Below are 144,179 nucleotides of genomic sequence, written 5' to 3'. Positions count from 1 at the left end.
CTAGCTCCCTGCCTGTGACCTGGGAAAGTAATCAAGGATGGCCCCAAACCATCTAGTCAGAAGAAGATAATGACTTTAAAGCAACTCTTCCTACTGTAAATTGAGTAATCTGTCTATGCAATGTTAATAAACAGCTTGTGTCCATAAAGCCAATCAGGACGGGGGTGGGCCCATTGATAATTTTCTGAAGGAGAAAGCCACCAACTCAGCTCCATTAAAGAACTAGCAGACAGTGTGGAAACATGGAAACTTTGTGGAAAATAAGCATTGAATTCAGGTTTTTTTTAATTTTTTACACATGTGGCATTCTATTGGGAAAAAGAAACTAACACCACAAAATTAAAAGGGAAGACAGGACTTTAAGCTTCCATCATTTATGGTGACTTTAGGAGCCATACTGTAGTTGGATATGAAAGCCATCCCTAGACACTCAGCAGGCCAGCCATGACAAAGGGAGGAGAGTGTTGGATCTCAACTTTCATAGCTTGTTGGGACCTAACCTTGTTCAGATGTTCACATTCCCCAAGAGCTTCAGCAGAACGTGTTCTAGGGCAGTGCCCCATCTCCCTCAGGATGAATCCATTAGCAGTTCCCAGCCAATAGAGACATGGTTAAGGAGACTGAGATGAGATCGTCCTGGGCTTTCGGTATGCTCTAGGTCTAACACCACATGTTGTTATATGGAAGGCACATTGAAGGCAGATATACAAAGGGGGGACTGGACAAGAGAAAGCAAGTGGAAGTTATGCAGGGACAAGAGGATGCCTGGAGTCACACACTAGAAAAGGAAAGCAGTCTGTTCTGCCCCAGTTCTTGGAGGAAAACGAGTCCCTGTCGTTACTTTGGCTTTCTAATCAGGCTTAGTATTAGCCAGAGAAGACATGTCTGTTCTTAGAAGCTGTTCAGCTTACAGTGCTGTGTTAGGGCAGCCCTAGGAAATGAACACCAAAAAAATAAAACACAGTCATCACTTCTAAGATTAATTAAAATCCTGAAATGGCAAGTGCTGTCACTTTTTAACCTCTCACATGGATTTGTAAGTACAACATTTTGACAGTTTTTGTTGGTACTTTAGCTTATCAATAACTTGAATGTGCTTTGTTTTGTAATGTGTCAGATATTTGGAAGAAACATTTTCCAAAGAAAAATAAAAATGTAGAATAACATGTTTTTTTGAGCTTCTGGGTTTAATAACATGCTCCAGTTTCTGTTTGTTTTAGGTAAGCAATGTTTCATTTCTTATAAGTAGTACAGACATGTGGTTAAGTATATTAACTTCAGACAACGTGGAATGCCAGCGAGGTACCTCCACTAGAATGTGTACGATGTGGAGTAATTTAATCTCTCTCACAGGACATATTCACTCATCTCTAAGATATGAGAAATAATATTCCATATTATATGGAAATTCTGAAGGCTCAATAACAGAACGCATGCAGTTATGATCCTTATATTGATTGATATCAGGATGCTGTTTATCAGATAGGGAGAAAAACTGTTGCAATGGCAATGCATGAAAAATACTTAGCATTCTGCCAGACACACAGCACTATAACAATCAATATTGTTAAACTTGTACTAGTATAGCTTTTAATATGATGTTTTCCACATGAGTAAATTTCCAGTTGGACTTAAATGGGAAAAGGAGTTATAAGTTCTTTACTAGGTTTGCTGAAAAACCTGTATAGACCATATATGCTTATGCACTTTTTTCCTAATCAAGTAACTAATTAAAAAAATATTTCTTTGACAGAACCTAAATTGTCAATAGAGTAAATAAGGACTAAATTTAATGATTTAAAAAAAGCATTTCAGGGCCCAATGTGGTAGCCTAGTGGATAAAACCTTTACCATGTAAGTGCTGGGATCCCATGGTTGTTGTTAGGGCTGCTCCACTGTCCATCCAGCTCCCTGCTTGTGGCCTGGGAAAGCAGTCGAGGATGGCCCAGGGCCTTGAAATTCCACACCCATGCAGGAGACCAGGATGAATTTTCTAGTTCCTGGCTTCCGATCAGCTCAGCTCCACTCATTACGGTCATTTGGGGAGTGAATCAGCAGACAGAAAATCTTTCTCCCTGAATCTCCTTTTCTCTGTAAATCTCACTTTCCAATAAAAATCAATAAATCTTAAAAAAAAAATTAAACATTGCTTCTGATGCTCTGATTTAAAAGGACTTAATTTTTTGTTGAACATCAAATTTTACAGAAAGAAGGAATGAGAGAAAACTGAACTTTTGTCTGCTTGTTTACTTCGCTGCAATGGCTGCAGCTTCTTCTGGGTCTCCCACGTGGATGCTGGGGCAAAGGACTTGAGTCATCCTGTGCTGCTTTCCCAGCCCCTAAACAGAGAGCAAGATAGGAAACTGGGAACCAACACACAAATTGGGACTCACATGGATGTTAGTGCTACAAGTTAGAGGATTAGCCTGCTACAGCACCACATTGACCTTTTGTCATGCTCCTTTTACAAAATAAGTTTTTTAAACACTGCCAAAATTTCAAATATTTATCAAAGTAGTTGAGAGTACAGCTGTCTTTTACTGATTTATTATTAACTTTACTTCTATGTACCATACTTTACATTTGGCAGTACATTGAGGGAAAATGTCTTGTTTCCTTAAAATATTTTGTTTTTTCCTATTTGAAGGCTAGAATAATATTTTTTTTAAATTGAAGCTTTACTTTTTCCTTGGTATTTTTACAATAAGACATCTGGAAGAAAAGTCATATGGTTTTGAAGATCTTCCCAAATAACTAGTATTTCTGACAATTTTTCCTCCACATTTTCTGGAATATAAACCATTATTTGATGGCCATTTATGGTGTGCTTTTCCACGGATTCAGATTTAGCATGCCACGTTCATTAGCAGTAAGGACTTGATCATCAGAGGAATCGTTCTGAACATCACGAAAGAGCAATATAATGCTTCTCTTTTCAAAGACTGGCCAATGCTTCCACACCGGAGCTTTAGTTGTCTTACGTGATTCAATGAAGTGCCTCACTCAGCTCAGAACGCACTCAGACATACTTAACCTCACAGAAACACACACTTGCATGTTCCGGTTCTCCAGCTGTAAAAGACACTAATTTCTATGATCAACTTATTTATTCTATTGATCGAATTGGTTATTGTTTGTTCCTTGTTTCCCTTAGATTTCTCAAACATGTAATAGACTTCTATCGCTCTGTATTTACACAAGAATGCCTCCTGTGTTGTTCTCCCAGGGAAGGGGCTCCATGTCTTTCTCTTTGTTGAATGCTTGTATCTTCTCTTCAATATTTTACTTCATAACCTCACAACAATTGTCTCTGATTGAAAAAGCAATTTCAGGGAGAAAGGACTGTATTGCTGCTTTGTAGATTTCAAGAGCATACATACCGCATGTGTCTCTGATTATCAGCTTTAAGCCACCTAGGAAAGCATCAGTAGACAGGGTCGGGCACTAGCACCTTTAGACTGGTGTCAAGTGCAGTCTCCATTATCTGTGGGGCACAGACAAACCCAGGGAAGAGCTGAAAGCCCAGGCAGCTGGCCAGATCTTCTTACTCACCTCAGACAACTGCTTCGTTACTTAGAGGAAATGAATTCACTAAGTTTATTTCACATGTCTGAATGTTAAGAGATCTCTAGGTTAAAGATTGTTATAGCTTATGTTAACCATGTCCTTTCTTACAAATAGGTAGATTCTAGGTTTGTTTACTTCGAACCGTGCTAAACTGGGGTCACTCTGCCAAGAGTAACCAATGCTTAATGCCACTCCCTTCTGCGTTCACTAGATCTACACGGAAACTGGAGGAGATATTCACGGTTTACTTTCTAAAATCACGCTGTTCTGTAAACTGAAGAGTTGAACCACGAGGCAGATGATGTAATACCTTTCTCTGATTACAGTAAAGTGCTTTGCAATGCATGAGTTAAGGGATATCCTAGATAGAGTTTTTAAATAATTGCTTAACTCAATATATATTCTGTACATCCAAATTGCATTAGAGGATCACATTAAATGTAGCTATTTTCTTCAAACCAGAATTTGTCTCAGGGAAAACCCATAAATGATACCATATCTACCAAAGTTTGCAATTTGCCACGTCACGCCATTAGTGGTATCAGGTAAGGACCAAATAATACTTCCTGTGAAGGATGTAGGTCAAACACCCCAGGTCCTGGTTCAGTATTCACAGCAGAATTTGAATGATACCGTGGATAATGTAAGCAAGCATTAGTTTTATTACTCTCAAACGGATCATTGCTCCCCCCATAGTAGACTTTATTTCTTCTAAGATGCACCACAGGTTCTCTAGCAGAAAACAAACAAACAAACAAAAAACTTGCCCATATACATTTTTTTTTCCTTAAAGCAAAACAGAAATCAACCGGGTCAGCAGTATCCCAATGCCATGAAAATGTTCATTCTTGTAAGGTTGTACAACAGTATTGATCAAATGCAAAAAGGCATTTTTCCCTTGGGACACAGAAGCAACTCTGTGCGCTCCCCTGTTACAACCAACACCTGCCATTTTTTTGTTCTATTTTAATATTGCTTACCTAGTTGAGAAGGACTCCAATTAGGGTGGGGATAGGGAGGATCCAGGCACGGAGGAAGGTGAGTGGGACAAATGTTTCAGATTTTTTTTCTTCCTATATCTGTAGGGGAGGAGTTTGAGGGGGTCACTCCCTGCTGACAAACTACATTGGCTTTCTGGGATGGAGGATGATTTTTGGTGATGCTCTGGAGACCGTGATATTGGGAACAGTGATTGGGCAGGTGTGATGTGAGTAGCTTTGATAGTCCTGAAACATTGTCAACTTCATCGCACTGGGGTTTATAAAATCTTTCCAAGATCTACTGGCTGAACAAGTCCATGTCAACTCATCCCCAGGCACAGGAACATTTTTCAAGTTTCCAGAAGAGTGGTCAGCTTGTTGTGTTCTCCTTCCTCTGTGGAGGCACTTACCATCCTCTGCCAGCCCAGATGAGCTGACTGTCATGTCCCTCGTGTCATCTGGGTATGAGGTACCCTGCTGTGGCTTCACATCATCATCCGAGGAGGCCTAGCCCCAGTACAGGCACTCTGTGGCCATGCCACTTGTATTGATTTTCTCCATGGTCAGGATTTGAAACAAGACATCTAGTTGGGGTACTCAATTATCACAGCTATGTTTGTTGTTTCTTCAATTCAACTGATTCCTACAAAAATAACCAAATTTCATAAAATTCCTGTTAGAAATAGATTTTGTTTCAATTATTTCGAAGACTTTCTAATTTTTTAAAAGATTTATTTATTCTTATTGCACAGTCACATAACAGAGAGTAGGAGAGACAGAGAGGAAGATCTTCCAACCAATGATTCACTCCCAAGGTGACTGTAAAGGCCAGAGAGGAGCTGATCCAAACTCAGGAGCCCAGAGTCTCTTCCAGGTCTCCCATGTGGGTGCACAGTCCCAAGGCTTTGGGCTGTCCTTGGCTGTGGTCCCAGGCCACAAACAGGGAGCTGGATGGAAAGTGGGCTGCCCAAATAGGATCTGGGCATATTCAAGGCAAGAACTTTAGCCGCTATGCTGCTGTGCCAGAGCCAACACTTTCTAATTTTAAGAATTAGAATTTAGGGCCCGGCACAGTAGCTTAAAGTCCTCACTTTGCAAGATCTAGGAGCCCATAAGGATGCCAGATATAATCCCAACAGCGCAGCCTCCCATAGAGCTCCCAGATTGTGGCCTGGGAAGGCAGTAAAGGATGAGGCAAAGCCTTAGGACCCTGCACCCATATGGAAGACCCAGAAGATGCTCTGGGCTCCTGATTTGAGATGTGCTCAAATCCAGCCATTGTGAACACCTGGGGAGTCTATCAGATAGAGGTTCTTCTCTGTCTCTCCTCCTTTTTGTATATCTGACTTTGCAATAAAGATAGATAAATTTTTAAAAAAATAACACAATCTGTAGGGCCAGCACCATGGCACAGTAGGCTGATGCCACCTCTGGCACCATTATCCCTAAGTACTCCACTTCATGTCCTGGCCATTTTTCTTTGAATGCAACTTCCTACTGATGATCTGGGCAAGCAGTGGAGGATGGCAAAAAGCCTAGAGCCACTTAACCCATATAGGACACTTAGAAGAAGCTCTTGGGTCCTGATCTCTGTGTCTAATGTTGTCTTTCCTTTTTTTCTCTGTAATTCAGCATTTCAAATACAAATAATTTAAAAATAAAATAACACAATGTGTGCTATGGAACAAAACATTATATAGTACAGTTTCTGATACATCAGTCAAAAATTTTTAAAAAATAGAAAATATCAAATTAACTGCTTCCATTAAGCAAATGTGAAATAAAAATCAGGAATACATGAAAAGATTAATTAAATTAAAAACCTTTCTAAACTTCATATTCATTGCTGCAATAAAATAAGCTATACTTCTATGGAGAAATATATGTATTTGTTTTAAAATTGTATAAAGATTTTCTTTTTTTTATACTTGTAAAAGATGTCACATTCAGTGTGAAATTAACTTTATATATTTATGAGATACAGCTAACTTGAGATACAAATCTATATAAGCAATGAAAAATATGACCAAGCACTTACGATATGAGTTTGTTGAGGAAAATTAAAGTAACAAATTAAATCTACTGTCATATTCTATCAACTAGGAGAACACAGATATAAATATCACTAACCAATTAGGTAAATGTGATCATGTTGTCCATTATTCATTGTACTCATGGCAAGCACAATATTGGAAAATAATGGATTTTTTTCATTAACATAAGTCTTAACCATGTATTGTAACACGGCAAAACTTTACCACTTTAGAGTCACCATGTGAGCAAATGAAATTGCTTAACAGTTTACTAAAAAGCTAGCAAAGTTATCAGACAAAAGAACATAATACCAGGTAAGACATGAGAATTTCACAAATTTCATGCACGTTAGAGCTTTTATGATAAGCAGGGATGTGGTCCAAGGCAGCTCAGCTATGGCCACTAAAGCCACTTCCTTTCCTCTTCCAAAAGATAATAAGATAAATGATTTGAGCATCTCCAAAAATGTTCCCATGAATTTGCTCTTGAAAGATCAGCTTTTGTTTTAGCTAAAAAAAAAAAAAAAAAAAAAAAAGCCTACCTCTTGGTAGCCATTATTTTGATTTTTCTTTACATTCAGGATCAAAATAACAAAGCTACACCCCATTCCCTAACAATTCTTCAAGCAGAGGAGTCTGGGGTGTTGCTTTGGCTAGGCTGCAGCTCCTGCTAGGGCACATGGGAGAGCCAAGTGTGTGGTGGACAGGGTTGAGCTGAGCTGCAACACCCAATGTTTGACATAGGAGACAGGGCTGGATACAGAACTAACCAAGCACTTGCTGCTATCATTGTGCATAAGCTGATGTGGGTGTCAGACTGAACTGGATCCCACACTGCAAGCACACACAGGAATTATGTCTGGAATCACTTCAGATGAGGGTTATTGGGGATTCCCCCAACTGAACCACTGGACTCAGAACTCCAACCACAGGAAGAATTGCGGGGTCACTTGTCTGACGGTTGAGTGCATGTGTTAGAGCTGAGCCTCCTTAGTGACTTAGATGGAGCAGAGAGGGCATACCCAGAGGCACATGGATGACATGGCAGTCCACTGGAATCTGCAGAGGACATCTGGCACTGTAACAGGGGAAGGAGGGCAGAACAGATTGATCAACTACCCCAGCCAAGCATTGGCATCGAATAGCTGGTTAAATGGAAACTCTAAGGTGGACTATGTTAGCCGATGGACCTTGGAATGATTTCCTCATCTATGGGATGATGAGACCAAAAGCATTTCAGAACTATCGAAACCGCCTAAGCAGAGCCTTCCGAGCATACTCCACACCTGGGACATTGGGATGATACAGGCTAGCCACTGTCCATCTGTGCGAACTGAAGCCATTGGGAAGCACGATGTGGCTGCTCTTACCTCCCTCTTCCCCCAGATAAAAGAAGAAGGAAAAAAAATGTGGAAACAAGGGTCTCACCCACTTTACCTGAATCCTAACCAAGTGTTTAAATACCATCAAAAATAAAATTACAAAAGAGAGAGAGAGAGAGAGTTGCTTTAGAATTTTCATAGCACTTATTTGCAACACTGGCACCTTTGTTCTATTTTGAATTTAGCAAGCAAGACAAAAGGGCTCAATGTTAATTTTTTGGTCAGAATTGTGATCCAGGTGAATTACAGATGGTACTGTCTATTGTTCCTGAGATTAACTGTAAGCCCTCTTCATCTATGGCACCTGCTTTTATGGGTTATTTACCACTGTGGGGTTAACTTAAACCATTGTCATGTCCCTTATTTGAGCTGCTTATTTATTTGGACTATTATAATCAGACAACATATAACAACAATTCCAACATTCTTCTATCCAACTCTCTCCGTAACCTTTATGCATTTTCTCGCTCCAGTTTTAGCATAATTTATGTTACCCTGATAGAGATTTTTTTTTTCAAACTGCTATTTTTAACCTTCTTGGGAACAAATAAAATCTTTATTAAGATACATTATCAAAAAGTTAATTTATTTTGGTGCACAAAACTTTGAATTCCATGCATTTTTCATAATTTGTGTATTTAGGAAATTCTTGAAGACTTCTTACACATACGGTCTATATTAGGTATATGACATATACTTGTGCACGCATATAACACAAAAGCCTCATGCCCGTTATTGGCTGACTAAAGGCCTCGTCTTAAATTGTTTGGTAAATAATGATGAGTATTTCTCCAAATATTGCCATCATTTCTAAACACATCATTCGATTTTATTTGCACTGCCTATACAAGCTATGTGCCCTGCATTCTTTTTTAGGATGGGAATCTGTTTCTTCAACTAAAAATTGATGCAACCCATATTGTTTTATATCATTTTTCATGAGCAGATTTTTTTTTCCAGGGCATTTGCAGAATGCTGTAGCAAAAAGAGCAGATAGAGTAAGGATTACTAAAAGAATAATTCATTTCTGGAATCCTATTAAATTGAAGCTCATAAATAAAACAGGGAGCAAAGAATTCAATCAGCAGGCCAGAACAAGATCATAGAGTACAACCCCAGCAAAACAATTGAAATAACTTCTTTCTCATACTTCTGATTTACTTTTAATTAACTCTTGACTGACATTTTGGGGATAGCAGGCTTCCATGCCAAGCCATCATCCTGTTTTGCTGTTTCTAGAATTTCAGTACAGTATTCAAAAATTCACTTGATTTTGTACTGACGGAAAACCAGGCTTCCTTATTCTTGGAATCTTTGGTAGTCTTCAGTTTTGAAGTTCTAAGTCTGTGTTGTTTCGACTGGATTTCAAAAGAATTGGTAATTGGTCTCCAGTGTTTTACAGGGTCCAAGAAAGGAGGAAAAAAAAGCAGAAACCATCTGCTGATGAAAAAAAAAAAGACGGATTATTATAGCGGTATAGTATAGTACCTTACGATATCAGGAACTGATAGTATTAGAGTAGAATGGAGAAGAATCTTCCAGTGGGTGTAAATATCTTCATCTATTCACAATTAATTTTAAAGAAAAGGATTTTTGATGCAATATTACAATGATTTAAATATATACGCCCAAGCACATGTTACAATTTTAACCACAAGTGGAAATATATGCAAAAATCATGCCCAACTAGAAGTTGCTGACATCCTAAGGGTTTGTCTTTACTGTAAAATGCCTCAAAACGCATGTTTAACTCTCCCTTTCGCCTGCTCTCTCTGCCTTTGTGCCTAGAAGATACTTCAAGAGGGCAATGCATTTCTCTTCCTCGTACATGTTGCAGAACGTGGCATTCTGTTATAAAAACATAAATGAGACAAAGACAAGAAAATAATATACAGATTATGCTATAGCAATAACAAATCTGAAAAAAGGAAGTGACTTTGGAATTGAGTAAATGAAGAGACTGTAAGATTCGAATGAACAACACAGAAAAGCCTAAATTTTCATAAAAAGGGAATTAAAGAACTAATCAGGATTCATAAAAAAGGAAGCACAGGGCAAGACTGAAATTTCTTAGGAACTGCTTGAGTTGTAATGAACACAGAGTGCATAGAAACAAGGACGGAAGGGAATCATTGAAATGAGGTTGTTACACAGAAAGGAGCAAAGGATGCTAGAACCTGGAGAAAAGACCAATCTTTTGTACAATGGAAAGAAGCTGGATGAATTGTGTTCGCATCCAAGGAGTTTATTAACTAAAGAAAGAGTAAAGAGAATATTTGATGGACTACTAAGCAACAAAGTATTCATGGTTCAGGGGCTGTCATTATGCTGCAGCAGAATTGCCAACTGTGATGCTGGCATCACATAAGGGTGCTGTTTTGTGTCCTGGGTGCTCCAGTTCCAGTCCGGGTCATTTCCAATGGGAAAGACAATAGAGGATGCCCCAAGTATTTGACTCCCACCATCCATGTGGGGCATCTGGATGGAGCTTCAGGCTCCTGGTTTCAACTTGATCCATCCCTAAGGAGAGCGCCAATAAACAAAAGATTTCTGTCTCTCCATTGCACGCTGTAATTCTGAATTTAAAAGTAAGTAAATAAAGTTTCTTCAAAGTGTTCAGGGTGTCCCATGATTTCTGTTAGCTGTATATTGTGAAATTTAAATTAGAAGAACTTATTTAAAGTAAGCTTCTAAAATGAAAAGGAAGACAAACATAGCCTAGACATGTAAAGTATTTGGACAGAGAAATTTCCCCAACAAAGCAATGGGTGTTATCCAGTGACTGTTGGCAGAAATAAATAAATAAAAAGACCATCATAGACAGAATGACAGAGGGGTGAGTACTTTGATGCAACTGATCAAGTTCGTCCTTGAGATGCCTGCAGGTCGCTAAAGAGAATCCACTTTGAATGCCAGCACATCGGCTTCAGCTGCAGCTCTCTGCAAAAGCACCTGCAGGTAGTGTGTGATGAGCCAAGGACTTGGATTCCTGGAACTCTCCTGAGGTTCTGGGTTCCCTGCCGCAGCCTGGCCCAGCCGCGGCTGTTGCAGCTTTTGAGAAATGAACTAGAAGAGGTCATAGTGATTTCTGCCCCTCTGTCACTCGTTCAAGAAGAAGAAAATCAGCAAATACTAAAAAATAAATACAGTTGTTTTGCTGTGCTTAAAAGAAAGAAATTTAGGTTAAGAGAAACAAAAATGGAAAGGAGAAATTTGTGAAGGAAAAGGTAAATCAAACACTGGAGTTTTCAAATCTACTGTAATTTATGCATTGATATATATATATATATAGTTTTATATATGCATTGATATATATGTATATGGCTTTTACAAAAAGATTTGTTTCAGCTTTTAACACACATGCAACCAGAGATTCCAAATTCTGCTCTTTTAATGAAATTTGCATTTTGAATATTTAATCCATTCATCAATTTGCTTCCTCAAAGCCATGAAGCTGTAATGCTAGTGCAAGTTCAGAACGTGTTTTGGTTCAGTATTATAGATTTTTAGCATGTTAACATGCTTCATATATTATATAAAAGTATAAACACAGGTTCAATATACATGTGTACATTTCACAATTTTAAACATTTTGTCCTTGCCCCATATGTAAGCATTATATATATAAACGTGCATAGTAGTTTTTAAAGATTTATTTGCTTTTAATATTGTTTTAAGATGTAATTATTCATTCAAAAAACCAAAGAAAGTCAGAAAAACAACACTGAATTAAATATTAGATGCGCTGTCAAGTAACAGTATCTTAGAAGTCTTTTTAGAACTGTAAATTTGATTCTTATTTGAAGTAGACAGTGTTTCTGAGTGGAAATATAATTATTACCCAGAATTTTGTTCATTTTGAATTTTGATGGGACAAATTAAGCAGGAAACCTGTGGAAATTTCATTCAAATCATCCAGTAAAATATATCTATCTGAATTGCTTTAACGATTTTTGTGTTCGTTTGATAAGGTTATTCATTCATGTTTATTTGAGGCTATTTGATAGAAAATTTCTTTTTATCTATGCACAATAGTTTCTGGGATTTTTTTACCTCCACTCTGCAAATCACAATGATGGGCACACATAGTTTCTTAATCATGGTTTCAATTTAGATAGTAAGGACAAAATGTTGTAAGACAGGAAAGCTCTTGTAAAAGATGCTTTCTACACAGTGTCAGTTATTCATTTTTTCTCTCAGTCTTAGCGGCTGCATCTGTGTAAACACCAATGCAAATTCACTCACCATTAAAACCTTGTATTTCATGAGGAAACATGTTTCAGATTTTCTCATTTCATATTTCTTCAAGGGAATCATCTTTGACATAAAACTCTGATGGTTTCCATTCACTGTCATCTAACACCTACTGCTTCTGGTGTGTGTGAAGTATTGGGACACAAAACTGAGGCAATTCATGTGGTTTCAATATCCAGTACTGACATGATGCGAGCATGCTATGTATGTTAAATGAAAAAATGAGTACTGGAGCTTCTGCTTACTGCACAAGGAATTACAGCAATCAAGCCCACGCCAGCATGTAATCTAATCTGACAGGTGGATTGAGCATGGGAATCATTCCGATGGCTGATGCTCCAATAATTTTAATAAAACAATCACAAAAATTTCTTCAGGAATTCTACTCAGAACAAATGAAAACTTCAAAACGGAATCATATAATGATACTGAAAGCACCAAGACTGAGAAATACAACTGGCCCAACTTATTTTAAATTTTAGAATCATGATTTCTAGTAGAGTTCTAGTTGCAATTTATTTCCCAAATTGTATTGCAGTATTCATTCTGCAGAATTTTTTTTTTGAGAAACTGAAAGAATTAGGGGGAAAATAATAGCTACCAATTTATTCTATTCATTCTCCTTTATTCTTATTTTTTTTTCACGTAGCAGTGTAGCACTTCCAATGAGTTTATATCAACATATGACTCAGCTAACATCTGTTTACAACAATTAGGTCTTAATATAAATAACTCAGAGCTTTCTTTTTAGATGACTAAGATGTCATTTTCCTGATCATCTGTTAGTTTTTACAAAATCTTCCATTTCATATGCAAAATTTATTTAAAAAAAGAAACGAAATGAAAAAGTTAGTTGTGCACCAGCATTGTAACTTTTTTCTTCCCAGTGAAGTTAGATACGGATATGAAAAAAAGATCAACAAAAATAGCAGGAATGTAATTTAACAGATTTTGGAATCTCTTCTCAATTTTATCTCATGCAATAAACTTAACTACATTGCTATGGACACATTGAATGGTATTGTCTGAAAATTCTGGATTATTAAAAATGATTTTTAAGGGAAATATAATCACTAAATTAGTATTTTTATAGAAATATATGCATACCAAGTTCTGTGTGTGCCCAGTACCCAATTTGTATTTGACTGCACGCTCATCCTGAGACTGTTTTTTTTGTTTGTTTGTTTTTGCTCGCCAAATTTGAGTTAGGGTCCTAAACATTTCCTAGGTCTCAAGCATCTACTTGGCCAGGAAGAGGCACTCAGCATCCTCTGCTGACCTAGAGGAGCTGGCCATCATGTCTCTTGTGTGTATCTGGGCATGACAGCCACTGCACAGGCATATCCATGGGTCTTACAGTTTAGCTCAACCTAACACGCCTCCAGACTCAGCCCACACACCCATGCACATGCTGATGGATACTGCTGTTTTGACTAGCCTGGCCCTCCTTGAACCCTGGCCCCCATATGCATCAGTGGGAACTGTAATCTATAAGGGAGTTTCCAAACTTTTCCTATCAGGTTCTCTTCTAGCCCTAAGTCTCATGCCTACCAAATGGTAGTACAGTCCAATCTGACATGATTGACACACCCTCCCAGAACTTGCCACTGAGTACTATGGCCTAGTCCAAACTCACCAGCCCACAGATCAGCCCATCTCCAGTTTCAACTCTAATACTCACATCCATGAGTGGAAGCAGGGGCCCAATAAGGCAGTCCTTAAAGTTTCCCTAGCAGGCATGCTCCCAGTGCTGTGTCGTGTGCATGGCATTGGGTGTTGCAGTGCAGCCTGAGATGGGCCATCCCCAGCCTCCGTATTCCCCAGCAGATACTACAGTCTGGCTCAGCCCAGCCCAACCTGGCCCATTCCCAGATTATATGTGAACTGGCAGGTAGTACAGTACAACTCTGCCCATCCTATACCCTGTTCTAACTCCTGCTCAGGCTTGTATGTTTTGTGGACTGGCCAGCATGGCCGACCTGGGTCTCAGAGCACAAGACAGTGATTTGTGCTGCAGCCCAGCCTGACGCACACTGCATTCAGTCACCAACCACAGACTGTAGCCTAGCAGGAGAGTTCCCTAATAGACCTGCTCCCAGCCCCAGATTTTGCATGTGCGGACAGATATTGTGGCCCAGTATGTCACAACCAGCCCCCAGTCCCGGCATTCACCAGGAGCCACTGTGTCCAGCCCTATTTGGCTGCAATCACTGCTGTCCTTGGCCTTCCTAAGGCCCAGGCTTTCAGACAATGATTCAGGTATTTGGGTTCTTGCCCATCATATGGGAGACTCAGAGCTCTTGGCTCCTCATTTCAGTATGGCACGATCTAGGATGTTACAGGCACTGTAACAGCACACCAAATGATCTCTTTTCTCTGTTCTTTCAAAAAAACTAATGTAAGATTTAAAAATTGGGAGGGGGCGGTGGTGACTCAACAGGCTAATCATCCATGAAAAAAATTTACATCACATATGGGTTTTGGCTCATTTGCTGGCTGCCTCACTTCCAGTCCAGTTATCGCCCTGCTTACGGCCTAGGAAGGCAGTGGTGGAAGGCTCAAACCCTCAATGCTTCGTGAGCTCCCCTAGTACCACGTTCCATTTGATACAGCATCAAAAGCTGTATTTGCACTTTTCTGATTATTCTTTCTGCGTTTGTGAAGAAGAGATGAGTATTTTTCTATCAATGACAGAGAAGAACTGATAGTCTTACTTTCAGTTCACCTCACAAAAATTCAACTGGACAAGAAGAAACGTGCTTATTTAAATGACACATTTTCCACATTCATGTGCAAGGCGCCATGGCTGTTCCTTAAGTTTATGGAGTAGCTAGTTTATTATTCAGTAATACTTTTTTTATTATTTAGTGCTGGTTGCTATTAATAAGGTATCTAACTTCTCAAAATTATTTAAAAAGTTGAAATTCGAGTGGAACTGAAATACCCCTGGCAGATAACATGGAGGTGATGACAGACTCCTCATTCAGGCTGTGACATCCTTTCAGACTCTCAATCACTTTGACCTCTTTTTTTCAGTATTTCAAATTGAAAAACTCCATAATTTTTTTTCATCTAACCAGGAAATTTATCAGTGAAACACACTGCTATCTTCAACTGTCAAGTAATTTATGATCTAATATTAGACTAGAGACTTTTAAAAATAAATGGGTATCTTTTCCTAGCAAATACATGGGGTGTCTCTTCATTTGACAAATTTAAAATTGATATTTATCAACACGAGGGATATGCGACGAGATACTAAAGTTTAAATTCACTCTTTTCTATGAGCCCATAGTATAATGAGCTGTCATGCGTGTCAGCAGCAAGCACTGCCTGAATTTCCTTCGGCTTTGAACTTAGGAAAAGATCTTTTTAGTATTTTCGTTTTCCATTTTCACCTACTAAATTTTTTTGAGGCTTTAGAAGTAAGTTTTAACAATATGCATTATAGAGGAAAATACCCTTCAGAATATTTCGGTAGTTTTTAAATCAAATGCACTCCTTCTATCATTTCCTCAATATTTTTTTCTCCCTTTTATGATGTATATGCTGTTCTCACTCACCTTTTAAGAGTAGTATTCATATTGCCATGAATGCAAAGATTGGAAAACCTCATCCCCCAAAATACTAACTTTTCATGTAAATTTTGATGAATAACTATGTGTGGATTACTGGTCATTTTACATGTCATCTCTACAGATTCTGCAACCATGAATCCAAAAAAACTGTGGACTGAAAATACTTAAAATTATACATGAGTGAAACACATAACTAGTACAACTGAGTCTCTTCATGGAATTACAACATTATTTTAGTCACACATATCAAATCTTATTATAAATAATGATGTAACCATCATCTGTGTAGCCAATGGAAGAAAATTCACCAAGAGTATGATATAGCACGGTATTACCTCTCCCTTAACTGCGCTTTCCTCCCAGCAGCCAATGAAGATGTGCAGTATCTGGAATGTTGAATTCATTACGCATCTAAACTTCTTTAAATAATTACTAACTAGTAACAAGATGCATATGTATGTTAATTCCCCTATAGAACCATTTCACTGTGCATATCTTAAATGAAGAACATTGAATTCCTTTGCAAGTGACATCTGTGGCACCATGCATGAACACTGTTTTTCCAGTGGACATTTGAGTTGTTACCATCATCTCTCTGCTACAACGTGTGCTGATGACAGCACTTCTGTTTTTCTTGAGCACAGGTGGACAGTTTTTATAAGTTTAAAAGAGAGAATGCAACTGCTCTTTTGTAAAAGAGAGAGAGAGAGAGAGAGGTGTTTTTCAAGTACTAAAGTATTTCCAACATTTCCTCCAGAAACCGAAATAGTTGGCAATGAAATGTATAACTTCCTCATTCTCTAATTAATTGTGATCCTTTTAAGATGGCATTTCAGAGCTCCCATGAGATTCTATCACATGGTTACAGTGTAGTTTGCCTAGCTTGGGTTGGTACACTGTTGCTTTCACAAACATGAATCCATCCAGTAACATATTGCTCAGAGTACATTATCACATCACTGCTGAGTTCGTCATGATTCACTATCTCTCAACAAAGGGTAAACTTTCCCCTTGGCACATTTGACAGTGTCTGGAATTTTTGTGTTTGTGCTGTATCTTCCTATAGTTTATGTTTGCTTCTCTTTATTTAATTGTCACAATATATACAAAACATGATTTATTGCCATAAACATTTTTAAGAGTACAAGTCGGTGTGTTAAAAAAGATCTTCGTATTGTTCCATCAGTCTCACCCTCATCTATCTTCAGAATTTCTCATCTTCCTAAATGTAACTGAGCTTTTTGCATGCGGAGAACCACTGCTCCTGCCGTTTCTGATGACAAGCACCACTACATTTTCTGTATATGAATGTGGCTATTCTACACATTTCTCACAATTCGATTGTTAAACAACTCTTATTTTGGAGTGATTTGCTAAACTTAGCATAATACTCTTGCATGTTTCTGCATTTTTCTTTCTAGGAATGCGTAATAGTATCACCTTGTGTATGTGTACTCAATCTGCTTATCCATCATTCGATCAATGACAATTTTGAGTCTGCTTCTACTTTTAGCTAATGTGAATAATGCTGTCACAAAACACGAGTATTCAAGTGTCTGCTCACATCCCTGTGTTCAGTGGTTTGTGTATACATGCAGGAAGGTGGCCACTACAACAATTCTAATTTGTTATGAATGCTCACATCGTTGTCTACAGGGTCATCATTGTCTGACAAATGATTTACCAACAAAGCACTTGCAATACAATGTTCTTAGTGTAGACTTAACCCACGCACCTCATTGGCTGTCCCTCCACAGATTGTCAATTGTCACAACCTCAATGGTTCTGCTGGAATGTGTAAGGATCTGTGCATCCTATCCAGAATGCTGTAACAGAACACAGGACCTTACAATTAATGACACAGATCACGTCAGTGTTGCTAGGGCTAAGAAGGTCTGTCTTTTCTTTATTTTTTTTTAATAATAAACTATTTCATCTAAGACATTACACAATTTGCAAGATATGCAAAGTGGTTAAGTGGAATTTTTAAGGTGTTAAGTTACACATGTCTATACCCATTAAATCACAATAGCGTTAGTGAGAGCCAGGACGTTTTGCTTGGTGTATCTATTTGGGTTCAAATAATCAAACTTACCTATTCAGCATCGAAATCAAGCTAGATTTAGTGAGAGGTCATAACCTGTTGATTATCTGTTTTTAATGAATTCAACTAAATCACCATAAAAAGGGGGAAAAGAGATCATAAAACTAAAACTCCCTGAAAAATACGGCAAAATAAATAAGCACAGGTACATTCTCACTGCTAAATCCTGACAGCCCTCATCACTCTCAGTGCTTTACACTTACGCTCTGATGATGTCAAAGAACAGAAGCACAGAGGAATCACTTGGTACAAACGCTCTGCCCAAACCCAAATGACACGTCTAGCTTGCTTTCATGCGTAACAACACTAAATTAGGGAAAGACACAGATTTTGAAATTTGCATTTGACAGGAAAGTGAAGACTTCTGGGTAAGGTTTCTAAAATTGTAGCCATTAAATCCCAATGCAAAAAATGAAGAAATGTTGGCAGAAAAGAAGTAATAAACATTTGATGAATTAATTAACATGCATGCTCATGGCAAAAATGTTCCAGCTGTTCCTACAGCATGGGGTTCCCTGGTCTTCCCATGTTCCCCCTCTTCGCTTGCTAGAGAAGCATTGGGATTGCAAATCTTTAATAAGCTTTGATTGATGGCAGAACTGTCAGTTGGGAACTCCTTTCTTTCAAAATGTTAGAATGCATTTTCCCAACTCATTTACATTAGAATCATAAATTTTGACCATGACACAAATACCAGGAGTTGCAATTGAGTAAATTCTATATGAAATATTTCAAACTGAAAAGTTCCTCCCTTCCCAAGAGGAATCCTGAGACCAGAAATGACCACATGAAAATAGGTGTAATTTGCCTGTGGTTTTACTTTAAAGTCAACAACTGGCTTTGCCAGAAAAACATCAGTTATGCATAATGATCTTATGGGGAAACCCTGCTATTACAATTGTTCTCAAATTTACTATCTATGACCCTTCCCTGGAAACATTCATTATAATGAATGTCTCTGCGTGATTTTTTGAGTACAAATTGTTTCCTTATTATATATATTAAAATAAACACATATGGCTTATTACAGTCTTTACAAGATAATTTGGGGGAGATTTGATAGTTACTTTGATAAAATTTATTCAGTGAATTGTTAAGTTTTGAATTTTTTCCCCTAGGAATAAAAGAAATATATTTAACTTTTTAAAAGATTTTATATTTATTGGAAAGGCAGATATACAGAGAGGAGGAGAGACAGAGAGGAAGATCTTCCATCGGATGGATGGTTCACTCCCCAAGCGGCCACAATGGCTGGAGCTGAGCCAATTCAAAGCCAGGAGGCAGGAGCTCTTCAGGGTCACCCAGGCTTTGGGCCGTCCTCAACTGCTTTCCCAGGCCACAAGCAGGGAGCTGCATGGGAAGTGAGGCCGCTGGGATTAGAACTGGCAAACATATGCGATCCCGGCACATGCAAGGCGAGGACTTTAACCACTACACTATCGTGCTGGGCCCAGAAATATACTTAAGTTAGACTTTCGTTTATATTACTGCCAATATAGGCTTTCCTCTTTTTAGCTAGAACATAATTTTAAAGGATGCCACAATGTCTTCATTGTGTTTTTTAAAATTTTCAGTCTGCATTTATTAAAAAATCATGTTGTCTGTTTCTTATGAAATACATGAAATCTAGTTTCTTCGTGTTAATAACAATTTACAAATAAAGATGTTCCTTTTCTATTAATACAAATTTTAAAATAAATTTGACAAAAATAAAAATAAGTAAATATCATACATATTTGTTTCTCAATTTTTATGAGTTTTACTAACATCTTCCATGTATTTCCCAGCACTGCTTCTTGCATTCCACTACTGTTTTCTTGTGGTAATATTTTCTTTTATATTGAATTATAACATTACGTTTCACACATGGATCAATAAAAAAAATGTTGAAAATCACTAAAGAGACTAGACAGACTCCAAATAATTGAATTGCAATGCTGCTAACAGCAACTTTCCACATAATGATGGAAACCAAAGTACAATGAAATAATCTATTTCAACTTCTAAAGAATTCCACACCCAAGATGATCAATCATAGTGATAATATAAAAAATGCATTTAAGTATTTCTAATATGTCTTTCCTCCAGAAACTCAACACAAGAATAATTAAATGAAATACTAAATCTAGAAGTAAGGTACACACAGGTATAATGAAAAAGAATATAATCATTAATACTTTTTAAATTTTTACTGCCAGAAATGTAGTATGATTGAAAGAACAAATACCTTAATTCTCTAAAATGTCAAGGCATTTTATCTAAGTTCTTTTCTTTTTTGTATGTATGTATGAATGCATTGAAATTTGGAGAGAATTTCTCAAATGCAGGTACACTCCCCTAAAATACTCAGAATAGCTCGCAACAGAGGATAAGAGCTATACCAAGGCCCTTCACGTGTGTGTCACAAACTAAACCCCGTAGCCATTACCTGCTGCGGCCAGCGTGTGTGTTAGTAGAGAGCCGACTTAGAAACAGAGATGAGCTGAGACTCCAAACATTCTAATAATGCAAATAGACTTACCATGCCTCATCGAATGCCCCCTCATCACTTTTTGTATAGTATTTATTTTTTAAAAGGCATTTATTTTATTTAAAATAAATAGCTACACAGTGAAAGTGAGAGAGACAGAGAGAGACCAAACTCTTCCATCTATCGATTCAGACCTCCAGCGGAAGCAATGTCTTGGCCAGCCCTGGAAGGCAGGAGACTGTGGAAAGCCTCATCTCTCACAGGGGTGGGAGAGGGCCGGGGACTTGTGCCAGCTTCTGAGACTTAGCTGGAAGCTGAAACGGAAGTAGACCAACCGGGGCAGGAAATGTGCTCCTAATGGAGCCCTTGTCACAGGAAGTGGTTTAACCAGCTATGAAGTAACACGATCTTTGTTTCTTGCATTTGAATTGAAGAAACTTCTGAATAGTTTGTTTCCCAAATTATTTTTTCTTTTATTTTCCTATCCTCTGTGTCTTTATTAAAACAAAATGAAACAAAACAAAAAACTTAGGTTTTACTATTCATTTTCTTTCACCTTCATCCAGCTTTACTGTGGCAGTTTAACCTAAAATGTCTTTAGTCTTATTTTTGTTCCCTGAAATTGTCTTGTTAGTATGTCTTATACAAAACCGGAAGTTCCCTGATATTAGCAATCCAGTAGAGAGTAACAACAAGGAAAACGAAATTGCTTTTTAACTGAACACAAATACACAGATATTTAATATAGATGACAAGTAAATGTGTGTCCGATTCTTCAAAGGAAATAAGATTTTTGACATCATAGTGTAAATGTTCACATGAGAATTCTCGCGGCTTTTATATATAGTGCAAATATTGTTTTAGGACCTCAGTCAATCACATTGCTGAATTTTTTAAGATTCTCTTGGGATATAAAACTAGTAATACTAGGGTTTCAGGACAGATTGCCCTATGATGACCAGGTCAGAAACTAGGAAATAAACATTGAGCAAATAAACACAAAATAAGTCAAAATGAAATCTAACATAGGAATTCTTTCCTTACAAAATAGGAAAGAATATAAATTATTTATGAAAAAAAAAGCAAAAGGCAAAGGCATTTTAAATGACCATAAGTTGATTAAAAACTAAAAAATATTACTTGACATCCTGGATCAACTGATTGAAAAGAAGGTCTCAAAATCTTCCTAGTCAATTATTCAGTTACCATTTGCTTAGCTGTTCTGCTCCACGTGTGCTTGAGTTGGGCACAGATTTAGTTCATGCATCTGTGAGGGTGTTTCTGATGTGTGAGAGCCCATGTGTGATGTCAAGACAGATGGGTGAACGTACCCAAACCCAACTCATTCACCACGTGTTCTTAGGGTACTGTCGTATTACCATATTACAGTGTCTGCGTATATTAACATTTATCACTGAATATATGTAGAGGTGGTGCTAAAACACCCTCCAATTTCTAAGAAAAAAGAAAACAGGCTGCTTGCAAGCACAAAAGGAAGTAATTTATAGTTCTTACACAGCTACTACATGACTGCTATTCAAGGTACAGCCCACTTCCTGTCTGTGTTATATCAGCTCAACCATAGTAAATGATGCCAGGACAGGAAACACATGAGAAAGCTCACAAAAATATATGCTCGGTAATCAATGCTGCTTACTGTCTGGGAACTCAACTGCAGTAACTAAAAAATGCCTCCAAACCTTCATAGCACATCTCTCAGGAACCACACCAGAAACAATGTCTATTATGACAACTATACAAATGAACACAAATTTAAGAATAAGTTATCTTTAATATTTAATTTGTATGTATATAAATTTATAAATATAAATAAATTGATATTTAATTTGTGCAAAAGTTGCTTTGTTACAAAGGAAATATATGACATTTGACTTATTTCACTGAGCGTAATGGACTCTAGTTGGAACAATTTGTAAGGAAATAGAATTTGGTTCTATGGCTGAGTAGTATTCCGTGGAGTAGATACAGCACTGTTTCTTTATCCATCCATCTGTGTTGTTTCCCTTTGCTGTCGTAGATTGTGCTGCAGTAAGTAACTGACTAAAGATCCCTTTGTCACATGCACATTTCATTTCGTTTGAATATAACCCATACATTTTAGCATTTTTTTTAAACTGTAGCATACTGTTAACAACAGTGTCAAGTTGTTCAATAGATCTCTGAAATCTATTCCAATTATCTAAGTGATGCATTGAGTGCCTAACTAATATCTCTCCAATTCCCACATCTCCAATTATTCCAGTCCCTGGTAGTTGCAATTCTATTCATTTTTTTGAGGTCAAATTGTTAAATTCCACTTATGAGTGAAGTCATGTGACATTTGTCTTGTTGTGCGTAATTACACATAATGAGTTCCAGACACTTTTCACAATAAGTTTATTTAGACAGTTACCTCTTTTGATAAGCTGAATTTTGAACAGCAATGTTGTCCTGACTCAGACCAACCAATTATCTGGTCAAGAACTCTGAAAATTGATGACAGACAGAACATGACTCGGCACTGCCTGGAGCACACAGGAATCAAACATGAGGCCACAAAGGCAAGGTTTCTTGGGAGATTCCTCAACTAAACCTCTGGACTTAAACACCTACCACAGGGAAAATCACAATCTATGTGGTCTGACCTCAGAGTGCATGTGTCAGGACTGGGCCTCCTCTGTGGTTGATGCCTGTGCAGTGGATCTCATGCCCAGCTGCACGGGAGACTAGCACAGGATGTCAAGTGCCTTGTCAGAGGGTGGAATGTAGAACAGGCTGGACAATTCTCCTGGCCAACATTCACAGCGAGTGACTGAGTCTGTGGATGCACTAAATGGACTTCGTCAGCCAATAGGTCTTGGCATGATTTCCTCAGCCCTGTTAAAAACAAAGCCAATGATGTCTCAGAATTATCAAATTATCAAGTAATACTCCCCAACACACTTGTCCATATCAGGATCTCGAAAGCCTCATATATTGACCATCTTTTGAGTGAATCAAAATTAACAAAAGAAGCTTTTGGTTGAAGACTAGGGAAAAGCACACAAGATGGTCCCACTACTTACCTTCCAGCCACCCATGTGAAAGACCCAGATAGGGCTCCTGGTTTCTGCATAACCAAGACTTGGCTATCGCAACAAACTGGGGAGTGAACAGTGAACAGACAATCTCTCTCTCTCTCTCTCTCTCTCTCTCTCTCTCTCTCTCTAGATCCTCCTGCCTCTGTGTAACTCTTTCAAAATAAACTTCAGAAAATGCTCATGGATCTTAGGTCTGTGTAATTGTTCATTTTTCATTTATATCCTCAAATATTACAGTGACTTCTAAGTAAAGGTCTTTCCAAAATTTTGCTTTATTCTAAATATGTAACAGGTCTTGACAGATACTGCGTGTGAGTTTATGCTCTCATGTGAGACATACAATGAGAGACAAAGACAAAGACAAAGAGACACAGTGAGTGACAAAATCAGAGAGAGAAAAAAATGGAACATTTGTGATGTCCATCTGAAAATCTAGATCATTCCCATCCTCATTTTTCACATTGATAAATGTATCTGACATTCATTTATTTAACCTCAAATGTTCTGTTTTAACTATGATTCATTTTATTCATGTTAAAATAAAATTTTCTGACCTGTTTTCAGAGTGGACTCGGTTAACATAGGGACATCAAACTGTATCTTGTCTGAATTGAGCAATGCTTGTGAACAGACCAAAACTCAAAGTTGCACTGAACAATGCATTTTCCTTGCAGGCTTTTTTTGTTAGAACAAAATCCAGTCATTGTGAAGGACAGCAGTTTCACAGTCTCTATTGCTCTCCCATAACTTTTCAACCTTACCCACGGTAAGTCAATTAATTTATTTTAAAATGTCGAAAGTAAAACGGAATGTGGCACTTAGCCTATGATATTTTATGAAGTCATCGTAACATTTTGCTCTTTAAGTTTTCACATTTAGATGATATAAGAACTGAATGGACTCTGCATATGGTAGATTTTTGAATTAGTCTATTAAATTATTAATGCTTATAAAGGGATACCAAAAGTTGAGTTGATTTTGTCATTTTGAAATAGAGTTCCTCATAAATCGAACACACAATATTTTAAATTTTCTTATGTGGCACAGTAGTTCAAAAGGCACATGTGATGCCAACTTCCCAGTTTGGCCCAGCTTAAGTCTCCATTGTATCACTTTCGTGCAGCTTACTGCTACTGTGCTGTGGAAAGCAGCAGATGACCCAACTGCCCAGCTCCCTAAAACCCATGTTGGAGAGCAGAAGAAGCCCCAGGTTGCTGCATGGCTCTGCTGTCGCCATCATCACTCCTTGGGAAGTCAAACACCAGGTGGATGTGCTCTCTTTGTCTTGCCTCCATAACTCTATCTTTTAACTAAGTGAAACTTTAAAAAATTCAAAACAAATGAATGAAAGTAAAGAGAGAAATGCAGTGTCAAAACAGATAAATACGTCATCATTTTCTGCTTGGTGCTCACTATCTGAGTAATGATTATTAGAAAGGTTATAATTTCATTCTATGCTAGCTACAGAATGTTGTTATAAAAATGCTGGCGAAGAATGGACTTAATTGTGTGAACAGCAATTACTAAACATATCCTCAAAGTATGTCGTCATAAAGACACTTGAACTGTTTTGAATCATCACAAATCCAGATTATTATTCGAATTACAAAGTTATTTTGAAAGAAAGCAGAGAGCTAAAAATTTTCCATGATTAGAAAACACTTTGCCAAGTCAGGTGAAGCTGTAGTCTGATTCCTTTTATTTCCACATATGCAGGGTATTAATCACTGATAAGATTTTTCTGACTTTTAGCCAATTGTGAACTTCCTTTCCCTTATACAAAAAAAAAATAATAATAATAAATTCAAAACATAATGGGTAAATTTAAAAGAAAACTAAAGTTGCACATAATGGCTAAATTGCAAACTATAATTTTAATTGATATTTAGGAATATTTGGCTAATGCTTCCACATTAAGAATGTACATTTCCTTAAGTTTTTAGGCTTTGTAAAAACAAACAAACAAAGAAAAAAAAAACCAAAAAACTTTTCCCAATAATGAGAGACTTCTAGGGTGTTATCAATAACTGCCTTAAACTTCTACAGCATCATGAATAACATATCCATGATTCTCCAAGTTGCACTTCATATATTCATCCAGTGTCATATAAACTCAAGAGATAATTAGTGTGCTTCTAAACTGCTTTTAATAAATAATCTGAGATGCTCAGAAGCAACGTTATGCTCAAGAAGGAAGTCAAGGTTAGGCAAACAGTTTTTTTTTTTAATACAACAATAGTACATATTTATTTTAAACTTGTCTCCACAATCATTGCAAAATTATGAAATATGGTATTTCCCATCAATTTTTTTATGTCAATCTTTTTCACTCTCCTGGGGGGGGGGAAACAGAAGAAGATTGAATTAGGGTCAAAAGTCACACATGGAATAAGACCTACAGTTTTTTAATTGAGTTCTTCAGGTACTGTCTCATTTATTGAGATCATGTACCATGAAAGATATTCACTGTGTTCTTCAAGTACTAATGATAACCCCAGTGTTTTAATATTCATAGAAAGAATACATGTTACTTTATAGAGAGCAAGAACAAAGGCACCTTCACAGTGAAAGCACTTGCATATTGTTTTAAGCCACATTATTCCAGAGATAAGACCATAAATCATACACTGGAAGGTTAACGAAATCTACCAATCCATATTCGTTTAGACCACTTGACTTACCAATACTAACAGTGAACTTGAAAGTCGGAGAATTTACTATCTAGCGTACCCATTAATGTAAAAGCGTAGCGTATTAAAGCGATTGAATACTGATTGTGAAAAGAGTACTATTAAACAGAGCAGTGATCTGTTTGTTTAAAAATAAATTTAAAAATAATTGAGATGTTTTGCTATTTTGTATGTGTGAAAATGTGTTAAATACCCATATACTGCATTAATAGTCATGTTTTACAAAGATGTTGGCAATAATAAATAATAATCGCTAGTAATAACATTTAATATTATGGCAATATCAAGAAAGACACAATAGTGTTTAAAATTATAATGGTTAACATATACTTTACTTTGCAAAATTTTATGCTTCATAATCTGAGTATGAAATAGCCATGTATAATTTAGTACATATCAAAAGAGCTTCTGGGACTTAAAAATACTACAGCAGATAGTACTTTAAAACTAACGATACCAATATTTAATGAACATTTATAATTTTAACTTGTATGGTTTATAATGTGCATCTGTATATGAATTTGTAACTTTTTTCTTAAAAAGCCAAAAAAGGCAAACATTTCTTTCAAAATTGATTCTCATAGTAAGCACTAAATAAAAATAAATTAATATTTTTTAAGATTTATTTTATTTTTATTGCAAAGTCAGATATGCAGAGAGAAGGAGAGATAGAGAAGAAATCTTCCTTCTGTTGATTCACTCCCCAAATGGCCACGGAGCCCAGAGCTGAGTGAATAGGCCGCTGAGTTAGAACTGGCACCCAAATGGGATCCCAGCACATTGGAGGCAAGAACTTAAGCTGCTAGACTACCGCGCCAGGCCCAGAAATTAATATTGCTGTATCATTGCATTTAAGATATAGGTTTTAGTTTCATATTAAAATATAAATATGTTGAATCATTTATACTTTTGCTTATAAGTTAAAAAATATTTTTGAACATCCAATATAAATCATGGCCATATGTCTGAATGGATATTTGCATAAAACATTTCATAGATTTTTAAAATTATTTTCTTGAGGAATTTATTCCATAAATTATTATGTCTTGCACTGCTTGGATTTGGCTTCTCCTTGTTTTAACATATACTTAACTTATCTTGAAGAACACAGAAAACATGTACTGCCTGAAGAGGGAAATTATAGGCATTTTATCTAAAGGCGCAAACTGATGGTGTAGGTATCTAGCTGGTTGCATTATCATATCATGTTTAATTGCCTACAAACTAATTACTAAAAATTTCATCTTCTATTTTCTTCCTGTAAATTGTGTTCTTGATGAGAATTCAAATTTTGACAGTTAATCACAATCACTCTGTTATCTAAATAGAGTAATATTTGAAAAACACATTGAAATCATTCATTAATCATTGACTAAAGTTTTAAAATAATGGAATAAGTGCAGAGGAAATTAATGTAAAAATTAAAAGTGGAATTACAATGAAAATAGATCATATATAAACTGAATTCCTTTTCAAAAATTATTACTAGCACAACTAGATAGTTTCAGGTGTTTACCAAACAAATCTGTATAATGTCTCTATTCTAACACGAAAAAATAATTTAAAACAGTTATCATTTTAAATTTACTAGCTGATCTTGGTTCTTGGTGCTGATCAAAATACAAATTTCAATGAAAATAGTCTATTGTAATAAGACATATAATTACAAATAATAACATTTTCAGTAAAAGTATACTTTTATTTCTCTTAAGGAATATAAAATTTGGAGCTTGAAAAATCACTCAACTGCTATTAAAGACAAATTTGAAAGTTTTGTTTCAATCCTTTGTATTTTTTCTGTACCCTCAAATGCTAATCAAAGAGATTGAAATAAATGCACTACTAATTTAGATATCATATTTTAAAGAATAAAATAAGACAGATTCACAAATTTGTAAAAATAAATGAAAATGCTCTTTGCAAACAAAGAGTAAATACAAGTAATAGTATGCATGCATACTGCTACACAAACATTTTATTTTATTCATGCAATAGTTTGTATATGCTGCTTAAAGTAAAATTTCATCTGTTTCACAAAATTTTTAAACAAATGTGGCCTCTCTACTTCTGTAGTGATGATAATCAATGACTGAGTGGGGGAACTGGAGTTTAATTTCAAAATACGTAGACTGCAAACGCAGATAACTTTATTAGAACTAAAAAGCAGTCTCTTAATGCATCATTTACGTTTTTGACATTTCAATCTAAGAATCCTTTGTTAATTGGGTTTGCATGTTCAAATTCAATTTATTACTACACAAGAGCTACTTTCCTAGACACATAACATGATTTACTTAAACATTAGACATAACACCTGATAATATTTCATTTTATGCTTAAATATTTGCTACAGGATATTAAATTTCCCTTTATTACCTTGTAGGAAAAAACAGTACAAATATACTTAATATTGAGTTGGTAAGCAAAATATACTTAATAGTATACCTTATCCAATAAATTTATCTTCATATTTTGAATTTTATTCAATCTCTCCATTAAGTCATTTGCAATCAATTGATTCACTTAAGTTGTATTTAGCTTTCACTTTGCAAAAGATTGATATTTTTTAGCGACAACAAAATCTAAAAATAGAAAAATTAGTAATGTGTGATGCTAGGAAATGGTACTTCTTGTGGGGGATGGTGAAATAGAGGATTAATGCTTTTGTTGTGAATTCATTCCTCCTATATCACTAAAACTGTTAATTGCTTATTCCAAACAATACAAAATCTGAAATATCTGTATTTCGTGAGTGTGGCCAATGGGGATAGGTTATGAATAAAATGGATTGTGTTGTGTTAGGTGGACATTAGGGCTAAGAAAATGTAAATGATTTTATATTGCTATTCTCTCAAAATAGTATAAAGGAAATAGATGAAATTTGTTACTTGCATATGCATTGTACAAGTTAAAAAGCCCTTTGAGAAAGTGAAACTGAGCAAATATTTGAGTGGAGAGCTGAGCCCCAGGAAAGCCTAGTGGCAGAATAGTCCATCAGAAAGCCGAAGAAATAGGATCAAAGGAAAGTAACAAGACCATGAGCACTTGCAAACAATGACACCAGAGGGAGGGCATGGAAGTAAAGCATAAGGACCAGGGCAAAACCAGAGCCATTTTAACCATGGTATATGTGATTCTAACACAATTCAGTATCTGTTGCCATGAGTAAGCAGAATGTTCTAATAGATACATTTAAAAGTAAAATGTAATTGCCAATTAAAAAAAAAAAGACAAAAATTCTAGAGCAGTAGAAGTTGTACATGAAGGATTAGTTACTTACTGATTGCTGACATTAGCACCATATGCATCCAGTCAACCAGTCTGCCACTGGCTCACTTCTCCCATTTATCTTTCAGCATGACTTTTCAAGGTCTTGTCATCTTTTTGCTAAACACTGACTAGGACCCGATCGTATAAAAAAGTGCTTTGTGATGCAGAGTTTACTGGTTTTAATAGAGCTGAATAGTTTACAGATATCCTCCTTCTTGCATGCACTGTTGCGAAGGTGCTAAAATTAAGGCAAGTAGCAGAGCAAAGTCTGTACAGACACACATATTGTACAGAAGTATTAAAACACAGACAATGTGTTTTTAACAATTCAATACATTCTTAACTCTATTATTTTAACGTGTTTTGTTTATTTGAATGACACAATGACAGAGAATGAGAGAAATCCTCAATCTGTTGATTCACTGCTGAAAAGGCTGCACTCATATCCAGTGGCATGGTGTTTAACTTCATATTGTATTGTAAATTTATATTTTTATTCCTATTGTTGATTTTGTATTGTGGCTTTTCATTTAAGGGGATGTGCAGGAACTGTGAAATAGACACTAACATATCCAGATGTGAGGATAAAATGCAGTATGCATCTCTACTTCCAGACTAATGATGGACTCCCAATGAAGCTGTTTACTATATGACAATAGGATGCTGGACTCTCTGCCATTGTCCATGCCCATAGTAATGGGCATATGACTGTGTATGAATAACTACACTTTTTAATGTCATAGGGGAACTTGGTGGGTGGATGGAGAGAATTGGGAAGCGGATAAGGGAAATCCCAGGGGCCTGTGGAACTGTATCATAAAATGATAATAATAATATTAATAAATAAAAATAAATTTAAAAATGGACTTGGTAATAATAAACGGGGCATTCATGCATAAGAATGCTGAGCTAACTGGAGAATGGACATACAATAGCTAATTTTATAGTGTTTACTTCTCTATATCAAACCCTACCTAAAAACCTGGACTTGCACTTTTTTGCATATGTCTACTAGGATATTTTCTCATGGGATAAGCATGTTAGCCTGTGTGGACCAGTTCAGAAGATAGGACCTTGGTGACCAGAGGCATGATTAACTGACTGGGGATCTGGAGAGAAATGGACATTAATTGAGGTGATTGGATCACTAAGAAAATTTGGATATACCTGCTTTCTGTGTCTGATGTCAGTTATTTGATACCAGGACATATGCCCATGACCTATCAGCCTTAATTTGTGATTCATTCCTTTGTGTGATTGTATGCTTGCACTTGGGCTGAGCAATGCCACTGGCATCCGAGGGTCTCTGTCTTACAAAAGATGTGGAATTTCTCAGCTGCTGTGATCTGGTGAGCCAGATTCCAATCAAATCTACCTTGGTATACCTAAGTATGTATTCTATCAATAGTGTATCTCTTGAAAAGCCTGAGTGTCATGTTTTCTGTGCATGAACATTTCTGGATGTGAGGGTGGAAGCTAGCGCTGGAGAAGTGGCTCCTGATTAGCACATCAATGTACTTTCAACTCATAGAAGGTAAGGGATAGGCTATCTATCCTTCGATTTCTATATTAGTTGCTGAGATATTTCTAGAAGACTGAATTTCTCTGGCATTTACATACTACATTTGCATTTATTTTATATTCTCTTGCTTCCTCTATTAAGTAAAATTGCTTTCCATTTTATTTATGTGAGACATAACTATGCCATTGGATAAATATCACCAGAAATATATTTCTTGTGTTGTTATTTCCTTAGGAATTTACGCACTTAAGACTGATTAAAACAGAAGAAGCACTATTACGTAAACAGGCAAGTTTCATCCTTTCAAGACAGATGATTTAGGGAATACTTTCCATAATAAGTCAAGGAGACTATAGAACTATCACTTCAATATAAATGAAAACGGAAAATCAATTCTTTACACAGAAAATGGCTAATGTGGAAATTGGATTCTGTGACAACTCATTGAACAAACAATCATGAGCAACCACAATAAAATGTAATTTCTCCTACTTAAATTCTTAAAAGTTAGCAGTTAAAGTGGGATGCTCATATATTTCTTTCCATATACTTTATCTTTCAAGCACATGATTTCACGTGTCAAGTATCTGTAGAGGGATAATTCACGAGCCAGCATTTAGGGTTGAAGAAATCAATGGAATGACACACTGCTGTTTTTTTGTTTCTAAGTCATAACTGCACAATGCTATTTTTTGTTCCGTTTTTGTGAGCCCATGAAGCGGCAGGGGAGCGTGATATAACCAAGGCAGCAGGGAGCTTCTCGCTAAAACTGCAATGGATTTACACTTGTCCATTATGCAAATGATCCCCGCCATTTTCCCATTGAAAGTAGTGACAGAGTGCATTTCCACATGTGCTTCTGGAGATGTCTTTTAAAAGTCTTTATAGAATGATACAATTGCACCAAATGTTTCATTAATATGATGACAAGTAATTGGCTTGTTTCTTTCAGAAACAAACATAATACATTTTTAAAAAAATTTTCTTTATATACCTTGTTTTTGATTTAACTTAAAAAGGAACATTGATTGGGCCTGGCACGATAACGTAGTGGTTAAAGCCCTCGCCTTGAACGTGCCTGGATCCCATATGGGCGCCAGTCCTAATCCCAGAAGCCTGGCTTCCCATCCAGCTCCCTGCTTGTGGCCTAGGAAAGCAGTTGAGGATGGCCCAAAGCCTTGGGACCCTGCACCTGTGTGGGAGACCCAGAAGAGCTCCTGGCTCCTGCCTTCGGATGGGCTCAGCTCTAGCCATTGTGGCTGCTTGGGGAGTGAACCATCAGATGGAAGATGTTCCTCTGTGTCTCCTCTCTATATATCCACCTTTCCAATAAAAAATAAATAGACTCTTAAAAAAAAAAGGAGCATTGATTAATATATTTACTGTAAAACTTCAACTGGCCACAGTTCTAATTTCAATGAATAATATTATAAAACATTTTTAGAAAAAAAAAATAGTAGCACTGAGTTTTATCTATAAAAGAACTGTGATTTCAATAAATAAAAAGAGAATAAGTTAAAAATTTAATCATTTCCATATTTTGAGAAATGTTCTTAACCAGCAAGTTCCAAAAATTTATCAAATTGAGCTTGCACGCTGCAATTTTTGAATTATATCTGTCTAGTTTTGTTCTCCTGTGTTATAAATATGGTTGAATGGATATTGCTGTAAGTATGAAAAATATTTTCAACCCCTGAAAAAGCTAAAGTGCAATTTAAAATCGATGCCTTTCTGTACATTTCATTTAATCATCAACCTTTCTTTTGACTGAATAGATGCCATCTATTTTTTTTTATTCCTGAAATTTAGTTCACTTTACAGCAGCTGTGCAAATAGTCACTCGTTCAGTCAGTGCAATTAATAACAGATGGCAGGCAAGTAGTAAAAGTGTTCAAATCATTTATTTTCTTTACGGTAGGCTCTTGGGGCAGTTTACTATGGCACAGGTTTTTCACTAGTAAGCAAATTTCTGTTGAACAGTATGGGACTTTTTATGGGAAAGCCTTGTCCAAATAACATTCTTAGCTCAGTGCTGTCTTCCTCTCATTGAATGCTGCTTCTTTCAAATTGTTCATCCACTTCCAAGGCTGTAGCCACCGTGTTTATGCTGGCAATTCTTATGCAAACAGCCAGAGCCCTTTGTGCATTCTAATTACTTCTTTAGAGCTACCCTCAAAATATTTGCAATTTACTATCCTACTAATCACACATGTTTAACTGTGATGAAGGGAAAGCCATTTTCCTGTTGCTTTCTTATTTCTAGGATGCCTGCTTCTCAGACATAAAAGTCGTGTAAGGTTCAGTCTTACAAGGCTAACTTAGCATCAGTAACTTTGATTGATTCCAGTTGAGTTATTCAGTCTGCTTTAATGCATTTGATAAAATACTTGCATGTTTTAGCACATTTGTCATTAAGTCCTTAGTTTGGCTTTCAAGACTTTTATTTTTAGAAGTATCTTATTCAGAGTTATGCTTGGTGTTCTATTCACTGATTCACTCCCCAAATAGCTTTAATGTCTAGAGTTGAACTGATTGGAAGTCAACAAGATACACGCAAGGGATCAAGAACTTGGAACAACTTCCATTGCCTACCCCACCAAGTACATTATCAGGCAGCTGGATCAGAAATAGAACAGTTAAGACTTAAGCCGGTGCCCATAGGCGATGCTTGTACTGTAGGGTGCGGCTTAAGTTGCTCTGTCAGAGCGCTGATCCAGACATAGTTTTGCTTGATTTTTAACTGTGCAAACCTATACAACCTCTACTGAGTCATTTTATCTGTATCTATTTTGTGCTTCCTTGTATGCAAGCACACAGTACACACGCTCCCGACATTGGCAGCTGTGTTTTCTCTCTTATGCCTATTACATATCCTTTTCTCCCGCATTTTGTTTAAAAAGAAAATACCTCAAAATATTCTTTGTGTTTTCAAGTTTCCTGCACTCCATTATCCCAACACTGCAATACTTTCTATGTACAAACTTCACGAATAGAAGTGAAAACTTGGAATTCCAGCAAATATTTTAGAAATGTGTTTTAAAGGGCTTGTGCTTCTTTTGATTGTGGTTTTGTTGCTTTTGAGTATGTTGAAATGTCTTGAAAATTGGCCAGCTTATTGAAACATCTGACAAAATAATGGAGCTTATAGCTTCAGACGAGCAAAACAAATAATCTGCCTAAGCAAAAGACAAATACAATGTGGGAAAAATTATTTGCAAGCTTTTCATCTATCCAGGGATAATATCCAAAATGTATAAGGAAATAAAAAGAAATAGGAAACTTGCAAACAACCTTATAAACAACACAATCACAAATAAGCAGAGTACCTGAGTAGCAATGACGGACGTGGTAACAGTCTCAACTATTCAGCAGAGATATGCAACTCAAAACCACAAGGAAGTATTGCATCAGCCAACCCTAAAGCAAGAAATAACAAGTGCTGGCAAAGATACATAGACATGGAAACATTATATTCTATTAGTAGTATTATAAATTAGACATTATAGAATACAGTATGGAGGTTTTTCAAAAAATTAAAAAATAAAACTGTCATATAATTTATCTATTTCACTTCCTGGATGTCTAAGGGGAATGAAACCAGCATTTCAACATTCTCAGTCCGTTGGAGACTGGGCCTCTTCCACATGGCCATGTCATCGCTGTGTCTACAGGTGCCAGGTGGCTGTTCTGAGCCTCTGCCACACGTTGCTTGATTATTTTGTTTTTGTTTTTATTATATTCTCCGTCATTTTTAATCCATTTAGTATGACAAGCAAACTCGCAGATCTTCATCTGCCAGTCTGTGTTTTTGCTTTCCAAATAAACAATCATCGCTAAAATGCATTGCTATAAACTAAAATATAATAATTTCTCAACTTGTTATCTGGAAAATATTTCATGAAGTGATAATGGTCATGAATATATTCCAGTATCCATATCCCATGTGGGATTGCAAACATCATGTGTTGACTTATTACTTTCTGGATAAAGTTCTCTGAAGTCAAAAGTTTTTGCTTTTTGAAGTTTATCTAATATTTCTCCTGTTACTTTTTATATTCCTCTGCATTAAGAAATTATTGGCTGACTGGAGATTGTGAACATTTATTTGTATACTCCTTCTAAACTTATCATCTTTCATGTTAGGTTAATTCTGTAATTAATTTTCAGTATCATATAGTATAAGGAGAAAATACTCCACATAACATGTGTTAAGATCTATTTATTTTAATGCCCATTATAGAAAAAATGAAAATGATATTTCTTTGGCAAGCTGGGCCAAGAGGTAGTAACACAAATATAAAAGTTTATCTGTGGACCAACTTACTGCTTTTTTTTTTTTAAAGGTTTATTTTTATTATTTTTTCATTGGAAAGGCGGATATACAGAGAGGAGAGACAGAGAGGAAGATCTTCCATCCGATGATTCACTCCCCAAGTGAGCGCAACGGGCCGATACTATGCTGATCCGAAGCCAGGAGCCTCTTCCGGGTCTCCCACGCGGGTGCAGGTTCCCAAAGCTTTGGGCAGTCCTCGACTGCTTTCCCAGGCCACAGGCAGGGAGCTGGAAGGGAAGCGGGGCTGCCGGGATTAGAACCGGCGCCCATATGGGATCCCGGGCATGCAAGGCGAGGACCTTTAACCACTTGCGCCACCGCTCCGGGCCCCAACTTATTGCTTTTTACATGCATCTTGCTTTTGTAATAAAAATTGAAAATTTAATTGGGTATTTCATCAGAAACCATAATTATACCATCGATCTCCTCTCTAAAAAATTTATGTTTTAAACTTTTGTACACATTTTTATGCATTTATTTAGGATTCTTTTCTATGAAAGAGTATCTGAAAAAAATGAGTAACCATCATCTGGAATTTTGACAACAACTGAATTTGATATGTCATAATAACCATGAGCTATCTTTAATTGAATATTTTGCACAATTTTGAAATTTTCTGTTCATGGAGTTGTACAAATGTTTTAAAACAATTTTGTTTTTTTCAGTCTAATACAAATGTGTATGTTGTTAAGGCAGATGATTTAATCTCTCTGTTGGATCATTGCCCAAATGGTAACACCCGCCAGAGCCGAGTCAGTATGAGCTCAAGAGGCAGACGCTTCCTCTGGGCCTCCCACATGGCTGCAGAGGTCCAGAGGCTGAGGTCATCCTACACTGCTCTCCTAGGCCATTAGCAGAGAGCTGTACCAGAAGTGGAGATGCTGAGTCATGAGTCAGTGGCCATATAGGATGCTGAGAGCACAGGCTGAGAATTAGCTTGTTGAGCTACTACAGCAGCTCCATAGTCATCCACTGTGAAATTTAATATTAGCTGAGTTTTTCACAGATATCTTTTCAAAGACTCCATTTTCTCTTCTGTCCTCAGGCTCTTATGTTACTTATCATGAACTAATATTGAAGTCTAGCAAATGGTTTTTGAGCATATCAGTTGTGTCACATAATCTATGACTATATTTTATTTCTTTGATGTTTTTATAAATTAAATGAGTAATATATTCTTTGCATAAATTATTTGAAACAGATTTTGTATTTTGTCAGCATTATTGAGGTTCCTGTGTCTTTGTTTAGTAAGAATATTGATTGAACATATTGTCTTTACAATGAAACGACAGTTGCCTCTTTCCTTATTTCTATGACCAGGAACTAATTTGTACACAATGTTATGAACTCACTGTCTTTAGAACAAATACAGAAATTATACAAATGCATATTCCTATGAGGAAAATGACTAATTGTCATCTAGAATGTTTTGTCTAAATGGAGAAAAACATAATTTCTATGAGAAGATGAGAAACAAAACTACTAACTTATGTTTCAGTGCTGATAGAAATGCTATTTCTCCTTAGTCCTGCTATTAGAAACCCAATGTATCTAAGCTGTACAGTGATGGTGGTGTCTGTTTTATATGTGGTTGGCACATAAGCATGTTAAATATGCAAAATTTTCCATTAGGGTATTATTTCCTCACCTCTCAACTACAGTCTATAAATAAGTGATGCTGATTCTGAGTGCATTGTAATATAAATGAATACAGGTAGAATATCAAGTTCTTACCACAGTGGTCATTAATGCTCAAGAATGTTTTATGTTAAAGGGAATAAAAAAGTTGACTATCATTGAATGGAAAAGAGAAACATGATTATACCCAGAAAATAAAGGCAGTAAATGGTTCATTTGCTCTCTTTCCATTTGCAGAATTGTAATAAAAATGCCAGCTAGATTGATATTTGGCCAAACACTACATTGCAATAAAGTTAAGATTACTAGGGGAGATGCATTAATATAGCACATTCCTCTTTGAGTCGGCTTTTCTACTTCAATTTCAAGAGTTCTTGGGAATTTTAATTTCAGTTATAGATACTCATTTAGGTCTGAATCGAAGAGAGCTCTGTTTTCTATGAAACAAATGTGAACACTTCCGAGTTATTTCATTTTACCATGCTTTCTTAGATTTTAATCTTAATATTAAAAAATCACAGCATTTGAAAGAAGTTACAGTCCTGTATATCATACAAAGTACCAAATGCCTTCCAGTTTACATGTTATTAAGCTGCTGTAGCAGCTGCATAGGATTTAGCACAGCATATGGTGTTGATTCTTTTTCCTTTTTAATGAAAATCTAAAGTATAAATCCCTTGCAACAAACTGGTGATGAGATGTTTAGCAAAGCTAAAACACATATTACTTGATATTTTAAAATGCCACACTCCTTCTTGTGAGCCAAAGGGTGACAGAATTACGAAGGGACATTAAGACAGGAAGAGATATAAAATGGAAAGCGTGAGAAAAAATGTGAAACTACAACAAAATAGCTCAGATCCCTTAAATTGAGTCTCATTAAATGATAAATCTGTTTTGTGAGTTAGATAATTAAGCAGTAATTTTTAGAATTTTCTAAAAATTTCAAAGCAATAAAAATATAATTGGGTATTTTTATGTTTCATTTATGCAATGTGGAGAGATAGTACAGCAACTGAAAAGACAGTAGACTACTTCAGCATTTGTAAGGATATCTGTAGGTATGATTCCAAAAAAATGTCATGTGAATTACATGAATTTCTAAACGCAGAAGTTACATTATCAACTAAGTCATCATTTTCATAAGACTCTTGCAAAAATGTTCCAGGAAGAAGCATGCATTTAGAGAAGCAGTTAAATCACCAGTTGGAATGCTCACACTTGTGAGAAGACTTCCTGGTTCAAATCCCAACTACTATGTTTCCAATTCAGATTCTTGTTAAAAGTAGATGTTGGCTGACATATCTGAGTCCCCACCGCCCACACCAGAGAAGTGACCTGAGGTCCATGTTCCCAGCTTTGTCCAGGCAAGCATAAGCTAATTCCAGACATGTGGGGAGTCAACCGATAGAGAGAAGATAGTTTTAGCTTTGAACAATGCAAATGGATATTCTTCTTAATGATTCAGAATAATTGAAAGATGAAACTTACCTTTCTTAATGATCATCTCTTATTGCTATGTCCCTGTGGCCCTTGGCCCTTGATTCATTTTTTAAAAATATGAGTAATAAAGTCTATGTCTTTCTACAAAATGTGCACAATTTTCAAGATACTGAATGTAGGAGAGATGGATGCATCTGTGGCCTTTAGCTGTCACTAATGCATCTGTATGTAGAAATACCTTTGGATATTCATATGAAAACTGAAAAATTTCACCAATTACCTCATGTAAATATTGGATATGCTCAGTATTTTTCACTAATATTAACCCAGGGCAAATAAAAGTACACAAATATGAAGCTAACATTAGGACAACTTTTCTTAAGTAGAAACCAGAATCACTGGAGTTCTAAGAGATGTCAGAGACATAATTTAAGGGTAAAACATTTGTGAATAACTAAAGATGAATTATCACACTACCAATTCTGGGATTGTCACAGTGAAGATTAAACTTCTAAGTTTTATAAGGACAGCCATGCAATACTCTAGATGGCATTGATAACTAACCTTGATAATCAATATCAGAAAATTTGATGGAGATATTGATTCCTAGAGGTGTCATCTAAGGTATTATTTTTCAATAGTCTTACCAATGTGAATCCTGGAAGCAGAAGATGATTCAAGTATTTGCATCTCTGCCATCCATCTGGGGGAGTTTAACAACCATGCAGGCTCTTGTCTTCCTCCTAGCCCAGCCCTGGCTGCTAGCACGGACTTGAGCAAAGAACCAACAGCTTGAAAACCTATGTATCACATTCCCCTTGGCTCTCAGCCCAGGTCCTTCTGCTCTACCCGTTTTCTCTCTATCCCTTTCAAATAAATAAACTATTTTGTTTGTTGTTGTTTTGGGGTTTGTGAACCAAATTATCTATGGATTATTAGGCACACCGTCTCGACTCTTAATATCAGAGCTGGGGAAAGTTCTTGTCCCTGATATACTGTGAGACTTATCTACTTTAGGCTCAAAGTTTGTGAGACAAAATATTCGTTATTTTATAAAAAAAATCTTGTATGTAGTTGATCAGCCAGTTCTGTTCTTGACTGAATATTGTGAAAGCCATTTGATGTATGTGTGTATATATATTATATGTATTTATTTAAATATATTGTAGCTTGTATTTAAGGATGCACCTGCGCTCTCAAACTTTATGTAAATAAGGATCACTTGGATAAGTCACTACAAGAGAAATTCATGGTCTGTTACGTAGGATGTGATCAAATTTGTCTCTAGGGAGCACCATGGAAATCACATTGGAAATCAGTAATCGTGCTGATTCTGATAAAAGAGCTGTAAGGACTACAGGTTCAGAAATGACATGTTAGAGAAATGATAAATACAATTTATAGTAACTTCCCAGTACAGCTTCATCCTGGAATGACCAATAAATCTAGGGAAACACTATGGAAATCACCTTTGTGTGTTGTGCTTCCTGTTAGTTGCAAAATCACCTGAATGTTGCTATAAATGATGTGCTTGGATGTTAAAGCATACTGTATCTGAGATTTCTTTTAAGGGTTGAGAGATTCATTCTAATTCAAAAGTAGTTCAACTATGGAGTTTCTTAGTTGTGTCATGAAAAAAATGTAATTTCTTTTTTAAGTAAAGAATTTTCTCAGGTTAAAAAATAATTAAGTTGAAATTACAGTTACAGCTTTAACCAGTGTAGCACAAATTCCACGAAGAAAGAGCTTACGTTTTGTTAAATTATGATTTTGAATTCTGTTTCTCGGCCATTTGGCTAAGATCAAGTGCAGAAAGTAAAATGTAGGTTTCACAAGTCTGGGTGAGGTAGGAGTTTACACTCAAGTGAGACTTTTGAGTTTCTGTTCCTTTCCTCAATAAAATATTATAGACTTGTTTTGATATTTGGATTACTATGTTTTACACTAATGATAACAGTAAAATTTTCTATTGAATGTATTACAATATTTTTGAGTCTCATTGCATTTGTAAGATTTTATTTTAGAAGCATGATTACTACCTATCTCAATTTTCATGGCACTAAGAAAAAAGTGAATGTATTTCAAATGGTCAAATTTACATTCTGAATCATTCTAAATGTTTAATCTGCAACATCAGATTTATAATTAAAACAATGAAAAAACAATCACATTAACCATACTTTGATATATCTTTGTATACTACAATTATCGTTTTGGATAACTTCATAGGACAGAAGTACAGGTGGCTTAGTTCTGTCTATAACAACTTGAAAAAGCAATGTCTCGAGTCTTTGCATATCTGATTCCATATATAAGTGACTGCCAACATGTATGTGGGTGTGTGCCCATACCCAATTTTGCATGCACGTACTTCCACATACACTATTTTTATTAAAATGGTAGATGCTTTTAAATGATCATCCCATTTTTTTTACTGAAAGCTAAAGTAACAACTAGAAAGACAGGCAAGTTAGCAGTCTTGCTTGGCTTTTTTATTTGATGTGCATTAATAATGAATTCTTAATTTATATTTCCCAAATCAGCACATCCAATCAATGATATACCTTACAAAGCAGTATTTATTCTATGATTTTTCACATACCACTCTCACAATGAAATATTTTATTTTTTACTTTAAAAATGAGTAATGTAATTTAATTTAAAGTGGGAGTCACGTGTAGACAGATATAGAGGCAGGAACAGAGCAAAGTGGATCAAATTCTGGTTTACCACCAGGTGCAGTGGTTTGCATCGTATGTGGAGCAAGCCAGTTGGTAGTGTTACAAACTGCATACTCTACCATGACACGTGCCCTGTTTTATTTCTGCTTCCCCTCAAAAGTAACAGAAATTTTTCATTGTGAATGTTCTTTTTATTTTCTTAAGTTTAAATAATGTAAAATATTTCTCATTACTATTTTAGTATGTAAGAATTAGTATACTTAGCTATTAATAAATAAATCGACAGTAAAGCATAATTTGTGAGACTTTAATGACACAATGTATTATGCACTTATGAAATAGAATATTGAAACATGATTATTTTAATTACAAAGTGTACTGTTATCAATGTTATCAAGAAGTTATAGAATTGTGCTCCACTTAATATATCAAATAATATAATTGATAGGTGTGATTGGAGTTCCTAGAAACTTCTTGACTTGTGGGATTAGTAAAACAAAGGTTCCTATGCTGTTTAAAAATTCATTTCAACTGAAGACAGTGCTCAAGAAATTGGATTGGCAGACTCAAATACATGGACACACTCTGTGGCTGTCCTGTTATCCGAAGCTGAAAGGTAATTATAAGTCACAGAGGCAGCGGTGGCTTGAAGAGGTCAAGTCAGAAGCACAAGGAGAAAAATTATGCTCTAATTAAAAAAAAATCCTAGAAGGTGTGTTTAAACCCAATTGAGTTATTTAATGAGCAGATTTATTGAAAAGATGGTACCCTGTCACACCACTTCAGCATGTTGAATAGCTCAAGGGGAAAATGCGGCAAAGAAGCTTTAATTAATTTCCTTCAACTAATGCTCACTTAACACTGAACAAGCCTTCGTCTCATGTGTCATATGAATTCCAAGGATGGAGAAAGAGCCATTTAACATGAGTCATATCCCAAGAAGATTCTGGAGACCGTTTACAGCTGCTTCATGGAGGTGAAGGCTTTTAAAACTCAATATCATTCAAAATGCTTATTAAAATCCAGCATTTTCATTAAGAATTCAGTACTTTGATATGTCTTTGTATACTACAATTATCGTTTTGGATAACTTCATAGGACAGAAGAACAGGTGGCTTAGTTCTGTCTATAACAACTTGAAAAAGCAATGTCTCAAGTCTTTGCGTATCAGATTCCATATATAAGTGACTGCCAACCTTAAATCTCTTCTATTTGGTCTAATTTTTCTCTCTCAGGGTTACACAAAAAGACAGGAGATTAATGAGGTGACATATTAAAAGTTTTATGAATAATAAATATCATTCCTACTTTTCTGTAGAAGAAATGGAGTCATATGTAGGTTAAGTAACCATTAAAACCGCTATCTGTTAAAAGCATCCATTTATGCTGTATTTAACGGCATTCCAAGCACTTATGCTGTTCAACTATTCTTAACTTGTCACTCTGAGTGCCAAAGGTGAGATGAGGTTAGGTATTGTGTATAAAAATATGCAAATTTTAAGTCACTTAGATTATCTTTCCACATATCAAGCAACGAACAAAGAAGGGGGCTGTGCTTACTCTTGGTCAAGTAGCCCCATTTACTGAAGTTTACGCGAACGTAGGGACGGCGCTAAACATCTTCTTCCTCAAGCCTTCACAAGCACAGCCAAGAGAACCGAACAAAGAGCTTCAAGTTCACGGGCGACGGTGGTTGTAAAACGGTTCCCCACCGGAGCTGCAGACACATGTGAAAGGTATGCCACCGAGTCATTTGACATCCGCGATGCGACACTTCTTTTCATGAACACGAAAGGGTTCATATAAAAGCAGCTGTTCACAGTCTCATCAATTTTTAATGTTCGCTACTGAATACTACTTACAATTTCTCATTTAAAAAGAACCCCATCTCATCAAAATTTATGCATGTTAAAACCACATCAGATTAACAAATATTCTGCTTTATATTGACACCATATAAATAGTCAGATCCTCCTCTCTATCCTACTAACAATTTTGGGAGAATTATCTTACTTTTAATTTCTACCATTTTTAATATTTTCTTTGCATTTTTCCTTCTCCACATCAGCTAGTTTGGTCATTTGTGTATATATTTTTTTAACCTACAATATAGAGATTCTGCATTCTGTATACTTTTATGCAATAACTTAATTTTCACATATTTTTTCAATGAAAGAAACAAAGGAAAGAAGGAAGAAAACAGGAGAGAAAGAAAAAACATGAGAGAAAGAAAAAGGGAAATTTCTGCCTACATATTTCGTATCTGCGTGACTGAACCATATATATCTTTGTGAATCAGGAAGCCAAATCTGGAAGACACACACAGCAGAACACTGGGAATGAATATCAAGCCGCCCCACTTTTGTCCACTGTTTGGCTTGAACTGCAGCTGCCATGTCCCAATTCAGATGAATGAGGTTTCATTGGAATATTTTGACTAATGAGAGGCAAAGGAGAGAAGCACAGTGAAATGCCTCCTTTTTTTCCCCTCTTGGATGGATTTGCTACCCTGGTGCAAAATAATGACTCAGCAATCTTGTTTGTTTTTGTTTGTTTGTTTTGATACAGTGCATATGGTAGCATGACACCACAATTTAATATTCATTCTTGCTTTTCTGTTTCCTTAAATTTGTCTGGTACTATTTCAGCAATTACCCCAGCCCGACACTTGTCGCCTGCACTATTTCAGCAATTAAGTTTTAGTACATGGGGCCCCGGCACAAAAGCATAGTGGTTAAAGTCCTCGCCTTGAACACACCAGGATCCCATATGGGTACTGGTTCTAATCCCAGCAGCCTTGCTTCACGTCCAGCTCCCTGCTTGTTGCCTGGAAAAACAGTCCAGGATGGCCCAAAGCCTTGGAACCCTACATCCACGTGGGAGACCTGGAAGAAGCTCCAGGCTCCTGGCTTCTGATTGGCTCAGCTGCAGCCCTTGCAGCCACTTGGAGAGTGAATCATCAGATGGAAGATCTTCCTATCTGTCTTTCCTCCTCTCCGTATATCTGCCTTCCAATAAAAATAAATAAAGCTCAAAAAAAAAAGTTTTAGTGGATGATGTTTAACTCAAGGTTCCTTTTGTCACAATATAAAACTTATAATATGATATATTTGAGAGAAGCAGATAAAACTGAAAATGCGGAAAGAAAAAGTAAGCATTTTGTGATTGTATTATTATATGAGGCACAGTTGATGCTTTCAATTACTAGCACTTAGTGCTAACTCTCACGATATTATTGAAATTACAGATAGTGGCCAACAAAGCAGAAATGAATTGCCACTACAGGAAACTTAAAATTCTGTTTTCCACTGAAAGCTTCTTTTTTTTTTCCAGTGTGAACAGATGCAACAATTTAATTTTCCCCTTTTATACCTATAAACTATTGCAAATAACCTGTCAGTTGTGACCTTTAGAAAGACATTGGCCTTTTATTCTCATAATAATGAAAGTGAAATAGCATGGGGCTGCACATAAACTAAAAAGTTCCCCACAAAAATGAATAGAACAAAATGGAAAACATGGGGGCATTAAGTACTTGGAGGTTCATCAGAGCTGTAAGCAAGGAGTCATAGATTATGTGTCATATCCTGAAAGTAAATGTGTGTGTTAAGAACCTTGCTGTTCTACACTGTGTAACTGAATTCTGACAGCGTGTTCTCCAGCAGCAAATTCAATTTATCCCAATATCAGAATGAAATACAGGAAGAAATAAGATAATAATGGACAGTGCGTGAAACAATGTAAAGCTGCTTTTCAAAGTCTCTCTCGTACTACATTGAAGTCAGGTCATAGTGCTAACGAAGAAGACATTAAAGAGGCCAGCGTTTGCTATGGACTGTTTCTGTCACCATTTCAAGAGAAAATAACTTCTAATCATCTCTTTCTTCAGAAAAAAAAAAGTGTAGAGGAAAGAACGGATTTCATGCATTGCACAGGTACTTTCCTTAGAAGATAACTGCATCTCATTCCCTCTATTCCTTGCTTATTCAACCTCCTTCAAAATTCCCATTCTTTTTTCCTTAATATTTGCAAAAACATACTTCATTTCACTCTGTAGTCACAGACTTATTGCAGCACCAGTCATAATATCCAACAAATAAAAAGCAGAATCATCATAATTGTACAGGAGTATAAGATCTAAAAACAACAATCAAATTGCAAGATTCCTCCTTCATAAAAAGATTTATTTGATGTTATTGGAAAGACATTTTCAGAGAGGAGAAACAGAAAGATCTTCTATCTGCTGGCTCACTCCCCAAATGGCATCAATGGCTGGACCTGAGCCGATCTGAAGCTAAGAGCCAGGAATCCTGTCCTGATCTCCCACATCAGTGCAGGGTCCCAACACCTCTGCTGCTTTCCCAGGTTACAGGCAGGAAACTGGATGGGAAGTGGAGCATCTGGGACACGAGACAATGTCCACGTGGCGTCTCGGTACTTTAAGTCAGACTCCCTTTCACGTCTATGATATTTCTTTTGTATGTGACAGTAATCATCTCAAATCATAGAAAACATTGTATTTTGTGTTTTATGGACTGGCTTATTCTGCTAATCACTTCCATTTGCATCCAGTGTGTTACAAAAGACAGCATTTTATTGTTATTTAATCTAGGTAGCAAAGTGTATACATACTGCATATTCTTTATCTAAACATTCATGGATGAACATTTATTATAACTCATTCCACAATAGCTAAGATACAGAATCCACCCAGAAAATTCACATTTTTAAACATGTTGTGTTATTGTGACTGCTTTAATGAGTCATTTACTTTCTTTGCATTTGAAAAACAAAAACATAGAGAGAAAAATAGGCAGACATATCTTGCATTCTACTGGTTCTGTCCTCAAGATTTCAGAGCTTGATCTGGTTTGAGCTACAAATCAGTTGGTGTGTTGCTTGATCCACCGCAGCTCTATTCTTAACTTCTGAAGAGCTTCCCTACTATTTTTTTTTTAAGAGTTTGCACTACTTTACTGTAGAGAGTGCACAGCATGGCAACTTCTCAGCATCTTTGCCAAAACTTTCTTTGCCCTTCTTGCTAAGAGTCATCCTAAGAAACGTGAAAAGATGACTCAGAGTGGCTCTGGTTTGAATCACTGTTAACACTCTTTCTTCATGTACACATTGCCCATTTGTATGTCTTTTTTGAAGTCATGTCTATTCCAATCCTGAGAGCACATCTTAACTGAGTGTCTCTCAATTGACTAAAACATTGACTTTATCTTATGTTTAAAGTATTGAAGTACAAGCTATCACATTATCTATTTGTCTTAAAAGAATTTACTTATTTACCTGAAAGCAAGAGCTGTGGAGAGAGAGGGCAATGCCGAGGGAATGAGAGATCTTGCATCTGTCGGTTATTAATATTCTACATAACCACATTTTTCTTTGCACATCCTGTGTGGAAGGGGACATGGGAATGTATTATTACCTGATATTCCCTGCTATCCTAATTAGGAGATTTTTAGAATTCTTCCATCTCATAGGATTATACATAATCAGGCACTGACAGGTGGAACTAAAAGTGGAAAGAGTTTTGAAAGGTGGAAATTTCCTCTTGAGAACTAACATTTCAGAACAAATTGGGCAGCTGACAAATATTTAGTCTCTAGACCTTTGGAGATAACTAAAAGGAGTGAGCTCAGAAGAAAATAATTACCAGTTGTGACTACAAACCCAGACTTGATTATGATTCGCCAATAAGCACTTGGGTAATTTTTGTTGTTGTTTTTGTTCTTAGAAAAATCAGTGTTGGCCAAATTTTCGGAATTTAACTGCCAAGCTGACTCAGGGGCTTTTTCTTGGGGTATTGTATTTTCTAAAGACAACTGACTGTAGATGATCAGAAGTGTTTCAATTCAAGAAAAAAAAGAACAAGTAAGACACGGTTTGAACTGGATAGAGATTCTCTTCAGTGTGAGCATGCGCAACGTATAATTTCAGGTTGCGTACTCTTATAAAAACATTTTGATTATTTCACTAAATTTGGACTACAGGCTTTCCACTCTTTATGAATAAATGTTTTCCCTTGAAATTAAAAGTATTAATACATCTTAAAAATCAACCATCCCTTTTCTGACATACGTGGCCCATTCATTTCAGAAAAGGATTCTGTCCTTTTCCATTCATATTAATATCTTCAGTTTAACATGCTAGAATAAGAGATTTTAGAATGTTTAAGAGTATCTAGGAGGTTTAGTAAGCTCCACATAATTACAAATTTTTTTCCTCCTGAAATTTTCCAAGACAGTAAAATTCAAAGAATTGCCTTTTTTTTTTTTCTGGTGGACATCATACTTAAAGCTTGAAGAAGCGTTATGTACTTCTTGTCTCTCCTTCTGTTTTTCCCTCTGTGTAACTCTGCCTCTCAAGTAAGTGAAATAAATCTTAAAAACAAAAAGGACTTACTTTTTTTGGTGGTTTTTTTTGTGTTTTACTTCTTTTTATTATTATTATCATTTTGTAATACTGTATTTTTGTGTATTTTCTGAGGAATAACCCCAATCATAGTAAATGCATCATAACACAGGTTTATTTATCTTACTGCAAGCCTACTTGTTGATCTGTCCTCTCAAATTCCATCTGAGAGGCTTTCTCTTTTAGTGGAAAGTCTGCTTAAATCCCCAGATCTGGATTGTTTTATCTTATGTTGCTTCAGTGATCATTTCTATATAAGGATAAAAACTCCGCCATAATCAGATAACTTAGCAACGCTGATAAATTCTGTGATTTTAATTTTGAGAAAAATAAGGTTTCCTCATCTATGATATTTAAGCTCTTTAGTCTGTAAGATTTCATGCCCTAGTATTCCACCATCATATCACAAAAATCATGTTTTATATTAATGCAACTAAGAAGCTACAAATTGCTGGTTTTGTTCACTGGTACTATATAATAAATTTACAAATTTACTTGTTTTCAATGTTAATAAGCAATAAGACTCAACTTTAAAAAGTATTTATTTCTAAGTTAGAGATACGGAGAGAAAGGGAAAAGAGCTAGCATCTTTCTCTGTCTGGTTCAGATGACCTCAATGAGAGAGCTGAGGAGGACCGATGTCAACAGCAGTGATGTTCACACGTTCACACCTTCAGGGCTGTTCTCAGGTGTGTCAAGAGCAGTGATGTTATTCACACTTCCATCTATGACGGTTCTCACAGCATTGGTTATGAGCTGGATCAGGAGTGGAGCAGCTGTGACTCAAAACAGAGTCCTGACACGATGTTGCCATCATTACAATGTCAACCCGCAAAATCAGTGTTTAAACCTTCTTAATATAGATAATGTCTGGGACCAGCACGATAGCGTATCAGCTAAAGTCCTCTCCTTGAACATGCCAGGATCCCCTACGGGTGCTGGTTCTAATGCCAGCAGCCCTGTTCCCCATCCAGTTCCCTGCTTGTGGCCTGGGATGGCAGTTGAGTATGGCCCAAAGGCTTGGAACACTGCACCTGTGTGGGAGACCTGAAAGAAGTTCCTGGCTCCTGGCTTTGCACTGACTCAGCTCCAGCCTTTGCGGCTGCTTGGGGAGTAAAGCGTCAGACAGAAGATCTTCCTATCTGTCTCTCCTCCTCTCCGTATATCTGACCTTGCAATAAAAATAAATAAATCTTTAAAAAACAGATAATGAATAACAAATCGATATGTACATGGGAAGTGTTCTGTACGCAGAAAAACACATTTTAGGTCACTTTACCCTTCCCTATTTCTTTTTTTATAAAATACAATCATTTTTGTTTTTATAGAAAAATTCCTGAATTACCGAGAGGCAGAGAGAAACACAATTCCCTTTTGCTGTTTCCTTCTCCAAATGCCTGCGTGGAAGCTTAGGCCGGGAAGGCATGCAGGTCTGCTGTGGCAGTGCCAGAGTGGCAGAGCCTCCGCCCATTCCTGTCTCAGACCCACAGGAACAGTCAACTGGAATCAGGATCATGAGCTGGGACGGAACACACGTACAACAAGACAAACTGAAGCATTTCACCTCTATACAAACCCTAGCCCCTGTGTGCAGCAAACCACCTCTAAGCTGCACTTTAAATAGTTGATTAGCCCTGTTTAAGCTACGTTCTTATTTGTTGATCTACAACAGAGTTTAATGTTGGTTCTTTCTGTTGGCAGAAACCTACACTGTGACATTCGTCTCTCTGCTAAATACAAGTTAGGACCTCATTTTTAGAGCAATTTCCCCCAAATAATATATTTCAATCTGAAGGAAAGAATTAAACTGATTGATGTTTTAATTTAAGGATTTGGAACTTATTTGTATCCATTTTTGGTTTTTTGCAGTGCAGAGATTGCCTCCATTTTTACACAAGCAGTAAAGTAAGAAGTCTCCAGGGGACAACAGATACTTTAAAATACCATCCGACAGTGCAGGAGTTTGGGACAGGGGTTGTGTTGCCACTCTGGATGCAAACATGCCATATGGGAATGTTTGGTTTGGGCTCCCTGGCTTCTGATCCAGCCTCCTCTTGATTCATCCTTAGGCACCAGATTCCTCATTCATCCTCAGGCACTTAGTTCCCTGTAACTGAGCTAGGCGGTCTGGGTGACATGTTCCGAGCTTCAGGTTGGCACATTCCAGGTGTTCGAGCATCGAGGAGGGAATCAGTGGATAGATCATTCCATCTGTGTCTCTGCCCACCCCATTCAAATGAAATAAAACATTTAAAAATAATGAAATAATAAGATGACTTTTAAAATTATTGCCTCATATACAATTATAAGAATGCTGTTTCCAATAAGTGCTTTAGTTATTTGGGAAATGTTCTAGTGTGGGTTGTCAATATAAAAACAGATAACAAACATAATGAGCTTTATTTAGCAAATATTTGCTAGCATAAGGCATTGCTAGTATTCTAGTCTTGGAAGAATGACCATTGATTATAGAAAGAATGGCCTGGGTATGTTTCATGTTTAACCTCCCTCCATGTTAAAATTGCAGCTTAGGAATGCGAACATTTTTAAAATGTTTACAACGGTTCACTATGACCTCAGAAATCCAGGAGCAGTGCTTTTCAAACAAGCATGATAGGATTGTAATGAAGAGTCATTTCAAAAGCAGGACCTGCTTGTACTGAGAGCAGGCTGTAACCCAGGAAGGTGTCACTATCTCACACAGGCTCCATTGTGAGAGAGACCAGAGTTAGTAGCAAAACTACATGCATGACTCGTCTGTATGTAAATTTGGGGCATATGTTCAGGTAAAGATACATTTAAACTGCCTCTAATTCATTCCAACTATTTATCCTTAACCTGGGGACTGAGAGAATGGACTGTGGGTCACGTTGACAAGAAGCTTTGGCTACAAACTCAGGCTGTTTCAAATTCTAAAATGCACAAAGGTACCACAACCTCCCTTCTTTCTTTCCTAAAACAAACCAATCCTAAAATATTAAAAGGAAATTAGGCATTTTACCTAAAAGTACAAGTTAATATAAGTGAAGAAAAATAAAAGAGAAAGAGAGAAAAAAGAAAAGTTTGGTTCCCCTTTAAAAAGAAGACTATCAGTTTCCGGATAGTGAAAATTCTCTAAGAGAAGGAAAAAAGAACAAATCCTAGTCATTTTAGGAGAAGAGTACTTGGTATTTTCCTTTTTACCAAAACCAAGTTATTATTTTTTTTTCTTTTTATTTCTTTTACCTGACTAACTACAGTCATTCAGAAGAATGGCCATGCCCTGTGACCAGGCTGGCTTCAGCTGCAGCCTATCAAAGACCAAATCATTTCTTAATACAGAGAAGCCAGGGAGAAATAAAGTGAAATATGTGCCCTTTAACATTTCAGAAGAGGGAAACTGACTCATTCTGCCCTATTCCAGTCAGATGGAATGGAGGTGTATATATATGTTCCAGTTATGGGCTCTCTGAGGGACATTTTGTTGAAAAAAAAAAAATTCTATCAGTAGAATATTTTCTCCCAGCTTCTTTGGAATGGCAACCACTTCCAGATACTGAGATTTTTGTCTGCTTGTTTGTGGATCAGGTGCTAATTTATGAACATTAATAAACAGCATGAAAGCTTAGGTTGATATCTGAAAACAATAGTAACATCCATTTTCTTTTTTTTAATATATCACTTTGAACTGCTGGCCGTGGAATACTATTCCATAGTTAATAAACCTCATCATGGTCTCTATCCTTGTTTCAGGGAAACTTGTCTAACTTAAAACCTGTGAGATAATATTTTATCTAATTTTTCCAATATCCATCTCTAATGGCACTAGATTGTCTTTGTTTTAAAAACTAACTCTGAGAAATAAAAGGTATTAGTTTCTATTTGCTGCTATTATGGTAAATAACTTTCTTCCTATTCTTTTGATTTGTTCTGACAGCTTCATAATAATGATGCATTTTAATATTCTTGAAGCTTCATTAGAATCAGAGTTTTTGCCACTGCTATTATTTATATAGCTATGTATAAAGCGTTTGCATTATTTTTCTTCACAATATACAACATATGAAGGACGTTGGCTATGGCTTATGTAAATATATTGTCTCCGCTAAAGAAAACATCGATTTAATTCTTTCCTATCTTTTCATGAATGCTTTGAAAGTAAATATTAGACATGTGTGTCATATTGCTGCTTTATATGAGTTAATGTTTTTGCATGATTTTTCATGCGGTAATTGAAGTGTACAGGCTGACAAAGGCTCCTCAAGGATACCCAGACCCTGATTCTAATCTCTAGAAACTGTAACTGTTTGTCTTGCAATGAAACCTGTTTAGGGAGTCTCTGTTGCTATTTAATGGGATGTATTGAAATGCAGACACATCTCCACTCTTGAAGACATCATTCATGGCCAGTGTAGGAGGGACATCCAGCACGGGTTTATAGGTGCAAGAAGATGGGGCCCAACATGGTCGCTCAATGCCCAAATGCTCACCTTGCTAATTCCAGGATCCCATACGATTGCCAGTTCTTGTTCTGGCTGCTCTACTTCCCATCCAGTTCCCTACTTATGCCCTGGGAAAGCAGCAGAGGATGATCTATGCCTGGAATCTGGAAGAGGTTCCTGGTTGCTGGCTATGGAACAACTCAGTTCTAGCCATTGCAACACTTTGGGGAGTGAGCCAACAGCTAGAAGATCTTTTTCCTTGTCTCTCTTTCTCTCTGTAAATCAGATGTGTGTTTCCAATAAAAATAAATAAAAATTTTAATTAAAAAAATTAAGGGCCTGGTGGGGTAGCCTAGTGGCCAAAGTCCTCGTCTTGAATGTGCCGGGATCCCATGTGAGCACCAGTTCTGGTCACAGCAGCCCTACTTCCCATCCAGCTCCCTGCTTGTGGCCTGGGTAGGCAGTTGAATATGGCCTAAAGATTTGGGAACCTGTACCCACATGGGAGACCTGAAAGAGGTCCTGGCTCCTGGCTTCGAATTGGCACAACTTTGTACATTGCAGCTCTTTGGGGAGTGAATCATCGAGCAGAATATCTTCCTTTCTGTCTCTTCTCCTTTCTGTATATCTGACTTTGCAATAAAAAGAAAATAAACCTTTTTTCAAAAATCAAGAAGGTAATAAGACTTGGAGTGAGCGAAGCCCCTTCCCACAATCATTCTTCCAGCAATATGCTGTTGGCTTTCAACATTTAGCCTTCAGAACGGAGTATGTGAGATAAAGGAATCAGGTTAGGTTATTTAAAGCACAGGATCTATACTGTTTGTTAATGTGGCCCATAAGAAGTTATGGAAATGACTAGTTACTTAAAATGTTTACCACACAGGGTTTCACTAACAGAATCATCAAGGCAGATACACACACACACACACAATGTATCTAAAGGAAAATCCTGGATACTTTCAATTTGACAATGTTTATTTGAGGAAGAAAAGATTTGAGTATCCAGCGGCATCTCCAAATGATGTGGGTGCAGAGTGCATATCCTACAGCATATAGGAGCTGAACTGAGCTGTCGTGGTGGAAATACAAAGCAACCTTCTTACCAGTAGTCTTCATGTGGCAAGTTAAGCTCATTGTTAAATTTGCAGCCTTGTACTAACCTAGTAAGTACCTTTGTAGCTAAGTTACCATGCCTCATATCAGTAACAGTAATCAATTCTCTCAGCAAATCCCAAACATAAGGCTGCCGGGTTACTAAGTTGAGTTGAGGTGAATTTGATCACCCAAGTACAGATTAGGTTTAGACCACACTTATTGATTTATAAACAGACTTTATTACATATATTTATAACATATATATATTGCTATTACAATGTTTTCGTGCTTCCTTGTGTTGAAATGATATTCTTTTCAAATTTATATTTGTTTTCTGTTTTTTCCTCTGATTCTTTAAGGCAATTCCTCTGTTCAGCCATAACTGAGGATCCTGTTCTCAGGACTCAGTGCAGGTGTCCCATGCAGGGGACAGGGACTCAAGGACTTTGACCATCACCTGCTGTCTCCCAGGCCTTGAATAAGCAAACAGCTTGAAATGGGAAATCAATAAAAGTCCATGAGAAATCAAGGAAACAATCCATATTTAGAACTTCCCCTGTAACATTGAAAAATGGGCCTGACTGTCCATCTCTGTCTTCTAAATCTATAAAGTGAAGATTACTCATATATAAATTATCTTTCCATGTTGGTACATTTCCATACATAATTGTGTCTAAAAAGGAGGAATGTAGTCTGCTGATCTGTTAGCATCCCGCTGTGTTTAATAATAATGTATTACATATTTCAAAGCAGCTAAAAGGCTGTGTTTTAAATGTCCTACTACAAAGAGCTGGTTAAGTATAAGATTTGATGGACTTGCTGATATTCTGTCACTTGAGATGTTACACCCCTTTTGAAGTGCCTGGTCTGGGTCCCTGTTACTTCCTACTTCCGGCTGGTGAATCTGAAAGTCAGCAAATGCAGGCTCCAGTGCCTGGGTTCCTGAGTGCAACATGCATGAAGTTTCTGCTTCTAGCCTTTGGCCTGGACATTCCCAGGTTCCTGAGGGTAATTAGGGCGTAAAGCAACAGATGGAGCTATTTCTCTCTCTGTGTCTCCCTTTATCAGTGTCACTTGTTCAGATAAGTAAATAAACAAGTAAAAGTATTTGAAAGAAAAGAGGCTCTTTGTTCCCTTCAGTGACTTTGTGGCATTAATATGGCAAAAGTACACCCATAGTTGGGGACAAAATCGGGTGCTACTACAAACATACGAAGTGGCACAAGTGTCGACAATTAATGTACAAACACTCCCTTGCCTGCAATGACACGCAGCTCTGTGTCCATCCTGAAAACTCAAAACCCTTCTGGTTTTTGCCTGACGCCAGTCAGTTTTTAACATCATTATATGATTCTAACACACTGAATTACATTTGAACTTATATAGATATCAGAAGAAATTGAATCTGTGTTTGAAGAAATGGTGCATCCTTAAATGTAATTATTTTAACTTTATTATGATCAGTTCTTACATAATCTCATACCAGCTTTCTGGAATCCAGCTCTCTATTAGCTGAAATGAAGGGTATGATTAATACATTCATGCTAAAAATACTTTTAAAAATTAAGCAAGAAATAATATAGCAATAAACTAAATGTGGATATGAATAGTAAATAAAGCAAGCTTTTTGTTCCCAATAAATTAAAACTGGGTATTTCCTAGAACTTAAATTGAATGTAGATTAGAAATCCTATCAAGAATATAGCTTTAATTCATTAGCTAATGCCATTATTATAATTTATAATTTCAACATCCATGAAAAAAATCAGTTTTAAATATGTACGTTTCCAGGACTACACTTCCCAAACTACTAATACGATACACAAAAACTAAATTCTTAGCGAGAATCCCTATGTGATTCTGACATGACACTGTTCAAAAACAATCTGCTTCACTTCGCTCTTCAATTAAAATAAAGAAAAACAAAACTAAAAATGGGCTGGACGATACTGTAGCAGCATTAACTGTACCAATGATAGTATCAAAAGCACGAGACAGTCACAGCCCTCACTCGTCAGGTCTCGGCTTGGACCTGTCCACTGTTTTTTGCTAATCATCAATGCAAACGTAAGGGAATGTCTGCTAATTAAATTCACATTTCTAACAAGAATTTGGTGTAGGGAAGAGCTATCTGTGTAATGTCAGACGGTTACTTAAAGACGGTGCCTTCCACCAATACTTGCCTTTCTAACTCACCATCCTCTCTGGCTGAAAGCTCTACTGAAGTCAATATTTTGCATATATAATTTACAATTATCAATATCATTTGAATCAACTTCTTCATATTAGTTTATCATATGAGTAATAACAGCATTATTAGGCAAAGCAAGGCATTTATATTTATGTCCATTTATTTAACTTTCTGTTTAAAACTTTCTGTAATCTCCACTGTTTCATCAGTTGAAGTTCTGAACATCTCCAAATAATTTTAAGTGTTTTTTACTATTATTATAACAGATTATTTTCTTCCATTGTATTTCCTGTTGGAATATTAGTTTTTATCAATAAGATTGTTGCTTTTGGCATGCTTTGGGATCTCTAGATAATTTCAGAACTTTCTTCCTGTAGTTAACTTTTTCTGCACTAAGATTTTCCTATGTTAGATCGAAAAGATACAATATAGTGGATCTATAAATTGTGATTATCAGCTAGCTTAATAGTCATTCCTCACATTAATCATGTATGTTGTATAAATAAATAATAATAAAAGCTGTTGGATACTATATAAAATATCAGAATGGAAAACAGGAGATTGCTGGTTCTCATTAAGGTTGCAATATAATGAAAATCCCATGCGCTTGTCAAATCCTATTGTAAAATTGAAAATCTGAACTCCGATCATTTCCATTAACAAAAGGTAAAAAAAATGTCATGAGAGCATATTACAAGTGGCATGAGATTTTTGGCTATAGGCAGGAGCTGCATTTAATTAAAGGGAAAAATTATTAGAGATGTACCTTTTGCACAGATAATCCTGTTTTAAATGTGTTAAAATTGGTTTACTCTGGAGTTGCAGTCATGCTGTTATTCAGCTGGAGCTGTGGTCATATCTCTACACATTAGATTAGGAAGAGAAATGAATGCACTTACAAGCCAATTTCAAGTCATTGGCAGGCTTCAATCCTTTGATGTGTGGGCTATTTATGAAGCTGCTGCATGATACAGTGACTGGATTTCTCAAGTATGAGCAAATCCTTGAGAGAATGAGAAAGTATGAGATAACAATATTTTTACAGTGTCAAGTTAAAGAAACCCATGTATTCCAAAACATTCTCTTTGTTAGCAAGCTCTGTAAGTCCAGTCTCTAACTTGCTCTACTTCCATGCATGTGCAGTAACTACAATTTTACCCAATTTACTGTCTCCTTTTCTGTTTCCAAAGCGAGAGCACTTTGATTAGACCACAGAAATCCTCAAGTAGACACAATCAAACAGTGCCTTGTCAAATGCCCATGCCACGTGCATGCTATGGCTCTTCTGGGTTTCCCCTACAGACGATGCACAGGATCCTTTGCTGTTACCATTTGGACAACAGGATTTAGTAATTTCTGTGTAAAATCATTGCTGTTTCCCTTGTCTCACAGAAGGTTCCCCAATGAATCAGTTTGAATTATTGAGAGTTATTGCATGGGATCCTGTAGTTTTCCTCATATAAGTGGTAAGCAGTTCTCTAATATTCATTCTCCCCTCCCCCCTCACATCACCTCAGTTACTTGGCTACCACTTGGCATGTGGAATGATGCATTCCAGCCAAACTCTTGGAAGTGAATTGTAGCCCTAACTGAAGGCAATAGAAGTATCATAATTGTGCCATGGTACATTTACTAGTCTATCATCTGTAATGAAAGGAGGGGCAAAGGGCAGCTATAACATTGATACATAACATGACTAAAGCACTTGAACAGCATCATAAAAATAAATTATAAGAAACTCAAGATTGTTTTTCTTAAATCTGTGTGTGTATCATTGTACCAGGCACAGTTATTTTAAACCAAGTTTTGATTTTCAAATGTGCCCTTGAGAAAATTACAATAGTTGGGGCGCAGCATGCTAATCCTCCACCTGTAAATACTGATATCCCTAATGGACATCAGTTCACGTCCCGGCTGCTCCACTTCTCATTCAGCCCCCTACTTGTGGCCTGGAAAAGCACCAGAGAATTGCTCAAATCCCTTGGGCTCAGGCAACCATGTGGCAGACCGGATAGGATTCCTGGCTCTGGGCTTCAGATTAGCTCAGCTCTGGCTGTGATGGCCATTTGGGGAGTGACCTGCAGATGAAAGATTCTCGCTATGTCTGTCCTTCTCTCCATACATCTCCCTTTAAAGTAAAAACAGATAATTCTTTGAAAGAAAAAGAGAATTAGAAGTTTATATTCATGCATCTTTTACTTGGCATTTCCACATTTAGTATTAGCTAACATTCTTACCACTCTGTCATCCTAAGAACACACAGCAAGTTTTTTCATTAACTGATACTTGAGATTGGTTTACATCATTTGCTCTTAAAATCTTTCAGCATGTAGCTCCTTTAAAAAAACAAAACAATTCAGTTAGTACAATTTCATTCCTGAAGAATGCATACTAGTACAAGAAATATGACTCAAAAGCAAAACAGTTCTTCGACATGTTATTTAGTTGATATAGCAATTTCTACCACAGATACCACTGACAGTCTTACAGAGCAGTTTGGTTTATTTTGTTCTAATCCAAGATCTCATGTTGGATAACAAAATGGATTTATTGACCATCTCTATTTTGTTACATTATTTTATTAAAAGAATGCTACACTTTTCTTTGAGTAGCAGCAGTTTGAAGTTCTGGTACGTATGACTGTTTTCTCTGTAGTCCTCAAATTCTAGGCAGTGGGTTGACTGTGAACTCATCATCTATCCCTCTGGAATCTGTCAGTGTGTTTACTCTAAGGTTGCATGCCATTTCTAGTACCCTTTCCTGGAAGACACAGGGCTCCTCAGAGAACAGGTACTCTCAAGAATGCTGTTCTAGTTCCTGTTCTCACAATGGGTAATTCTCTTTGTCTTCCTCACTATATTTAGATGAGATCTATGTGATTGTTAAAATAATAGAAATCAATGCATTGTTGAGGACTATCAGGCCATGTGAATATTCATGTTGTGCTGTGTACCTTATAAGAAAACATCAAGAATATCACCTTACCACTACTAAGTGATCCATCTTGTAATTGAGTGGTAACTGTAATATATTGAAATCTCAAATTTTATACAAGTATATTAACTAAAATTAAACTGTTGCCAAGTTGAGAAATAATTATTTTGTATCTCTTTTTATTACCCATTCTTTATACTAGCCCATTTTGCCAAGATAGCACTTATATAAAATGCATCATTAATTTTCTTGTCTATACCAAGTCTTTTAATTAAATTTCATTTATCTATGTTAACATGCAATAACTTAGATCACTGAAAGTCTAAAATAGTAAACCCTTTGATGTTGATGTTGCTAGATGTCCTTTACTACAGGATTAGTCCTGGGTGAACAAGAATCACAAAATGTCACACGTTAGATTTTTAGACACAGTATGGATTAAATATGCCAGCTCAAAGTATCAAACAGCTGAGAGACAAAACATAACATAAGGTCATTCAATAGCTATGTGCAAGTTATGATTTTGAAAAGTGGAAGAAAATCTTACTTCACATCATTCTCTACTTCTAATTCCTTTACCTAATTTTTAAAAATTTATTTGAAATGTACAGTTAAAAGGAAAGAAAGTGAGAGAGAGAGACCTGCCATTCTCTGGTTCATTCCCTATATGTCTTTAGTGACAAGGGCTCTGCTAGGAAAAGCTAGGTGCCACATATTTCTTCCTGGTCTCCTGTGGAGGTTTAGGGACCAAGCCTTTGGGCATCCTCTGTTGCTTTCCCAAACACATTATCCAGAAGCTGAGTGAGAAGCAGAGCAGTCACACTCAAACTCGCATTCATCTAGGATTCCCCATTGCAGGTAACAGTTTAGTCCAATCTGCCGCAGCACTCATCCCTTCAAACTGCTTCATTGAGCTTTTTGTAAAATCTCTTGATTATTCAGGCTTTAATCCAAATAGAATGAAAGTGTCACGGTGTAATTCAGTGAAATGGGTTTGATTTACCTTACTTGATCATGTAAGCCAAAAAATATGAAAATATGAACTATGTCACCTCTGCGTAATGACAGTAACTGATTTGACCTGATCAAGCTCCACTGTTTCCAGGGACTGCAATGCACGTTGTAGACATAGCCTCATTGAACAGAAGAAAATCTGCCATGAGAAAATAAATTCAATAAACGGGAACTTAAAGTTGAAAATGAAGAGTATAGGCACTCACAGAGAATAAGGCAAATGGCATGTGCAATGGAAAAAATCAGTAATGACATGGATTAAAATTGATGCAAATAGTAATGGAATCTGACAAAAATACAAAGTAAAAGTGAGGTGACTTCAGATAATTAGGGAGATGACTACAGAGAGTGAGGATGGAAAATACCATCCAATTTAAAATGAGCTGGTATTTCTAGAGATCATAATAGTGAGAAGAAAAAGAATCTACAATACCATTCTATTTTTTTGGAAAGAAATTCATAAAAAAAGGAATAACTGAATCAGAAGCCTACAAGAGTGCACTGACGAATGATAGAGATAATTCACGCTGAGATATATCCATTTTAAGTTGCACAACTTCAAGAATGAAAAAGGAATTTAAGCAGTCAGGCAGAAAGAAGCAATTCACTTTCATAGGGGGAATTCAAGCTGAGCCCGGATCTCTCGTGGGTGTCAATCAGCACTGGAAAATAAAAGAGCTATCAGCAAAGTACTCAGGAAAATAGAACCCGGCCTTATGTTATGTCACACCAGAGGTGTTGTTCAACTACATAAATCCAATATATGCATGGTCAAGTTTGAAAAGTTAAGAAGCATAGCATCGTTTGGTCTTTTTTAAAGGCAAAATCCAGCTCCTCAACCCTCATACCCACCCCCAAAATGGTTCAAGAACCGAAGAGCAAGAAGTGCATAACTTAATCTTGACATTGTAGTTGCTGTGAAAAATTTCCAAAGTGAACTGTGAAGCAAAAATTTTGAAACTTGCCTTAAAAAAAGGAAAAACAGACTTGAAGAAAAGTTTTAATGAAAGATAAAGATCAACAGAAATTCAAACTATCTTTACATTATTCAATATGTAAATTATTAAATATTAAAAATGAAGCAAAACAACCAACAGAGCAAACCAAACCAATCCAAAGAACTAAAAAACAAATGTGTCAAAATGACTCATGACTGGAAAGTGGGTGGCAATGTAGATTTATTGAACAACCAAACATGTTCATTGCCAAGGAAGACTGGGAGATATTTGGACTATGCTATGCTTGAACTGTGATTCACAGAATAAATTGAAAATATTAAAAATATTCTGTCAGTTTTATCCTTATATAGATTAGAATCATTTTGAAATCAGATAGGCATAAAGTAATGTAGATCTTTATACAGATTTAATTTGAACACTTACAGTAGAAGGGCTTATAATTTAAAATATACATGAAATAACTCAGATTTTATAGTATAAACATTCATGGAAATTATCAAAATCAGGAGATGATAAATGGAAATGTGAGAGGAAATTTAGGTGAGCTAAATTTTTTGATGTTTGTTCCAAGAAGAGTTTAAATGGATTCAGTTTCAGTTAAATCTATAGATTTCTGTACTAAAGAATAGTCAAAATGGTTAAGGATTTTTAAAAATCTGTTTTCTAGTAAGTTCAAAAGAATACTTAAGAAAGAACTCTTTTGATGCATTAAGTTGATCTAAACCTTGCCATGCCTTTCAGTATTATTTCAGCTCTAGTCAGTACTTTAAAACCAAGTAACTTTGTGTTAATAATGTGGGATTTATCTTTCATCACATCCCAACGAACTTGCAAGCAACTTGCAACCGATAAGAGAATACATTGTTAGAGAGATGATCTCACTGGACAAGGACACATTATTTTGTCCAATGGTGTGAACTATGACTGCATGGCAAAGGTGTCAAAGAGCGGGATGACTTGTGTCCCAGAACTAGGAGGAGTCAGAAGAAAGCTTTCACTACGTATTTTTTTTTCAGAGATTTCACTTCGCATTTCCTTTATTGTCCTCTCCTTAGATATGCCTATGTAAGGTAACCGGGTTGTGATTACAGTGCTTGACTCTCCTGATATTCCCGGTGCTAGAAAGGGCAGGGCAAAGAGGGGGTTGCAGATGGTGGTGGTGAAGATTCATAACAGATAGGGCAGAAATGGAAATATCCTGGAAAAACTGCAGCGAGTTGGACCGGGCACTCTAATCGAATCATAACAATGCCTTTATGTCATCCAAGAAATGATAGGGAGGTAACAAGAAGCATGTGATAGGGCCTGGGTTAAAATTCTCTTATAATGCAAAACAGATCTTCTTAGGGGTGGCTGGAAAAGAAACGAAATAATAAGTATTTGAGGCGCTTCATAAAAGGATGGGGAAAAATCCACCATCTGGGGACTAAGATCTTTCCTCTGGAACACTTTTAGGCGTAGTCTTTCATGTTACTAAAGAAACCTGACATCGTTGGCCGAAAAATTGGCATCGCTTCTTCTAAAAAGGAGAGGTGCAAGTAATATTTCATTCTAGATGTCCCCTAAAGGTAGTATACCCTTGAATGGACTCAAGAGAAGTACTGAAAAAAACAACAGTTCATATCTCTTCAGGTCTCTAGAAAGTCGGCGTGGCCTACGAGGCAGTTTTCTAGTGCCTTCCGTAATTCTTTGCACCTAAACCTGGGTGTACATTTTCACTAGACAATTGAGTTTTATGGTGTTGCCTTAACCTCCTACTTCAGTGAATCTTATACTGATTTATGATGGGCTCCTCTGGTCATGTGATCCCTTGAGTCATGGTCAATAGAGGAGCTGCTATTCAGACTAAAATGTTTTGTTTTCATATCATTCCAATATTCTTCTTCAACAGTAAGAATTTTAGATACTGAAGCACTAATTGAGATTTGAGATACTTTTCCATGGTATTGTCATCCTTCTTGATTCTTCAGCACTGCAGTATCTGAACAGTGTGTGACTTTTAAAAATGCAGCGATTAAAGAATTCTTGATAAGATGCTGAGCCGTCTCTTGAGCTTGTTCTTTTTGCATCATTTATCAAACATGCCACAGTTTTATCTTTCTTTGTTGAATATTATGATTAGTGGAAAATTAAAGCTATGAATAGAGTGGAGCAAAATTATGACTCTGTAAGCACCATTACAGAGAAGGAAAGGCGGGGCCCGGCGCAGTGGCGCAAGTGGTTAAGGTCCTCACCTTGCACGCCCGGGATCCCATATGGGCGCCGGTTCTATCCCAGCAGCCCTGCTTCCCTTCCAGCTCTCTGCCTGTGGCCTGGGAAAGCAGTCGACGACGCCCAAGCTTGGGACCGCACCGCGGGAGACCGGAGGCTCCTGGCTTCGGACCAGCATAGCATCGGCCATTGCGCTCACTTGGGGAGTGAATCATCGGACGGAAGATCTTCCTCTCTGTCTCTCCTCTCTGTATCTCCGCCTTTCCAATAAAAATAAATAATAAAAATAAATCTTAAAAAAAAAGAGAGAAGGAAAGGTGAAGGAGCGTTAGGGAAAGGGAGGAAGAAAGCAAGGGAACTCAGATTGTCTCCTTGTATTGTATCTATGCTTTCATTATATTAATTCAAAATGTAAAAAATACTAAACATGTCAGTGTTTTATCCCCCATGATTAAGGACAACAAGCTATAGAATTTTCTAAATTTTAAGTAACAAACCCTACGGTGTCATTTTCCTGCTTGGATGTGTCCAAGATTTAATGTACTACTGAACCTGTACAAATGTTGCCAAAGTGGCATATTCTGAGTACAGATTTCCCTGTGTTTTTAGGATGTCTTTTTCTTGTCTTGGATTACGTGGCACTTGCTCGTCCCAATCAAGGAGCATGATACATCCACAAAAACTCTAGAGCAATGTTCCATAGAATTGTAAAAGAATAGATAGATCTAATACCCCAAATTCCAAACATAACAGAGTGAGGCTGTGATTTACTTAAATTTGAGAAGGATCAGGGTGGGGGAGTCTGAATGTGTTTCATTATAAATTTTACAGCATAATAAAGTACAGTACGTAATCTAGACAACTACTGTTCAATGCTTCTACCACGTGCACTTACTTCATCCCAATTTTTTATTGAAGACCTGTAGAAATAAACACAGGGTATGTGCTTAGACCCATTTAATTTCCTTTTGTGACGGACTCCGGCCAGAATCAAAACTGCTTTGGATCTTTATCAAGTCTATTCAGAAGAGTCCTGTATGAAAAGTCAATTGTTGGAGTCAGTGAGAGCTCAGGGCTGCTTTTGCCCATATGGAATCCATGTATTCAACGATCTCCCACACTGGATCTTGAGGTCACACTCTTTTTAACATCACATCCCTCATTTGCATATAGCTTTTTTGTCAAGACTGTGTGCACAATCTGCTTACTTAAGTCAACTTGAAAGTGCCCCGATCAACTATGTAAAGACCGTAAAAAATAAAGGAACAACAACAACAACAACAACACTTTAAAAAATGGTAATCTGGCCTGCATTTCAGCAGTTTACTAAGTGTCTATAAGAGATGATTCTTTTTGGGCCCGGCGGCGTGGCCTAGCAGCTTAAGTCCTCGCCTTGAACGTGCCAGGATCCCATATGGGGGCCGGTTCTAATCCCGGCAGCTCCACTTCCCATCCAGCTCACTGCTTGTGGCCTGGGAAAGCAGTTGAGGATGGCCCAAAGCTTTGGGACCCTGCACCCACGTGGGAGACCTGGAAAAGGCTCCTGGTTTCGGACCGGCATAGCATCGGCCGTTGGGCTCACTTGGAGAGTGAATCATCGGACAGAAGCTCTTCCTCTCTGTCTCTCCTCCTCTCTGCATATCTGACTTTCCAATAAATAAATAAATCTTAAAAAAAAGAGAGATGATTCTCTTTTAAAGTTATCATGGAAGATTTTTGGCTTTAACAGCATGGGTTTAGTTAATATTTTCTGTCCTGAACCCATAACTTTCTTCCCTAGTATACAGTGTTGTTAATCTCACTCATCTGACTTAATTTGTTCTAAAATTATCATTGCCCACATACTCTGCAAGCGATTCAGCTACTGCAGCTCAGACTCGTGTCATGACCCATTTCCCTTCCAAATGGACAGTGGCCGATGCTGTGGAACTCTGCAACCTTACTAGATCCTTAAAGTCCAGAATTATGAGATGTTGATCATTCATTAGGGGGCATGATTTCAGAGAGAAATATGGTATTTTTGCTTTTCCTTTCATGAATATTCACAAGAAATAAATGACTCCTCAGCTGATCTTACCAGCAACATAGAACAGATCTCAATTTCTCATCTTCCTTTTTCACTCCCTCAACACATCACAGAAGAGAATATTAGTCGTAATATTCTTGTATGCCAGCAAGTATCATAATGCCATTTGATTTTAGGCAAGGGGAGTTTTCCTCTCCTGGTTAAAATTAAATTTATTCTCATTTTTATGTTTGTTAGATTTACCCAATAGAGATTAAACTCACATTTCTTTATGTATCCAATATTAACTACTGATTTATTGATCACACAAATAAACAGCTATTGTCCATACAAATTTATTATTTGTTGGCACTTGTAATGCCTGCTTCTATATAGGCTCTCACTTGACTTATGGCATCTTTATTTCCAATGCAGTCCCCCGCTGATGCCCTGGGAAAGCAATAGAACATGCCACCCAAGAGAGGAAGGAGAACGCACAGAGGGTTGACATTTTTTTAATTATGTGTAAGCAAATTTGAGTTGGATTTTACTGCCATCTGTCAGAATTTGAGCATTAGAAAAAATGATGTGATGGTTTATCATGCACTGAATTGATTAAGTAGTCTATGACTAATATCACTTTTAGGATGTGTGTGTCTAAAATAATAAAAGGCAATATTACAATGCAAAGGCTAGCCAGATAATATTTTAGTCAAATTATTATTCCCTAATATTTATAGGAAAAGGTGAAGAATGATGTGTGTGACTCATACACTTTATCTCTTCAGTGACCAAATATCACATTAGTTTAAAACTAAATCAAAAACTTATATGGGAGGATATTTTGAAAAAGAATAATCTTAAATTATCCAAAATATTAATATGGAATTAAGGAGAGGATGAGAAGTTGCACTCGATTTGAATGGTACTAAAGAGATGTAGCTATGTCAGCCAAATCAACAGGTGATTATCAATTGCATTATTTTGCTACTATATTTATTAGTGGGACAATTGGAAAAACTTGCTTGGGGTCTGAGAAATAAATTATAATTCTGTATTCATATTAATTTCTAATTTGTTTTATTTTTTATTGGAAAGGCAGATTCACAGAGACAAGGAAAGATAGAAAGATAGATCTTACGTCTCCTGGTCTACTGCCCAACTGCCCACAACAATGAGAGTTGATTCTTTCCCAGACCACAAGAAAGAGCTGGAAGGGGAGTGGAGTAGCCAGGACACAATCCGGTGCCCATATGGAATCCTGGTGATTTCAAAGCAAGGATTTGAACACTGAGTCATTGTGTCAGACCCTAAATTCTAGTTTTGATACACATATCAAGGTTATTCTAAGAAACTCTGAAAGAGGCTGGCACAGCAATGTAGTAAACACACCCTCCACTACTGCACTGGCCTCCTGTGTGGCCACAGTTCATGTCCTGGCTGCTCCACTTCCTGCCCGCTTCCCTGAAAATTGCTTGGTAAGCTGCAGAAGACAGCTCAAATTCCATGGATCCCTGAACCTAACATGAGCGATCCAAAAGAAACCCCTGGATCCTGGCTTGGTGTCAACTGGATTCTGCCCTTTACTGTCATTTCAGGAGCGAACAAACAGGTGAATGACCTTCAATTTCAGAATACTGTACTAATTAGATAACTTGAAATAGTAACCCAATAGGAAGGATTGTTTATTTTTCTATTTTTCCTCAGTTCCTAAGAGTTAATTACTTGTCCACAAAACTGAGTACCTTCTGCATAATCTTTTCAAATTCAACCAAAGTTACCAGTAGTTTAGAAGGCAATGGATACGAAGCACAAGATGTACTATTGCAATGCATTTAATTGCAAAAGCAAAACAAACATCTCAGAAATAAAAGCAAACTAGGTGGTTGCATCTTTTGTTGTTGTTGTAACTGGACAGTTGCTAAAACTAAAGCTAAGTGGGTGAGGGAGACAAAGGTGGATACAGAGAGAACAATCAGAAATCCTCTAGTTGAGGGATAGGCTAAGGCGACATGGGGCAGTTAGATCCTCATTTGGGATAGTCACATGACATATCAAGTTCCTGGTTTGAGTCCAGACCATTCTGTCCTGATCCAGCTTCCTGCTAAAGCATACTGTAGGTGGTCCTGTACCTGGCACCTTTTGGGAGACCCAGATTGAGATGTGCACTCCCAAGTTTTGCCTAGTCCAGCCCTGATTGTTATGGGTATTTTGGGAGATAAATTATGAAGATCTCTATTTTTTACCCTCTTTCTCTGTTTCTTTGCTTTTATAATGATTCATAGCAGCACAATCAATAATCAAAAAATAATGGAAGCAACCAAAATATCCATCATCTGAAGACTGTATAAGGAAACTATGATTCATTTATGAAATACTACTCAGCTGTTAAAAATAAAATGTGTATCTTTGTAGCCAAATAGGCCCAACTGGAAACCATCAAGCTAAGGGAAATGAGCCAATTCCCAAAGATACCATATATTTGCATTAATATATAAGATAATACAATGTGAAATTTAAAAGAAAGAAACAGGTTGCACACTGTTCTGGATACTACCTGGACGTAATTAATTATCCCTTCTGTACTTCCTCTTAGTAGCTCTGGGCTACAAAAGTCTCATTCAACAGAATCTGACAGCTGAAGTCCTTTTGGTCTCTGTCAGCTGGAGATTTTTGACAGAATTTTTCCTATGAGTAACAACACTGCCTTTCCAGGCTATCACCCAGTTTCCTACACACATAGATGCAATGATGAGGATAAGGAAGGCAAGTTAAAGGGGAGAATCGAGGTTTCTCAATCTTATTTCATTCAGCTATTCCTAAAAAGTGATTCCATGCTTAAGAGCTACACTGAACACCTCTAAATAGTGAGAGTGTGGTCAGCCGGGTTTTACTCAGCAGCTGGATGTATTTCCAACACTGCCCTAAGGAGAAGCTGTGTTTGTGCTTGGCACTGTCAGCAAGTCTGTGGCCAGAATAGTCACATGAATTACAGCCTGAAGCCAGTGACAGTTCCTTGATCTATGAGAAAAAAAAACTGTCTTCTCCCTTCTACACCGTTAGCCATCGCATCACTCTTGTAACCAATTGTCAGCTATAAATTTTTCCATGCTTAAATATTTAATGGTTTCTCTTCATCTGAAGCAACACTGCCTTAATCAAGCAAGAAGCTTTGCAATGATTCACATGGACCAAATTTGTGCTGAACACCAAGGGAGATTTTCTGAATAACTGACGGAGGAAGAGCTCAGAACAGTATCTTTGAATCTCAGCCTGAGGTAAGCTCCACTCACCCGCCGTTAGCAAAATCTCTGACAAGCAGCAGCAACATTTCAGATGGATCATAATCCTTCGGGAAAAGATGTGAAACACATGCATAAAATTAGTTTAATTGATAATAGGGGTTATCTGAGGAAAAATAATAAGGAACACCAAAGAAAATGAACAGTATGCTTTCTCCATTTCTCACAGAACCTAAAGGCAATTTTTATAAATAACCACTGGCATGTAAGAGGTGCAAAGCACACAGTCTTGGAGGACATCATATGGCTGATGTGAAATAATTATCAAAGACCATATTAAAAAAATGAAAAAAAGTATTGCAGCATTAGATTATGGTCAGTCTTGTGATAAGAATAAATATCTGTCACTGATGAAAGGAAAATGATGTTCCAAGTGCCTGTGAGATTGAGTACAAGAAAGACACATACGCAAGAGGCAAGCAAAAGAAACAGTGTTAACAAAATATCACCAAGGAAGGAATGCTGGATTAAAAAAAAAAAAAAACAAAAACAAAAACGCTGCACCATATTTATCAGTACTCCGTACTTTTAAAATGTAGAGATTCAAAAGTATAATTTTTGGATTTTGTTTTTCTGAAATAAAGAAATGGAGTGTGCAGAAAGAGCTTACAAAATTCTAAGAAACAATGCTATCTAACACTCAGACTTAACTTTTGAAACCAAAGCATATTCTGGCAAAGATGTTAAAATTCAAATACAAAGGCAGACTCTCAGGCTGAAGCGCGGGAGAAATCAGGCTTCCTACGAGTGTGAAAAATGAAGTGAAATTTAACTTTCTCACAGTAAGACTCAATGCAAGAAGACAGTTTGATCCATATGCAAAACACACTGAGAAGAAGAACCTGTGATGCAGGAATTTTATAATCAGCAAAGTTTCTCTTTGATTATAATGAAAACTTTTGAGCACAAAGGTACAGAATGCATTAAGTTACACCATTTGTGAATAATAAGGTATAAATCTCCTGAGAGAGAATGGTAGCCGGTAACAGATTCAGAAAAGCAGAGAATGGAATAGAAATAAATGGATGATATAATGAGAACCAATTAATGATGTGTGGAGCAGTAGGAATCGACATTCATTCCTACCCATATATTTATTTATATATTCCGTACATATTTATTTAATGGCAGTGATAGAAAATACATTCCAGATGACTAGCAAACATTTGAAATAAATGAGATAAGTTTGGGTGGCTAAAAGTCCTCGCCTTGCATGCCCCGGGATCCCATATGGGCTCTGGTCCTAGTCCCAGCAGCCCAGCTTCCCATCCAGCTCTCTGTAGCCCAAGAAAGTAGTTGAGTGCCAGAGACCAGCTCCAGCTGACTCGAGAGCTTGCAAAGGATGTGTGGGTTGGCGAGACGATAAGAAGAGATAACACGTGGACCACTATGGCATGATGCTCATAATGGACAACTCAGAAAAGCTGTCTTCTTTTTTATACACAAATCATCTCAAGTTTTTGCACAATATCCAATTGTTTCATTTTTACTCCATTATAAAAGAATGATTACAAAATCAATCCTAAAAAAATTATTATTATTTTACTTCAGAGAAAATATTATTAGCAAGCTACTGTTCAATCAAACCTGCAGTGACCTGAGTGAAGCTAGGAACTCCACAGTTGGCAGCACATACAGTTACATAGTGACAAGTAGTTTATTTATATTAAAAATCAATTTTCACTAAACACAAACTAATATTGCTTAAAATATCAAGAGTACAGAGTTTAAAGAAAAGATCATAAATGAAAGGAATTAATAAAAGCATGTAACATAGATTCCTTATTAAATCTTATAATTGATCATACATTAATTACCGTCAACTTCACCTAGTGCTGATTCACTGTTTTTTGTTCTTCTATTAAAGGGCAATGAGAGGAATCAGGGCAACTCAGCCAATCTACAAACAGAGGGCCTTTAGGAGAAACTATCTTTTATCGTTATAAACTGTTATCTTTCGCTAAATACGAGTGCCAATATAAGGTTGAGATTTTAAGTCATTTGGGGGGAGGCGGTTCACATATGTATCCCTTTAGAAAATGCCTCATATACTTTCTGCTTTCTGTGGTGAGAAACCAAAATGCATCATTTCATGTGTGGTGACAGTTCGAGGCGCATGGTAAATAAACTCTTTGTACCTGCATGATTGCCATCTGTTCCAAGATATTATCAAGCCATTTCTTAAGGAAAACATTACTTATATTATAGCAAGCTCCGACACAAATTTGAGCACATAACAGGATGTTTGGAGGCATTGTGGGCTCAATTGTACTATTGTATGCTTTTAGCTATGTGCCATTGCTTATGTCGCTAAAGATGTCTTTATTATACATGATTGATCAGTTTGAGGTGTTATACCAGTTATAGGAATCACTTCTCTTTAGCAGAAAGACAACAACATCCTCAGGAGAATTCTATGAAACATCAAAGTGTTCATGCAATGGGATGAGGCAGCAATGAGGTGACCAGAGAATTCTGCCAGGTCTTGCCAAGCAGCCAGAAACTCCTGGCTAACTGAGGAGCAGTGCTCATGCCAGAACCATGCCATCTGACCCAACTGCATGGCTCTCCACAGTTGAGGATGACAAAAAGCCTTAGGATTATACATCTGTACGGGGGATTCTAAAGAAGTTCCTAGTTCCTGGTTTCAGGGTGGCTCAGCTCTGGACATTGCAGCCCCTGGGAAAGTGGACCAGCAGTTGGAAGATCTTTCTATCTCTCCTTTTCTCTGTATATCTGCCTTTCAACTAGAAATAAATACATTTTTTAAAAAAGAATAGATAATAGAAAGTGATACAATGCTTTTCGAGGCTGAGCATGAAAAAAATCAATCCACAGTATTATAGTAACAAAATGAATATGCTGTAATAAAGAAGGTAGAAATGCATTATCAATGAAAAGATGCTCAGAAGAAAAGAAATTAAAAAGGTTGGTGCCTGAGGTACTGTTGCATCTTGTTGCCTAGCATTTTGTTGAGAATTTTTGCATCTATGTTTATCAAGAATCTAGGTTTTTAGGTTTCATTTTGTGTTGTGTTACTATCTGGGTTTGGCATCAATGTGCTATTGGCTTCACAGAAAGTCTTTGAAAGCATTGCCTTACTTTTGATTGTTTTGAATTGCTTGTAGAGTGTTGGGGAAGTTGTTCATGAAACATTTGCTTGAGTTTGGTAGAAAACATCTGATCTGGGACTTTTCTCGATTGGGAGGGATTTGATTACTGACTCAATTTCCATCCTTGTTATAGGTTAATTTAGATTATTGGTAGATTGTATGTGTCCAAAAATCCATCAATATCTTCTGAGTCGTCTGGTTTGTTGGTCTATAGTAGCTTATAATGTTTCTTAATTACCCTATCTATGTCCAAGGTGCCCATTGTTGTATTTCTATTATTTTCTCTGTTTCTATTGATTTGTATCTACTTTCTCCACCACCACCACCCCATTTTATTATTATTATTATTATTTGTTAATTTTCCTAAAGAACCATCTCTGTCATTCATTGTGCATTTACAGTACATCAGGAAGATCATTCATCCATGTCAGGTGTGATTTACTGATGGCATGCAATGATGGTTTAACATATACAAAACAAGAAATGTAACACAGCACATCACTAAACTGAAAAACAAAAACCACAGGATCATCTCAGTAAATGCAGAGAAGGCATTTGATGAAATTCAATGCAACTTCAAAAACACTAAACAAAATAAGCATAGAAGAAACATTTTACAATATAGTCAAAGCAATTTATGATAAACCCAATGCCAGAATCATACTAAATGCTAATCCACTGTGCAATCCACTTGGTGAACACTCAGTCTAATTGGAGGCCAATTATTTTATTTACTTGAATTTATCATGATGTATGCTTGGTAACAGATGCAGCTGTTAGGGAATTTCCTAAAAGGAAACAAAGAGATTGGGGTAGTGATATTAGCAAACAGTTTGATAAGGCAAGGAAAAATAACTCATTTTACACATAAAAAATGTTATGAAAATGTTTACGTGTTTTCCACTGTTTTTCATTGTTTCATTTAGTCTTCTATTGTTTTAAAGGTATGCTCTCTTCATTTGCCTTTGGTTTTCATAGGTACCATTTCTTATTTTCCCAGGATTTTTTTCAATATTACACGCATAGATTCATTAATGATTTTAAATGTAAAATCCTATATACTTATAATTGCTAGTAATTGCTGGCAGCTTATTATTGAATAAATCAGAGAAATTTGGAATAGAAGTATTTCTGAAATTGGAAAAACACATAAGTATCCTTATGATTGTTTTTATGTGTAAAAAGGAGTTATTTTTCCTTGCTTTATCAAACCCAGGAGATGCTTCTGGGTCTCCCATGCAGCTGTAGGGGCTCTAGGTTTTGGGCCATCCTTCACTGGTTTCCCAGACAGGAAGCAGGGAGCTGAAGGGTAAGTGGATCAGCTGGGACATTTACTAGCTCCTATGTGATCCCAGCACCTGCAAGGCAAGGATTTAGCTAATGTTCTATCGTGCCAGACCCTTCCAAGCAATATTTTTAATAAAATGTCAGCATTGGAGCCTGTATGCTTGTGACATAAAATATCTGTTCAATGTTCATATTTAAGTCTTCCAGCTCTTCTGGTTGCAAACTTTCTCTCATTTTGTTGCAGCTGGAGTGTGATTGTCATGTCCAACCCAATGTCAGAGGGCCAGAGCTTTATTTTTGATATACATTCCCATAATTTTTAAATTTGTTTCCATAGCTTTTACACATATTTACTTTTGAAATAAGTCACAGCAAGTTAACATGTATTATGCCTTTTATGACCAAATAACGATGAGCTAAAAGATGTGGTTTTACCTCTGTACCTTGAAGGGTTCTCTATAATTTATTATTATTATAAACACTATACTGAAAAGTAAGTATTGAGTCTTTTACTTTCTCAGAAGAATTTTCATTACCAGGCAATGGACACCTTATTTATGTTAATTTTCATTACATTAAGTGTAAAATAAAATGATCAAGATAACAGAAATCCTTAGAATTTCTTCACTTTAGAAATGAGAATTATGAGACTGTAATTTTTTTTCTGTCTGGGGTACAGTAAAATTTTAGAGATTAATTAACTTTGATCATAAACCATCTATAAAAGCAATGTAGTATCCTGTGTGAGAGGCAAACCTGCCATTACTTAAGTCAGCACCATTGCCTTCCAGGGTCTGTATTCCTAGAAAATTGGAACTAGGGAGTAAGAAAAGAAACCCACTCAAGTCCTCCAGTGTGAGAAAAAGCACCCAAAAACTGCTCAGTGCTGGCTTCTAGTATGCATTTTTCTCATTGAAATATATGGGAAAATAATATTTTATAGCATACTGGTCTATTTTTATTCATGAAATCTTTATTCTTTGTAAGTCAAATAACTAATCCTTTGTTAAGAATGTATATAATTCTTAATTTAATCTTGTTGAATTATCCACCTATTTTTTAATAGAAGGAATTTTGAAGAGATTTTTAGAAGACAAGAACAATAACAACAACAACACTAATAATAATAAACAGAAGGGCAGGAATTCAAGTTAGGGAAGAAACGGTTCATTGTTTTGCTCTAACTGTTAAGCTAGATGGCTTGCATTCATATGTACCATGTGCCAGGATCCCAGCTTCCCACTCTGAGGCCTGCTGGGAGGAGCTGGTGACAGGTGAGCTTGCTCAGGCCTTTCCATCCAGGAGGCTGACTGAGCTAGAGGTCCAGAGCCTGGATTCAGTCTGCTCTAACTGTCCTGCTGGTGCTATGCAGGCATGTGGGTGCTGCATTGCTATGGCAGTGGTCTCCTCCATCTTGATGCTCCTCACCTTTCCCCTACCTGGTCCCTTCCCACAGTACCCCTCCACTCCCCTTCCTCCTCCTCTACTCTCTCCTCTTCCTCCTGCTCTGCACTCTCTTTTCCTTCTCCATTTCTCTATCAAGTGAAAAAAAATAAAGAAAAAGGGTAAATTTGAACATAAATTATTTACAGGAAAAAGAAAGAAACAGCTGGAAAAGAAGGGGAATAGAGAGCTAGGAAGCTGGAAGAAATGTAAGCTGAAAATGGGAGGAAGAAAGGAAGTGCACAAGAAATTAAAAGCAGGGCTTGGCATGATGGTTCAGTGGCTACATTCTTGCCTTGCACACACAGGGATCCCACATGGGCACTGGTTTGTGTCCAAGCCACTCCACTGACATTCAGTATAAGCTAACATTCATATCCAAAGACTCAGTTTCAGGTATGTTCAGAGACCAAATGTTATGTTTTGCTTTGAATTGGCCAACTGCCCAGTTAATACACTCATTTGACAGGGAGTTTAAAGAATGAAATAACTACTTCCTGCAGGTCCGATTCATGGGCATTCCACTTTTGCTTGGAAGCCACATAAAGAAATGTTCACGTCATGTACTGGTTTTTTAAGTTGCTAATAAAACAACGTTGTGTGCAGAGACATCTTTAGCAGTCAGCACCACACCTTGCCCAAATCTATCTCATGATCTCATGGGGACTCCTCACATGATGGTCTTCATGGCCTTTCATACAGAAATTTTCATCTCAGTTCCTGACAATACTGACAAGCTCACTCTCTGCACACTGGCCATGCTGGCATCCCACTTGGTCATGTGTTCCAAAACCAATTGCTGCATTTCTGATTCAGTTTCCAGCTAATGTACCCAAGAAGGCAATGAAAGATGACTGAAGGACTTGGGCTCCTGCACACATGCGGGAGACTTAGAGGAAACTTCTGGCTGCTGGCTTCAACCTAGAGCAACAGAGTCACCGTTCAAGATGGACAACATCTTTATCCCTTGCTTCACTCTTCAAATCCCTTGTAAAAGCAGTGGCTGTGCTAGGTCAAAGCCTGGAACTCATTTCTGGTTTCTAAAGAAAAGCGCAGATATTAAGGCATCACCTGCTACCTGCCAGCTGAGCATCAACAGGAAGCTGCAGATGGAAACTGAACTGGGATTCAGACTCAAGTACTTTAATTTGGGAAAGACAGCACATGGTCTGTTGTAACAAATGTCCACCCTTGCAGTAAGTGTAGCAAGGTCATTTTGCTTATCCCATGATTCTGACTTTCAGTTCTGAGCACGCCTAACTTACTGTGGCCAACTGTTTATAACCCAAATGTAAACTGTTGCTCTTCTGTTCTCAAAAATCGGGGCCTTTATCTAAAGGAAGATCCTGTTTCCTAAATTGCTTCAATGTTCCAGAAAAGGTATAATTAAAACACTGACCACAAACATCATTATTCACATGATAATACATTGTGTCAGAAAAAAAAAAAAACGGGAAAATAAAAGTCAAACTTTCTTTAGAATTACACCTCTCAATAAAGAGCATTATAAAATGTCTTCATATGAGAAGACAGTAGGTCTATTTCAGGTTTCCCCACAAGCCTTGGAGAAAAGTGTCTTAGACTGTTACCACATGCGGCGTTCACCTGATCTATTAGCAGTCCAGGGACGATTCTTTCCAGAATGCCTATGTTTCCATCTGAAATTTCCTTCCAAGGATGAGGGTTTTCAGTGGGCTGTCTGTCACACCTAAGGAAAAAATGGAAAGCACACTGCTCCTGCAGCCTCATTGGATGAAGGACCCCAATCGCCTCCTGAACAGAAACTGAGGAATGTGGGGAAATATTCACATTTCTGTAAACAATTTTTATTCTCTTGACCATAACATCAAAATAATTCATAAGGGAATAAACATCTATCCCACATTGTTTTAGTACAACATCACCTTCAAAATGAAAACTATCTCAAGTGGTCATTGAGCTTCCTTTAATTTTAGCACATTTGGCAACTGCCACGAATTCTTCATTCAAAGGAACTAAAAAAATGTATTCAATTATCAATGTCACAAGGGCAATTCTCACAAGTGTTTGCATTAAAATGCTTAATGCTGTGCAAATGTGACATTTAAGAAGTATTTATTTAAGGGAAAGGAAAATAAGTCTGTTGACCTTTACTCACACTGTCCATGAAATATAATTTTCTATTGATTATTGAATTAATTGTCCATGTGTAAAACAAAGGATGAAACTGCAGGGCCATCTGGAGGTGAATGTCAATTATGCCAGAAAGCAAGAATTCATTAGTAAATGTCCTGATTCTTGACATGATATAGCTTAGCTGATAATTTTATTTCTCTCTTTGAAAATAGAGGATTTATCTATATTTGTGCCTTTCTTTCCAGTGTAACAGAAATTCAATGAATCAAGCTTTCCAAAGTTTTAGTGTCTATATGTTCAACTAAAATGGCTAAAATACTTATGCTTATACATATATAATGAAAGCAAGGATGAAAATAAAAGAATTTTGCAGTAGTTCTGCCAGTTCCTTTTTAAAAATCATGTCGCTAGAAAATACCTCAGAGTTTCTGCATATTTTTGAGTCTATTAGGTAATTGTTCTTGCCGTGTAGGAATTTAAAGTAAGTTTTCAATTGCAAAAGAGTAATACCAATTATATATATATATATTAGATGTTTACAGAAGTGAATAAAATCACTATTTTTAGCCAAGAACATGATCACTATATATATGTGTGAAATTTTAGTTGGGAGAAAAGTATGTTTTTGGTAACTGACAGAAGTTATTTCCTGAAAACCAGAAAAGGAATGACTGAATGACTTCAAAGGTTCTAATATAACTGAGAAGTATAGAACCTGCTTTTTTGTTTGTTTGTTTTTGGTTTGTTTTTCCCATGAAACAGTTTTGCAGGTATACGGGATCTCCCCCCCCCCCCCACCGCTCCACCTCCCATGTCTCTTTCCTCTTCCCCCACTGCTATTTCCCCCCATATTATTATAATAATGTAGTCCTTCAGCAATGGTCACACGCCCAGCGCTCTGCTATTTAAGTGTGTTGCAGCATCGTATGAACAGGTTGTGGTAGAATATCTAATAGCCTCTTGTCAGGGTATTTTAGACAGTTTCATTGGGAAAGGACTCTTTAATTTAGGAGTGGAGTTGCATAACTTTAATGTACCTCCACTTGGTGGTAGGCTCGTCTGCATTCCACGGCTCATCTATGAGAACACATGTGTACACATGGAACCTGTTCTACTGATCCGTAGTTGCGCTGATGACTTTGAAATTTCTGCTACAGAAGCAGGAGCTGGTTTATGAGTCCTGGCTTGGAGATCTCTCGGCCCTTCTCTGAGTGTCTGGCTCTGCTCCTCTGCCTCTGCTTCAGGTCCAGCGTCCTGCTGAGTTGCAACCCAGGGGCAGCAGTTTCTACCTCTTAACACCCACAGGATAGACTTACATGAGCTTTAGCTCAGCTCGCCTCTGGTCATTTCACGCATTGGGGGAGTGAACCAGTTGATGGAAGATTTCTGTTTCTCTGTCCTTGTTTAAAATGGTCTTGTTTGCTTGCTTGTTTGTTTGTTTTTCTTTCCTTTTATGCAAATGGAAATGATTCTGAGACTTGGTACTGAATTTCATTGTGGCAAAGCTCTATGGTTGCCTGCTAGCATCTGTCACCTCCAGGCCACGGGGGACTTGACGAAGTTCCTAAGCTCCCTGGGCCTGCTTCACTGCTTCACCTTCCCAATCTGATCTGGTCTGAAGGGCAAGCAATGCGGAGGCAGAACTCTCCTTGATGCCTCCCTTAGTACTGTTTTCTTGATGTTTTGTTTTTGCCAATTTTCATTAGTGTCTTAAGAAATGACCTGAGCCAAAAGCTGGAAAAAAAAAAAAAGAAAAAAAGAAAAAGAAAGGAAAAGAAAAAAAAAAGTTTTGTTGCCAATACAGAAAATGGTTGATTAATTTGATTAATTTTCTCTGGATACTTTGAAGTTAAGCATCAAAGAGTCAGTGTTTACCTCTCAAAGTCCTTGGATGTGATGCTAGAATAACACAAATCTGATTCAACTTTCTTTCAAAAGACAATTGCATAGCATTAGAACTCTGGGCTTAAACAAAGACGTAGCTCAGTTCATTTTGTGCTTTGCTTGAAAGACATGTATTTAGTATTAATATTATTTACCCCCTGGCTTATATCAGTAAAAAAGAAACTTTCCTTTTACTCTGTTTTTAATCATAGATTTATAATTCAGATACATTTGCATATAAAAGAAACTTTTATCCAAAGAATAGAAAATTTGAAACTTTTTAATATGAGAAAATTTGCACTTTCAGAAAAAAAATCCCTAATTATTGCAATACAGTACATTACTATCAAATAGCCTAATCATACAGGTCTGAAAGAATCGGGGATGTCAGCCCTATAATGATACATATTTATCTGAGGTAATTAAAAAAATAAGAATAATAAATTTAGGTTTTAACACGCTTAATTTAAAATATATTTTCTGGGAAATATTAGCATTTGATTCTTTACATTACCAAAAGCAAGTGTAACATGGTGTTGTTCTGTCTTCACAATTCATCGCCGTTCTCTTTCTGACTTGCTGAGTCCTTCTTTCACAAATACACAAAAGCACACACACACACACACACAGATTGCAACACATTTCTGCACCACCCTAAATTGTTTTTAAATAAGAAGACCTATCTGTCAATCTAACATGTCTCTTAGGTAGTCAAAGAAAAGGAGGTAGGACAACGAGTCCTAAAAAAACCGATTTCACTTGTAATTCAAACTCTCAAACTTTCAGAAAAATATAAGAGCATACTCAATTTTGAATCATAAAATAGAACGGGTAATAGTCCTGCTTCACATGTGAAAGCTTTTCTTCAGAATACTAAAATAAGGAACTAATTAGTCAGATTCACCCCATGGGAAATCCCAAGGCGTTTTTGGTAAATTGGCTAAGGAGGATCTTAAATATATAAGTTTTGTGAACCTGAGTCAAAACATCTTTAGAATTCTGTATTGGTGTTCTGCAGTACATCATTTGTCAACTCCTTTCTAAACAGCATTTCAAAATAACTTGGAAGTCATAGTGACATCTATAGTTACCTGTGCTCTTTCATCTTTCAAGTTTCATTTTTTCTTCAATTGTCATTGAATTCCCAAAGTCATAAATTTTACTGAAGTTTTTTAAAAAAAATAATTAAAAACGAATCTATTAGTCTGTCCCCTATTCCAAATTGCAAGATGATTTTTCTTCTTCACTTGATTTCCAGAATAGAAACATAATGTCTAAATTCATTCCTTATATGAATTTTTGTCTCTTCCTCTCCGTATATATGATGACTCACATTGTGTGTTAACATCACATTTTCAAAACAGACATTATTTTCTGCATGTATTTTTCTCTGTATAGCTTTAGAATTAGTGCTCATGAACATTTATAACTCCACATTCTCATCCAAAAAGAAAAAAAAAATGTCCATATAAAAACCTGCCAGTCAAGTAGCTGGCAGTTTTATAAGTCACTTCTTTCTTCTTCTGACAGACTATTTATCCTACTATATAAAAACCTCGAAGGGAGGCTTGTGGTAAATGATTGTGTATTTCACAGGTCATGTAATTTGCAATTTGTCATTCTTCATTTTGTAAGAAATGGTACATGGTGTCAACAACACATGAGCAATATATTAACATTTTTTGCCACCTTTCAGTGTGAGTAGATTTTTCTTTTTTTATCTTTGATGACAATCAAGGCAAAATGTTGTGGGCAATTATTGCTTGTATAAAAAAGGACATGTATTAAGCTACTATTGTGTGATATTCTTAACTGATGTACCTTACTTATTTTGTAGGGGTGTTCTCTATGCTTTGAAACAAAATATGATTTCCATCATTCATTCATCCCCATAAATACACAAAATGATGTAACATGCTTGTATCACCTGTTTAATGAAATTTTAAACACCACTTAGGTAGCAACAATGACTATGAAAGAGGTATGTCATTATGAATGTCACTGAATTGCAAGAAAAATCAACAACCTAGTATTGTTAAATATGAATTCTGTTCTGTTTGTGCAGATAATGCTTCCTGGCAAGTCACCTTGCAAAACTACACTACTATTATCTATGTGATATTGACATAGGAATAGTCCAATGCCAATTTTGTATTGCTCACTTAACCTCTATTATATAACTGCAAATGTATTTCATCTTTAGCAGCTTCTCTTTGTACATACACTTTGTACGTAAAGTAGAACCAAAGACTGCATCTATTACCCTTCAAAAATTCATCATCTATGAATTTACAAAGGCCTTATCTCACAACTGTGCTTCTTCTCCACACTGGTTCTGGTTAAGAAACTCATGCCACAGACTCAGACATGTGGTGACGGGTCCATTCCCCTGGAACGACTCTCACTGTGGTCCCCAACACGGTGAAGCTGCTTCTTGATGAAATGGCAGGATGGCCTTTTATAGACTCAATTACAGTGAGGCTAAATGGCAGCTCCTTGCACAGACAGGATAATGATCTCCAGACAATTGGACATACTTGCACTCACAGTCCAAAATACAGACTGTCATAGCCATGACACAGGAGTGTAGGAATTAGTGCCTTGACATCCCCGTTGTATGCTCACTGAAACCTGTAATGACACATTTGCAAAATAAACAAACAAATAAATAAAACACATCCAACTCATGTACAAAGTTGTTTTGCTGAACTGGAAGTCTTAGTTGCTGAAGAACTAATGATTCAAACCCTTCACAAGTGAAAGCTTGGCCAATAAATGAAGCAACATTATCATGTGTTACTAAAGTCAAAGAGATAATAAAGTTGGAGCTAATGAAGTTAGAAATGTCAAGAACAGGCAAAGGGCAAGTGACCTAAAAGAGAGAAGTGGATGTCTTGCATTTGGTTCCGCATAGACCAGCCCTTCATGTGAGAGCACACTATGACCTTGCAGTTATGATTTGTTTCGCTTTGATTTGTTTCTTTTTTTTTTTCCAAATCATGCTTTAAGGAGATAATCGGGGACCGAGTTGAGAAGTGTGGATCTGTAATGGTCAATTCTTACACTCAAAACTTCATTGGGCTATGGAATCACCAATATTTTGTGGTTATGTTTCAAGGGTTTTCCTAAAAGAGATTTTCCTAAAAGAGATGGCCAAGTGAGGCAAAGCAGGTTGGTGTCTTCATTCTGAGTGGGCATTGTCTAACAATGAGAATCGAATACAGTAAAAAGCTCATGGAAGAACTGGCATTCTGTGTACCTGTATGAGGTAAGAATTTTCCGTCAGGATCCTAGTTGCAAGATATTGGGCATAGGGAATGGAAATTATACCTGCATTTTCCAGGTTTTATGTGCTAGATTGTGGAGTTTCTTACCTCCGTAACTACAGAAGTCAAGTCTTCATAATACACCTGTTCATATCGAAATATTTGAAATTATATATGCATATATACATATATATTCACACATGTGTATATGTATAAATGCATCTACATACATAAATAAATATATACAAAAATAAATATATGCCTGTCATTTCTGTCTCTCTGGGAAACTGGTACAGCAGTGTTAGTATATAGTATACATATTGAATAAAGTTCATTTCTAATTGTTTACTTTTTTCCATTTTTCTTTAGAAATATATTGAAATTTAAGAATTGAATAATTTTTATTTATTTTTTGTAACTAATACGAAAACAACATTTGTGGTTTCTCAAGTTCATTTAAAATAAAATTTTAAGTGTATAGCTGTTTTGTTTAACAAATATTTCATTCCTAAAATGTCATTGTTATTTGTATTTCCTCTTTGAGAAATTTGGTTTGGCTACTGGTTCTGATTGTGAAATTAAATTGGTTAATTTCCTAAGTGAACAGAAACTAGGTAATGTATGCTATTGATATTTTTATTATTTTTACAGTATATTTATTGCCAGGAGAATAACAATTGTGAAAGCTTTATGGGAACTGGGGAGTTTTTTGCATATCTATTTGGTCTACTTCATCAATTTCCACATAAACACATTAAATCCATCTTGTTAATTGTGTTCTTAAAAATCTATATCGTTTATAATTTTTCTGAGGACTTCACATAATTTTTAGACATGAATTAAAGATCTCCAATTACATTTTAAAATCCAATTAATCATATTCTTAGGAGACTCAAATTGCTTGGTAATCACACAATTATTCTTGGTGGATAGTAAGTTTTCATTCCAAAATATTTCTGTTTATATTTAGGCCACTTTCTGCTCGACTTTGCCTTGGGTAATACTTGCACTTGGTAAGTACTTACAGTACTTTTTCTTGTTTGTTTTCTTTCATCACATCAGGAAGGGTTTCTTCTCTGTTGTGCTAGTGAGTACATACTCAGCAGAGCAAGGTTGTATTAGAAAGGAGGAAGGTGAGGTCATGGACTTCAGAGTTCTAGAGAAGAGCTATGCTCTTCCAGATGTTCTTGAAGTGAATGCCTCACGTTTCGTGGTCAGAAAACCTCCCCATCATTTTGTCTGGACTCAGACCCGCTGACTTTGCTCATTCGTGTCACACTCCGAGTTAACACTACGGCTATATGCATTCAGAACTAGGTATAGGATTTGTGCAGCATGGCAAAAATGAAAAGTCAGGATCCTCTGAGAATTGTTCAGAATTTCCAGAAGCTAAGAATAGAGCATCAAGCCAAATACAGGTCCTCGGGGGTGGGGGTGGGAGAGCACTGCGTGGCTACAATAGGTATGTGTCCATTGAGTCTGGGTCACATTCGGCTAGTATGAGATACTGTTCTAAAAATGCTTAAATGTTTCCCATTTTGAAAAAAAAAAGATTTTTATTTAGTTAGTCTTTTTCTGTTTGTTTGTATTTTGAAAGACACCGAAGTAGTGAGAGACAGGGTTAGAACAGACAGAGCAAGAGACAGAAGGACAAATGTTTCAAGTGCTGTTTAGTCCCCAGTTACCTGCATAGGCCAGGCCAAAGTCGGGGACCAGAAATGAGGAATTCTGTCTGTGTAGACCACATACGTGCCAAGGAACAAAGTATTTGGCAGGAAACACGATTGGAAGAGACAGGATAGGACTTGATCCGAACACTCTGATATGGAATTCAGCTCTCCCATGTGCTGGCTTACCTTCATATGTGCTAACTTCCACCCTCCCTTCTTGATTTGGTCTGTAATATTCCCTTGTTTGCATTCCTACTATCATCATAACAGACATTTTCTTGGTTACATAATTAGGGAGGTTTTTGTTGCTGCTGCTTTGTAAGCATGAGACACAGAGTGAGAGTCATTTGATTTTTACTCTGAAACCTTCATTTTATGTGCATTATGAAACAATGATGAAGATGATGATGATTAAAATGATAACTATGGGCTTAAATGTACATTATCTGATAATTATTTTAACTCATATTATCTATACATAAGCATTAGTGAACTCTACCATTGTGGTTTGTAAATGAATCATTTTCAGTTACTCATTCTGTGATTTTATTGAAACTGTTTTATTTTAAATACCCGTTGATAAATGATCCTTTTGCAGTATAACAAATAGAAACGATTTATCGTCACTTCTTCTCAAATTCAATATGTTACTTAATGTTAAAATGTAAATGCATCATAATTCAAAGTTAATTTACAGACACTTTATGTTAAACCATTTCTACTTACCCAACTCTTTTTGTATTTATAAGCTCTTTAACCTTGCTTGTATTCAAGATATCAAAGTAGCCCTAAAAAGCTTATTGCAAATGATGGCTTTTCTTACTTAGATTAATCTGCTGCTATGTTACAAAGGGTGTTTTATTAAAAATTCATTTTCTTCTATCAGCACTTATATTAGTAATTTAGGTTTGGTCATAAAGTAATCAATTAAAGTAAAGCATGCTGTGTGAACACTAAATCTAACACATTAATTTCATCTCTTTTGGCTACTCCTGCTGTCTCACAAATCATTTCTATGGTTACAAGGCATTTGTCAAGTTTCTAATAGAAAAACATCCAATGATGGCAAGGCCTTTACTAAATATAAATAAGATTTATGCATGATAAAAATATTTGGATCTAATTTTTATTAATTAAATGACATTTTTCTTGTATCACAGAATACATGCGAAAAATAATGTAAATTCATTGCAATTTTGTTTGAGTTACTGCAGAAAAATAATTGTGAAAGTTAATCATAGAAGTACATGATTATATAAGAACTAAATGATTACATAAGAAAATAATGAAATTTAATCAACTTTCTGGCAAGCCGAGTAAATGGCAAGCTGAATCTTAGGGATTTGCATATAAGTGAAATTATATCTAAATATCACATTTTTTCATTACAGCTGAGCTTTTTTCCATATTTTGATAGACAGCTGCTAACATTTCAGTAGAAAAAAACACATTTTCTAACAATGTTAAACAGTCTTTGTGGCAAATCATTAAAATTGTAATCTGAATAAGAATTTTAACAAAATGTTTATGCCACAAGGAATTTAATTTCTCAGAAAAAGGCATCTTTATACTTGACAACTACCAAATATTTCCCCATGCAATGTCATGCACGCTCAGTGTGGCTTTATACGAAGTGGTTACCAGCCACATCTTAGTTGGTGGAAATCGGCTAGGACTTAAAGATCAACAGTTCGTTTTAGGTTAGTGCTGTGTTTTGAACAGTATTATTCAAACTAGAATTTGACATCAGTCATGGAGACAATAGGAGGCCCAAGAACTACTAAATGTTCACATTCAAGTGAGTTTTCGGGGAATTCAATACTGTATGGATATTGTCCTGTGTAGATCTGAAGGCAGTTCCGTCATCTGATATCAGAGAGAGAAGACCCTGTCAGCTATAAGCATGGGTCTTCCTAGAGTTTGTGTTCTGCATTTCTTCCTTACCTGTTCCTGCTGATAATCCATGACTATCTGTGTAGCAGCCAGTGGTAAGTACAGTGGGAGCTTCCCACAAGTCCTCTGACTTGTAATCAGTGTGAAAAGAGAGAGTAGTCTTATGTCATTGCCAACTGCATTTTCTTTAATCTCGCTATTGATCTAAACTCTCAAAAATATTATGTATTGAATTAACTCCACATTATAAAAAGTGCTTTTTGGTGATCCTTCATAAAGCAAGTAATTTCAACAGATTGATGGATGTCTATGAAAAATTAAATAATTAACTGTTTAAATAATACATACATGTTCTAGTAAATATAACACATGTTTGTAATGATTTCAATAACTTAGCAATAATTTAGAGCTAATTAGTCAAATATTTAGTTAAATATCTGCTTCTATAGTACTGGAAAATAAAGCAATGGTTTTTAAAGTCCTGTTGTCTCACTGGAAATTTAATGATGAATCTGTGCAAGATAAATAAAATGTTAAAGAAGCAGAGTTTTGACTTTCTTTACATCTACTTCTGGAAACTTTTATGAACTTTAACTGAACTTTCATGACCAACTTGTGAACCTTATCCAGAATTACTATTAATATCTCACATTTGACTGCAGACACAAATCTTTTAACTACACTGCACTCTCATGCTGTTTTAAGCTGGTTAAAATCAACTCATTGAACAGGTCACAAAAACATTTGTTCTCTTCCATAATTATTTCAGGCATATAGCAAACAACTCTAATTGACTTTCATTAGCATTCTCAGTTCTCTCCTCATCCTTTACCTCCATATAAATATCTCTAATAATTGAGTGCATATTCCTGGAGATACATGTATGCTCTCTTCTGTGAATCTACTGCTATTTAAACTGGAATAATTATTCTTTGTTTTGAGTGCTGTGCGCTGGAGATTCATATGACTCATAAAGAAAGTAATCTTTGTTCTCAGACTGATTTGTCTGGGCTAAGAAGCAAGCAGGGAATTACAGAGGCCTGTAAGAAGTTCGATGATGGGTTAGGCAGTGAGAATATGTCAGGCTAATCAATTAAAGCCAAGCACAATGGGAAAGTCCCTGGTTACTTGGCAATGTAAGTGTTGTCTTAGATCCATTGGCAACCTGCAACACCAAGTAATAAAAAACAGCTCTTGTTTATTAGTTAAACGTCGAGGAATATTTGTCTTTGCTCTTTCCACACAGTTTCGTCACTCCCCATTTTTCTTTTAAGAATACGTGCGTTTTTTATACTTAAGACATTTGACTAATGTTTTCACAAACATAAGTTGTTGAAATAATCACAACAATCAAGTTAACAGATCCATTATCTCTCCGTTATTTTCTACTCCTCTCAGCAACAATTGTGTAATACAATAGTTTTTGCTGAAGTTATTGTGCGGTATGTTAGGTGTCCAGAGCACATCTATCTTATATCATCTTATAGTATTAAGATTTTATGCTTATTCAGCAATACCTCGTTATTTCCTCCTATTCACTACAATTGCATCCATTTCTAAGCTTCTATTACTTTCTCAAACACCTGCTAAGTTTGAGAAATTGTTTTTTAGAATTATATTTGTTGCAAAAGCACATCAGATTTACAAGGCAAAGGACAGATAGAAAAGTCTTCCATCTGTTGGTTCACCATGCAAGTGGCCATAATGGCTGAAGCTGCGCTGCTCTGAAGACAGGAACCTGGAGAATCCTTTGTCTCTCACCTGGGTGCAAGGTCCCAAAACTTTGGGCCATTTTCCACTGTTTTTCTGGGAAACAGACAGGAAGCTGCATCAGAAGCAAAGGATCTGGGGCATGAACCAAGGTCTACATGGTATACTGGGACTTGCAAGGTAAAGATATAATCTTTGAGGTATTGCACTGGGCCCTGGGACTTTTCTCATTTGTTGCTGATACCATCTTGACAAGGGTAAAGACGTAGTTTTATTTTCTTGAGTATATAAGTTCTTAAAAATACTTTAAGCATGTGTTTATTAATTAATAGATTATATACACAATTTAAACATATAATCCTCCAGAAATATTTAATAAGAGCTGAAAACCATAATTTCTAAAATCCATTTTATATTGATTTTTTAAAATATATTTCTAAAATATAATTTCTTCATCCTTTGGGTTTAATTGCTAAAATATTTTATCTCTTTTATTTCGGAGCATTGCTTATCCCACTTCTGTATTTTTTCTATCCTTGCTCTTAACAATAATTTCTTACAATTGATTATTACTGCAAACATATTCTATTTCAATATTATTACATATTTATTTATCTATTTTTTGCTTTCTACAAATTAGTGTGAAGTTTGGTTTTATACTGCCTAATATAATATAAAATATAATTTTAATAAATGTGCTGTTTAACAAATTCTTCATGTTTACATTCAATTATTTTTCACCTAATTTTGGAAAGATTTATTTATATTTATTAGAACATCAGATTTGCAGAGAGAAGGAGAGACAGAAAAAATTTTCCATCTGCTGATTCACTCCCCAAGCAGTTCCAATGGCCAGAGCTAAGCTGATCCAAAGCCAGAAGCCAGGAGCTTTTTCTGGGTCTCCCACATTTGTGCAGAGTCCCAAGGTGTAGGGCCATCCTTGACTATTTTCCCAATCCAGGGCAGGGAGGTGGAGGGGAAGTAGAGCAGCTGGGACACAAACCAGTGCTCCTGTGGATGCCAGAGTGTGCAAGGTAAGGACTTCAGCCACAACCTACTGGGCTGAGTCCAACAACTCAGTAGTTCTTCAAATCTTCAAGCCCTTGTGAACAAGCCAATGTTTATTCCACAGTTGTTTTATCATCAATGTCTGCTAGGCTTTGACAGACTTTACTTGAATTATACAGTGCTGACTTCAAAATTCCCCATCTAGAATTTGCAGAATATACTTGCTTTTATTTAAAGACTTATTTATTTTTATTATAAAGGCAGCTATGCAGAGAGAAGGAGACACAAAGTAATTGATCTTTCATCTAGTTGTTCATGCCCCAAGTGATGTGGCTGCAACGACTTGAGCTGAGCTGATCCAAAGCCAGGAGCCAGGAACTTCTTTCAAGTCTCCAATGGTTGCTGCAGGGTTCCAAGGCTTTGGGCCATTCTCTACTCTTTTCCCAGGCCTCAAGGACAGAGCTTCAAGGGCATAGAACTGCTGGAATATGACCTGGCTCCTATATGGCATCCTGGTGTGTGCAAGGCAATAATTTAGCCACTAGACTATCGCACTGGGCCCTGTAGAATATAATTGTTTTCAAACAACTTACTCAGGCCTTATTAGAGTAAATAAATTTGCCTGATTTTAACTTTTGGGAACCTAGAAAAAGAAAACCATTATTTACTATTAAAGATTACTACAAATTGATCTGCTTAAAAGAAAAATCAGAAATATTGTATCAATACAAATATCAGATTTAATATGCTTAAAGTCAGGAAAAGCAAGTGCAGATACTAAATGTCTGTTGCACTGTTGTTGGAACATCCAAGCAGAAATAAACCACTGCATGCAGATACCATGTGGTGCAGTTATTATATTGTTGTTGTTTTAAGATTCATTTTATTTTCATTGTAAAATCAATTATACAGAGAAAAGAAAAGACAGAGAAAAAGATCTTCCATTCACCATTTCTCTTTCCAATGGATGCAATAATCCCCAATCCTTGGACAATCCTCTGTTGCTTTCCTAGAACACAAGCAGGGAGCTGGGTTGGAAGTAGAGCATCCGGGATGCAGACCAGCATCCATATGAGATCTCAGTGTTTGCAAGGTGAGGATTTGGTCCAGGCCCAGTTATCATACTGTTTTAATCAACAAATCATATCTGACTTTGCTGTGATCTTTATTTTGCATTCTGTTTTTTTTTTAAAAAATCAACTGTTTTTCATAATAAAAACAAAAATATGTATTTATACATTTGACATGTATAGCATGTATATGTATGTTTTCACATCTGAATATCCAAACATGGGTGTGTGTTCCTTTTAGTTGACAGCATTTTAAATATAGGGATTAAATATAGGGGTTGAAGTAAAAAAAGTATTTCATTTGATTACTCATTAGCATATTCCAAATTCACATATTTCTATTAATTCAATAAGAAAGTTTCTTTTACACTATTGCCATAAATATTTGCACTTCAGAGTTACCTGAGGATTTCCACAAAATTGCTTCCAGAGTTTGTATATCAATGCAATAAAATCTATAATCCATTTGAGCAGATTTTACCTCATTGTAAAATGAGGTCTCTAATCAGATGAGCATAATACATTCTCAACATTGATTTAACTTCTATTAAATTTATTTATTAGTATCTAGCTATCTTAAAGATTTACCATGTTTCTTTTTAATTTAGAATTTTCCTTAGCATTCTGAAGTGTTTGGATGCTAAATGGAATTATAAAACTTAATTTTAATGTTCTAAGTATGCTTCATCTTCAGAAATTAACAGATATTTTCCATACTGGGTCAATCTTGTTTTAAAACTGCAGAACTCTCACTCCATAAGACTTCTGCTAAGTTTCAAAACCAAAAAGAATTGCTCAAACTGACACGGCTTCCACGATCATATTACCCTGTCTGCAGAGGGATTCTCGCCGCACACTGCAGTGTCTGCCTGACAAGGCTCAAGTGCCAGAAAGGAATAGAAAGGAATTTATTCTTACTGGTCACAATACCCATCAGTATAGGCCCTTGATTTCCCTTTTCTAAGGCATTTTTTTAAAGATTTATTTTTTTATTATTTTTTCATTGGAAAGGCAGATATACAGAGAGGAAGATCTTCCATCCGATGATTCACTCCCCAAGTGAGCGCAACGGGCCGATACTATGCTGATCCGAAGCCAGGAGCCTCTTCCGGGTCTCCCACGTGGGTGCAGGTTCCCAAAGCCTTGGGCCGTCCTCGACTGCTTTCCCGGGCCACAGGCAGGGAGCTGGAAGGGAAGCGGGGCTGCCGGGATTAGAACCGGCGCCCATATGGGATCCTGGGCGTGCAAGGCGAGGACCTTTAACCACTTGCGCCACCGCGCCGGGCCCTCTAAGGCATTTTTAAAAAGAGGCTTGGTGCTACAAATATTAACCTTTTACAAATCAGTTGTTTGTTGCTTGTTTTGATTCAAGGAGAGACAGAGATCGTCCATTCTCTGGATCACTTCCTCAGATGGCTGTGATTGCAAGGATGAGTTAGACCCAAGCACAAAGCAAATGGGCTTCTTCTGGCTTTCCCACGTGGGTACAGGGGATCCTTCACTAGTACCACCTGTTACTGGTTCCCAGGTAAGTTCCAGGGAGTGGGATCGGACATGGATCAGCAGGGAACTTAAGGTGCCCAAATGGATGCTGGGGAGACAGTAGGAATGCTGTCTTTGGAGGTTGGAAAAAAGTGCAGTGCATTGTGGATGCAGGAATGATTTGCCATCCTGTGTCTATTTGATGTGAAAGATAGAAAGCGCTATTAACTCACTTGTTGGGTTAGGTCAAACAATAGAATTATTTCCCAGTCTCAGCTTCTCTAGCAAGTACAAGAGAAGGGTTCTCACAGGGACAAAGATCAATAACTGGATATTGACAGGAAGCTATCAAGGTGAATTCTGGTATAAATGGAGAACTCTGCATAAAGGATTTTAGTTAAGACAAACAACAACAATAAGAACTAAATTGTTGTATTATAAATTCATTGAGCTTTTCAAATGAGCAAGTCTCATAAATGGCATATAACACTCTCAACCTTAATTAGACAGTGGCTTGTCTCAAAAACATCTGATGGTTGCTGCTTCATTGCAATAAAGGACAAGATGCCAATAATATTCAAGCATCAGAAATCCATAGAGCTTTCAGGAGAATAATTCAACAGAACAGCCCCTCCCCCTTCAGACAGAATCAGCAGTTTGGACTGAAGAGGACAGACAAATTGAAATAAAGATTCCATAGCTTCAGCAGTTTTAGACTACTGTACACAAACAGAAGCTTGCTACTTATTTCTTCATAGAAAGAAACAAATATCATGTGAACAGAAAGATATAACCCAAAGCCCAAAGGTTGGAGCTCAGTGCTCAGTTCACCTAAGGATCAGCAGGCAGCCCAACCAATGCTCACCACTTTTCAAGGCAGGAGAAACTGACCACATATGCCAGGTTCAGTTTCAATGACTCAGAAACCATGCCAGTAAAGAGTATTCTCATCTTGTTTTGCATTGTTTTCTTTTTTTCACTGCATGTTTTCTAGCAATAGCCTTTCTGCATCTCTGCAGAAAACATCTGCTCAGATAAGAGTGGGAGATATTTCAACTCCAAGTATTTTTTCCACTAAGTACTTTGACATGTGGACAAAAATGTTAACTGCCTTTAATAAAACCATCAGAATATAGTGGCAAATTTATTACCTGAATTTGTGCTTTTCATAAATCTAAATCTAAAATTTTTGTTTCCTAGAATATGTAAAAAATAAATGAAAATTTAGTATGAAAAATTTAAAAAGAATAATCTAATAATTTAAATTATATATAAAAACTAAACATTTACTTTATGGATGAATAAAAAGATAGCATATTAAAGTGAAAATATTTAATTTGCTCAATGTAATATCGTTTCACAAAAAAGAATACATTTTAAAAGTGTACAAGATTTCATGCAAATTTTTTCTGGCTATCTTAAAACGAGTGTTTACAAAATGAATACATTCATGATTACACTATAAATTCTAGTGATATTTTAGGCACATTTATGATAATATGTGATCCAGTCTCAATTTCCTTACTTCAGAAGATACAAATTTAGTGTTCTAGGTCTTCTCAGGACAAAATTATCAGAAATATTGTTTATATTATAGTGCTTATAAATTTAAAGCTTTGTAAATTGTGAATATAAATTATCTATCTGTGTAGCTGTTTGGGCATGAATGAAAACACTGAACATTTAAAAAATAATGAAATTCATAAAGTGACTGAGTGTTGATGTCTACATGCAAATGTCACGTGAAGTCTGTTCCTAGAGGCTACATTTTGCCACCAAAATTTTTATTTTAGATTATTAATACAAAACAACTACACCCATAATATATCAGCAATTCAAAACACTCAGTGACAGCAGTAACAACAACAACAAAAACAACCAATCCAGTTAACAAATGGGCAAAGGACCTTAGTAGGCAATTTTCAACAGGAAGAAATGCAAAAGGCTGACAAATACAAAAAAAAAAAAAAAAATTGTCAGCATCACTAACCCTCAAGGAAATGTAAATTAAAACAACAATAAGATATTACCTCAACCCTTTTGAAAATGGTGCTTACGCAAAAGACAGAAAGTAACAAATGTTGACAAGGAAGTAGCGAAAGGAGAACTGTTGTGCATTTCTGCTGGAGGTGTAAGTTAGAAACACTTCAGAGATTTCCTGGAAACCTGGAAACAGATTTACCTTGTGATACAGCAAGTTCAACTACTGGGTATGTATCAAATATATAGGAAAACACTGTGTCAATTACACACCTGCACCACCATGTTTATCGGTCAAAAAGTGGAATCACTAAGACGCCAACCATCAGATGAATGGATAAAGGGAAAGTAACACACACACACATCATAAATATTATTCACCTAGGGTAAAAAGAGTAAAATTCTATCAGTTGCTTTAAAATGGTTGAGATTGGAGGATATCATGTTGAATGAAATTAGCTGGGCTCAGAGAGACTAGCTTCCATATGTTTCTCCATATACACAGTAGCTAGAATTAGCAACAACAAAAAATCAAACAACAAAAGGAAAAACCAGAATAAATTAGTAGACTATTATTTATGAATAACATTTTTATTATTTTTACATATTAGGGAAAAACATACAAACTTGGTATCTACTCATTTTAAGACAGAATTATTTTTCTTGAAAAGGTAGATGTAGGATTACGGAGAGCAGAAAGAAACACCGCCAGACTCCTGGTTCACTCCCCAAGGGCTGCAATGGTTAGAGCTGAGCCAGTCCAAAGCCAGGAGCCTCTCTGGTCTCTCACAGGGTGAAGGATGCCAAAGCTTTGTGCAATCCTGCATAGATTTCCCAGGCCACGATCACAGAGCTGGATGGGAAGTGGAATAGCTTGAACAGGCACTGGAACCCATATACCTGCTTTGAAAGGTGAGAACCCGTTTGAGAACTGGGCCCGTTTAATATCTCTCTCTCTCTCTCTCTCTCTCTCTCTCTCTCTCTCTTTCTCTCTCTCTCTAGTGCAGTGTTTAAATCGACCCTATTGATGAATTTTAAAAGAAACATTCTCTGCATAATCTCAGGTATACTCTTGTGAATCTCATAAGGAATGAGCACATAAAACACCTGTTTTGTTGTTGCTACTGTTCAGTCTTTGTTTTAAGGTGAATAATAAGGTCAAAGTTCAGTCAAGATTCGTTTGCAGCTCTTTTGAAACTAAAAATCAATATATATTTGTGGTAAAAACTAGTCAGTCTCTTAATTTTATACTTTATTTATTCATTTTAAAATCATTGTCTCAGAAAGAGAGAAGGGAAAAAAAGAGTGAGCTTCCATGTGTTGTTTCCACAGGATGGCCTTAACATCAAGGGCTGGGCCAGGCTAAAGCCAGGAGCCCAAAACTCCATCCTGATCTGCCCGAGGCTGAGGGGTCTAAACACTTGGACTTCAGATACCCTGGATCTGGATGGGAAGTAGAGTACCTGGAGACCAGCAGCAACAAGTTCATTAGCTGTTATCACATCAGATGCTTCACTCACTAACACCATGATAATAGCCCCTTGTTCCTCTCCTGAAACCACCCCCGGGGCTGGCAAGAGACATTTCAGAAGCCTGGCTTCCTGATACAGGATAGAGTCCTGGCTCCTAGCTTCAGCCCCAACTCGGAACTACAGCAAGGGAAGAAGAGGAATGAATTGGGAAATATGATAAAATGTCTGAAATATGCATACAAGATAATAGGCACTTCTGAAATTGTGTTATGATATAATTTTGTTGAAATTAATAATTAAGGCTTTTTTTTCCTGAGAAGCAGAAAAAAATCTATTTGTCCATTTATTCTGATTCAAATAAAATGCTAAACTATGCTTCCCAAAAGAAGTGTGAATTTAATTCTTAAATGAAATGGGAAATTTCTTTAAAATGATGCATATCTGTAGCACATGTATGAAGAACTAAATGGTAACTATTAATGTAGTTTTATATAAATATGCTTACTAGTTTATATGTGGAAGAAATTTTAAGTTGTTTGCTTATTGGTTTCATAAGATGTTGACTTTTTTTAATGAAGGAAATGCAGTTGACTTGACTCCCCTTCTTGGCAATATTAGTGTCAGCATAAGCCAGGATCATCTCAAGCAGCCCAATTTACACGCCAGAGCAGGTTTCCTTATGGAAATTGGACCTCCGCTAGAAATTCAGCCAGGCATACGAATTAGGTGACCAATATTTGCACCATGCATGCCTTCCCAGTTACTTAGTAAACTGTCAGAAGTTTTAGGGGGAAAATATCCTTAGTAGCATTTTCTATTTCCTAGGAAAACACATATTTGTATTTATTCTCAATTAATGCCTTGTACTTCTTTGTTGAAAACATGTTCGTGTTAATACAGAACAGTATGAACAGGATTTTAACTATTTTTAAATGCTTCTCTAGCATATACATTTGAAACTGTGACTTTATCTGCGGGCTCTGAGAAATAACAGCTGGAGTAAACAGCAGGCGCTTCAAGATATTTTATTTATTTCTCTGCAGAAGTTTAAGCATATGTCATAATGATGGCATTTACATCATAATGTATGTTGCTTCTTACAGCTCTGCAAACCCATCAGAATCTGCACAAATGACTATGGAATGGTGGAACAAGAAGAGTCTTCAAACAGACTTCCATCTGCTTCAATTTCAGAAGTTCAACTTTTATTATAAACTAAGCAACTGAAAATTAAAGTTCTGCAAATGTAATTGCACTCCTGAAAGTCTCAGTTTCCGTTTAACTTCTAGAATGATCTAATACGCTGTGAATAGGCATTTACATTTTCCCTGATATTTTTCCTTTCATGAAAATTCTGTCACTTTTGCCTTCCTTATGGATAAGTAATGACATCTACATTCTAGAGATTACAAAGTGCTTAACATCACACAGCCAATACCCTGTTCAAGCTACAATGAGGTCAGCCTTTGAGAATTGATTTTAGCAAGAAAAGGAAAATGGGAAATTTTTGAAAATTATGTAATGGCTTTTAGCATATTTAGGGAAGGTCTGGGGAATTGGCTATATATTAATGTTAGATTACATTAGGACAGAGAGAACTTAGTATGTGATAAAATTGTCACAAAGAGAAAGTACAAACTCGGCCCTTTTGCAAGTTCAGAATTATAAGAAGACAGAAACTTTTCATGGATGTTTCATCTTTGCAACATTTCGTTTGGGCAGTCAAGACTAAGCATTTATTAATAACAGGTGAAGTGACAAGATGAGAAGATGGTTCCAAAAAGACTTTAGACTTTCCATTCAAAGGTGGAGCAGAGCCACTATTGATGCATTCTGAGCTTGTGAAATGGAAAGACAAGCTACCCATCTGAATGGAAGATTTCTATATATGGTCACAATAGTGGTAAATTGAAAATACATCCACTGGGTTCATTGCCCTGCCAAAATGAAATTTTCCTTTAAAAATAGTACTGTTAAGAAGACCTATGAGCAAGATACTTTACATAACTATTAAATCACACATGCATAAAAATAATGCAAACTAGAGATTATCAAGCTACTTTTAAAATTTCAAACTCTTAAAAAGATGGAGTTACAGAAATAGATTGTAAAAGTTGGATTACCAGGGATAGAGATATGGAGGAAAGCAGAAGACATTGATCAAAAGGGTATATGTTAATGGATTAAATGTGAGATGATATGATACCAATCGGTTTATGCTGTATCTGCATTTTCACTCCCCATGTATGTACAGTGCCTGAAGCTGAGCTGGGAAACAGAAGCCTGGAACTCTAACCTGGTTTTCCTTGTAGGTGCCAAGGGCTCAGGCACTCGAAATATCAACTCGTGCCTCCATGGGACATGTCTTCAGGCGCTAGAGCAGGAGCAGAGTTGGGTATCAAACTTCAGTGATCCAATGCAAGATGTAGGCATCCCATTAACATGTTTAATGCCACACTGACACTTTGTATCTATAAGACTTTTATTTGTTAATAATACCTTAAAAATGAAAAAGAAAAGGTTGCTTTTTTTTCCCAAGTATGTTTCCTTACTGTTATCAATAAGACTGATTCATCAAATTAGACTTGATCACTCAAGTCAGTTATAAAAATATAAAGAAAATATATTTTCTTCATATATAAGTTGTAGAACACATGTATTCATATCTAAAGACAGCAAGTGTACTGCTTTATGTAATGTACTACCCCAAACAATGCATAGTTACCCTGGGATTGGAGGATATTCGCTTTTTACTAAAGAGTCCGGTGATACTTAAAGTCCATTCCAGACAGTAATTAGACAAAACTATGACTACACAAAGTCTTCAAAATAATGTGACGGATGCCATAAAATTTTGTAGATTTCAGTGATGGATAAATGAACTCACAAAATAGAAACAGAACCATTCACAAATATGAAATCCATTGAGGGGTGGAAATGAGCCCAAAGAACTGTCTCTTCTTGGAGTGATTTTGGAATAACCTTTGTGATACTCTGAACAGAGAATTCTCTACTGTGCTACACAGAGGAAAACTCTTATTAAAAATCCCAACGTTTTCTTCCATACAAGAGCAAGTTGATTCAAACAGCTTCCCTTGTGCCACAGCATCACAATTGCATACACATTTTTTTTCTGTAAATCTTGTAAAATTTTGCAATCCAACCAATGAACTAATTTGTTCATGTATAATTATTTTCCTAAACTACAGATGTAAATCCACAACTTTAGTTTCAAAGAAGAAAACACTCTTGACTTAAGGAAAAAGTGCAGGATTTGAAATAAACTATCATCTTTTAGACCAGGAGTTCCAGCCCTGTTAAATGAAAAAGTCACGAAACAAGCCATTTTTAATCCTTTCCTGACCCAATTTATATTTATTTATTGAGTTTCAATTTCTTTCCTTGCTTGAGCGTGTTATCTCTTTGGTATTTTATAAAACGAACTAGAGCTACTTGATTCATACAAGCCTTTCATTTGTATGAACCTAGATTTGTTTTCCTTATTTCAAATTATTTGATTGCTTTGGTTTTGTAAGCTTATTCCTTTTGTATTCCCCAGCGGATTCAAACAGATTATCTGTATAGTCATCTGAACGCAGCTACTTAATTTTTTGTTGCTGCAATGAAATAACACTTAGTATAAACTCAACTATATGCAAAAACTAAAATGTTCTGGGCTTCATTTTTTCTCCTAAAAATATATGCTAAAAATTCATGAAGGAAACACAAATATATGAAGTATGTAAAGATTCATTTTAGAAACAATTACTTACACTAAAGGACACTAACTTTCCACAGAAAAAGCAAAAGAAATTAAGCTTCTTGGCAGTTTTGCATGCTGCATTTGACAATAAATGAAGAATCAAAAGCAAAATGAATTTAAAGAAGAGTCTAAATGTTTCCATGTGCTACTGCAGAAATTGCGCTGCAGAAACAATTCTATAATGGACCAAAAAACAAACCAGCAAAACAAAGGAATTTTCCAGTAATCCCTAATCTGTAGAATAACACTACATAAACTTTATATAAACTTTTCTGTAATTTTGACACTAACAATACTTATTCAGGTTATTTAAAGATTTCAAATATTCAAATTTAGAAATGAATCATACACATATACCACCAAAAATTACAGAATACATAATAATGATTTTATGTGAGAATTTTATGTATTTGTTTTTTAAAATTTTATTTATTTTTGTTGCAAAGTTGGATATACAGAGAGGAGGAGAGACAAAGAGCAAGCTCTTTCATCTGATGCTCTACTCCCCAAGTGGTCACTATAGCTGAAACTGAGCCAATCCAAAGCCAGGAACCAGGAGACAGGAGCCAGGAGACAGGAACTTCTTGCGGGTTTCTCATGCAGATGCAGGGTCCCAAGGCTGTCCTATATTGCTTCCCCAGGCCACAAACGGGGAAATGGATGGGAAGTGAAAGTACTGGAATTAGAACCAGTGGCCATATGGTATCCTGGCACTCGCTTGGTGAAGCAACTAAGCTACTGCGCCAGGCCAGACAATTTTATTTTAAACTATATAATCATTATATAAATTATATAGTTAAATAAAGTATAATCATATGGGCATACATTTATTATGCATTTTGTAATAATTACATGTAGCTGTTATCTTTATTTTCAAACGTTATGTATAGTCAGTGAAATAATCCATGAGATATACTTAAATCATTGCATCAGATAAATTTCATTTCATTTCATTCATAAATATACACCGTTATTATGAATTGTGAAACACATTCTTTCTATAGCAGAAAGGTTCAGATTTCGGAAATGATTTCAAATGCGTGTTTTTAGTATTATAAAGGTGTATGTGGATAGTTATAATTCCCATCTTCTTTAAAAATGGTCAGCATGTATCCACATGCGTAGAGATATTCTATTGTGTGAATAAATAATTTGGCAAATAATATATCTTTCTTAAATCATTTCTATTGATATACAATTGCACTCACTAAAAGGACTGTGCAGGCTTCTCCTACACACAATTTTAAGAGATCTGACACATTGTTACACTCATAATATCACCACAATAATCGCCATAAAAAGCATGTCCTTCACCTGCCAAAGCTGTATTCATTCACAATTCTTGTTGCAATACTCGACACGAGATCAACTGTTTCAAATTTTTAAGTGTACAGATGGTTAACTACAAAGACTCTGTGGCTTCGTATTTCTCAAGAATTTACTGATTCTGCCTGACGTGCTATGAAATTAAGCATCCACTCGGTTCTGAAATTGTGTCTTCACTCAAATAGCTGAAGAAGTTGAAATGAACTTTCATATCCTCCAGGCAAACAAAGCTCTAATTAAAAATAATAAGGAAAATCTTGGCTGTACTTAACATACATAAACTTTTCCCCTTCTTATGTCCCTAAGACATACTGCATGACAACTCTTTACATAGTACCTTTCCTTTCAATTATTTATTTATATTTTTAAAAGTTTTTTCTTTTATTTTATTAAAAGGGAAGATAAGCAGAGAGGAGGAGAGACAGAGAAGAAGATCTTTCATCCTTTGATTCGCTCCCCAAGTCACTGCAACAGCTGCAGCTGTGTTGATCCAAAGCCCGGAGCCCAGTGACTCTTCAGGGTCTCCCACATGGGTGCAGGGTCCCAAAGCTTTGGGCCATCCTTGATTACTTTCCCAGGACACAAGCAGTTTACTGGACTGGAAGTGAAGCAGCCAGGATACAAACCGGTGGCCATCTGGGATCCCGGTGCATGCATGGTGAGGACATTAGCTATTAGGCTACCATGCCAGGTCCTTTACTTACATTTTAAATGGCAATTTATTTGTAAAACATGTAAAAACACAAGATAGATGATAATAACATACATATTTTACATTGTATTTAAGTTTGTAGGTGATCTGGAATGTAGTATATATGTTATACAAGAGGCCATGCATGAGTTTTATATAAATATGCTATTTTATATGAGAAATTTAACATGTTGCAGATTTTAGTATCCTGCAAGTATTCCTCTTAAATTACAGAAGAATCAACTCTTTAGCATGCTTGAACAAGTAAGTGCTTTTATAGGCAAGAAAAAAATTTTCAGGGATATTCTATGCTTACTTTTTTTTGCAAAAAATTTATATAGCTGTTATCAAGATACATTATTCTAGAAACATATTGTAACAGTGCACAGAGCAGAAATATACTTGCTCCTTTAGCATAAATACTTCCATGGAATGAACTGAATCAGTCAATTGGAGACACATTAATAAGTATATTCATATATTATAAGCAAAAGAAGATGAGAGAAACTGTAGCAGATTTTTGAGTTTTCTCTTGGAAATTTTCTCAAGCAACTGTCTATGTCAGTTTGGAGGACAGGAGAAATATATGGTTCTAATTGAAATCTCTGAAACATAATAACATTTAACATCATCGAGCTAGACAGTTTTATGGATACATGAGATACAGAGGTGAGGATCAATGTCATCCACTTTATGAATATAGGAGAATAAGAATGGAATTTCGAGGAGAGTTGAGAAGACAAAGTCTGAGACGTAGGAGTTACTCTGAGTGAGCCTGCTGGAGGCACAACTCACTGTGGCGAATATCTAGTGTTGAATTTGACGCTGAAAGTTCTTAGAACTCTGGTATGAAAGTTTTACAGAGAGGTGGTGTCAGTGGAACTGAACATTTCAAGAGCATTAGAAATAAAGAGATGTAAAGAACATTTACTTTACGAACTGTCGGCAATTCCATTGTGGAAACAAGGAACTAGTGGATAGCTGTGAAGAAATGTGATTTAAGAAGGTAGGGTAAACTGAAATATATGAGAAGTGTTATCTTATTTCTCTGTGATACCAGAGTGAAGTAATTCCAGGCAGCAGTACCGCCGAGGCTGGTGGAAGACAAAAGAGAAGCAGTTTCAGAGGTAGACTTTGAGAGTGTTTCTCAGTTCTCTTTGAAGGTAGGGGCTGCTTGTTGCTCATTTATTTCGGAAAACCGTGCAATGCTGTTCTGTCCTACTGCTTTCCAATATCCCACCACCAAAACAGCTCACTGGAACGAGGGTAGCAAAGACACCAGTAAATGAAGCTGGCAAAATCCCAGTTCTAATATCGCAGGAACAAAAAAAAAAAAAAAAAAATGCAAACTTTTAATTGGTAAGCTGTGATGTTCCTCTGGTGGTTAAGCATACGATGACTCCTGAGCATAAAAATGTCCCTGTGTCAAAGATGTTCACAATATACACTTAACTGGTTCATCAGAAACAGCGGAAGAAATGAAAAACACAATACTCAAAGTAACCTCCCATGAGGACGCTGTACACTCGGTCCAGGTCTCCCTGCTCCTTCAGGGAATATTCATACCAGAAATCAGGTCCCCAGTGCTTTAATGACACCGATTCACTATCAATGATAATTAAACTTAAGGCAGACCTTTCAACATAACAATAAGGGAGTTTTTTCATATGGGTAACAAGTTATATTTTTAAATTTTTAATTGTCATATTTCATGTGCTTGAAAAAGCTTGTGTTGATTCAAAACTGATTATACTTTAATAAATACATACAGCTGTAGAAAGATTCCATTAAGGCAGAAAAACCTGTAGGAATGGATTACTCCATAAATATGCTTAATGAAATTATGTATAACTTAAGCAAATTGTAATCCATTTTATTTTAAATCCAAGTGACCTAGTTTTATTATGTAAGTACATACTTTTATTTGGCTTAGAAAGCATATGAATGTAAGAATTCATCATAGTTTGGCTATGTTAGAAACAAATCTTATTTTCCAGATAAGGTAGAAAAATAAACAATTACCAGTAAAAAAAAATATTTTAACCAAGATTATACAATAGTAGGATGTGTATTTAAAACATTGAAATAGGAAAGGGTCAAAGATAAGGACATTTAGTTTTCTGTCACTTGCTGTAGCCGTAAAATATCATTAGAATGGCAAATCGGTTTGTTCCTTCACATAATTAGAAACTGAGTTGGAATAACCCATTCTGAAAAAGCTGAAAGTTATGATAAAACATATTTTCAATATATATACCAACCTCACTTTGTTAGCTTGTTCCCAACATTTTTCACATGGGCCTCCTAAAACTTAGCAAGATAGTACAGAGTTAAGTTAAAGATTTGGACCATTTCTGATTAGCACTATCTTTTGCAAATACTTTGTGGATAAAGAGTCTAGTAACCGAATCCTCATTGGCAGTGCTTTTCAATGCAGTAATTAAGTTATTGACTATTTAAATGCAACAGTGTACACATTTTATCTACTTCACGTATGCAGATTTCAGAGCATAGTGATACTTTGCACCCGAACTTCTCTCCCGTAAGAGCTCCTACCCTCTCCTCCTCCTGCATGCTTGCTTTATTGTTTCAACAATAGTTTGCTTTCAACTTATTTTATAGTCACAGATTAACCCTGCACTGAGTAAATAATTCAAGAAACAGTAAATCGAAAAGAACACTGCCCCTTAAGTACATAGACAAGGGCTCTAAAAAGGAACTAAATCTCAATGTGTCAATTTCACCCATATACGTTGCAGTTTGTTATACTGTGTATGTTAGTTTCCATCCATCTGATACAAATGTAGTTGTCCTTTCGGGACTGGCCTATTTCATGATGCATAGTGCATAGCTGTACCTCTTATTATTGCAAAAGAAAATATTCTTTTTTCTTTTTTAATGGCTGATAGTACCACGTATTGTATATGCTGTATTTTCCTTATCCAGTCATCAGTTGATGGCCATGCTGATTGATCCATAAAAATGGGGCACGCATAACTCTTTCATGTCTTGATTTTATCTCCTTCGGGTAAACTCTCAGGAGTGGGATCTCTGGGTCATGCGGTAGATCTGTTCCATCTCTGAGATGTCCCCCACACTGCCTTCCATTACGGGTCGGCTGTTCTAAGTGACATTCCACCAGTGGTGCACCTCCCCGCTTCCCCCACTTCCCTGTTAGAACTTTTTGTTTTTAATTTTTGTGTGACAATCTTTCTGACAGGAACAAGATCAAACTTCATTGTGGTTTTTACTTGCATTTCCGTTATTGATAGAGATGCTGAACATCATTTATATATATGTGTGTATATATATATAATTATATATGATAGAAAGACAGTTTTAGATAGTGTTAGATACTCCCATTCAAAAGATCAAATAATTTCCTTTCTTTTCCTTTAGAGGACAAAGATTAGACCTAAGTGTTATTACCCAAGTTGTTTGCTTGCTGATTAGACCCTCAAACAGGACACTATTTTATTATCTCTTTTTCCATGTTTCCTATCTTCTGAGATCATTTTCTCCTTAATGTTCTCCTGCTTAGTAGTCCAAGAGTTTATCGTCTGTGCCATAAATAATGTTCCTCCTTTATCGAATAAGATTTAATTTTCTTCCTTTGAATGATCATGGTAGTCAGAGCTGGTGAACGTCCATTTATTGATTGTATAATGTGAATATTTTCTTTACAAAATTTTTTTAAGGAAAGCATTGCTACCTAACACAGGATAAGCAACCTTTTTCCAAGTGGTCCCGTGCCAGACTGTCTCTCTGGATAGTTCTAGAATATATTGCCCCCAAAACTGTCATCCACTTCCCCTCAGCCACTTCAGTTGTTTCATATTATTCATATTCTGGATATTCAATCTTCTCTCCGAGTACTCACTTCCATCCTCTATGCTCAGATCTCAAGTTCTCTTTCTTGAGTTAATTGTCCCTCTTTCTGACAAAGACTTTTCCGGACTTCATTACTTTCTTTTGCAGGATTATTTATACTTACACTGCTGATTATTTCCAAAAGACTTTCTCTATTTTCCCAAATCTGTATTTGTATTGGCCACAGGGATTTCCTGTCATAATGCAGGCACAGCCCCACCACAGAGCCAGTCACGTGACTTTCAGGTAGCTTTGTATTTCTGTTTTCCTCATTTAGTTGAGCATGAATGTAGCTTCAGAAGTGAGATATTGAAAACATTTCAAGTGTTCTGGTGTGCAGACAAAATTGTGGACTTCCTTCAAGAAAGGAAATGTGTGCATTTGCCGGAGTCCAGCTCCAGCTGAGTTCGGAACTCGCGAAGGGTGCGTGGATGAGGCGCAAAGAAAGAGAAAGAAAGAGACGGACCACTAGTAACTCTTCATCATCATAATGGACCACGCATAAAAGCTGTCCGCTTTATTTATACAAAATCATTCAAACTCTGGCTCAGACTTTTTACGTCATGGTCAAGTGGGTGTTTCCAAAGATAACTCTGCCATTTGTTTCACCTAAGGCTAGAATGTTAACCACCTGGTGCCTGGCACCTGGCGCCTGGCTAGGAAAAGGTTCTCAATAGATGGTGCATATCAGTCAGTAGCACATTCCTACCACAATTACTTTACAGCTAGGTCTTGAGACAGTCAAGGAAGGAAGGGGCCTAAAAGATCAAAGAAAGAGGGAAAGAATAGATTCCCACTACACCTGAAGACAGAACACCTTTGATTAGCATAGGATCAAAAGGGGAGTTAGCACCCTTGATTAGCATATTGCCACAGGATGCAGCCTTAACAGGGATAATAGCTCTTTGGCTAAAAACGGCACCAGCAACATTGGCTTCTAAGTTCCTATTGATATTTAACAGTAACTCTGCAGAGGCAGGCAATGCCTACATAGATTACAGAATACTCAGCGGGGTTGTCCGGTGTCCATGCAAAGGGAGGCAGAGCTGCATTCAGGTGTTGTAGAGACATCCGCCGGGCCTTGCCACACAGCGGGAAGTTCCTTGCGGCCTTGCCTGCAATAGAACGATACTCTTCACACCTTCCTGTCTTCCACTCCCATCACACGGAACCAAGCATGCATTCTTCCACTCTAAATTCTCTGATGGCTGTCCTTAGCTGAAAGACAGAGAGAGAAAAAGAGAGAGAGGGAGAGAGAGAGAGAGAGAGAGAGAGAGAGAGAAACTGATACATTCAACTTTACAATTTTCAAAATATTTGAAATGCAATATTTGAAATTTCATTGAAATGCAATATTTGATTCTTAGAATATCCAATGAGACAAGAACTGTGAGTGGGTGAAATTCTGTGAAATAGTCCATGCATCAGGTCAAAAGTCCCCATGGAGAAGATGAATTCCTCCTAAGTATATTTGATTCAAATCTTCGCATCCTTTCCACGGACCTTTTATCCCCCTACCTCTGGCTTGGAATGATTTCCACAGCTGCAATGCTATGAGACTTACACAACAGGAGTTACTAGCTACCAGTGGAGAGTCTGTGGGTTATTTATTATCATGATTCTACAGAAATAATAGTAAAAGCAGAACAGTTGAAAGCCAGTGGTACAGTATAATTAGCTTCACATTGAATTAAAGAATCCAGATGAACTGACTTGATAATGCACTGACAGATTCACAGGTTAAAGGAATTTGCTGTGCTCAACTGTGGAGTTTGAAAATCGCACAAATTTAAACTCCTAAAGGTCTGGAGGTCAGATGATGGTAAGAGTCTTCAGGGTTATTCCACTCGCTACAATGCCTTTTCCACCTTCTGCAGGTGGCTGGTACCACTGTGACCACTTTCATGACCAGCAACTCCACCTGGGTGGTGTCTCCTCTCCTCTGACAGCTGCTTCTCTCCTTCTGTATCATCTTCTTCAAGATAACTTCTGGCATCTCCAAGGAAATACGGCAAGTGTCAGAAGAAATGCGATAAATGATACTTCATAATTTTCTCTCTAAACACCAGTTTTTATTAATCTACTGCCTATAGATTCTGAAGAAATCCAATCTAATAATTCGCTATAAATCTAGGTATCTAATATTTTGTTCTTATTCCTCACTAGTATTTTGTTAAAATATCAATAACTATACTTTTATGATCTTTATTAAACATATTTTACAGAGTTAACACTTATTTCCATGGGAAGCATCTCACAATTTTCTATTCAACAGGGGGAGTTTTAGCAAAGTTTATTTTGGGTTTTTAAAATTCTTCTCTATCCTTCTCTTTTTTAATGTTTTAAATTCTCAAGAAATTAAACCCGTTAAGATGAAGTTCATCTTCCATTAGTGAGAAGAACATATGTATGCTCTTCATTAAAATCCCCAGGTATCACGGGAAGCAGTTCATTCTGGGTTTTCAGATAATTAAAGCCTCTCACAAATTTTCTAATACTCCATCTGGCATTAGAATGTGTTCAACTCTAGACCACTGGTGTTAGCAGACTTCAGGAAAGCTTAATAATAAATATTATTATTATAACAGCTCTTTCTGCTGTGGCACAGTGAGAGCATTGTTGTAAGGATTCCTCACAACAGGAAAGCAGTAAAAGATAATGGATCTTGTCTTCTCAACAACCCTGCTAAGTTAACAATGAGGCATCTCTTTAAAGTTTCAGTGTAGATGGAGGCACACAATAAAATGTATACTTTTATTTCAAGAAATATTTCAAGAAATATTCTTTTAGACTGTTTGCCAAGTATGAGTCTCTCACTTCCCTAACCACTGAATGGGAATAAAAAGATACCGAATAGATTACAAGACAATTCCGTAGTACCTTCACGCATTTTGTTGTAGCAATGACCATATAAATGTTGATTAACTAGCATCTGTGCTTCACTTGTAACCAATAAATATTAGTTGAAGCACTATATGTCTACTCTTAAAATACTCAAAGCATAATATAATAATGCATGTCATTTACCTAAATTTTTTATTTTTATAATTAAAGGTCTTACAAAGGCATTATAAAGATGTCTTTAAGGCAATGGCTGTTTCACTTGGTGTGTTTGTGTGAGGTAACTCTAAAACTTCCATGTTTCTGGTAGTCTGTGCATTTCTCTAGCTCTCTCTATCCCACTTTGAAGACATAGGGTGCCAGAACAAGCCTCTTGCTAGTCATCCTCCTCATCACTTAAGTTGGTAAATTTGTGATTCCCATTGCTAAGCGCTACAAGAACTATCCACAGATTCAACAATTTCACAATCTGTGATGTTTTTGATAATATCACAGGTAAAATAACTTAACTTATAATAAGTAAAGTTTCTGGTAACATGATATTTGAGTTTGGAAAAATTTAAAATCAAGGCAACATTATACGCCTGGGGTTTTTGTCACCACACAGCAGAAGGCAGAAGATTAGCAGAAAAAGAACAAAAAGAAAGCAGGCTGAACTTGAAGACTCCAGAATAGTTTCCACTGTACTGATCTTTATTCTCTCATTGTTTGTCCCTGATGGCCCAGTCACATCTTACCAGTCACCAACTCCCAACACTGCTGCGTTGAACTTGCAGACTCCTGAAATAGCAATTTCATTTTCGCTCTTTTGCCTGAATTCTTTGATTCTTTGACCCTGATGACTCAATCACTCCTTGTAAGTTACCAACTCCCAGCACTGTTGTGCTGGGGATGAAGTGTTCAACAAGTGCTTTTAAGTGGACACTTTCCAATCATTATAACTAGTGATATCAAATATAAATCACATTAACAATGCTTTTTGCTTGAATTCAAATCAGTGAAGTTGTTATGATTATTAAATGGCCTACTTAATTGCTGAGGTTTTAAAATTTAGCATTATAAATGGAAAATAAAGATTGTAGATATTCCTTCTGAGTAAATTTAGCCTTGGCATTGATTGCTGTCATGAAGATGATTCATGCTCTGTCATTCAAAATAATAGCTCTTCCAAATGTCATGAATATTCTACTGAGTGCAAACTTATGCTCAGTTATTTAGAAAAATTACTGGATGATACGTAGATGGAAGGAAATATGGAATAGTAGAGTTTACTGCAGTTGATGGAAAAAGCAACTTGATGAAGTAAATGAAAAGCTCTTCTACCAGAAAGAATGGGCTAATTGAAAAGATAGGGAACGCTGGAACACACTGAAATCCAAATATGTTATCATGGCATTGTCACAACTATTGCATAAAGTTATCAAGTGAATAAAAATGCTATCAGTGTTCTCTAAGAAAAATAATTCCATCATCTATGATGACTTACGTAGGTTAAGCTTCAAAAGACAAGAGCTACTTTTGTTCCTATATACAGGTTTATGTTGTTTTAGGGTTTCCCTCTGCATTTAAAGCAAACAAGGGAATGTTAATCCTTTTAGTGTTTATTTCTTTGGAAGACACAATGGCAGGAAGGGGCAGAGGGAAGAGAGTTGCTTTTCATTCCCGTTTGACTCCCTGAATTGTGATAATTAGGTTTGTCTCACACTGAAACCAAGAGTCAAAAACTCAGGAATTTCATCCTGGTCTTGAGTGTCAAGGATCTAAGTAGTTGAATCATCTCAGAAACAGTAACAGAAAACTGGATCAAAAGCAGAGTAGCTTTGGTTCAAATCTATAATCCAATAGGATGACATCATTGGAAAGGGCAGTTTAACATGCTACCTCACATTGTCAGGTTCTACTCCAATAATATAAAGCCATTTTAACTAACAGAGAAAATTACATATGTATATTGTTTTCCCTTTCTTTTGGTAACATGTATAAAAAACTAAATTCAAAGAAAAAAAGAGAAAAAATCTTAATTTTATAGTTAGAAAGAGAAACAGTGAGATTCCATCAACTGGTTCAGTCGAGTGGCCAGCGCTGTGTTAGTACAAAGCTGGAAACCAAGAGTTTCATCTGGGTTCCAACGTGGATAGTGGTACCTGATCATGTGGCCATCTCGCTGCCTTCCAGGTACATTAGGAGGAAGCTGGACAGGAAGTGGAAGAGCGAGGACCTGAAACAATGCCCACATAGGATACTGGCTCTGCAGACCTTGGCTTTATGTGCTCGCCACAGGGCAGGCCCAGAAATAACATTTTTGAAAAGTTGAGAGGGCCATTTTACTTAAGAGGTTGCACAAAGATATTCAGTTTGCACTATGATTAAAAGTGCCTACACATAGAAATTTAGATTTTATCATAAAATAAACGAAGTGCGTGTTTGCTCTACTCAATAAGATACACGTTATGACATCTCTGTCCTATGCTCTGATCAAGACGTGGGGTCATAGGAAGGATCAACACTTGGTTCTAGGTCCAGATCCTGATTACAAATTCCTGCTAATGCAGACTATGGGAAGTGGTAGCACTGGATTTAATAATTATGTACCTTGTCACACACATCAGAAAAGGGGTTCCTGGCTTTGCCTGGTGTTATGCGGCTGTTAGGGGAATTTGGGCAGTGAACCAACAAATGGGGGCTTTCTTTGTCTCTCTGTTGCTCTTTTTCTCAATCTCTCTCATCTTCTCAAATAATTAAATCAAATTTTTAATTTTAAACATTCATGTTTACAAATGTATAAGCTAAAGAGAAGTACATAGGAAAAATACAAGTTCTGAAGTTTAACTTTTAAAAAGCTTTGTTTAAAATGTTTGTTGTAGATTATAGCAAAACCGGTTTGAACAGTTGCTCTCAAAAACCTCCTCCTCCAAATAATTCCCTTACCCAACATGCAGCAAGCCCATTGCTGTCATAGGTTGGCAGAAAGCTGAAGTCAGTAACAAATGTAGAACAGCCAGGTAACCACTGCTCAACTTCCAGTCTTCCAAGTTGTTGGGCATCAAGTTCCTGATAGAGTGCATTTGGACTCAGAGATGTGTGTTCAGCCAAAGACCAAGTTTCCAGATGCCCTGTAGTGTTCAAGGAATATCTGATAATATCGTACTCTTTGGGCAATTTCCATGATGATCTAGTAGATTCTAGTCAGTTTCAGGCCTATAAACAGATAGTAGCTACTTTGTGCCCAGGGATTTGGCTTCACGAGAAAGAAATCACCCAAGACAAGATGAGACAAGCAGGAGTCATGCATCGGGGGATGGATGCCTATGTGGATCCCGTGATTTGGGGCATGGTGTAGCTAGCTGCAATACTCCATCAATTTAGTGAGAGGTTTTTAGTAAAAATTGATTTGCTCTCAATGAAGCAAGGCAAATAACCTTTAAGCTAAAGGAAGATGCTTCAGACTCGGAGAGACTAGAGAAAGACCTCAAATCACTTCTTAGGTCATTTCCAGTTCAAGTCATGAACATACAACATCAAATTGCTGCCAAGATGAATGTTACAACAATATTTTAGTTAATGTTGCCATCTAGTAAATTTCAAAATCAGCATATACTTAAAACAATGTTTAAATGTATCTACCACCTATTTTAAATTGAGGTGAATTCAAAATATTTTTATTTTAGAAGTTTTATTTTGTCCTTTTCAATATGTCAATGATATTTATCACCAATTAAATAATTCCAAGCAAATAAACACTAACTTAGAATATTAGATATATATATTCCTCACTTTAGCCACAATTTCAACATCTGCCAACAAATCCATAATTTTATCTACCTTTCAAGTGAAGGCAAGAAGGCTTGAACTCTTTAAGCTGGCAATGGATAGAATGAGGATTTAAATAAAGTTTTCTTTCTGACTCCATTTACCCACTCTTTATACACTTAGGAGTAAACATAGCTGTGTGTGTGTGGTGCGTGTGTGTGTGTGTGTGTGTGTGTGTGTGTGTGTGTGTGTGTGTGCCTATGTCTGTGAATGGCTGAGCCTCTGGGCCAACTTCCAGACCAGATGTACTGCTGAGACATCCATCACTTAAGAACTTTTCCTCCTTGAAATGAATTGGGCCATGCCTGCTATGCCTGCATACACTTTATCAGGTTCATGTAGACAGGTTTAGTATGTAATTCTTGTTCTTCCCTTTCTCCCATCACTCTTTCAAACTGCAAGATCCCTTGGAGAATTTACCTTTATCTGCTGCTGCAAACTCTTAGGGTGAGTTTAAAAATATATATAAAGTTACTTTCCTGTTGCCTGAGTGAAAGGGGTATGAATTCAAATCACTTCCTGGCTTAAATTGGGTTTTCATTTATGAGGCCATTCCTCATGCCTTGGTCCTAGTTGATGGCAGAGATTTTTCATTCTTAAAGTGCTTTGGTTTTCTTCAGAGGAAAAGCATTATCTAAGTGCAAAATGTTACAATTAATATGAAAATGAGATTTCTTGGGTTTAAAGAAGACTTTCAATGAAGCACACGGAATTGCAGCGAGAAAGCACCGTGTGGTTCTTTGTATTTTACAGATATGCTTTTTCACAAGGGAGAAGTGGTCTTTCAACACAGTTAACTTTTAAAGAAGAAACATGAAAAAAAAAACTACATATGCAAACAGAAAATATTAAGAATCCTGAAATATCAGAAAGGAGCGATGTAGTTAAGATGATTTTCATGCGGTATATATTCTGAATTTCATCTGGTATAGGAATTTCATCTGGCCTTATTTTATAGCATTTATAATTGATCAGACACATACTCAACTACAACTATTACATTAATAGTTTTCATTAATAAGATGGGCTTTATTGTTTTTACAGCTCAACAGTGAGGCAGTGAGGAAAATGCCAACACAATGGCATTGAATGCTCTGAGTTTAACAATTCTGCTTACTTAATATTGAGTTCTGCCTTGTTCAATATGGAAATAAGTCCCTATGTTATGAGTACAAAATAAACATAAGTGCTCTTTTGAATAATTCAAAGCTGATATAGTGGAATTACACTTTATTCAAACCAAGTTCATAATTTTTGAATGTGGTCAACATGTACAATAATAACACGTTTCTTTAGAAGAAGTCCTGAATAGATCATGCCCACTACACCGCTCAGTTCATGATATTATCATGTAAATAATAATAAAATACTGTGTTTATTGATCGACTTGAGACAGAGAGATTCAGAGAAATAGAGAGAGAATTCCAAGTATTTGATTCACTCTCCAAATGCCCATAAGCAGGGATTGGGTAGTCGCAGGATCCCAGTTATTTGGGTTATTACTGCTACTTCTAAAGTCTGTTTTGCTAAGAAGTTTTATCCAGGAACCAAAGTGGGCATCCAAGCATACCTTGGCTGATAGTGGTATGACATCTCGAATAGCACCGTAACTGCTAGAAAATCTCTCATTCCATGGCCAGCGGATGGCTCACCTGCTAATTCTCCACCTCCACACACAACATCTCATATGGTGCCGGTCTCGTTCCTGGCTGCTCTGCCTCGATCCAGCGCTAGCACTTGTGGCCATCTAGGTTGCAGAAGCGTATTTCTAAAAAGCAATGTATCATTAAATCATCGGTAATTTTAGTATTTCTTTTTGATTAAAAAAAGAAGAAGATTCTGAAATACTTTGGTAATACTAAATCTGAGTAATGGGACTTTTTACAAAAATGAGCCTTAGTGCTGGTATGGTGGCTTAGCATGTTAAACTTCTACGTATAGCATGGCATCCCATATAAATGCCAGTTCATGTCCCAGCTGCCCCACCCTTAATCCAGCTCCCTGCTTATGTGTATGGGAAAACAGCAGAAGCTGACCCAACCCCTGGGGCCCTGCACCCTTATGGAAAACCCAGACAAATATCTTGGCACATCTCTTCATCTCTTCAGACTGGACTGACTTGAGTTATGGTGGTCAATTGGGGAATGAACTAGTAGATGGAAGACTGCATTCTCTCTCTCTCTCCTCTCTCTCACTTGATGTTTTTCTTGCTCTTGGACTCTGCCTTTGCAATAAGAAATCAATAAGGCTTTAAAAATTAGCTTCACATTCTAATGCCATTCTTTGTTCTGGCAGTGTATCCATGGCAAAGGCATAGGCACAGAGAAGCATAGCAGGTCTCCACATTGGAGCTCATCAACATCCATTACCATGAATGAACAGGGACTACACATCCTAAAAGTTTTAACAATTTTCTCTTCTAAATGTGCCAGATGTTGAGTCATATAATGTGGAGGATTTAAAAGTAATTATTCAAATCATTGCTCTGTCATTATATTCTCTGGTACTCCGGAAGCTTTTAATTGATAAATACAAATGACTAAATCTATCTTCCCGAATGTAACTTAAAATCCTAGTTTTAACTATGTGAAATAAAAATGGGGAAAAAATGGCTAGATGATTTATCTAAGCAATATGTTTTTTTAAAAAAAATTGTATTTACAAATTTCCTTGGGAGACAAGAACATAAATAGCAGGAGGCAGAAGCTAATAAGGCACTGACTAGGCGCTCTGCCCTCTGCACCTAGTTACTGTAGTGGCATGGGATGGGCCAGTGTGATGTCTATGAGCCCGCGCATTCCCCAAACGGCCTCAGCAGCCCACGCAGGACCAAACAGAAGCTAGGAGCCTCTTTCATGTCACTCATGTGCCAGTCAGTTGGACCATCTTCCACTGCTTTTCCCAGCACATTAGCAGAATGCCAGACTCTTAGTTGAGCAACCAGGATGACAACTGGGACCATTACAGGCGCCCAGTCAGTGTTAGTGGTGGCAACTCTATCTAATATACCACAACATCAGCCCCAACTTGTATTTCAACAGGAAAGCCAAATATCCCTGAAGGTATTCTTGGAGCATATTTAGCATCTATTAATTTATCGAGTTATTGGCATTTTAACAGACTCCATAATCATCTAAATTTATCTGTATTCTCTCAATGCAATTGATTGTTACCCTGCAATAAGGAAAACACTAGCTTTGTTTGAAGCACATGTTGGTAATATGCTAATTTGAATAACAAGTCCCTACATAATATTCTATTCTAATTAGTTATTAATATTAATTTGTATATTTCATTGAAATATCCTAAAAATTAAGTATCTTTAAAGTAATAAATAGAAAATTTCTTAACATAGCTTTAGGAATACCTTCATTTATATTCACAGATCACATATAAAATACTGAAATTAAGACTTTTAAATAACTTTTAAATAACAGGTCCAGGTGGGCATTTGATGCAGCGTTTAGGAAATTTAGTTAGGAAACCTGCGTGCCATACTGGAGTGTCCAGGTTCACATTTGTCTCTGCTCTCAATTCCAGTTTCATATCAGTGTGCCCCCTGATGGGCTGCAGGTCACGACTCCGGTGTTTGGGGTCTCCATCACCCACACGGGACAATAGACTGTTCTCTACGCCTGGCTTCTGCACAGGCCTGCCTGTTGTCAGTACAAGAGTGAAGCAATGGGTATAAGGTGTACTACCTGTCTGCCTTTTTCTTTCACTCTGTTTCTCAAATAAAGAAACAAATAAATAAATAATATGGCTCTTTAAAAAATGATGAGTTGCTTGTGTATTTTTTCATTTAACTGGGATTTCGAGATCACTGATATAGACTACAAATGCAAGTACTGGCACCATGGCGTATCTCCATGTTCTGTGCTGGCATCCCACAGGGTAAACGTTCGAGTTCCAGCTACTCACCTTCCTATCCAGTCCCAGGTAATGTGGAGAGGATGGCCCAAGTCCCGGATGGCCCACCCCTGTACCCATGTGGCAAGCCCTGAAGAATCTCCAAACTCCTGGTCAGACAGCCCCAGCACCAGACATTGCAGCCATTTGGAGAGTAAGTCAGCAGATGGAAAATCTTTCTGTCTCTCCTTTTGATCTATAAATTTGCCTTTGAAATCAAAACAAATCATATATATATATATATATGCACATAAGACATGTATATATGTATATAGGCAATTTTCATACACATTAGAATGAGTCTAAAGTTATCCCTCTTCACATATTAATTCACTTAACATATAAATAACTTAGTACTTCTCCTGTTTGTAAGTCTAAACAAGGGGCAAATAACCTGACTTCCCTAATCCATTCATTTTCCTATGGAAGTAAAATATTGAAAAATTCTTTAATGAACCAGAAGTTAAGCAGATATCAAAGTTAACATCTTGAGATTTACTATCATAGGAAAACATAGGTGATTGGAAATCATTGCAAAATTGCTAATCATGGAGTAGCATTTGGCACAGCAATTACCACCTTGATTTACCTGCAGCATTGCTCTAGACATAGGTACAAATCATCCTTGGAATTCACGTTAAGTCAAATCATTGAAGCACTGAGCATGAAAAAAAAATTAGATCATGTTGAAAGTAATCATTCTAATTTAATATGTGGACAATTATTTATAGATACAGAAGACTGGTAAATAATAAACTTTTAACATGTTTTCAAGCTATAGTTGTGACCATAGAAGATAAAAATAGTATTCTTCAGTAGTTGATGTGTTCTCATCACTTCCTTTAGTCAAGTTTTCATTGTTTATCTAAGGATGAATCATTACTTTGAAAGCGGTTTGCAATTATAAGTGCATTAGAGCAATATGTCTCCACTTGCTTAAGCTTAATATTTACTTTAATTAATATCTAAGTCTCATGATTAAAACATCAAACGCTACATATGCTGTGTTCTCACACCACAGACAAAACGAACACATGGGCTGATTGAAAGTTTTAGCTGCAGATGCTACTCTGGTCACCAAGGCTTATTCAAAATCCCTTGCAGAGAGAACTGTTTTATCTCATTTGTTTTAATATTCAGTTGATGTCTATCTCAAATAATGCATTGAACTTTGGATTTGTTATTAATATAGGTAGAAATCCCACAATGTCAAATGACAAGTTTAAAAGAATGAGTACTGCATTAAATATAATTAATATAAACATGCCACTTTATTCTTTTTAATAAGCAATGTGCTGTTTTTTAGGGCTATTACATCAATACGATGTATATTGCAGTCATGAGAAGAGAAAATGGTATAAAATCTAATTCCTCGGCTTTTTTTATAACTCAAAATCAGTCAAGTATAAATATAAGTATCATTACAGAGTCAGAATTCTGAAGGCATGACTACCTGAAAGTAATTCACGAATTTCACAAAGCGAGTAAAAAAAATGGATAACTGAAGGAAATTTGGGGACAGGAACAGATAAAATGTGAACTTTGTTGATAACTTATATAAAAATTGCTGGCCTGTTGTTGAGAGAATAAATAAATAATTGAATTATATTCAAATAATTCCTTTGTAGAGCATCAATATTTACTAATCTACAACATTGGATAATATCTTTTTTCTCTATCCCTAGTATTAGGAAAAAAAACCCTCTATGTTTCTCTTAAAATATGATTCTTAACTCAAAGTGGGCCACTGTCACTCTTTTTATCCTATTCATAGCATATTTAACATTATGAGAGAAAAACATGGAGATATTGTATCCACTGCAAACCTGAAGTCCATTTCTTTCCTTCCTTCCTTCCTTCCTTCCTTCCTTCCTCTCTCCCTCTCTCTGTCTCTTTCTTTCTCTCTTTCTCTCTCTTAAGGTTTTCAAAATTAGATAAATCATTTGAAAAAAATAATTAAAAAAACATTATTGAAGCAAGGAGATCATTCTTTTTTTTATTTTTTTTTAAAGATTTATTTTTATTATTTTTTTATTGGAAAGGCGGATATACAGAGAGGAGAGACAGAGAGGAAGATCTTCCATCCGATGATTCACTCCCCAAGTGAGCGCAACGGGCCGATACTATGCCGATCCGAAGCCAGGAGCCTCTTCCGGGTCTCCCACGCGGGTGCAGGGTCCCAAAGCTTTGGGCCGTCCTCGACTGCTTTCCCAGGCCACAGGCAGGGAGCTGGAAGGGAGCAGGGCTGCCGGGATTAGAACCGGCGCCCATATGGGATCCTGGGCGTGCAAGGCGAGGACTTAACCACTTGCGCCACCGCGCCGGGCCCGGAGATCATTCTTGATTGGGTTTCAGCACAATGAATCTCAGAATAATCTTGCTACTAAAAATCTGAAAAACCTTGAACATCAGATGTTTGTAGGTGAGAAAATACTAACCTATATGCGGATTAACAATTTAAGAGGGAAAACATTCACAAAAATAAGCAATATCAAAAAGTTATGCATGTAGTTCAAAAACCTTTCCACCCAAATTCACTTATCTTTTAATTCTACTTTTCAGCAAAAATCCACCAAAAAGTGAAAGCATTCTGATATCATTCGATTCTATGATATTTATCAACCAAATAATGTATTATGATTTCATCAAGGCAAAATCTGGTGACCAAAGAAAACTGCCGTGTAAACGTGGTTTGTTTCTGAATTAAAAGATATAGTCATCTAAGACAAACTTGCACCTATAGTGACAATAATTAGTTCAACTGACTGATGTTGAAAACTTAAAAATCAAAGTTAAGAAGTTATCTGAGGCAGATTTGGAGAGGCGAATTCTGTTGGTGGCCACTTTCTTAGTAATTCTAGCTAGGAATAAATTGGAAGCAAAGGATCTATATTCCTGAATTGTGATTTGATCAGATTATCAAGAATCAGAGAAAGTAAATGCATGAAAGAGGGTAGAAGTCACTGGGAGATATAGAAGCCTGTACAACTTGCAATATGAATCTTCTGTTCAAATAAAATGGGATGAGATTGCAGATTATATCCAAGTGGCCTGAGTTCCCAATTTCATTGTGAGTGTACATATTCTGTATTAGATCAGGATGAGTTTCCAAGTTTATATTGTGTGTACATACTATATATTAGATCGGGGCAATCACAAAAGGAACCGATATGAAAACTTCAATAATCTAGTACATTTTGTCTTATACCTCAATTGAAGTACTTTAGTGTTTTTTAATATTTCATTTTAAATATTTTATGTTATTTATTTTTCTAAACATATCAAAAGAAAGAAAGAGCATTTTATGATATACTCATGGAAAAAGACAACACATATTGTCAAAAATTACTAAATCCGTATGAAATGATGCACAACATGCATAAAACGACATTATTTTTCTCTATTGTCATGTCTGTATTATTCATCTTTTGGATAAATGAATATGTGTTGTATAAAATGGTTAATACACATTGTATACACGTATTAGAGAATCACTTTGTCCCTATAAAATATACAATTATTATTTTGATTCCTTCTGTGTGTCTTGAATCTTAAAAATGTTTATTCTAGAACATAGTCTATAGTAAAAATGTGTGTATTCAGCATATCTTCATACCCAATTTTATTATTATGTAAGTGGGAAAGTAGAAAGCCTTTGGTTTTAAATGAAGAGTTCTTTAAGGAATCTTATGGCATGGACAATATATCAGCAAAATGAGAAAATATGCCAAAAGTAAGTTAGTAAGTTTTATAATTCCAATTTGTTTGCAAACAAAACTCCAAATCAGTGAAAGTGCATGCAAATGACTCTATTAAACTTGTTCTAGATTGAAAAGAAAGTATGCTTAAGAATGTAATGGAAATTGAAGTGCTTCTTTAATGATCTGTATAAATTACTTAGCCATCAGTATTAAAAAATGCAGTGATGCTTTTTGGTTAACAATCAAGTGTTTAAGCCGGATATCATGATTAGGCTTCTACTGAAAGAGTAATAAAAATTGTCATATCAAAAATTTATGAGACAGTTTTATAAAAGATAACTTGTCCTGTTCTCACAATGAGTAATAGGAAATGATCAAATTTGGGATACAGATTTATATATTTTTTTGTAGGTGCTCAAAAGAATTTATGGAAATGAGTATTTCGAAAAACGAATTAAAAGAAAAAACACTTTGGACCACGACAATCCATATTGGAGAGTTTAGTCTCCATGTGCTTTATTATGTCTTTTAAAATTATAGAGCTCAAAAATACTAAATTAATGACTTCACATCATATATATATTTATATATATATTCATGTATATATATTAAAACTTAATGTAGAAAATTGGTAAAATCAACAACGTAGTACAGCTGAGCAAAATTTCTACTAGTCTCCTCTTCATGAAGATAACGACGTTCATTCCTTTTCTTCAACCAATCCAGAGCTGAAGTCAAGTGAGAGAAGATTGTGCCTGACGTTAGTATAACAAATAAATGAACTGAAAAAAAGCAAGAATGGAAGAATAATTCATGTCCGGTCTCTTTCACTTCCAAGCAGTGACGTATGAAAAGACTTCTCCAACTTGAACAAGGGAATGAATTCTACACTTGAAACAGTATGATTTCTGTCAGAATTACGCGGTATCAGGCCAAATTCCTCTCTTAATTCTGCTTTCCACAAACATTTTAATTACTCTTGAATATAAACTAAAATAAATTTTGAAAAGACGTAAAAACTGAAATTGTTATATAACGGCCATGCACTGATTCAAAAACAATAAACTACAACTTTAGAAACATACACACGTACACTGATCAAGAAAGAGAGCCGCTTTTTTGTTTTGTTTTGTTTTTTTATAAAACAGCATCATCTTGATTTTGCATACTTTAATTCCAGAACAAAACAAAACAAAACAAACAAAAAACCACAATTCCCCACAGCCCTGAGTGGCCCTGTCACACCTGATTCCGCTGCTCATGTCTAATGGTCTGATTCTCTCTCGTCTGGTGTCTTAGGGCAGGAAATAAGGGCCTGAAGCCCCACTCCTTCCTTAACAATAGGGTTGGATGCTGATCATTGCAATCCACATTGAAAATCAAAAATCTGTTTGTGGAAGCCCAACATTCCATGAGAGGCCCCATGCAAGCACACACCTACATACAAATTTACTTGGGCAGAGCGATGGATAAAAAATATCACAGATATATAGAAATATAGATACATAAATATGTATTTCATATGTGTATAATATTTCTAGATGGAATTATTTAAAAATAACCTACTTCTCCACATTAGCCTACTATATTTTAAAATTAGATTTTTGAAGTTTAAACCATAAGAAATGCACAAAGCTTTTTCATGCTTATAGAAGTCTTTACCCTGAGTTGAGACGGATATGAATGCATACCTGTGGTTGGGCGGGGGTTAGGTAGGGTGAAAAGGAAAATCCCTGAGCCTGAGGAACCACATCATGAAAAATAATATATAAGCAAAATGGAGATGAACCACAGTCCTAAGAGTGAAAACAAAATTATAAACCTCCAAATGAAACAGGCTTAAATAGCTACAACCTCACATTTGGCAGTTCTCAGATATAAATTCAAAAGCCTACATTTCAAAAGAAAAGAAAAAAAAAAGTAACTTGAACTTAACTGAAACAACCAAAAAAAAAAGAAAGTTTTTCTAAAGACATTACCAAGAATATGTAGATAGCCTACAGAATAGGAAATACAATAATATTGACAAAACGTGTGTAAGTGTGAGGACATACACACACATGAATGCATGTTATGATGGAGTAACTGTACTTAAAATACAGAAACATCTCAATAACAAAGATCAATGAAGTAATATAGAAATGGGCTGAAATTATGAATATATCTTCAAAATATTTGCTAGTGTGAATAGACACAAACAAATTTCAATAACAGATGCTAGAGACAATGTGGAGAAAAGTAACTTCCGTATATTGTTCACAGGAATGCAAATTAGTACTGCATTATAGACAACAATATAGAAGTTCATTAAAAAACTAATACAGACTTCAACATTATCCAGATGTTCCACTTCTGGGCATGTGTCTTAGAGAAATACAATAGGTAAACAAAAAGGATGTTTGAATCTTCATGTTTGTTGCTACACTCTTTTACAGTAGCTAAGGTATGGAATCTACGTAGGTGTCTATCAAAAGATTAATGAAAAAGGTGCGAAGAGGAATGATATAGTAGAATTTGCAGAACAATTGACAGCACTAGAAAGCATTTTGTCACACTAAACAATGCAAGCACATAAATGCATATACCCATGGACTCTGTCATCTATGAAAGCTAAAATAATTCTCCTTGAATATAGAATATTGATAACCAGTGATTATAAGACTATTGAGACTGAGAAGTGTGGGTAGGAGGAATTTGGACATTGAAAATAAAATCACAAGGAAATGGATTTAATTCCAGCACTTCAAATGACCACAGAAACCCTTAGCTCACAGGAATGTTGCATGTTCTACGAGTAACTCCAAATTAGGCATTCACAAGGCCCAAAAGTAAAGCAGTCACAAGGAGACAGATGTTCATCCACTGGAAGTTTTATGTTCTCAGTGTATACATGTATTAGAATATGTTACACTCCATAAACATGTACCATTGTTACATGGTAATCAAAACAATGTGTCCCTAAGATAGAAATACTTTACTAATCACTTCACATTTTGCACATGAATTATCATACTCTACTTCACAAAATATACAATAAAATATGAAATAGACAAGTTTGCCTCTATTTAGAAAAATGTAGGAGAGATTACTTTAGTTATAGTGCTCTCAATCATCTTTATCACTAAATGGATCTTTGTATCATTTAAAAATTATGTCAAGATTCTTCCAGGAAGACCAAATGTTTATGAATACTGATTTAATTTAATCCCCAAAGAAGTGTCTTGTAATATCTGCTTCTCTTCAGCTTTCGAAGGATTATACACACTTGGCTTTTGAAAAAAAAATCACAGATAGTATTGATTAATATAATAAGGCCCATAGAGCTTAAAACATCATTAACCAAGGTAAGTGAGAGGCATGATTTATCTTTAGTTTTCGATGTATAGAAAGCATTGAGTTTATTCAATAGTAATCAACTCCTTCTGCAGTGTTATTTACTGATTGCTATTACATTTTCCTAAGGGGGCTGAGTAGAGATTAAGTGCTGCACATACACGTTACACAGCCTGAGCCTGAAGGCAATGCATAATGAAGGTAAAATTGGAGAGACAATATTTTTGACATCTGTAGGAATCACAATTGCAAATGTAACGGAACAATCTGTTGGTTTTTTTTTTCTTCCCCTTCAAATTCAGATATGCTGCAAACCTCTGCAGAGATTATAACCATAGAACTGTCAGTGTGGCTTGCCTCAGAATAAATCCAAATCTCCCTCGAGTTCTTGACAGGCATGTTTTCCATTTACTGCTGAAAACCATAACACCTTTTCCCATTAATACACATGCTATTGCATAGCTCTTCCATTCACATTCTTCTATAGCAAACACGGGGAATCATGGAACACTCACAGGATTGAATTCAGATCGAATACAACCTCTTGTGGAGCACTCTGAATATGACAATGCAGATGAACAGAATTAAAAATGAAAAATAGAAGAGTAAAACAAGCTAACGCTCAAGTATTTTGAAGTTGCAGAAAATAAAGCATACTGAACCAATAGTCAAATAAATTGTCAACAGATTTTTTATTTTATTTGAAAGGCAAATATTACAGATAATGATAGAGGGAGGGATCCTCCTTCCAGGATTTCCATCTGAAACCAAACCTCTGTAATGTAATGGCCCAGAAACATGTGTTTCCTATGGCCCCAGGTGATCCTGTCTGTCTTCTAAAACAAATTCTCTCAATTGAGAGAGGCACAAACCTATCTTACAGGGTTCCACTCAGGGAAAAAAAGCTATCTGCTCCTGCAGACCAGTGTTGTCCGGAGGTCTTCGTCTGAGGAATTCCTGAAGAAAATATGACTACATCCATGTAACCCCCAGATGGGCTGGAGCACGCTTGACCATAATACACCCCTTAAGGAACAGGACATGGCTAACAAATTGGAGGACAGTAACAAGCTTTACCCAGCGATCAGGAAACTGGCACACAGGGAGACCACGTCACCTTCACCCGAGTTCTGCAGAGCCCAGGAATGGAGCAATAGTTGTACAGCTCCTTGCGCTGTACTTGGCAACCAACAGCTTTTTCCTTCTACCACCCAGTGGTCAGAAAGTGGCTCCCGCATGCAACAAGTTAGCATATCCAATTTGGAGGTAATCCAGAACAACCCCAATTTGTTTGGGGAATTGCTAAGCTACAGCTCAGCTCCCCAAACAGCTAAATGGCTGCAGCTAAGCTGATCTGACACCAAGAGCTTCTTCTACAACTCCCATGTGGGTGCAGGTGCCAGAGGACTTTGGACATGTGATAGCTTTCCCAGGCCATTAGCAGGGAGCTGTGTTGAAAGTAAAGCAACCACAGCTGGAATGGGTGGCCATATTGGATGCTGATGCTGCTGGAGAGAACTTAAACTATGCCGTGGTACCTCTCCCATCCCCCACAAAAAAATCTCAACGTGTCATAGCAGAGGGTGTGGATTTGGTTGAAAATTATGCTTCAGTGCAATTTCACTAACTGAGATAAACAAATCACAGTAATAGGAACTGTTTCTACTATGAGAAAATCGGAAGTGGTATTTGGTAAGAGGCACTTTAACCTTCACAGTTGTTTCATAAATATAATTCTGAAAATAAACAATTTTGAAATTTTAAAAATATGAAAATACACTTAGAAATGAGGATTAAAACAAAAAATTTGGATAAGCTTTATCAAAATTATTCTAAAGAGTTAACAAACATTTATTTTTGTATTTTCCAATATTGATTTTAATCATTTAAGCTCATTATTTTTGTGAAAGCATTTTAGGTTCAAATGTGTTTTTGTGCCATAACTAATATATCTTTGATACATTATTTTTTCTTTTGTTTTTTGTTTAAGTTTATGTCTTTATGATTTAAATTTTTATATGCAGATAGCTTCAGTTCATTGCAAAAATCATAGAAATTTTGCAAAAGGTTTGTCAATTCAGTTTGTAATACAGAAATCTTTTCTCTGTGTTATTGACCACAGTTTGAACATTGAAAGAGCTGCATAAAATATAAGCGTTGTAATGCCATATGTTTTATTTATTCTCAAGGTAGGGGTACTGAAGTCAAACTATACATGATTACATGAATGGATTAGAGGATCTTAATAAAGTCTTAATGTCATTTAGTTCAATATTTCTCACTCTGATCTAACTCTAAAATACTTTTTTCAGCTAATAGCATTTAACACTATCCAAAATTAGAACATAATTCAAAACAACCTGATTCAAAACATACTGGTGTGTTTGGAGGAACATGGATTCAAGTCTGCTCATTGGTTTACATAGGAGCTCGGTATATAGAGTTGATGGAGCATTTAAATTTTCTTCTAATTAGTTTATTCACGAGATTATTATATGAATTGAATAAGAGGGAAAAGTATACATGGAAGACAGAGTACTAACTTGTGTGACATCACTTCTGTGTGACATGGAAATCTCTAAATATTTATGCCTATATCTCTGTTTTAGAATTTTCTAATCATAAATTTCTTTGTGGTTTGATAATTAGCAGAAGTTTAAAAAAATTGCTAAAATGCTATGAAACACATCACCACTGATCACAATATTAATGTATTATGCAGTATGGATTTTTATGGTGAAACGAAAAGATTAAATAGCTTATCAAGAAAGATGGCAGAAATCAGCTTCAGTTAAAGAACTTAATTAGAAAAGTATAAATTAACAGTTTAGATACTAACAATAGGTATGTATGTGTTTATTCCTAGTAATCTTTCTTATTATTGCCAGAAATGTCATTTTAGAGTGCACCATTGAACAATTATTCAGTGCTTTCTTTTCTATCATTTACTATAGTAACTCTTTAGAATATATATTAAATCATTAGAAAATATCTATATATATGCATAATTATATACATTTTATATAATTATATATATAATTTATATACATGTTATTATAATCAAACCCATTTCACTAATATAAGCCTTTTTAGTAATACATTACATAAAAAAATTGGATATAATGAAAGTTAAATGCATCGACAAACATTCACTGTTTGTTTACAATGATCAAAAAGGCATGTACCCATAAATTAAAATTAATTATTATTTTTGCACAAGTGATTTTGTTACGTAACTGAAAGCAAGATTATGCATTACGCCTATGTTCCCTTGAAAGCATCTGAGCAATGTTTGCTCATTTATTTTCCTTTTTATTTCAAAGGCAATGAGACAGACAGATAAGTGGACTGGGAAAGAGAAGCAAACATAAAGGGCTCTTCCATCTTTCAGCAACCTCCCCATTCGCCTACCACAGCCAGAACAAGGTCAGCCGAAAGCTAAGGGCCCCACAATCCATCAGTCCCCCACAGAATTAAGGACAGAAATAAGATATTTGCACCAGAATCTGCTCCTTACCAATGTGCATTAGTGGGAAGTTGAATAAAACAATGGAGTATATAGGGCTTGAATCGGGCAATCTGATATTTGCTGCAGACATTCCAAGCAACATCTAAAACATAGCACAAATGACTGCTGCTGATATAGTTCCATTTCTTATTCTAATGTGGCATTATTCCTGAGAAAATCTTTGTGTTGCATTTATTTTAGAAATAGAGTAACAGACAAATACAACGTATGATACATAGAACTCTTTTAACTGCTGGTTCAAAACCAGAATGTCTGTAGTGGCTGAGGTTCAGCTGCGCACAAATCAGGAGCTGGAACCCCACCCAGGTTTCCAAATCGGGTGGCAGAGACCTAAGTATTTGATCTTTCTCCTGCTGCTCTCTTACGCACATTAGTAGGATGCTGGGTCAGAAGCAGATAAGCCCTGTATGAAACCAACAGTCCCATAAGGGATAGCTAACCTGCTATGCCACGGTGTGCAATTGTGGGGGAAAAAAATAGCCAATTTAAATGCAGAATACAGTGCAAAGTGAATGTTTGGTCTTGGCTTGCTTCTTATGCACAATTCCATAGTTTGAAGTCATTTTACCCTAAAGGATTTGCAGTTCATCCTCTTTCTCCACAAAAATTTCATTTCTTGCTTCTCTCTCCTCTGTGATAACTGTTTTGTGGTTATTTTTCTGAGTATATAATGAATAGTGCCATTTCCCAGTGCTCTCCTTGGTGGCTGGAAACCACTGATGATGGGGACCACAGTTCCTGAATATTTACTTACAATTGCCCATTACGTATTCAAGGTCTTGGCAAGAAGGACGTCCAGTCAAACTTTTCTGCTCCTGACATGTACTTGGATCCATCTTCTTTTAGGCTTAAGCAAGAACAGAGACGAGCATCTGCCATTGGACAACCATCCTGAGAATCAGTTGACACGGGAGGATGACATCCCGGCAAACTCTGCAGTAACACCATCTGCTGCGCTCCACAACGGATGAGTTCTCCTGAAATGCTCCTACTAATCTTGCATGGAAACCAGGTTTCATTTTGATTTTGAGAATTTGCCAGTCTTGGATACTGGAATGCTCTCCCTTTTGCCAATAGTCATTTTGTGTGCTCTCCTTCTTTCATCCAGAATCATCCCTTTTTGAGAGTTTTAAGCTCTAGTTTTTTTGGGGGAGGAAGTGTCTAAAAACAATTACAGATGTGAATATGGTGAGAAGGCGTTCATAAAAGGAAAAAGAGATAACTCTGTATTCATATATATGTTTTTTATGGAAATGGAGAACTAGATATAATATGTGCTTACATGTACACACAAATGAAGAGAGCTCTCAAATGCCCTCACTGGAGCAACTCTGGCAAAAAGGAGATCTGATTGTTTCCTAGGTGAATGTGTTACTTTCCTTTGTGTTCACACATTTTCATTTCCTCAGGGTTCTCAAGAAATTAATGCAACATGGACTAATACATTTTTTAAATTCCTAAGTCACAAAGATGAAGGAGGTAGCCCAAGGTCACATTTGGAAAATTCCATGGAATTTGAACCTTAGCCTCCTGACTTAGGATCCTTTCACCTAATCATCACATTTTCCACAACATTTTATTGTTGATGAAAAATGCAAGTTTTAATCACCAGAACTTAGCAACTAATTATTTCTAAAATGGTGCACATAAAAATGGAAGCTAATTATCAATGGAGTGCTTCAGAAACACTCAGTACATTCTCAAGGAAAGTGAGGAAATTTTTGCTCTTAGATGCAGCTTTGATTTTAAAAAGGAAATACAAATATATAGCGTTATATTATCCACACTTTGCCAATTTTAGAACAGTGTTGTTTTATTAACATTCTTAATATTCTGGATTTACATACTATGAAATAACGAAGTATTGTTACACTTACCAATACATTTGCATAATATTAACTAGTATAACTTTACCATGCCTGAATGAGAATTCTTCTGAAATAACAACAGTGGTGCTTATAACACCAAGGCTTCTGGAAAAGCAGTGTGACAAGAGCAGAGGTTTTCTTCTCATTTTCGCTCACTTTCTTAGTAAAATCAACTTTTCTTAGCTATCTGAAATTCCAAAAATAATTAGCAAAAGTGCTTGGAAAAGCATCCAACTTTGATAAAGTCATAATCTTTTCTTTCAAATAAATAGGATGAAGATTGGATCTACCAAGCAACAGGCAATCAGTGACACATTCTGTGTTTTCACAACTTCAAGTGATGTGAATGCTTTTTGTAACTGAATTTTAAAAATAGTCATTGGAAACAGCAGACGTGTATTCTGTGCTCTGATTTCATGTATTTCTGTTGAGAAAGTCAAATTGATGCACTAAAAGATCTACTGCTTATAGTTCCTCAAATTTTTAAAAAAATACTTGATGTTATTTCATCTTCAAAATGAATTTTCTTATATTTAAATAAGCCAATATTCACTCTTGATTAACCACATTTCAAATTTAGAATTAATTGTTAATTTTTGAATAGCATGAAAGATCATAATTTAAGTTGATAATATTTAGTTATAATTAATTCAGAGCCAACAGGATAGAAAATATGAAAATAAAAATTATTTTATTTGAAGTGATTGTACATCATTAAACACAAATTGTATTTTATTGATTCTAAAATTTTATTTGTTTATTTGAAAGATGAGAACGGAGAAGGAATTCTCTCAATGAAATCCTATGAAAGAGAATTCAGTGGCACATTGAGAGGATGAAGTAAGAATAAATGGATGATTCATCATCAAATCAAAAATCATGACTTGTCATATCAATAGGATAAATGACACAAGCAATGCTCATTTTAACAAACAGAGAAGGCTTTCTATAATATTAAATATAACTTTCCAATGAAAACTTTAAGCTAGTTAGAAATACTGTACCTTGGGCCTGCAAAGTTGCCTAGTGGCTAAAGTCCTCCTCTTGCACATTCCTGTGATCTCATACAGGAGCTGGTTCTAATCCTGGCAGCCTTGCTTCCCATACAGCTCCCTGCTTGCAGCTGCCAAAACAGTTGAGGATAGCCCAAACCCCTGGGACCCTGCACTCACGTGGAAGTTTTGGAAGAGGATTTTGGCTCCTGACTTCAGATTGGCTCAGCTCTAGCCACTGTGGTCATTTATGGAGTGAAACATCGGATGGGAGATTTTCCTCTCTGTCTCTCATCTTCTCTGTGTATCTGACTTTCTAATAAAAATTAAATAAACCCCCTCCCCCCAAAAAAAGAAAAACTGTACCTTAGTACGTTAAGGGAATTTATGATCAACTCATAGTTAACATCATTCTGAATATAGCAAAGTTGAATATAATTTTCTTCTAAAATCTGTATGAAGAAAAGGATCCATCTACCACTACTCTTATGAAACACACATATGTTAGGCAGAGAAATTATATAACACAAAAACATTGAAAAAGTTATGTACATAGAAAGGAAGAAAATAAAATTATATCTGTATGCAAGTTGATATGCTTCTACTTGTAAGAAAAGCGAAAAACAACAGCAAAAGACTGGCAATACCAACAAACAAATTTAGAAGAGCTACACAATATGAAATCCACACACAAAAGTCACTAGTGTGTCTGTATATCAATAACTTACTTAAGAAATATTTTCAAGTTACAAGCAAAGCTTTTATGTATGTAATGATACTGTGTGCTATACCGAAATCTGAATAAACCTACAAAACATGATTGAATTGGGATGATTAGCATTCCTATTTCCTTATCATTTATGGTTGGAGAATTTGATCTTTTTTCTTATAATTCTCAAATATTTAATGTGTTGTTGTGGCCTTTATTGACTCTCTTATGCTGGGAAACACAAAAATGAATTTTCCCACCTGATTTTTTTCTTTTATCTAAAATCTCTAATCCGCTTCCTTCTTTCCCTCTTGTAGCTACTATTCCGTTTGTTCTATGTTGAGATCAACTATTTTAATTTCCATGTATGAAGAATACCTGTTATACTTGTTATTATTCATTTAACATTATGCCCTGCAGTTCTTGCCAAATTGTCGCAAATTAAAGGGTTTCACTGCCTTATATGAGTAAATAGAGAGCCACATGCATTTATAAAACAGTATACGTTAATGGATACCTCGGCTTATTCCATATGTTAGCTGCAATAAACATGGATGTATGAAGATCATTTAGATATTTTGTCTAATTTGCATTTATCTATATACCCAGGATTGGGATTAAATGGATTTTATTTAATTTAGAGAGAGAGAGAGTACAGTTTGTCCTACTAACCCCAGGTAGCAAACACAAGGAAAAAAAAGTGAAAAAAAAAATACCCTCAGACTCTTTCATTTGTGCTGGAATTCTGCTTCTTGAATTTGCTTTAGTGCTAATGTTTGCTCCTCTGTATCTAACACCATTGCCAAAGCAAACCTAGCTCTCAGTACTAACAACATCATGTCCTATCATTTCACCATTATAAAAAATAACCCACCCATTAGATACTGAATGCTTGAGTGGCTTCTAAATTGATCTTTACACTTGTGCCCTCAGTTTAAGTATATTCAGAGGCAAGACCTTTCCAGGACGCTCATGTTGCAAGGCGTTTTGGTGCTAGGGTTGGTGTCTGAGCATCCCCCTATCCTTTCCACTCAGTTTTTATAGGTCCAATTACATGATACCTAACGGAAGGTAACTTTCCTGGTATTTCTGTCTAGAAAGTCTCTATGGAAACTTAATGTCTTCATGATAATTTTGAGGAATTTAAATTATAATAATCTGTATGTAATTAAAAATAACGCTATCAAATTCTTACAGCAAATTCAACACACTATCACTTTTTCTTTATTTGCCCTTTCTGAAAATATTGGGAATGAAGCATTTTTCCTCATATTATGACTTCTGGGAATTTCTTTTGAAAACACAAAGTTCTTACGATATTTATGATTTTTCTTATCCTCACTGAGCCATGTAATGTGGAAACCAGAAGAAGTTTTGAAAGTTATTGAATTAATAATTTCTTTCAGAAACTGAGCTTAGTGTTACATGTTGTGCACTTAGCAGAATTTGCTGAATCAGAGAAATCTGATTCTCCTGAAATTAGAGAAAACTGTGCAGTTTGAATTTGTCTTTGGAACCACAATAGCTTGAGTGCACAGTTTCTAAAAATACAACCTGTGAATAGCGTGCATAAACATTAAAGTTTAGGGACCATTAAAGCATAAAAATATTGGAGAAAGTTCGTTACTTTGGAAGATTAATTCTAAATTTATTAACTAAAGAGTCTTCATAGGTCAGAGAGTTTTCATCACAATGGTTTCAGTAGTATATTCAAATCATGAAATGTAGCTTAAATAACCTTGCAAAAAAAAAAGCCAAGGTTTATTGGTTCAAGGAAAATATAAAGTACAAAGAGGGAGCTGAAAAACCCAACTGTGGATGAGGGGTAAAGAGAGATAGAGAGAGAGAGGGACAGAGAGGGAGAGAGAAGGGAGGAGAGAGAAAGAGAGACAGAAAGGAAGAGAGACAGAGAGAGAGGGAGGGAGAGAGAGATGGAGAGAGAAGGGGACAGAGAGGGAGGGACACAGCATTTAATGGTTCTCAAGGGAAAGCTGAAAAGCTTGTTGGAAATTAGAAAGTGAAGGGAAAAAGCGTTAAATTCTTTCGAGAACTTCAGCCTGTTCCTTCTCCCTGGTTCATCCATAGAGGAGCAGAGGCCAGGACACGAGGCTAGATAACACAGAAGTCTCATCTCAGAACCACAAGTTACCTCAAAGCATGTAAAAAGATCAGAAAAAAAATGATTTTTCTAAGAAATGAGTGATAATTGCACAGTCTTTACAAGCCTTAAATATGCACACACGGTGTGTAGAAGAGCAGAGACGCTAACAAAAGTTGTCAGGATGCCAACACCTGGTTAAAGTCTCTGAATAGTGCAGGAAACAAGCACTATAGAGCACATGATCACATTATATTCCATCTCCATATTCCAAACACAATGGCTCTAGCCAAAAGAGACTTTACTTGAAGTGACTTGTAAGAATAAAAGATTATCTCAAAGTCAGACAAACACCCATAGTTCCAGCTCAACCTTTGCATTCACATTAATGTCTTTACTTCAACAGCCTCAGCACATGCATTCTGATTGAGCAGCCTTCCCATGATCTCAGTTGTTTTCAGCACATCCGATATGTCTGCTTTTAACCGCCAAACAAGCATCACCCTTGAGGGCACCATCCTAACTAAAGCTTTTGTGTGACAACTTTTTTTTTTTCCTGGCATACTCCCACTACCCACAGTGCAGCAGGAAGATAACTAAACTATGTGAATACTTTTATTGAAACAGATTTGTCGTCATGGCTTATATGAAGTCTCAGTGTGTGGGGATATCTGCTATTTAACTATAGATAGATGAGTAAATGTCTTCTCACTTCTATGTTCCAACACACAGGGCGATTTCTCTCTTTTATTAATTGCAACAATAAACAAATACATAGCAGAAAGATGGGGAATGGGAAGGAGAAGGGGGGGTAAAGGCAAGGAGAAAATAGAAGGAGATGGGACTTTATGGAGGCTCTGTGCTCATCATGGGTTGGGCTAAATAGCTCCCTTTCACCCAAAATAGACCGGTTTCCTTCCCTGTGCCTTCCCCATTAGGTAAATACAAAACAAAAGTCAATTACACGTTCACTTTCTACAATTTGTACACAATGGGTGTGCAATATTAATATTTATCATTATAACAATCTTTCTTGGGCCAAGCTTATATTCCATTAATGCAGCAAACTGACTTGAACCACCATTGGACAGTTTTTCAGAGAATGTAGGTATCTCTATTTCTATCACCACAACCTTAGATGGGAATAATACAAGCTACAGGAAAAAAAACAATATCTTCCACATTAGAAAGTATCAGATTTTCAGCTAGAAAAGGAACAATCTCATTTAACTCATGTTTATGCTCTAGAAAATTCTAAAGTGTATCTTCCGGAAAATGAATCATCAGTATAGATAAATATAAACCAGAAACTTAACATGCACTTGCTATACATAAGCAAAAAGACTTTGAAGAAGTTGAAAGTTGGTTAGAAGTGCAAGCCTCAGACAAAACATGAAAGGCTGAATCTATTTTGTTAACAACATACCCTCCTGAATACATAATGACTACTATGAATACACTAACAGAGGAGCACAGAATCCAAGTACAAGATTGAACTAATCCAGATTTTTCTGACTATTTTACAAAGATGATTTCATGAAGATGCTTAATTTTAGACTGAACTTGCATATTTTCCCCAAAAGTCTCAGCAATTTTCACGTAGTAGAGAAATGAAGTACGGAGAATTGCAAAACGTCTATACAAGATCCAAGAACTGTTAGAAAAGATAATTCCGGATACACATTTACCTACCCAATTTTGTTGAGATTTTGACAATTCTGACACATTACAAGAAATTCTAACCAATTGCGGGCAGATCAATTGATGTCATTTTATATTTAATACCTGAGAGTATCAATGGCGGTAATCATACATTAGAATTTCCAACATAAATTCAAGAAACGTGTTCTATATTATATCTGATCCTCAGTGCTGTTAATAGAGAGATAGACTGAACTATGTAGACATGGGCAGAGGAGCCTTCGTCCCTTACTGGAAACTGGGGGTCATTCTTTGGGGACCAGCTCCTTTGGAACGTGTTGAAAGCATTTATCTATCCTATTCAACAATTTTTGCTTGCTTCGTTTTTTGTTTGTTTTGTTTTTCTGAGCAATGTTGTAACTGACCTGGGTAATGAAAATTTTATGTGCCATGAAAGAAGTTTCACATATTTTCTGTTGTTTCTCTTGAGTTTGGAATGGAGGCTTAAGTTTCACCCATTTTAACTAATCGAAAGCATTATTTTGCAATGCTTGTCCTAGACCAAACATGATGACATTTAGTTTAGAAAAAAACTTGAAAAATTATCCTTCAATAGTTCCTCTTTGTTCTGGGACTCTGCTAGGGGCTGCCAGATGCTTTTTCACTTAACATTGTCTTTAAAAACAAACAAACCAACCAAACCAAAACAAACAAAAACAAAACAAAAACAAACAAACAAAAAAAATGTTTGAGTTAGACATTTTCCTGGATAGGTTATTCCATAAATGATTTGTGTCCACAGGACCTGATTACTCAGAGCAATTGCTCACCGTGGCACCAAAAATGATGATTACATTTTGTATCAAATAATCACCAAACAAGAAAAAAATTAGGGAAAATTAATGTTCTTGATAAAACTTCCATAATGTTACCGGGATCTATGTTGGAGTGGCACAAAGGATTATTATTTGGAATATGGTGCAAAAGTGACTATTCCAGACATGATCAACAGACTTTCATATAGTATGATTTAAACCAGTTGTTTGTATGGACTCTCTCATCTTAAAAATAAATAATTTTAGTGTGTCTCAAACCTTCTTGTAAACTACAAAGTGGCAATAGAAGACACACAGTATGCCTGAGAACAAACCAATATGGTGTGGCAGCATAACATTGTAAAGGGCGCACTGGTAAGCTTTAAATCATCAGTATTTTATAAAGGCTCTCTTTTTATAGGTATAATACTTTCTAAAGAAAGCAAACTGGATAGTCATTTTCAGTTTAAGATAAACAGAAATAGACTTTGAATGGATGTGATAGAATGGGAAGTTAGTGTAAACACCATCACACACATCATGTCATTATTATCATTACTATGATCTTAATAATGTTTTCCAGCAAAGTCAATATTTACATAATTAAATTGTAGTCCATAAAAGTTTTTTTCCTATTGCTACTACAATACAAATCTGTTCTATATGATTGAGGAATATTTAGTTTTTGTTGTTTTATAGAAATAAACCAAATATCCTTACCCATAAAAATTTTAAAGGGGGAACTAATGCAGAAAATTAAAAGAAAACATTTGCAAAATTGCCTTTTCTTTTATCTTAATGATTACCAAAGGCTTATATACATCATTACAGTTTTAAGTACCTAAACTTTCTGAAACCAATTTAGACTCTTTAGTAATATGCATACTGAGTAAGAACAATGCGCACGGAATGTTCTATGAATTAGAAATCAGCGCTGCAAAGACTGTGTTCAAAAAATAAGCAGCCATAGAAACAGCTGGAAAAAAATTATGCTTATCCAGCCTTATGAAATGTAGTTTCAAATGAAAGAAATGAGGAAAACACTGTTCATAATTTCTCTTAGACACAAAAGAATCATAAAACACTCTCCCACAGGACTAGTGCACTCAATTCTCCCTGGTGTTAAAGAACAGATTCCACAAAGAAACTTTAAGAATATAATAGCATGAGTTGTCAAAACTGGACTGTTTTTAGTTCCTATAATTTACACAAAAAGTGAAATCCTTCTTCTGAAACACAGAACAAAATTAAAGTTATAATTACACAAAAGAGCTGCACAATGGCAGCTGCATAACCCCTTTCTATTCCTCCAGACCTTAATTCTGAGGATCAATCCCAATCTTACATTCTGCCTTATTAGTTGCTATCAGTAGCAGAATGCGATGTGTTAATGGGAGGAAGTTGGAGGCATCCGAGTACAGGATGAAAATCTGCTTTATGATAATATAACCCTTATATACCTCATGCTATATTCAATTCCCAAGTAGAAAGAAAAAAATGTCAAAATATTTGTAAAAGAAATCAACAATTTATTACCTTCCTATTTAAAACCAAAATTTTACTTTTTTTTTTTTTTCAAGTTAACATGGCCTGGAGCATCTGTTCTTACAATTTATTACAAAACACAATAAAATTAAATGTAATTACATTTTTTTATCTCAAGTAATCCCATCTTAATTTTTTCTTGATTTAGCTAGGTTTTTTTATGTTCTACATTTCCATGATGTTGATTGCTTATAAAATTGATTATGGATTCTTTCTGTACCTGCCTTCAACCTGGGCTATCCAATATCTTCAGACTGTACATTGTAACACAATCCGTTGTTTGGTATCTGTGCTATATCTCAAACTGGGTTGTTCATAGTGTTGTATAAGTCAATTGATAAATAAGTTTTCAGATATATTTCACCTCTTATCCATGGCTCTGAGATAAATAAAGATGAGGAAATTTGAACTCAGGCATGAACTGTCCTTATGGTCAGCTAAACATGTATGTTACAATTTAATGCTAATGTCAGTGAATAATTTAGGACACTAGGCCTACTTAATCTGATATTGGCTGTACTTTCCTCTATGGCTATTGATTCAGGAAAAGACAGAGGTTAACCAGGTTCATACTTTTTGCTATGTCTCAGTTTGATTTGTTAGTCTCCAATCATCATCATTCTTCAGGTTTACACAATTTATGAAAATGGATACTAACAATTTGGCAAATACTACCTGTAATCAGAGCTATTATAAAATTCCTGATAAATCAATTAAATGTTTTTTTAATGGAAATCAGTATAACATATTAAGCATATACTAAGAGTCATTTGAGGATAGATTTTCATCAATGTTCCACTACAGGTATTAATATTCTGTAACTCTCCTGAACTTACTCCAAGAAGTGTAAGCTACTGATTCAGTGTTACCAAGAGTGTATAAATACCCTTGTATTTTTTATGTTGTTTGTCGGAAGCACATACTGTAGATAATACCATCTTCTCTTTGGATTTTTGGCATAAGCATGTTTTGTTTTGCTATTGGATCACAGACACTTTATCCTTGTATCATATGGGGGTCACTGTGCATTATGACGTCAAGCCTGATTTTTTTTTCTTTTATCTGTTTGTTGTTTTTCAGTACCTTCATTTCACATGTTCATATATAGCACATATATAGTACAAGATTTATAACCTTATCTTGTACTTTGCCTTGTAGTTTTTTATACCCACTGGCGTGCATAATCCCTGTAAATGCATTTATGATGGTGTATGAAATCTAACAAGTTATAAAGATGAATCTTTTCCCACTTCTTCTCTACACCAGCAAGCAGTATTACCAGCCACCCAACGCTCAGTTATGATTCAGGGTTTACTGACCAATTCTCACTTTCCTTCAAATTGTGCATCCAATCCATCATTAAATGACTTTTTATTAATCATTAATTTATATTTTGGCTTTATCTACTTTTCCTAAACGTCAGCACGGTTACAATCAGTTCCTCATCTTAGCTCTCTCCAGTGTGCTCAAGAAAGGGCTACTCACATTGTGTTAACATTGAAGTTCTTTTTTTTTAATCCTTATCAGAAATTGACTTGGGAATATAAAAAAGAAAAGCCAAAACTGCTTTAAAGAAGGAAATGATTGTGGACTATGTACAATATTTAACTTCATATTCATTATTAGGTTTCATTCTTTAAGCAATGAGGTAAAAGCATTAAAATTAGAAAGATCAATGAAAAAAAAAGATAGAATATACAGAATAAATACAAATGGTGCAAATTGGTTCTCACATTTAATCTTAGCCAAAGGCTAAGAAGTGATGATAAACTGGTTGTCAATTTGCTGTAAAATCCAATCCATTAAAAAGTCAATTAATCATCTAGGTTCAGAAAAAAACAGCACATTTATATTATAATGGACTTTAGTGTATCATTTCCACTTCAGAAAAATCCAGAGATCATACAATAATGCTAAACTTTAAAAATCTGGACTGTTAAAACTTCTAGAGGAAAGAGAGTAGAAGATGATTATGCCATTGTTTTGCACAAACAATTTGGTAAATTCATAGATTACACAAAGAGGAGATGCTTAACAATTAAAATTGTTGAATTTGATCAAATATGACCATAGCATGTATTGCAGGGGGAATAAACAATTGGAATTTTTGTACACTGCTGATGGATAAGTTGAATGTTATAGCTTTGCACAGAATGTGGGCATAGGGCCAGGCACGGCAGCCTGTTGACTAAAATCCTTGTCTGGAATTCACCAGAATCCCATATGGGTTCCTGTTCATATCCCAACTGCTCGACTTCCCTTCCGACTGTCTGCTTGTGGCCTGGGAAAAGCATTAGAGGACGGCCCAAAACCTTAGGTACCTGCACCTGTATGGGAGACCCAGAGGAAGCTCCTGGTGTTAGCTTCTGCTGCTGTGTCCACTTTGGGAGTGAACCAGTGGATGGAACAGCTTTCTCTCTATCTCTCCTTCTCTCTATAAATACGATTTGAAAAAAAAAAATCTTTAAGAAATATGAGCATATTCCTTTGATATGTTTTCCACCATTAAAATATTTTCCTAAATGAAATGAAAGTGGTTGATAAATGGCATACCAAATAAATCAAAATAATGTAATTATATACCAATTAGTGACTTCCTTTTGTGGTGGAATTGGTTGGAAATTTGAGGAATTGTATGTGTAGTAATAATAGCTTTTCCACTGAGCCTATAACAAAATTAAGTTAAAAAATAAAATGAAATTAACAAAAAAATCAAAAAAAGAAATTGTATTACAATTAACTTAGGAAACAAATATCTTGTGTGTATTATAATAATTAAGTAGACTGGCACATATTGTGTGTGTCCTGTTGAATTCTGTCAAGTTTCCCAAGTTCTAACTACTTGTTACTGCTGCTCTTTTACTTGCATAAAGCCAATAGCAGGTGTTAGCTTAGTATGGTGGGTTTTAAATCGACTCATTATCTTATTCGTTCCACAGACATATTTGAGAACTCAGTGAGTTATATAGGTAATTCTAAGCATAGGCAATGTCTTGATTCATAACAGGACTTTTTTTTTTAAACTTAGTGTGAACAGGCAATTAACAAAGAAAATTATATGCAAGAAGTAAATTCTATATACTAATATGATATTTGTGATGAGGAGAACAAAATTTTAAAAGAGATAAAATGTTACAAAATGCTCAGAGGTAGCTGGAGGAGAGCATTTGGTTATCAAGAAGGTAAAACTTATCCTGAAGTAAAACATATTCACAAGGAGACCAACCTGTGGTAGTACAAGCAAAGTGAAAGAGGTGAATTGAAAGATAGGAACACAGACGATGTGTAGCGAACAGGCAGAAAAGAGTTAAAGATACAGCATCTTGAGTGGATGTGGTTTAAAGAAATCTCGGATTGAGAATGCACCTGATTCTGAAAGTAATGGAATCTCGAGGCTATGGCCAAGGGTTCTGCACTTCATGAGAAGTATAAATTGAAAAAGAAAGAAGAGTGCTCGCTTTGGCAGCACAAATACTAAAATTGGAAAAAGAAGAGAGAGGGAAGAAAGGTGGGAGGGAGAGAAGCAGGAAGAGAGTGGGAAAAAAGCAAAGCAAGGAAAGGAAAGGAAAGGAGAGAGAAAGCTCTGGAAACAATTCAACTTAAAGGAACTAAGAGTAATAAAAAAAAAATCACAATGTTGAAACCTTAAATTGCTAATTTTGAGGATTGAACTCAATCTAACACAGCCAGAGGATATCACCTAGCTACTAGGCCACAGTTAACGTAACTATTCTAATAGCAAAACGAGTCCAGAAATTTGAAATAGAACGTGGAATTCTGTTCCACAATGAAAGTGATATGTTAAAAGGAATGCAATGACAAAAATGACTATGAAAACAAATAAGCAAACAGATGGCATTTTTACATATTCTCATTAATAACAACATCCTTGATAGCACAGAACAATTTAACAAACAGAAGAACCATTCAGACTATCTGTATTGCAGAAGTCTTCTTTTTCATGTTAGTACAATTACTTTTGTCTACATGGCTTTTCTCCTTGGTGGATTAGCCTATAATTTTAGAGTGATGTGATGTATAAAACTCAAACATGGTTAGTAGTTATGTTTACCTCAAATGCCTTGATAAGATTTTTGCTTTTCTTTCTAGCTGCAGTTTTCAGACAGCTACTAAATAATTTGTTGGCATGCTTCAAGGCAAACACAGACATATATATAATATGTGAACTCTCACAAGTTTTGGAAATAATGGCAATTATCTGATCTTTAGCAGGACACGATACAGTATAACTTACTCATTAAAGGTAGGAGATTATTATGTTGTAATGTGTTCATTTGACGGGTAAATACACAAATCATTAGATAATAAAATGTGTAAATGCTTCAGGAAATTTTTTGCCACGGAAGGAAAAACTGTGTACTTCTAATAAAAATGTTAAAACTTATAGCAGCGTTTGATTTAACACATACTTAAGCGCATGCTTTGAAATACTGGTTATTACAACCTCAAGACATCCAATACATATATGGCTTTAAAGGCAAAGTACCAAGAGTGTAATTTGGAAAAATGAAATGTTTTTTTTTTCTCTTAAGTCTTTACAAGAATACAGAAATCTCTCCCACTGTCAATGATATTTATATGTCCCTAATAAAAACAAATAGTTTCCATCCACCATGACTCATTGTAATTATGAGCAAAGCCTTAAGTTCTTGACAGATTTGTGACCATTTAAGACAGGAAATCATTGGTTCATTTTCTTGTCCATAAAAAAGCGACTAACTCTTGCAACTACTAAGCAGACTGTAGAGAAATTTAGAGTTGGAACGCCAGTGGTGTAAATGATCAAAATCATTGCAATGTCTCAGCATTGTTGCGTTTTCTTCAGCTATATAAGAAGCACGTAAAGCTAAAGGAAAGCATCACCCTAGCTGAAGCTTTCTTGACATCTGTTAGTACAAATCAAAACTCTTGCACTTGTCCATAATATGTAACGTAATATAGAGATGTAGCAGCCTCCTCATTATGACAAGGGCCTTGATATATTTCTAAACATTTTGCTCTTTCTCTATAGTTAACTGGTTGCTGTTCATGACCAGGATGTGATGGTTACTTTTACTGGTGTTATCAGTAGTACACTTAACAAAAACACATGTCAGCTGTTTCTTTTTTCGGATTGCAAGCACATAGAATCAGCTATGGTCTTTGTGTAGACAATGTCCAATCTTACACTAGCCTGTGTTTCCTATTGGTGTGGAGCACATCATGTCCAAAGAGCGATTCACCTGACACAATGTTCCCTGGAAAATTTAATAAGAGAAGTAATATGTAATATTTATACAAATCAGAGACATTTTATAATTCAAACTTCTCACATCCTTCCCCATCTACCAAAAGTAGTTCTTTAATTATGGAACAATGTTCAGGGCAGAGTGATAGCTTCAAGGACAATCCCATTTTTGTGAGTCACAGAACGATTGTACATGAAAGTATTTTGGTGAAATAGGGCATGGGATTAATTGTTAAAGCATGTACAATGAGTGAACTTTGTGCCTTGAATATTCACATGTTCAAATATTTCAGGATGAATCATTAGAAACTGAACATTTTTATAAAGGTAGATTCTGGAGCCCAGTGGCCCTGCTTCCCATCCAACTCCCTGCTTGTGGCCTGGGAAAGCAGTCGAGGATGACCCATAGCATTAGGACTCTGCACCTACATGGGTACCCTGGCAGAAGCTCCAGGCTTCCGGGTTTGTATTGCCTCAGCACCGGCCTTTGTATATACTTGGGGAATAAAGCAGCAGATGAAAAATCTTCATCTCTGTTTCTCATCCCATCTGTATATTTGATTTTTTCATAAAAAATATATTTTTATAAAGTAGATTATGAAAAAATACTGAACAATGTTTAAAAAGTTGAAAAGACAAAAGTAAGGATTCACTCAGAACTGAATATCACTTTTCATTCTCTTCATGAGATATGCTTATCTCAATGCAATGAAAATAAGCAGATACAATGAAAATAATCTAGATTGAGTCAATATAAGTTCTGCATGTATTCTAAATGTTTAGTCAAAATAATGATGTACAAAATTTACTTTAGTTAGAAAACAAAATAAAAGAAAACACAATTTACTTGAATATGTCAGTTCCAAATATGTTTAAAAGTTTATAGAGAGGGCCCGGCGCGGTGGCGCAAGTGGTTAAAGGTCCTCGCCTCGCACGCCCGGGATCCCACATGGGCGCCGGTTCTAATCCCGGCAGCCCCGCTTCCCTTCCAGCTCCCTGCCTGTGGCCTGGGAAAGCAGTCGAGGACAGCCCAAAGCTTTGGGAACCTGCACCCGCGTGGGAGACCCGGAAGAGTCTCCTGGCTTCGGACCGGCATAGTATCGGCCCGTTGCGCTCACTTGGGGAGTGAATCATCGGACGGAAGATCTTCCTCTCTGTCTCTCCTCTCTGTATATCCGCCTTTCCAATGAAAAAATAATAAAAATAAATCTTTAAAAAAAAAAAAAAAGTTTATAGAGAGAATGAACCAACTTTAAATATTCACACTTACATGAAAAAATTAATGGTCAGGACTAACTGACAATGGAATCCATACTTTAGGCCCTGTCTCACCCTGTCATTAAAATGAAGACAGGAACAATGAACAATGCAAGCTCTTTAACATTATAGTAAAAGGAAGGCAAATGTGGATGCCAATGGAACTTATAAGCAGGCATAGATGAGCTGGTAGTGGGGTCTCTTCTTGGGTTAGCTATGGGGGCTGTGAACAGACGCCGTGTCAGCGCCATCTGTAGTGTGGTAAATCCATCCTGATTCCCAGTGGCGCCACTCTGGCACACACTTCCACTCCTGCAAACCAGCCATTCCTCTATTATCACTCCCTCCCTGTTCTCAGCAGAACAGACCCAATTAGCATGCTAAAATGCGCATCGGTTCCTGTCAATTCACTGTTGAGAACTGTTTATTTCTAATTCACTCAGAGTAAAAGTGAATAAAAACTGAAGAATAAAAAGTGCTTGAAATGTCCTGAAAGGCCCTGTGTAATTTACCCCCCATATGGTCTCGCTGATCTCATCTTTGAATATTTTCAACTCATTTTTTCAGCCTCAACACATGATGACGGCGACTTCCTGTTTGTCCTTCATTTCAGCATCTTCCTAATATATGCTCCTTTCTGACTCTCTATTACTTCCCCAAAAACTTGTCTTCATATGCAGATGGAATCCATACCTCTAACTGCATCTCACTTTGACCTTATCCAGCTTCTCTCCTATCTGGTGCTCACTCCGCCTTTGGCTATGCAGCATTTGAGGATACCCAGGAGAGGAAAGACTCTTAAAGGAAAATTGCTTTGTAAAATTAAAGATTTTGGGTTTTCATAGCATTTTCTGTTCACTAGACACTGTTCAGGTATCCAGGGTATGCCTTTACTTACAAAATGAAATCTCTTAGGAGGAAAGCTTGGAAAAACCTAGAAGATTTGTTGTAACAAGTGTTATCTTAATTTAGGAAATTAAAAAATGAACTAATTTTCAATGATATATTTTTTTCCTGAGAAAAAGGACATATTTTTGTTCATTATTCATTTATTAACAACTTAGTTTGGTGAGCAAATTGTTGCTGAGGATTCACTTGAGTGAACATGAGTGTCATAAGATGGATGCTCACTGTGGGATTTCAATGATAAATATGTAATTTAATTTGCAATGAAAAGTAGAGATTCTACAAAGAAATCGCATAATAAGATGTATAATATTAGGTAATTTAACCTGCACTACAGTACAATAACCTTAAACTGTTTAAAATCCTTTTACCAAAGAGAAATGGAGAGAAAAAAATGGCAGCAAATTTGCTCCAGGCCACACAGCCTGTATTTTCAGCACACAGGCCATCTGGCTCTATGAGCCAGGTTCTTCAAAAGAACAAAATTCTCTTTTCTTGAAGAAGAATGAGCATGACTCCTACCACCGAAGGCAAAGTATAATAGAGAAAAAGAGTACCGCAATGTGCAATACTTGGTCTTAACTTGAAATTCATTCTGTAATAAAATCTTGCATGGCTCTCGGTAGATAGTTAGGAGAGGAAGCAATTTCCTCAATAAATTGTAGGTAGCAAAACACAGTCTGTGAAAGAACCACAGTGACTCACCTGAACAGGAAAGACAATTTCATAAAGAGATTAGGCTCTTTGCATAAAATGAGAAAAAAATTCATAACAAACAAGACTTGTGACAGAGTTTTTCAACAGTTTGTGAGGTCACAGCCCATAATCGTGGAGTTGTGTTTGTGCATCTTATTTCTCCGAAACATGAATGCCTACTTTTGGGAGAGATGACTTTATAAACACTTGAAGACTGGAAGGGAAGGTATTAACATTCATTAGATGAATCCTTTATTCACTGCTAACACATCTAATTTCCCTCCTTCTAAGTACAAGTAGTACCTTTCAATTCTACATGCAGTAAAAGATAATTGGGTACTTGGAAATAGCATAACTAAAGATGAGAGTCGTGAACATTCCATTGTCAGTCTGTCGCATTAATAAAAGTGCAGTCATCTTGCTTTATTTTAAATATGCTATGTGAGAAAGTTTAAAAAAAAAAAAGTTCCCTCTCTCCTCTGATATGCACCATTGTTCTTTATATTGCCAGGTGATTCCCTGATGTAAAAATCACAGATGTTGACCAAAATTAAAGTAATAGTTCACTCTCCTGAAGGCAGAGGTTTACAGATTGCTTAGATAATGTGATAATTATGAACATGACCATCTGCTTTATGTCCAGCCACTAGTAATGTTACAATTTTTGTTTGATGTAAAACTTTACACTACATAATCAGTCACTCAAAATAAGATTATTTTTTGATAGGTTGTACCTTCTGTTATCAGCCTTCATTATTACCCAGTTACTTCTTTTTTATGATATAATTCCATAGGCTCTGGGATTTCCCTTACCCTCTTCCCAAAATCCCTCTCCCAAACTGATTTCCTCTATATCATTACTATAGTATAGTCCTTCATAAGCAGTCATAAGTCCATTATTCTGCTATTGAAGTGAATCCTGACACTGCAGGTGCTGACAATGGCAAAGACAATGGCTACACCCTATTATCAAGAAGAGTTTAACAGTTTCGTCAGGAGTTCATCTTTGATTTGGAAGTAGAGACATTCTGAATTGTTTCTTCATATCTGAATATCTGATAGTCTCCATTATGCAATTTCTATACATGCCCTTAAATGAAAAGCCATACAACAAAATCAGCAACAGGAATAAAGTTTAAATATTCACAATGCCATGGAGTTAAATAACATGCTACTGGATAACCTAGTGCTGTTTTAATTAATCTCCAGAACACCAAGATTCTGTGAAGTGTTCTTTGAAATGCTTATTCCTGGCAATAATGCTGTTAACATATGCATATGTACTCTCTCTTCTCTCTCTCTCTCTCTCTCTCACACACACACACACATACACACAGATTTTACAAATGAGGTGCAATGAAACTGATAATTTTATTATTAATGAAATTAGTAAAATGTCACAATAAAATTAAGTCATCTTTTTCTCTAATTTTAGATAGCTACTTTCATTATACTAGTCAAATGCACAATTCTACCGTACCAATTTCCCATATTAGGTGACCCCTATTGGAACTCAAAAACCAACACCACACAATACGATGCTATGGCATACTGAGGATTTTAAGGACCAATCTCAAAGCAAGGGCTTTGATATTCTGACGTCCTTTATCATCTCTTTCCCTTCTTAAGTATGAGAAGAAACTGTCTTTCCTTTTCCTCTTGTAACTATAAACTGCCCTTTTCAACAACTATAGAAATTATCCCTGAAAGTATAGTCTTTAAACTGCTCTTTTCAAAACCCAAATTAATTGAACCACCCAAGCTTGGACTTAAAACTCCAGAATCATGTGACAATTAACCAAACCTTTCTTCACATGTAAGGTACCAGTGCTGTTTGGCTGTAAAGATTAAAAACTGACTAACCAGGCCTGGTGCCATAGCCTAGGGGCTAAAATCCTCAGCTTGAGTATAGACACCAATTCTAATCCCGGCAGCTCCACTTCCCATCCAGCTCCTTGATTGAGGTCTGGGAAAGCAGCCGAGGACAGCCCAAAGCCTTAGGATCCTGTACTCATATGTGAGACCCAGAAGAGGCTCTGGGCTCCTGGCTTAGATTGGCTCAGCTCCAACCTTTGCAGCCACTTGAGGTGTGCGTCATTGGATGAAGATCTTCCTCTCTGTCTCTCTTCTCTGTATATCTGACTTTGAAATAAAAAAGAAAAAAAAAAAAAACAAGAAATAAACCTTAAAAAATAAAAGCTAACTAACCCAGTCACATTGCTGTGAGAAATGTGGACAATACACTATAACCTGATAGCATGTGCAAACTGGATCTATTTGGAGAAGATTCATTACATTCATTTGTGGCAGAATCATAAACGACCCCTTTGGTAAGGTGATACTTGAGAAAATAGCTGTAGTACCAAATCTAAAGTGTAATTAATAACCAAACTCTTAATCAAATTAGAATTCATACCTTGAGCTATTGGTAAATAAGTCAATAAAATCAGGCCAAAGCTCCTTCTCTTTCATCTTTATTAATATACCAAGATGATACTCCCTTCATTTTATAGATATAACTATAAGGAGATAATCACCTCCCTCTCTCTCTTTCTCCCTAAATTTCTCTATATGTTTTTATTTGCTTTGCTTTGATGTAATAACATGCATCAAATTACTTTAGAAACACAGATTTAATATACTACTAAAGATATTGTT

General features: G+C 36.2%; 1 non-coding gene across 1 annotated transcript; it reads right to left on the bottom strand.

Annotated features, from left to right (window-relative positions):
• Positions 1-87,684: 87,684 nt before the first annotated feature.
• On the bottom strand, positions 87,685-87,820 carry LOC121154708. The gene has a single exon (XR_005883594.1). It is a non-coding gene; the product is annotated as a small nucleolar RNA SNORA8 (small nucleolar RNA).
• Between the last annotated feature and the right edge of the window lie 56,359 nt (positions 87,821-144,179).

This window comes from Ochotona curzoniae, unplaced genomic scaffold, assembly GCF_017591425.1.
Source record: "Ochotona curzoniae isolate NIBS_2020 unplaced genomic scaffold, NIBS_Ocur_1.0 contig_2754, whole genome shotgun sequence".
NCBI classification, from domain to species: domain Eukaryota; kingdom Metazoa; phylum Chordata; class Mammalia; order Lagomorpha; family Ochotonidae; genus Ochotona; species Ochotona curzoniae.
This window is presented reverse-complemented; position numbering and strand designations above follow the sequence as displayed.